Below are 143,610 nucleotides of genomic sequence, written 5' to 3' on the forward strand. Positions count from 1 at the left end.
CACTGAAGTCCTTTCCAACCTGATTGGTTACTAACTGCCTTTCAGGACATATGTGGCCAGGAAGTACAGGGAGGAAGGAAACATCCTGCTTCAGTGTCTACTTTGAGTCGGGTATTGTGTTATGCATTTCATAGCTGTTAATTCACTCAGTCTTCCCCACAAGCTTTCCATATAGGTATTATACTCAGTCTGCCTCAGGAGTTCACAAAGGTTAGGTAGCAGGCTCCAAGCCATGCAGGTAATAGGCAGCACAACTAACACTGTATTACATCATCTCATTTCCAGATGAGTGGGCAGAAGAGGATAACATGCTTGTTCCCCAAGCTCTCCCCAGTGTGGGTAACCCCTTGCACTGCTCAGTGAGTCTTCAGAGCAAGTAACCCCCATGATCCTCCTGGCCTACCAGCTAGGGGTGCAGCTGCAGGGGAGGCAGGGACATTCCTACTAGGAGAAAGGCATTTTGTTTGGCACCTTGTTACCAAGGCTCCAGAGCTGCAGAGCTGTGCATAGCAGGCAGATTCTCGTTGAACAATGAGGCCAAACCACTCCCCACATTCCCAGTTTAATAGTTCACCCTGGAAGAAGAGACACAGGATTCAGCTTGGAGACAAGCTTGGACCATGACGATAGGAACTGGTTTGTGAAGGAAGACGCTGGGACAAAGGGATCTAGGGAGTCAACAAACCTGAATCTCAAGTAGTTTGTGCTGCTGACAGTCAGCAATACAATTTTTTAAAACAATTTTTTTAAAGCAGTTTTAAATTCCCAGCAAAATTGAATGAAAAGTATAGCGAGATGTTCCTCTACATAGCAAGATTCTTTGATGTTCTTGGGCGAAAGGACATTTCCATCAGGATCCAACCGATTTCTGGTGCCTCACGGAGCATGAGCCAGCATCCCCTTGAGAGAGGGGCTGTGTGCTGAAGGCAAACTTCAGAGATGTCATCCTATCCCCATGTCTCTGTCTTTCTAAAGATGAACCCTGCTCCTGTCCTGCTGTTACTACTCAGATTAAATGCATTCCCCGTGTTCATATTTTGTCCATAACTGTACATTTCTGCATCCTAAAAAGTTGTGGCCGTGGAGATGAAAGACTGACCCATCAGCTGTGGCCTGCCTGAGGGAGCCTGGCCAGTGTGGCTCAGTGGTTGAGCATTGACCCGTGTATCTTCCTACTCTGGTATCTCCCATGGCTACCAGTTAGCCACAGAATTGCCCAGCCTTCACAGTCTGGTTGCTTGCCGGCCTCTTTACCCATTCCCTATAGCCCACACTGCATCACCCATTCTGGACACATCAGATTCCTCCTTCCTTGACTAGATTCCACCCTTCCCTGCTTCCAATCCTCTTTTAGGTTTCATCTTTTGGAAATCCAACCCCCCTCCCGACCCCCCCATACACACACCACCAATTTGAATCTTCATCTTCCCTCCATGTACAGCTTCAGTGGTGTAAGATGATAATGCAAAACTGACTTCAGCAAACTCCACTACAAGACAACCAGTGACCAAAGCAGTTGGATAGTGGGGGTAAATTGGGTGGATTTACATTCACTTCTAGCTCAGAGGGGGGGTAGGATCTCTGCAGAGATCTGTGGAATCAACCTGCTTTTCTGAGGTGCGGCTTCTTCCTGCTGCCAGTACTTGCACTGCGCTTAGGAGAAACTGGGCAACAACAGCTGAGTCACACAGGCTGCCAGGGGCCAGCTAAAGGCAGAGCTGGGTTTCTCGGCACATCTCCCACTTCCCCTTGTGGCAGACTTCTGTGGCTGTGCTGGGATTCAGACCTATCTGTGCTCCACAGTGAGATACTTCAATTCATTCGTGATTTATTCACTCACGCCAGTGTTCCTCTCACCTTGGCCCCAATCCCTCAATTCTTCCCCTCACCTATGATCACAGTAACAAAACAATCCTAAAATGGGACTGCTGCATTTGAATTTAACACCTCCTGTCATACCCTCTGCATGCTTTCAGTTACCTCCTGAAGCAGTCCCCCTCACCTGCAAACCCTGCCCCAGCACACACCTTGTCAGGTTGCAGCAAGCCCTGGTACCTAGAGCAATTTATTTGCTTGCCCTCACAAAGACTTGGTTGGCCAAGCAGTCCTATCTTTAACCTCCAGCAGAAAACTCAAGTGGGTAACCAGAAAGCAGGAGCCAGGTCCCATCAGTACCTGTGACTGAATCCAGCATGTGGGCCCACCCCTCTCATCTAGGCTTAGTCAAGTCTTGCAGAATGGGCTCTACTGAGATTCAAACACATTAGCTATTTGTTAGATGAACTCATTCTTGGAACCTAGCAGATATTCAAAGTCTGGTTGATTCAAAGGGAACCCGGCTGGTGTGGCTCAGTGGTTGAGCATCGACCCGTGTACCAAAAGGTCGCTGGTTCGAATCCCGGTCAGGGCACATGCCCGGTTGCGGGCTCCATCCCCAGTGGGGAGCATGCAGGAGACAGCCGACCAGTGTTTCTCATCGATGTTTTCATCCTTTTCCCTTCTTCTCTAAAAAATCAATAAAAACATGTAAGAAAGGGAAAGGGAAAAGAGGATGAAGATTTATATTTCACAAAGAGTGCTCTGTGAACTTCAAATTTTCAGAACAAACTCTGGGCATGTCAAGTCTGTGCATAGGGCCCAAAGTCTGAGCTCCATTCCAAGCCATGGCAGAGACCAGCCAAGGGCAGTGGCAGCTCCTGGTTCCACACTTTCCTGGGCAGACCCAGCAGAAGCTTCAACTCCTGCCATCGGTGTCATTGCTAGTTGATCTCTGCTCAGTTCCTGACAGCTGACTTTGGGGTCTGAGCTGTTGATGTGGTTCCAAAAAGTATTACTCATCAGAAGTCAAGTCCACTGGCCTCATAGGACACCTTTGCATCTGGGATCTAAGCATCTTCACGTTGTCTTTATTCCCTTCAGGGTTTATATCTTCGGGGTCGCGCTGTGGAGAAAAGACACAAAAGGTTCCTTGGTGGAACAGACCCTTCTTAGTTCCTACAGTCCCCCAACAACAGCTCCAATCCTGGTTCTATGGCCCAGGTATACACAAGGACTGACAGGTAGTAGGGTCAGTAACCAGGCCTGTGTTTCCAGGACCTACCAGGACAAGCATAATTTTAAATAAAGGAATTAATGCACAGCCACCCTGAACAGACCAGCCCCACCCTCTTTTTCCCTGTAGTCACCAAGTCCTTCTCTAGTGAGACTGAGTAATATTCTCTTTTTGTTGTTGTTAATCTTCTCCCAAGAGTATTTTTCCATTGAGAGAGTGGAAGGGAGGGGGAAAGACAGAAAGAGAGAAACCTCATGTGAGGGAGACATATCAATTGGTTGCCTCCCACACTCACCCCGACCAGGACTGAGGATCAAGCCTACAACCGAGGTATGTGCCCTTGACCGGAATTGAACCCAGGACCCTTCAGTCTGAGGGCTGATGTTCTATGCACTGAGCCAAACTGGTTAGGGCTGAGTCATATTCTCTTTATCCTAAGAATGCCCACATCCACGCCTAATTCATTCCTGGAAAATACCAAGCAAACACAACCCATTCTTTATGGGCCAGGTGAGTACCTCCTGTTCCAGGAAGTCTACCCTGACTGCTTATGCCCATTGAGCTCTCACCCCCTTCTCTGTTAGCACTGCCTATGCCACTCATTTGCAGCGGAGCATGGACAGCCCTGCCCTCTCTCTGGGCGTCTCCCTTGTCCTCAGGTAGATGATGAGCTCCTTCAGAGCAGGGCACTGGCTGTCCTTCCTCCCCACCCATGGTATTTCCTCTAAACTCGAGATCCGTAGACTTGCCAAAAACAAACACTTAAAACCTAACTCATAGTCACAAACCCATTAATATTTCATTGCTGTCAGACCAGTATGGAAAATGGCAATTTGCAGGGGTAGGAAAGGTTAAAAAAGAGGTGGGCACACAGAACTGGTGAAGCTATTTGCAGTCTTCCTATTGCTCTGATATGGTGGCTAAGAGAGGGAACTTTGCATGTGGACCAAGAGAAGGGAACCCTTAGTGTTTACAGCCACGAAGGCAAGTGGGGGGTTGGGCTCAAGTCTTCCTTTTGCCACAAACTCGCTTTCTCCTCTCCGGGCCTTGGTTTCTCCATATGTAAGTTGGGATACTGGATCAGTAATTAGGTAATATAATCTCTTTTCTTTCTGAGTTTCTATGACTGATGATTCTGAGTCATAGGTCATATTTGATCTCTTCATCAAAACACCCAGAAAATAACAAGCAAAGGCCAAGTAGGCTGTATCAGCGGGGGCCAGATTATCTATTTGGGCAAAAAAATACAGTCAGGCATGGACATGCACTCCAAGAAAAATGCTCCACCAGATATTCAAATTTGAGTTGAATCAATCAGTCTAGTTCCTGGAAGTCCGGGATAAGGTTTTCAAGGTTCCCTGAGCCAGATAAGTGTCCACGCTATGCCAGGTATAAAACACAAATTATGGCTTTGTTTTAGAAAGAAAAAAGAGCCTGATTCAATGAGTGAGTTACGAGTTCTACTACTTGATGATTAAAAACAGCATCATGTTAAAAAGACCACCTCATCCCCACGAACCGTGCAGGCCAGGGACTAAGCTGATTTGGTTGGTACAGATCAGCTCCCTGTACCTGTTTGGGGCTGTGCCAGCCACTCCCAGTGCTTACTTTTCATTCACTTGTGGCTGCAGATTTGAGGGGACATGTCTAAGCAAATTCCTTTCTGACTTTATCAAAGATCCCACATAAAAGAGCTTCCCAGCCCCTCAGCCTCTGGGGTCCAGTTGCCCCTTGGTGGAGTCGGGGCCTGTTTCCTGAGGATGGACAGTGTGCCTTTTGATGAATTCTGTTTTCCAGCTGAGGCTCACATTCTAGATGACAGTTCTGAGTGTCCTCACCTGAAGGGCCCAGGGTGCTCAGTTCAAAGGCTGACGCTGGTAACCCACCCTAGACCCTCTCTCTGGGTTGAGAGCTAAGGTTTGGCCCTGATGTTTCAGAACCGCTGCTCCAAGTCTTGCTACACCTGACCAATCCAGCTTCCGGCAGACAGAGTCAGCCTGCCACTTTGATCAAGTGAACTCTTTGAAGTGGGTTAGGCCGTCAAAAACATTTTAAGTCTCTTCTGATTCCCCAGAATAATGTGTTTTAATACTTCATTTTAAGGAATAAAAACATTGCTGGAATCCAGACATAAAGAGAATTTGAGCAAAAGATGGCCTAATGTCTTATCAGAAACAATCCTGGGAGACAACAGGCACAGGTAGTTGTCAAAAAACGTGCTCATTCGTCCCTTGGAGGCAGGGAGGCATGGAGACAGCAGCCAGCTGATCAAGGTCTCCGGATGACAATGTTTATCTCAACTAGTATAGCTACTCCCAGCACCACTACCATTAGCAACCTGGGGTTATTCTGCTTGTTTATACACCTCTTTTCCAAGCCACGTTTCTTCCTCGGGTTACACATCTTCTCTGAGTCCCTATTAGATGGTTTGGACAAAGCGGAAAGAACTCTGAACTGAGAGAACCCGGAAAATCCCCTGATCCTATAAGACTCGCCTCTCATTTTCACATTCTTTTTTTTCCCCTAAAGGAATCTGGCATGGTCCCAGCCATCCAAGGGGCAGGGGGTGGGGGTGGGGGGGTGGGGGGGGAGGGTTGCCTAACAAAAACAGGAACTGAAGTCAAGCCACAGGAAGTCCCTCCTGGAATAGAGAGAGAGCATAACTGTCCATACCTGCTTCCAGCTTAGGGCCTCCCAACACTTGTGCTGCAGAATAAAAAGAGACGTAGGAAAGTCTGATAGATTCCGCCCCCGTTACAGAGCAAAGCAGGCCTCGGCACCTGCCCCGACTGCTCAGCGAGCCAGGAGGCAGGCCCTCGGATGCTCTGAGCGCAAAGGGAGAGCTGACTTCAGCGAGCAGGAAGGCAGCAGCTACTAGCAGCTACAACTGAGTTAAATGATCAATAGGATAATTGTGATAATTATGAAGGGCTGCAGGTCCTGGGAAAAATTATAACCCATACAGATGTTTAAATTACTATTATTAGAAATGATTATTACCAGGTGTAATAATGATAATAAATCTTCCATTTATTAACCACATGATGGAGATGAGTCAACTCAAAACCACAAAACGAAGAAAGAGAGATGCAAATAAAATCCCCACCTTGAAAATATGGGATATTTGCTACCAGCCAAGATTCATTTTTAATCAGCCTTTACTGCACGGTTGGTTCCACCCCAAGCCTCAAATATGTCTGAGTCAGTTGAAGGGCGGCTTCTCGGCCTGCTCTTGTCCTCCGGCCCGGCATGCAGTGCCTGGGAGACGTGTCCTGACAGAGCTACGAATCTACAAATGTCAGTTATACTGATCCGTGAATGTCCATTAAGTGGAACAGCTGCCAATCTGAGCAGTCCACAGAATTTGGCATTGTTGTCACATTAAAACCACGTTCCTACTGTTCAATTATTTTACATTTCCATTTTAAACAACTTTTTAATTATAAGACTTTTTAGTCTTACACTAAAGAATAACCTCATAAAGAATAACCTCATAAACACCTATGGACACATCCTGTCTTATTTGCTCTAGCTCCTCAATTTTTTTATTGGCTGAAGTATGTTATTATTATTATTTTTTTATTTTATTGATTTTTTATAGAGAGAAAGAGAGAGGGATAGAGAGTTAGAAACATCAATGAGAGAGAAATATCGATCAGCTGCCTCCTGCACACCCCCCACCGGGGATGTGCCCGCAACAAAGGTACATGCCCCTGACCGGAATTGAACCCGGGACCCTTGAGTCCGCAGGCCGACGCTCTATCCACTGAGCCAAACTGGTTTCGGCTATTGGCTGAAGTATTTTAAAGTAACTAATTTCATCTGTAAATACTTCAATATGTATCTCACTGATAAGGACATTTAAAGAAATTCTAAGCACAATATCATTATTATACCTAACAAAATTAGTAATAATTCCATAGCATTCATATTTTAATGACATCCTGATGGGGGTTATAAACAGAAAAAAAATTAATTGGAGAAGACACAACATTACTAAAAATGATGGTTACAGACACACTGCAAAAGACAGATATGTTGATGACAACATCGGGGTTCAAAAAGTTAAATAACTTTTACAAATAAATACAGATGTTCATGCAAAATATAAATGATAATCTATGGTTACTGTAGTGAGTGAGTGTTTTGTTTGTTTAAAAAATTACTAAATGCAATGTGATATGCTGGATTGTATCCTGGAACAGAATAAGAATATGGATGGAAAACTAGTGAAATCTAAATAAAACCTGTAGTATAGTTAATAGTAATGTACTGATGTCAATTTCTTAGTTTTGATAAATGTAGCATGGTTTTTGTAAGATGTTAACATTAGAGGAAACTGGTCAAAATATACAGGGACTCTCTGTACTACCTCTGCAACTTTTCTGTAAATGTAAAGTTATTCCAAAATAAAAGTTTACTTAAAGCCGAGCAAACAAACAAGCAAACAAATAAAGGAGCTTAAGAGTCCCCCCAACTGGGTTGAAATGAAACCTTTACACTTCTTTCCAAATCTTCAGCATCACGGGTAATCTAAAATTTAAGAACAGCGCCCTCTAGTGGAGATAGTAGCAGAATTTCTTTAAAAATTTAAATCAATGATGAGAATGTGCCTGAGTACAATTAACCCAAATCTTTGCAACCGAGGTCTCCCCCCGAGCCCCCAAAATAAAAATAAATAACATTTTATAGTCGTTTCCATATTTCAAGAGCAAAATATGTTCATTTTTGTATAAGATTTTTTTCAAAAAAACAAACTAAAGATCATCCATAGTTCTATTTTTACAAGAGTCTCTATGAAGGTATTTAATAGCCCTTATACACACACACACTCCAAATTGTGCAAATGGCTGTTCTACTTTAAAATGTAATTAATATCTCCACATGTCTTTAAAGAGGACCATCACGTTTGTGACCCACAGCTTATATAGTACTTCAATTCACCCCATTTCTAAAAAACACATTTTGTCATATGCTTCTGAAACCAAGAGGCATGCTGTAGCCCTTGTCCACAGGACATGTGGTAACTTTTCCTTTGTTCCTGAAGACTGAGGTATGTCTTAGTCATTGGAAAATGGTCAATTTCCAGGCTTACATTTTAGACTATGGGAGCTGGATTGGTCAGGTGTAGCAAGACCAACTCCCACCTCCTACCTTTGGGGAGCAGTGACTTCCCAACATGGGAGAGGTGAGATGTTGCTGCACTCAGGATAGATTATAAAGGTTTTTTGTTTCTTCTGATTACAAAAAACCAGAGATGCACCAGCTACAGTTCTCTCAATCTGTTTAAGCAGATTTCTGCTGGAAGCTAATTCCAGCATGTCATAGATGCAAGAAGTTTCATCAAAAGGTTGATGGAACCTTGAGGACAGCCTGCTGGAAATGGCTAAGGGAATTCCCCCACACCTAAAGATTTGCATAGATGATTGCTTGCTGCCAGACAGCTGAGGGCATTTTAATCTACATGTTATTGCCTCCTACTGGCCAAACACATGAACAGCTGTAGGCAGTTCCCCAATCTGACGATGGATTCTGTATACTAAACCTTGGCCTTTGATATGTAACTCTACCTTGCCTTAGGACAATCTACACCAATAAAAGAGTAAGATGCAAATTGACTGTACCTTCGTGATGCCCACCAGCCAATCAGGAGTGGGTATGCAAATTAACCCAACAAATATGCTGGGTTAATTTGCATACACAGGCACCGCCCCAGCCGCTCCAGGCCTCTGGGCAGCGTGGGAAGGCGGAAAGGTGGCTCTGGGCCGGAGCGAAGGCGGTGCTGACAGCCAAGGGAAGGAAGGCCCGTTCTTACACGAATCTTCGTGCATTGGGCCTCTAGTTTGTGTTAATAAAGAGCAAGGGGTCCTGAGACAAAAGGATTTGGTTTCTTTAGCTAAGTCTTCTCTGGCTCCCCAAAATACCTTCCAAAATTATGTTTCATCTCTGGACTCTTTCATAATTTACCTCAGCCCTTTCTCCAGATTCCTGAACCCTTCAAGATGCTGGATTAAGACCCCCGGCAGATTTCCTTTTGATCTGGTACTTTACAGACTTTTAAACATTCCACCGTATGTCTCAAAATCTCATCCTTTCTATTTCTTTTTTAAAAACCTGCACAATATTTATAGCTTGTTAATTAAGGAGTCCTTTGACACTCTGAATCAAGCACTGTGTTTCACCCCAAACACTTTCTTTCCTCCTCTCTAATGGCACAAACTTCCCACACTGCTCTTCCTTCCCAGGCTGCTGTGGGGAAAACGGGATGTGAGATGAGAAAATGCCTCACACGCCGTGAGGTGCTGTGTGAAAGGCCCATCGTGACCTGGGTCAGCGAGAGGGAAGTTCTGACCCACAGCGGGGTGGTTTCCTTTATAAAGATGACACACAGTTTCACTTCAGGGACATCTGAAGGGGGGGACAAAAGGGCCAAGACGGAGAAGCCACGTGTAATAAAATGGAGGGCAGCAGGGGTCGGGAGCAGCACCTCCAACATCAGTCACAGGGAGATGCAAAGACTGCTTCAGGCCAAACCCCGGGACCACCCGCGGGAAAGGCCTTGGCTCCTGTTCCTAATTTCTTAAACGAATTTTCCCCAGTTTTATTAAGATACAGTTGATCTATCACATTGTATGTTCCTAAATTTTTGGAGGAAATTTTGCTGCTCAAATGCTGCTCAGAAGAACTGAAGAAGAGGTCTAGGGAAGGGGCCAGAAATGCGAACAATCAAGTTTGATTCAGGAGCAGGATTGCCAGAGGAAACACAGGGTGCTCAGTGAAATCTGAATTTCAGATAACAAATAATGCTTCAGTGTGGGTAAGCTCCTCTAAGATTCAAATTGCATGGGATGTCCTGTGTTTTTTTGCCAGTTAAATCTAGCAACCTTACTCTGGAGTGCAGGGAAGGCTTCCTGGAGGAGGCAGGATTTAGCCAGTGCCTTGAAGGGCAGGAGGAGAGGACTGAAATAAGCAAAGAAACCCAGAGAAAAAAAAGCTGGCCAGATGTGAGAGTAAAACCTGGAGACCTGGCCCAGGGCCAGAGGACTCGGTGCCCTGGAGGTCAGGCTAAAGGGTCAGACTTAAACATAAGCAGTCAGGAGCCACAGAAGCCTTAGAGCAGGGAGCCCGTGGGGCTGAGTGTTGGGAAGCTCCTGGGTAGGACAGCAATGAAAGGAGAGATGGAGGTGGGATCTCAGTCAGGAGCACCTGCGTTGGTTCAAGTGGAAGGAGACCGAGGGGGCAGAGGTATCCCAGGCGGCACCCAGGCAGACCCAGCAGCCTGAGCTGCTGTGCTAACAAGGACATTAGCAAGCTTGGTGGGTGGTTGATCCTTTCGTTTGCTTGATGGAAGTCTATCTACAGCTAAGAATTGACTCAGTGTAACTAACCTCCTCCCACCGCTCTCAACCACACACTTCGACACTTAGGGTCACGTTGCTAAGTGGGACCTTAAAGATCCCACTTAGCAACTTAGTTCAAAGCTGGGGTTTCACGATGAGCATTTATGGGGCCACTGGTCTCCTATGTCAAAGCTCCTTTACATTTGGACCTGGGTGGAGCCTCACCACCTCCCTGAACTCACTGTCTCCGCGCTCAGAACAGGTCTGGATAAATGAGTGGGTGTTGTCCATTCCATGGCTGAAAGGGGTGGAGTGAGTAGCAAAGTTTCCCCTGCACGACAGCAGGGGAAACTTTGGGAGTCTTGCAAAGCCCCGCCAGCACCCCCATTTGACCCTCACAGTCACTCTAACATAGGCAGGGAAGGTCTCGCGGTTCCCACGTACAGAGGGAGAAGTGAAAACTCAAGAAGTCCAGGGCAAGGCTGCCTGGAAGGGCAGCGAGAGCCTGTGTCCCCCCCACTCCTGATCAGCCCTCTTTCTCCGGCAGTCCTTTCCTTGGGGGGAGGGGGCCAGTGGAGCATCTTTCCTCACCCCCAGGGGAGCCAGCTGGCTGCCCCACACATTTCAGGATGTGCTGACTTTCACTCTGTCGTGGCAGGCGATGCCACCTTCCCGGGGAGGAAACAGACGAGTGGAGAAACCACATCTTCCACGTCGCTTTTTGCCTTTGGTACCTATTGGAATGTTCTGGCCTCTTCTTACTTGTGTGTATTTTCTCTAACATGAGCACTTTTGTAGTACGTGTGTGTGTATATGTTTTTGTGTTTGTTTATTTTTAAAGGAATGATTTGACTTTAAGAATGACAAATGTCCAGCCTTGGCCAGTGTGGCTCAGTTGGTTCGTAACCAAAAGGTCACTGGTTCGATTCCTGGTTTCGGCACAGGCCTGGGTTGCGGGTTTGATCCCCTGTCGGGGTAAGTGCAGGAGGCAACCGATCTATGTTCTCTCTCACAGAAATGTCTCTCTCTCTCTCTCTCTCTCTCTCTCTCTCTCTCTCTCTCTCTCCCTCCCTCCCTCTCTCTCTCTCCTCTCTCTCTTCCTGTCTCTCCCTTCCTCTCTATCTAAAATCATTAAAAAAAAAAAAGGCATTTAAAAAAGAATGACAAATGTCCAAAGGAGTCTGTCCTGGCCTCTGGCGCTGGAAATAGAGTTTGGAGAGGGAACAAGCAGTCCCGGTTGTCAAGAGCTTAAGGCACAGATAGCAAGACACACAGGCCTGGGACTTGACCCCTTTCAGACAGAGCAATCTGGTGTCTGGCTTCATCTCCCCCGCCGCCCCCCCCCCCCCCCATACACACACACCCCACAACCACAAAAGCTCCAGGCAGACTTTGTTCCAATGACAGAAACAACGTCCTTGCTGAATTCCTACAAAGCTTCCCAGGTCTATGACATTACTAGGAAGCAGAGAAGGAAAAAAAGGACTAAATGCACTTTTGTCACAACGTTGGACTTAATCCTTTCTTGCACCCCAGAGACTAAAGAAGAAAAGAAAAGAAAGCCTTTAAAAGGCAGAGGAACCGTTTCAATGCCGGAAGAAAGTCAACCCTGTGAACAAAACAGGTGTGGGCGACTCTGGAAAGTGAGGTGGCCACTCCTGAAAGCCCCGCTCCCTCTGGGCCTCGGCTCCCACCTAGTCCACGGGCGGGTGCAGTCACCCTTTCTCAACGTCTGCTCAGTACGCTCTCCGGATGGCTATGCCAGGAGCCGGGCTGCCCTGTGAGTGAGTGAGTGAGCAAATGAATGAGTGGATCCAGTCTCTGTGGAGCGTACCACCTCCTGTGGCGATGTCTGAAAACACACAGCCCCAAGCAGGTGGCCGGAGGCTCCAATGCCATTCCTCGGATGCCTTGCCCAGCCCAGCCAGTGGACCCTTGGGGAAAGCTGAAAATACTCAAGTTCTCAGTCCAGGCAAGCCCCCACAGCCTGCTCGGTCTCTGTCTCAGCCCTTCTCCGGTTCTGCCATCAAAGGAATTACTTGCAAATCCCAATGTTTTGTCCTGTGGATTGGATAGGGCACTCCTGGGGGACCCGGGCAGAGCACAGGTAAGTGGAAAGAGTCCTGGGAGAATCCGCAGGTCTATGGCTCTGAGTCTTTCGGATTTTAGGGTCCACTATGCGTTCAACAAATTTGAGGGGCCTACTTAGGATGGCTAGTGGATTGTTTTACCAAATAAGACCATTAAAACCAAACCAAAACACTCAACACCAACTACCACATATTTGATCATCATTTCATAAAAGGGCATTTTAACACCAAAACGGAACACAACCCCGGAATGAAGGGCAGTCCTCCCCCTGCTGACAGCTCACGTCCACTACACCGTCCTTGTTCTCATTTTCCAGACACAGGCCCGGAGCTGTGGGACTGAGGGACAGGACAGCCCAGACCTGAGGGCTATACCCGTCAGTGGTATCCAAAATGTGATGTTTTGTTCACAGATCCCCAAATCAAAGTGAGGTACAGTTTATGAAAGTGCCAAGCTTATACGATCCCAAGTATGACCCTGAGAGCACTATAGGGCAGCTGGTGTTCCCGGGGTGCAGGTAGGGGGGGAGGGGGAAGGGGGGGAGGGGACGCTTCCATGGTCACATGGGTTTGGGAAACACTGAGACTCTTTCAAAGTTTATATATTATTCACGCATTTATTTGTGTAACTGCATGTGCACGTGATTCTCCGAGACCACGCTGCACTATGCAGTGTTTCGCTGGGGAACCTGACCATGGAACCCCTTCTCGGCGCTGGCAGTGGGAACTCCTCGGGCAGGAGGCAGCGGGCTCATTCGTTATTCAGCAGGCGGGCGGGCGGTGAGCAAGGGCGGATTGGCAAGCGGCAGCGCAAGCACCCAGGGCCCCGCAGGGTCAGGGAGGAGGACGCCCAGGCACCGGCGGGCAGGCAACAGCGGGTACCTCAAGGTCGGAGTTGATGGAGGGGACCTCGGAGGAGCTGCTGGAAGACACGCGGGCCCGGATGACCCGAATCGGAGGGTACGAGGGGGGCTCCTGCAGGGGCACGTCTCCCATGTTCATCTGTCCGTCGCCCGGCAGCCTGGTGGCGCTGCAGCCTGCCTGCAAGGTGTGTGGGGAAGGGCGGGCAGAGACACTTAGTTTACTTTATGCTTTAATTGGCAAAGCACTCACGTGCTCTAGTATTCCAAAGGTAGGAAAGGGTGTGGGTGCAAGCCTGCCTCCACCCTCACGCCCCAGCTGTCGTTCTCCCCAGAGGGGTTCGTTCACCCTCCCAGATAGTCTAACGCACAATCAAATGCATGTCCGCATTTCTCCTTACTGCCGCAAACGCAGCACGCTCTACACTCTCTTACCCACCTTGGTTTTTTTCACTTGATGTCTCAGATAGAACTGTATCAGAAAAAAATTTTTTGGTACATTGTATAGGTGTTCACAGTCTATTTAACCAGTCCCCTACTGATGGATGTTGAAGGTATTTCCAGTCTCTTGCTTTGACAATCAACACTGACAGCAGTAAATTACATTGTACATTAAAAATTTCAGGCTAGGGCTGGGGGGCAGGGGCAGGCTGAGAGAGGACAATGCGGGGAAAGGGGGACATATGCAATGCTTTCAACAATAAAGAATTAAAAAAATTTTTTTCAGGCCCTGCAGGTGTGGCTCAGTGGTTAAGCATCGACCTATGAACCAAGAGGTCACAGGTTCGATTCCTGGTCAGGGCACATGCCTGGGTTTCGGGCTCAATCCCCAGTACCGGGCGTGCAGGAGGCAGCCGAATCATGGTTCTCTTTCATCATGGATGTTTCTATCTCTCTCCCTCTCACTTCCTCTCTTAAATCAATAAAAGTATTTAAAAAAAATTTTTTTTCAGGCTATTTTTAAAGGATAAATTCCTAGAAGTGGAATTGTTAGCTCAGAGGGTATGTGCCTTTGTAATTTGGACATCTCTTGCCAACAATGCACTCTATAGAGGCCTTACCGACTCACACTCATCACCAGCCGAAAGGTTTAAGGGAGATACTCTATCTACCATCTATCTTTCTATCTATATTGTATCTATTATCTATGTCAATTCCTATCTATCTACCATCTATCTTTCTATCATTTATCACTTTCTATTTTCTACCTGTGTATCTATCATCTTTCTATTTGTATCCTATCAATCATCTATCGTCCATCTTCCTATCTATATTCTATCAAACATTTGCCTATCTATATCTATGCCTATCTATCTATCTATCTATCTATCTATATTTCAGAAAAGAAATAGAGAAAAGAACTTCTCCCCTCAGGGCTCACAGGGTGGGGGCAGGGGGCTGGGCAAGGGGAGGGCTCCCTCAGACGTGCTTGAAGCTCTGAGGGCTGGGGTTTCAGAGCTGGGCAGGCATTCCGCAGGGGGAACAACCTGCCCTCTGGACCCATATCTTTCACCAACCATGTGACCTTGGCAAGAAATTAGTCCTCCCTGAGCCTCAGTTTCCTAATCTATAAAAGGGAGTGGTAATCCCTGCCTCGCCTCCCTTGAAGTGGTGTCACAGGGCTCAGATGTCAATGTCATGGACACATAAGAGGAAGGGCTACTGGCCTGGACCCCAAGTCACACAGGGCCCCAGCGTGATTGGAGCATGACTCCAGCATAAGTTGCTCACATGTGGTTTCATGTGAGAGTCACTGGACAGGCAGAGAAAGTCCGTAAAGGAGGCAGAGTCAGTGTTCTGGGCGGCCCTGGGCGGGGTGGGGGACGTGGGGGAAACAGAAGCCTCCCGGGCGGGCAACAACCGTAGATTCTATAAAAACCTCCAGGCCTGACCACACCTGAGTCAACAGATAAAATGCAGTTTCAGATATTCCAGTCCTTCGATCCCCATGACCCACGGCCCTTGGCCCCTCAGCTCAGCCCGAACCGGCTGCATCTCTTGGAAAACCTCTCCTTTGGTCCAGTGCTCAGGAGGGACCTGGGAAGATGACTAAGCAGCCAGTGGCTCTTGCTGCCCACTTCCAGATGGCTGACCACACAGGACATATATCAGGACGCATGGCCTCAGGGTACCTAGCTCCAACCTTGCCCACTGGGACCTTCGCATGAAAAAGGAAAACTTGCTAACTCAGCTGGCATGATATGGCAGCACTGAGAGTACATCCTCTTTATAAAAGCACAGGCCCCAGAACCAGACAGGCTTAGTTTAAAACCTCTGTGATTATCTAACTATGGGATTTGGGCAAGTGACTTAAAACTCTCTGTGCCTCAATTTAAAATAATAAATGTATTAATTATTAAATAACAACAATAGAAATAATAGTATCTATCTCATAGGTTATTATGAAAATTTGTGTTAATGATAATTTTTAAAAACAACCACTTATCAAGTGGTTACTTGGTGTCAGCCATTATGCCAACGTATGTAGAGTTGTCAAGGGCACAGACTCGGTAGGGACGAATCTGAATCTTGGTTCTACCACTGACCAACTGTGTGACCTTGAGCAAGTTCCTTAACCTCTCTGTGCCCCATTTTCCTCATCTGTAAAATGAAGATAATACCTCAGGGTTGGCTGTGAGGATGTAGAGTTCATCTGTGTAAAGCACTTAGACCAGTACTCTACTGTGACCAGTACAGGAAGCATCATGGAAGCGTTGGCTGTTAGTATTTGCTCAGAGCCTGGCAAGTATTTAGCCCTCAGTAAAGAGACCATTTTGGGGATGGAGGCCCTAGAGCCCAGTGAGGGGGCTTCCTGCCCAGATGGGCCTGGGGGCTCCACACTCCTTGTCAGGAGCTATCACACAAAGACACCTCTCGCCCTCTGGTGGACACAGAAGGAAGAGGCCAGGTGCAAGTTGCTCAAAAATGTGCTTTGGGAAGAGAACCAAGGAGGAACACATTCTTCTTTCATGGAGTCTGTTCCCCAGCAGGAATCTACCCACGACTCAGGTCCTGGGAGCGTTGAGATAAATGCACTTTTGCACTGCTATTTTTCAGGAGTTCCATGATTTAAAAGTGTCTTGTGCAAAGCTTAGGCCACACGCCTCAGGTTCCCTGGGCTTTCCTAGGGCCTCCCATCCCCCACCCACCCTCCCGCCGGAGGAAGGATTTCACAGCCGAAGTGGGTGCTGAATTGTGAATGCATGCTCCGAATACCCCTGCACTCCACTTACAGCAGACAGGTTATTGGCACCCACTTTCCAAGGAACAAAACCGGGGACTTAAACCTATGTCTCGGGCCCACACTCTCTGATTGCCAGTATGTCCCGTGGGCAGCTCAGTGGGGCAGCTACCACTGAGCTCTGTGTTCCAAGTGCACCTTTACAGAGAGCCTGTGACGGACACACCAGGGTCTAAGCGAACAAGACAGAAGGAGACACAAAGTTCGTATCCCTGAAGGAAACCGATAACACACAAAAGGAAAAGGTCATGGGGAGTGTTTTGCAGAGCATTAAAAAAGGCAGTAAAGGGACAGGACAGAGATGGAGGCTACATCTGAGTGGATATTTGGGGAAGATCTGTGGGGAAAATGACATTTTAACTGAAGATAAAAAAAAACAAGAAAAGGCAGCCACGTGCACAACATAAAGATCAGAAGGAAGAGCATCCAGGCAGAGGAAAGAAGAGAAATCTGTGCCTCCAGAGAAGAGTGAAGAGGAGAAGAGAATAGGAGGCAGTGAGGGAGGGAGCGCTGGGCCGGCAGGGGCTTGGAAGTCTGTGTGAGGGGATTAGATTTCATTCTTTGTGAAATGGGAAGCCAGAGGAGTGTTTTAGACAAAGGAGGAAAAGATGTAATTTACATTTGTAAGAGACCCTTGCAGATGGGGAAGATGGGAAAAAATAGCCGTGGAGAGGAAACGGCTGTGGATCTATTTAAAAAGTAGTATTTATAGATTCGCAAATGGATTGGACAGGCATGGGCGTGCAGTGAGGGGAGGAGGGGGATTTTCAGTTGGACCAAATGCACGCGCGGTGGTGTCCTCTCCTGAGATCAGGAAGATGGGGAGCGGTCTGGGCACGGAAGTCCAGAGTTCTGTGTTGGACACGGGAAGTATGAGATGCCATGTGGTGTTTCCGAATGGGTGGCCGGCAGCCAAAGCTGGGGCGGAGGGAGAGAAAATGGAAGGAGACACGCATGGGGAGATCAGCAAGCGCCGGCGTGTGCCGCTGTGGGACTACGGGACTGGAAGAGGATGGAGAGAGAGAGAGGGTCTGCAGCCTTAAAGTGAAGCTCACCAGGCGGAGCCAGCAGAAGCGACAAGGAAATAATGTCTGTGATGGTGGCAGCAAAGCCAGGACAGTGAGGACCCCAGAAGCTGCAAGAAGCTAGTGGCCAATCTCAATTCGGACAGAAATGACCCCAGGATTTAGCAACTTGGAGGTCACCGGTAACCTTGACAAAAACCGTCTTTGTGGGGTAGTGGGACATGCAGTGGCCTTGTCACCTCTCTCCCCCTTGTCTCTAACCCTCTTCCTCCTGAGGACCCCCACATCCAGGCCAGAACCCTGGGAGGTATCGTGAGCGCTCAGTCTCCCTCACCCCATATCCTCACTCCTCCCAGCGCTCTACCTGCCAACTCTCTCCACTCCATCTCTGCCTCTTCTGCTCCAGCCTTGCTTCAGGCCACACCACCCTTCCTGGACTTTCCACTGTCCCTCACTGGCCACCTTGATTCCAGCCTCCTCTCCCCTAGTCTGTCCTCCAACATTGCCTGAGCGATGGCTCTAAGGTACACATCTGACCCTAAGTCTCTAGTCCTGAAGCCTCATAGACTCCCATCACCTCAGGATGATATTCAGCTTCTGTAGTGTGATGGTGTCCCCACCCTGTCATCTCCTGAATTCCCCCAATTCCCCCACACCAGGCCTTGGAGCGCTCCTTCCTCTCCACCACCCCCTCCCCCCCGCCACACACACATTTTTTTTCTCTCATTCCCCCTTCCTCTTTTTTATGCTCTCCTGCCTCATCCTGCCCATTTTGCAGCTAAAGCGTTACCTCCTGCAGGAAGCCTTCCATGATTACCTCCCACCCTCTGGACACCGGGCTGTGGCCCATGGCCACTCACCTGTTGCACCGGCTCGATGGTCAGCTCCATGTAGTGACTGATGGCTGTCATTGTCCTGAGTGGCTTGCAGTGCGGCAGTGTAATGAGAGGCACCCAATCTGAATTCTTTCAAGTAGAGACAAGGAGACAGAAATGGGAATTCTTAAGTTGGGAGACATTTTCTAAAAACAAGGTCCCATTTTCTTTAAAAAAAAAAAAAAAAGCACCAAAAAGCCCCACCCTAAAGTGTTTTTTGCCCCCTGTTCTTTTATGGCACATCTCACTTTTTGCTTCCTATAAAATGCATCTTATCTCTCTGAGGTCACAGTATGTCAGTGGTTCCCAAACTTTGCTGCACAGTGGAATCACCTGGGCATTTAAAAAAACACAAAACAACTGATGTTTAGCTCTCAACCCCTTGTCCCAGATATTCTGGTTTAATTGGTCTGGATGTGACCTGGAAAGTTTAAAAGCCTCGCAGATGATTCTAAAATATGGCAAAGTCTGGGAACCACGGCAGTAGGTGCTAAACAAATGCTTTTGCAAAGCAGTGGTTCTCGTGCTATAGTGTGCACCCGAAGCACCCAGAGGGCTGATCAAAACACTCTCAGCAGTAGCCCTGGCTGGTTTGGCTCAGTGGATAGAGCATCAGCCTACAGACTGAAGGGTCCTGGGTTCGGTTCCAGTCAAGGGCCCATGAGCGGGTTGCGGGCTCCATTCCCAGTGTGGGGCATGTAGGAGGCAGCCGATGGATGATTCTCTCTCATCATTGATGTTTCTATCTCTCTCTCCCTCTCTCTTCCTTCCTGAAATCAATAAAAAATATCTTAAAACCACAAAACACACTCTCAGCTTAGGATTGGGTAGAGCCAGGTGGAAGCCTAGAATTTGCATTTCTTTTTAAAAAAAAATATATTTTATTGATTTTTTACAGAGAGGAAGAGAGAGGGATAGAGAGTTAGAAACATCGATGGGAGAGAAACATTGATCAGCTGCCTCCTGCACACCCCCTACTGGGGATGTGCCCGCAACCAAGGCACATGCCCTAGACCGGAATCGAACCTGGGACCCTTGAGTACACAGGCCGACGCTCTATCCACTGAGCCAAACCGGTTTTGGCTAGAATTTGCATTTCTAATAAGTTACTTCCCAGATAATGCTGGTCCAGGGACCTCACTTTGAGAACCACTGTGGTTGAGGAATGCTGAAAAGATTGCCAAGTCTCTTCTTCCTCCCCTTACAACAACCAGACACACAGGGCGCTCTTGACTCATTGTAGCTCTGTTTTGGGATAAATTTCCTAACGGTTGCTTGAGTGGAATGAAAATAACTTCCCATTAGAGCAGGGATGGGAAACCCATTTTCTGCCAAGGGTCAGTTGGATAGTTATAACATCATTTGCAGGCCATACAAAATTATCAACTTAAAAGGTAGCCTCCTATATTTGGTCAAACACTTAATTAACTCACCCCTAATGCCTTGGCAGGGCCAGACCAAATGATTTCATGGGCCTCATACGGGCCCTCGGGCCGGACGTTCCCCACCCCTGCCTTAGAGCCTTTATGGGAACCAGGGTCTTTGGTCCACGCACCTATATAAACCCCCTTCACCTTGGCCATACCCCCCACTATCTTCTATTTCATTAACTCAGTCAGATTACATGTTAATTTATGTAGTATGTAAACTTAAATATATATGAGTAAGTAAATTACTAAATAGCATAAGTGGACACTTGACTATTTTTCATCTACATTGCTAAGCCTAGATTGAAGTTTATTAAGTGTTCAGAAACTTTTAAAAATACGTTGTAATCGGGAAAATGGAAAGTCCTATTTATTCAGGGCCCCTTCGCATTGGGCACCAACAGTCGTTTTTTAAAGTGACCAAGCGGCCAAGCTCAGGGGGATCCAGAATCCCAGGCTCACCTCTGTCCCCTCCACATGCAGACACTGGTGGGACCAGCGGTTTTCCAGCCCGTGATTCCTCGCCTCCTCGTTGTCTTCCTCTTTCTCTGCGCTGGTCAGAAGGGCTTGGGTGTCGGGGCTCGCTCTGGCTTCAGAGGCAAACCCCAAGGCCCGCCTCATCTTGCTTTTCATCACCCAGGAAAGGAAGATGATCTGGGAAGTGGATGGCGTTAAGGTCCAAGGAAGCGGAGAGTTGCAGCCACCCAGTGCCGCCTTCACCTCTGCACCCTGGGCCCCACCCTGCGCTCTCTGTCCCCGGGTTGGGGCGCTCATTTGAGCACAGGACCAGGCCTGACTCTCTCTACTTTCCTCCTTAAAGGGCCTATCTCTTAGTAAGAGCCTGCCTCCACCAAGCACTTGGGAAATACTTGTTAAACAAAAGCATGTTGAAAAGCATTGTCCTCGAAGCATTTGCCTTACAGGGACCATACACACAGAGGGGTGAATAGTCTCCGCCAAATTCATATCCCAGAATGTGACCTTCTTTGGAAATAGGATCTTGGCTGATACAATTAGTTAAGATGCGGTCACAGTGATTAGGGTGGATCCTAAATCCCATGGCAGGAGTCCCTGTAAGCGGAGAGGGCACAGAGGCACACAAAAGGAGGCAGCGGTAAATGATGCGGCCACAAGACAAGGAGCACCAGGAGCCAGCAGGAGCTGGAAGAGGAACGGACAGGTTCTCCCCCAGTGCCTTCGGGGAGAGTGCGGCCCTGCCTGGATTTGGGACTTCTAGCCTCCAGGGCCGAAAGAATACATTTCTGTTGTTTAAGCTTCAGGTTTGTGGCAATTTGTGATGGCAGCCCTAGGAAAGTTTTTAAAATGGTATTTATTGGGGTGACATTGGTTAATAAAATTATATAGGTCTCAGGGAATTCTATAATACATCATCTGTATATTGTATTGTGCTCACCACCCCATGTCAAGTCTCCTTACATCACCATTTATCCCCCTTTTACCCTCTTCTACCTCCCCTAGCAAATTAACACAGTACATGAGGAAGTCAGTTTCTGAACTATTGATGCTAAATCCACAGGTTTCTCTCTCTCTCTCTCTCTCTCTCTCTCTCTCTCTCTCTCTCTCTATCAACCATCACTGTCTGCATTTAGCTTGCCCTTGAGGTCCTCATGCCAAGGTCACTGGTGTGTCAGCACATCAGGCAACACCCCTGGGGAACCAGGTAGGTGCTCACGATCACTGACAAAGGGCAGCCCCTTGTCAACTTTTATCTCTGCTGCCCCAACCCAAGAGCACACAGGGCAGGATCACCACTGCACAGCTGGTCAGCCTGCACAGCCATCCCCCGGCCCGGGAGGAAGGCAAGGTAAAGACAAGGTGACAGGTTCACTGAGGGCAGGGACAGACCTAGGTTGGGAGCAGAACTGAGACGGCAACCTGCTCTTCTGATCCCAGGGCCAGGAACTGGCACAGCCCCCTCTGCTGTTTAACAGAGCTCCAGCAAGAGATAATTATTCTTATAAAAAAAAAAAGGAAACAAAACACAAAATTGCACATTGTCATTGTGTCTGCCTGCCCCAGGCTTCAAACCACCTCCCTGGCCACTGGGAGAGAGTTCCAATCTAGCAAGAGGGAAGGAGGGCATGGTAGAGGCAGGGAGGAGAGACAGGAAGATGCCTCTGGGCCTGGGGTAGATACGGCGAGGTCCAGCGCGGCACGGCCCAGGGAGGTCAGGAACCAGGGTGTGGCCCGCAGCAGGTACTCGGGCCTCCGGTCATGGGCCACAATGGCTGAGGCGTAGAGGAGGCCAGCCAGGGCCGACAGGAGCCGGGTCCATAGGTGGATGGAGGGAAACGCCTTACCCCGGCACTAGGCAGAGAGAGGAGAGAGCTGGGCAGGAGGGAACACGGCCACTGCCCCCAGCTGCCTTAGAGCTAAGATCCAAGGCCCTGGTGGCATAGCAGGTTGAGGGCAAACCCTCTGCCCATGACAAGTCCCCCAGGTGCACTGATCTTCCTGCCAAGGGGCCATCAGGCTTGAATGCCTTTAGTGATGGGAAGCCCACTACCTCCTAAGGTCGAAATACTATATAATAAAGAGGTGATATGCAAATTGACCCTCGTGCCCTCACAAGATGGCTGCCTATGACCAGGCCAGCAGGGGGGTTAGTGAGGGACGACTAAACAACTGAACAAGCAGGTTGCATGGGGTGACCAGGCTGGCAGCGGGGGCAGTTGGGGGCGACCAAGCCAGCAGAGTGGGGGGCAGTTGGCGGCGACCAGGCTGGCGGGGGGGGGGGCAGTAAGAGGTGACCAGGCTGGCAGGGGGGGGGGGGCAGTTAAGAGCAACCAGGCCGGCAGGAAGGGAGCAGTTGGGGAAATCTGGCCGGCAGCGGGGGGCAGTTAGGGGTGACCAGGCAGGCATGCAGGTGAGCAATTAGGAGCCAGCAGTCCAGAATTGTGAGAGGGATGTCCGACTGCCGGTTTAGGCCCGATCCCCGAGATTGGGCCTAAACCAGCAGTCGGACATCCCCCAAGGGGTCCTGGATTGAAGAGGGTGCAGGCTGGGTGAGGGGACCCTCCCCCATGCACGAATTTCGTGCACCAGGCCTCTAGTATCAATATAATGATTGCTCTCTTATACCAGGCACTGTGCAAAGTGTCTAACCCGCGAATGGGAAGTGGCCCTCCCATAACCTCTTCCCAGTGTTGTTTTCCGAAACTGCAGAGAATAAGGCTGCTCTTCCTGCCCTAAGACAGCCCTTCTGACTCCTACAGCCAGGAGCTTCCTTCTTCCAGGCCAGATTAGGTCATTCATGAGCAAATGTTTGCTGGCACCTGCAGGCCCCAAGCACCTGAATACAGCGGGGCATAAAACAGACAAGCCCGCTGCCCTCACGGCGCTGACATTCTTCTGTCTTGTTACCAAGATAACAACTTGGTCAGTAACTGAAGGAGCTAATTTCAGGATGTGACAAATGCTATGAAGAAAACTAAGCAGAGTGACGGACACAGCGGTGGGGCTGGCCTGGGCTATTTTAGATGGGGTGATGTTATGGTTCGGATTGTGTGTCCCCAAAAGATGTGAGTCCCAACCCCAGAGCCTGTGAATATGACCTTATTTAGAGATACGGTCTTTGCAGATGATCAAGTTCAGATGAGGTTATCAGGGTGAGCCCTAATCTAAGATGAGTCTGTCCTTAAAAAAAGGGGAACATGGACAGAGACAGATACAGAGGGAAGGCCATGGCATGCTGCCACCGGAAGCTAGGCGAGGGGCCTGGGACAGATCATTCCTCAGCACCTTCAACAGGGAGTGTGGCCCTGCTGACACCCTCAGCACCTTTTGGCCTCCAGGACTTCGAGACAATACATTTCTGTGGTTCAAAGTTTGTGACGCTTTGTTATGGCAGCGCTAGGAACTAATAACAGGTCGAGGCACCGCACCAGTTTCTTCTAAGATCATCAGGTGACATAGTTTCCCGGCCCCCAGGCCACCTGGAGACCTGTCCCAGGGGTCGCTGAAGGGAGAGCAGTGCTTCCTACGCTCCCCTCCCTTGATCTGGAGATAGTACCTTTGCTGATGAGACCCCATGTCTGGTGAGGTTTCGTCACAGCATAAGCGACAGCTTCCCACCAATGATCAACTGAGCACCTGCCATCCCCGAATCCTGTCCTCCTGGAACTGCTATTAAATGGTGCTCTTGGACAAGTGACTCCTTTTTAGACACAGTGACAGGCCTGTCATGTTTCCGGTGTTCGGCCCGCCATTATTCCCTCCGCAAGGCCCCCAGGAAGGGCCGTTTGCACACGTCCACAGTATCTCGCTCTTTCTTGCCTTGGTGGCTTTTCCCATGCGGGCTCCTCCTTCCCTCACCTCTGCCTCCTTAATCCCGCATCCCTTCGGAGAAACCTGAGGTCTCCCAGCAGCCACCGGCCTGGCTGTGTGAAGTTTTCAGCTTCACTCATCTGGATAGTATTGGAGCCTTCTCTCTCTCCTCCGAATCCCCAAACATGTGATGCTGTATTTCTTAGAGCATTAAATTACCCTGCTTTGCGTTTCTGTGTCTCCCAGGAGACGGTGAGCTTCCTGGGGGCAAGCAGTGTCTCAAGTCACACCTATATCCCCCGGGACTGGCCAACACAGGTCTCCCCTCACCCCAGACGCCTGGAAGATACTTGCCCATAAGATGCCCTCGAATACACAGAACCCCAGTAGCTACATGATTCTATCCTCTAAAACCTTCTCACTCCCTAACGCGATGCTTGTTGGTCCAACCCTGGTGGCTTTTACCTGAGAGCCCGCTCCTCATCTGCTGTAAGAAACGGAGAGAACGCAGTGGGCTTTCCAGTGAGAGGCCTCAGGACTTCCCCTGGGCCAGCCGCCCACCCTCCCACCCCCAGCTCCACACACACACGGGGTGGCACCACCTCTCGGCCCGGTGACCCGGAGCTTTGACAGTGCTCCCAGATGCCCTAAAACCTGTCACGTGGCCCCTATCCCAGCCCCAACCCCAGCCTCACGATTCTGGAGAGTGGGGGGATCCGGGAAGCCCAGGAGCCACAGGCAGCGATGCCACCCAGCAGGTAGCCAAACATTTCCGTGTTGTCCTGTGGGAACAGGTGATAGAGTCAGCACCCCGAGAAGACCACCGTGCACCCCAGACCCGCCTTTCCTGCTTTTAGTAGGTTCCTCCCAATAAAGGCTAACCCTGCCCACCACCGCCCCCCCCCCCAGGCATTTTGAAGGGACCATCACTCCCCCATGGGCCCCCAGCTGGCTCAGCCTCACCTGCAGCAGGCTTCCCAGCAGCCTCCGCTGTGGCCCTGGGACAAGGCCTGAAGCCTTCGGGACAGCAGCCCAGAGAGCCCAGCAGGGGCCCAGGCTCAGGGGCAGAGTCAAGGCAAATACACTGGCCCTGAGCCGCCGCCTCCCCTTCCTCTCCTGGGAGCCGTGACCTGCAACAGACACCAAAATCCCATATGGTTCCTGGGAACTTGAGAGTCTGGGAAGAACTGGTGTTGACCCAGCCCTGATGCCAGGGCAGGCTCATATTCCCATGTTGTTCTGGCCAGATCCTCTCAACCCTTCAAGGCCCTAAGGTTGTGCCCCCTCGATGAAGAAAGAAGTCTTTCCTCCCCACCACCTGTCCCCCTACACACACACACACACACACACACACACACACACACACACACACACAGCTGGTACTCTCTCCTTCCTCAGCCCTCTTATAACTTTTATGTTCAAGGCAGGGTGACATTTCCTGTATCATATATATGTATCTGAGTGCACAGGGTTGCCTCTCCAAGACTGGAACCCCCTGAGGGCAGGCACTGCGCCCTGGTAGTTTTTACAATCTCTGCAGAGCCTGGCACAGAGCGGAACTGGCACAAGCCTGGTGAATGCATCGAGTGAACGCCTGGTGCCAGGACACCGAAACTGAGTGGGCAAGGAGCATCTTCTTTGGAAATCTCCCTTTAATATAAGACAGATGCTCCTCTGAACCATCCTAGTAAGAACGTTTCTCCTCTGGGCAGCACGGTGCAGCTGAGGGCATCTTTTAAAATATATATATTTTTATTGATTTCAGAGAAGAACGGAAAGGGACAGAGAGATAGAAACATCAGTGATGAGAGAGAATCACTGATTGGCTGCCTCCTGCATGCCCCACACTGGGGATGGAGCCCGCATCCCAGGCATGTGCCCTGACCAGGAATGGAACTGTGACCTCCTGGTTCATAGTTCAATGCTCAGCCACTGAGCCATGCTGACTGGGCTGAGGGCATCTTCTATGACCCCACTGGTGCAAGCATTCTCTTCTCAGGAATGCCCAGTCCTACACACTCGACTACTCATCCCATCTCAGTCACTTACAGCCCCTGCTCTGCCTGAGGCGGCGCATGCCCGTTCCTGGCATCCATTTCTGGAAGCTGTGGGGCTTCACTGGCCACCCCGGACTTGCACAGAGATCACTGTTCATCCCCAAAGCCATGCACCACCCTCTTCTTGGCCTTTGCCCACTGTTCTCTTAACCAGGAATGCCTTCCCTGCAGTCCCAGTTCCAACGTCACTCTTTCTCTGACACCTGCAGCCCCTGCTCCCCCTCTGGTGCCCTAGGTGTGCACACACCTCCCCACTAGCAGCTCTAAGGGTGCTTAGGGCCCTGTCTCCCTCCTCTGGCTCGTTCGTTCGTCTATGCCTGGCAGGGGTCCAGGGTGATGATGAATGAGAGCATGAATGAAGGCAGGAACAGATGGCCACACACTCACCCGAATTAGACTTGAACTTGGAGCCGCAGACTGGGAAGAGAATGAACACAAAGTTCATCAGGTCAACAGCTGCTAGGTAGGCACCAGTGAAAACCTGGGAGCAGATGGAAACAGCCTTGATGTTCAAACATATTCAAACAGCACTTCTCATCCTGGATCTCCCTGCACACCCGTGCGCTCCACTGAGGAGTGCTTCCAGGGACGCCTCCCAAGAAAGGTCGAGATCACCTCCCTCTGACTGATAAGGAGGTGGGGTGGGTGCTTAAATGATGGGCCAGGAACCCAAACCCAGCCCTCCGCTTCCTATTCCACACTCTCTCCACCGCACGGTGTAATCTCTGCTGGGTAACTTTGGCCCAGCCACTGGCCTCTGGGCCTCAGTTTCCTCAGCTCTAAAACAGAGTTAATAATAGTGCCTTCCTCACGATTTACGCAGATTACTTGAGTCAATACATGGAAAGTGCTTAGGCCAGCGCCTAGAGGAAAGTAAAATGCACTCACCTGTAAATGCACTAGCTACCAGGACAGGATGGTTAGTAGTAAGAGCATGCATTTCTGGGTTTGAATCCTGGCACTGCTACTTACTACAGGGTGACCCTAGAGAAGTTATTTAACCTCTCTATGCCGCAGTTTCCACGTGTGTAAAACAAGATAAGAGCACTCATGTCATAGGGTGATTTGGGAATCAAATGAGTTAATACACGAAAAGCCCTTAGTGCTAAGTACAGTGTTAAGTGTTTAATAAATACCAACTATTATTATTGGACTTGAGCTAGACCTCATTATTTTGCATCACCTAATGAGAATGGGCATCCAAATAAAAAGTGATCTGTTTCTGAGACAGTACTGCTCAAAGCCGCGTCTAGAACTCTCCCAATCTGTTCCTAGGCTGTCCTCCCTCATGCCCAGCTGGGTGGGCACAAGGCCTGGATCAGCCCTATGGGTGGCCCTGCAGGGGGCCCGCAGGTTTTCCTTGTGATACATGTTTTGGAATAGGCTCCTCCTATACAGGTTTGTTTGAGGGCCTAGAATTTTCAAAAACTTATAACTGCTTCTCACTTTCCCCAAAGCCCTCATAACCACCTGGGAAGGGATTCAGACCCCCTCCTGCATGAAGCTAGGGCTGGGTCCTGGACTCTAAAAACAACAGTACCACCCTAGCCAGTTTGGCTCAGTGGATAGAGCGTCTGCCTGTGGACTGAAGGGTCCCGGGTTTGTTTCCAGTCAGGGGCACATGCCCAGGTTGCATGCTCGATCCCCAGTTAGGGGGCGTGCAGGAGGCAGCCGATCAATGATTCTCTCTCATCATTGATGTTTCTCTCCCTCCCGCTCCAAAATCAATAAAATATATATTTAAAAAAAATAAAAACAATAGTACCAACAATCACTATTTATTGAGCATCTACTATGTGTCAGCTGCTGTTTTGAGTGATGGGATTACATTAGTGAATACAAATTCTTGCCCCTGTGGAGCTAATATTCTAGTAGGAGTTAAATAAAATAAGCAATAAACATACTAAGTAAAGTAGATGGTGTATTGGGGGTAAGCCATGAAGAAGATGGAGCAGGATGAGGGGGTCTGTGGTAGAGGTACACGGGTGGTCAGGGGAGGCCTTGTTGAGAAGGTGGCTTCTGAGCAAAGACTTAAAGGAGGTGAGCAGTGAGCCATGCGGCTGTCTGGACAAAAGCACTGGAGGGGAGCCGAACGACCAGCAAGAACACAGGCCCTGAGCAAATTGTGCCTAGCATGGTGAGGGAACGAGACAGAAGCCATGGTCACCTATGGGCCTGACGCACCTGGATCGTGAGCTGTCTGGCCAGAATCGCCCCAACCGTGTCGCACAGGCTGGCCAGGAGGCAGCAGGCAGCACACAGCGCTGACTGGTCCTGTCTGCATTTCTTTGCACATCTCAGATAGAGAAGCCTGCGGAGACAGACGGGTGTGGACAGAAAGTGGAAGCCGTACGTTTGGGCTCCCAAAGCAGGTGTCTGGGAAAGACAGTTGTGACTTGTGTGTCCATAGAAAGCACTTTCTCCCCCAGGTATTCAGCGGGTGCTTTTGAACTTAGTTTACAGATCAGAAAAGAAAGGCTCAAAAGGCTCCCAGCGTGGGGTGGGAGAGGTTAGCCCTAAGTTCCATGGCATCTTCAGGAGTTTTGCTCCTGAATGAAGAGGAATTTCTCGAATGAAGAGGAATTTCTTCCCTCCTACAGATCTGGCCAACTCAGGTTCATGACCAGCTTTCAGTGCGGACAAACTAGCTGGGGGTTTTGTGTTATGAAAGGAAACAGGAGGGTGATAAAAGTAGCCCCATCACTGTAGCTTACTGCAGAGCAGAATTCATTGCCTAAATTTAGAAAGGCAGCTTGCTTCTTTGAAATGAAAGCGAAATCCTTCTCATCTATCCATGCAATGGAGTGGCCAGCCTTCTGCCGGCCCATATCCAAGCTGACTTCGTTTGGGGTACATGCTCCTTGCACAGAGGGAGAGCAAAACTCCTGAAGATGCCATGGAACTTAGGGCTAACCTCTCCCTGAGGCCCCTCCACGACGTGCTGGGTTATCTCCCTTACTGCCTCTGCCTGCTGCACCCTCACAAGCTCAGAGAGGCAGGACGTGCTGGGAGGGGCCGGAGGTCCTCTGTCAGCGTCACGACTGGCTCTCAGAAGCAGTGTGTGCTAGGTGGTTCCCAGCTACTTTTCTCCTGGGGAAACCGAAGCACCGCCGTGGCAGCTCTGGTTTCACTTCCTCATCCTTAGGACTCACAGGGTGGGACGTCCTTGGGACCATTTGACTGGTTCTGAGCATCAGCCCATGGGAATAATGGACGAGGGTGGAAGGCTATTCGGGGAGGCCTGAAGCCCAGAGAAGGAAGAGCAACCTTTCACTTGGGCCCTGGGCTCCTGAAACTGACTCGGGTTTTAGGAACGAAGACTCTAAACGAGAAACTCTGAGTTAGACCAAGATTAGAAATAGTCTATCTCAACGCTCCCATTTGAAAGTGGAGAAAACGGAGGCTTATGGGAACAGGGGCGTCAGCGGTGGGCCAACGGCGGGCCTCTAGCCTCAGGAGGCTTCGCTCTGAACCCCGCTGCTGCCCAGCCCTTTCCCAGCTCCCGGGGGTTGGGGATGCCAGGCTGCCAAACAGCTCGGAAGAGGTACAGTCTCTAAAGACAAAAGAAGGTGAAGGGACGGTGAAGCCCTAAAAACAAACAGTGTGCCCACACCTAAGCAGGGTGAGAAAGCAGAGGCTGCCTGGCTGGGCTTCTCTCCAAACCTTGGTGCCCACGTCGGTGAAATGCCTACCTCGCGGACCTCCGAGGGAGGAACAAGTGAGATAGCGCACGCCAGCACCTCCTAAGTTCCATCCTCTGGTCTGGCTAGCTAACGCCTCTCAAGCCTGCCCCTGGGGAACAGGGTTGGGTTTCAGTTTTTCCATCCATCCCTCCGCAAGTTGGTTAACCTCTCCGAACCTCAGGCTTCCTGATCTAAATGGGTCAGGACAGTCCCTACCTCCTGGGAAGGTGGCAGGATTAAACGAGTTAATGAATGCAACCCTAGGCCCACAGTGCATGTTCTAGTGTCTTTTTATTCCTACTCCAGTGACTGGGTAGTGAGCTGAGACTCTGTAACACTACCACACGCCCAGGGGGGCATCCATAGTGCCTAAGGTGAGGCGGTGCACGCCTTCTAGGGGTGCTGGTCCTTTCTCCTCCGTCAGGGAATATGTGGATGACACCAGCCTTCCGAGCTTGGGACAGGGTGGCTGAACCAGACTTCACCCGTAGAGCCCAGGTTACGGTGACCCCCAGGCCAAACCACTCTGGGGACTGGACAGATCAGGGCAAAGTCAGATCACCCCTTCCCCATTTCCCAGCTGAGAGGGAAATTGAGGCCAGAAACATCAGCTTTGTCCAAGGTCCTTGCCCTCTGCCAAGGGTTGGTGGCAGAACTGGAGCAATAGTAACGTTTAATGAGCACTTACTAAGCACTTTGCCGGTGCTAGCTCATTTAACCCTCCCTTCAGTCCTAGGAGTTATCCTCCCCTTTCACGTAAGGAAAATGCCCAGAGGTTTTAGAGCTTGCCCAGCTCACACCGCTAGCCAGTGGGGAAAGGCTGACAACAGAACCCAGGACGGGCGGCTTCCAGTCCAGGGCCCTGCCCACTGCACCACCCAGCCTCCTCCTGCTGGCCCACAGCCCAGCCAGCCTCCCAGTGCGTGGAAGCCGGAAAAAACGATCCGACTTCAGTCTACGGAAATGTTAGTTTCGATCCTGGAACTGGGCTACCTCCTGCATCCTCCCTTTCGGCCCCCCTTCCCTCTAGGTTTGCAAGAGGGAGTTAGTAGGGGGGTGGGGAGGTAGCACCCCATTCTCCCCGCAGCCCAACCGCCCCCACCCTGGCGCCGCCGTCCCCGTCCCCATTACAGTGTGTGGGCGGCGATCCAGCAGGAGGAGGCGCAGAGCCACAGGCTGAAGGAGATGCAGACGCGGTGGCGGGCGAAGCAGCGGTCCAAGTAGCCCCAGTCCCAAAGGGCGGGCGCGGGGCTGGGCGCCTCCCCCATGGCAGGCTCGGCCCGCCGGCCGGTGCCGGAGCCTTCCGCGTGGCAGGGACCCGTGCGCAGCCTCCCGGGCCGTGGGTAGCCGGGCGCTGCCGCCCCTCGCCCCTTCTCCGGGTGAGGTTCCCCCGCGGCAGCCCTCCGAGCGCCCCGACCGCGGGCGAGATGGGCGCGCCCAGCTCGGCGCTCCCGGGCGCTGGCGGCGGCGGCGGCCCGGACTCCAGGTTAAAGTTTCCGGACCGCGCGGCTCCCCACCCCTCTCGCTATTGTCGGGGGTCCACGGGCGGGAGGCCGCCCCCCAGCGGCGGGAGCCGGGAGCAACCTCCGCACAAAGGCTGCGGCCGCCGCCCCCTGACAGCCGCAGTGGTGCCGACCCCTTCGCCGTCACCCACCCCGCCAACGCGCGGGGCCTGCGCGGAATGCAGTGACCTGCGGGGCCACTGTAAGGCACGTTGTCCGTTCATCAATCCACCACATTTTCTGGACCAAACAACACATTCCTTCGCGCTGGCGAAGGTCTTGGGTGCCGGGGATCCCGAGGTGAGTGGGGCCTGGTCCTGATGGTTAAAAGGGTACAATACAAAGGTGTGCTGAGAGCCAGGAAGGAGGAGACAGGCGCCTGGTGGACAAATCATGCCTATAAAGGGAGGATGAGAGTCCCCAGCTCAGTTACTGTGATTATTACTAGTAGAAACGCCGCAGATAGAGCACCTGGCACATCAGCAGGGGAAATGATAATTGTTATTGTCTTTCCTAGGAAGAGCCTTAGATCCACTAAAAAAAAAAAAAAGATTCGAAGAAATGTGAAGAATAAGGTCAGTTAATGGGGGAGACACAAAGCTCAGTTCTGGTTCACTTCTCTATCAGCTGCAAGAAGCATCTGGTCTCCTGGCGTTAAATACTAGCCCTGTCCCTGTGCCTCCCAAATGAGTATCTCCAGGTCAGAACCCCCAGACTTGAGACTCACACGTGCAGCTGCCTACTCGGCATTTCCTCTTTTTTAAAAAAATATATTTTATTGATTTTTAACAGAGAGGAAGGGAGAGGGATAGAAAGCCAGAAACATCGATGAGAGAGAAAACATCGATCAGCTGCCTCCTGCACACCCCCCACTGGGGATGTGCCCACAACCAAGGTACATGCCCCTGACGGGAATCGAACCTGGGACCCTTGAGTCCGCAGGCCGACACTATCCACTGAGCCAAACCGGTTTCAGATCGGCATTTCCTCTTGGATGTCTGATTGAACACATCTAAAACCAAACTTGTAATTTTTCTGTCCCAAAGCTACTCCACCTGCAGCCTTCCCTCCGCAGGCTGACTGGGTGTCCTGGTCCTGCGGGCATGAGGCCCTGTGCCCACACTCCTCTATTAGGGCACCTCTCCAGCCTGATGAGCGCTGTCTTTCTACCAGGCTGTGAGCTCTTGCAGCCAGTTGTTTAGTTTATACCTGTACCCCCAGCTCCTAGCTCAGTGCCTGGCACATAATAAGATGCTATTTACTGACTAAGTTGATTTTTAAACAGTCCATACACATCTGTTACGTACTATAGGATAAGCATGTTTACACAGCTTTGGTGACACCCAGCATTGTGTGTGAGCTGGGCCTTGGAGAACGTTTGCTTTTGGCAATGAGGCCATGGCACCAGTCCCGCAAAGGCCATCCTGGAGGCGGGAAGAGCATGGCTGTGGACACCAGCAAACGGCAGAGGTACTGCAGCAAGGGTAGGAGATGAGGAGAGAGAGGCAGGCTGCAGACCCGGCACAAGGACCAGAGGACTTCACCCTGCTGGGAACACTTAGGGTTAGAGATTCTAACCAACTCCCTCCCTGCCATTTGGACCCTCTCAAATTCTCCCAGCACCGTCCAGAGGGCTCTTCACAGGGTCGGTCCTCAGGAAGTGAATCAGTTCCTTTACCAGGCAGCTGCCCCGCCCAGCCCAGACGTTAATGTTTTTTTGGCCAAGGTCCTGAGTTCCCCCGAAAAGAAAAACTAATAAGCAGATTATAACACATGTCCTCCCTCCAAATAGGCATTTCCTGTTGGCGGAGGCGCTACACCCACAGGCATTGTCCTGAAGAAAGGCAGGCTGCACCGTCTGGGCCGTCCTGCAAGGAGCGGGCAGCCAGTCGTGGCCATGAATCCCAGCCACCTGGGGGGACAGAGGCCAGAGCTCAACAGCTTTCTCCTCTAAGGACACATTGCCTCCTGCCAACGTTCTTGCAAAATGCATTATTTAGAGGAAGGGCTCATGGCTACTCCTCAGTGACATTAAAAACCTCCCGTCAGTTTGATTTACCTGCTATAAATGTAGAGAAATCCATTACAAGAGAAAGCATTTTGAAATAATGGCATTTCCAAATCTTAATCAATCCCATTGTAGACATGCCAGAGTGTCATGATTAAAGCAGGTCCCGGGTTCTAGTTAAAACTCTGTCATCAACACACAGCATGACCTTGTGAAGGCTTCTTCTCTCTCCACTCCCCCCTTCCCCCCCCCCCCCCCCAAGTTCCTCATTAATCACATCTGGTTGCTGAAAGTCACTTACTTCACGATGCTCAGAGCCAGGCAAGGGCTAACGGAACTAACAGATGTTACATCAAGAAAAGCCCTACATTTTAACCCTTTTTATTTTTTAAAATATATTTTTATTGATTTCAGAGAGGAAGGGAGAGGAAGAGATAGAATCAACAATGATGAGAGAGAATCATCGATCAGCTGCCTCCTGCACGCCCCACACTGGGGATTGAGCCTGCGACCCAGGCATGTGCCCAGGAATCGAACTGTGACCTCCTGGTTCAAAGGTCGATGCTCAACCACTGAGCCATGCTGGCCGGGCAAAAGCCCTACATTTTAAAAGAGGTAAATCTCAATGAATGCTGTCTAAGAGCAAGGCAACTCACTTTATAGAGTTAACTAAATAGAATATTGAATGTTTGCAGTAAAATAATTATTGAAAGAAATGTAAGTTCTCACTGCAGCTTCCAATTTAGAAAGAAACCAGCATCCCACCAAGTTCCTACATGCCCGCATGGGAGCTGGACAACCCCACCTCCCAGCCAGCCGAGGCAGAGTGAAGCGAAGCCACATGTTTGCTCACTGTGGTCACCATTTGATTCCAGTACAATTTTGTTCTGAATAGCACTGAGCCCTTGTGGTATTTCTCTCTCTTCTCTTATGACAGACTCCCCAATTTTTTATTTTGAAAAATTTCAAAACCACAGGAAAGGTGAAATCAGAATTCACCAATTGAGCATAACTGACAACAAATGGTGGAAATTATTTTTTTCTTCTTGAAATTATTTTTTTTAAATATATTTTTATATTTTTATTGATTTCAGAGAGGAAGGGAGAAAGACATAGAAACATCAATGATGAAAGAGAATCATTGATCAGCTGCCTCCTGCATGATCGGGGATCGAGCCTGCAACCTGGGCATATGCCCTGACCAGGAATTGAACCGTGACCTCCTGGTTCATAGGTTGACACTCAACCACTGAGCCACAGTGGCTGGGCAATGGTGGAAATTATTAAGGGTGGAATGTTTTTTTATTAATGGTGGAAGTTTTGAGTAATTTCCTTACTTCTCCACAAAGACTGAAGAGGGGGAAGGGCTATGAAAACAAGGTGGCACAAAGTAGGTTTCTGGCTTGCTGCCAAATTTTCCACTTTCCCCACCAAGAAAACATGTTGCTATTGGCTTGACAAATACCTCAACTTCCTTCTAATTTCCTGAAATGTAAGCAGATGACAGATGTATAGCAGGATATTCTTCAAATGGGTGGTAGGTACTTTCCTTGTAATAAAATGCTGGTGAAAAATACCAAAACAATAAAGTGATAATGATTGCATTTTGTAAGTCTAAAAGTACTAAGCTCTACAACAAGGGTGTTACAACAATGTTAAAAAACATTGCAAGAGATACTTAACAAGATATAATCTGGACAGAAGCAAAGGTGAAAACAGAAATTTTCCTTTGAGGGTGTCCTAGTCTGGGTTCCTCAGACTCTAAGCAAAGGACTTTGGTTCAGTTTATTTGGGGGACAATTCCATGAAGCAGAAGTGAGGGAGTGAAGTGAGACAGGGAAGAGAGAAAAGCAATGAAGGATGAGTTAATGAAGTGATTTTAACTGAGGGCAAGTGGGGCTCAATTCCACTTAGGATCTAGTGAGGAATATCTAGAACGTATGTACCGAGTGACGGGGAAGCTGGAGTACTTACTAACCAGTCCCCCATTCCTCACCGTTTGGGGTTGCTTTGGGGGCGTTAAATCCCTAGCCCTCGTAGACAGTCCTATGCATACACTGAGCAATTTCTGTGGTGCAGGAAAGCAGAAACAGGGCTTGTGTTGGAAAGCTGTCAGTTTGCACAGGAACTGTCCTCAGAGTTGCAGGTGAACTGGAAGTAGGCTAAGGGATATGGCGTTGGGTGGGACTACACAGACATCTTACCAATAATAGTTGTTAGAAAGATACTCTTCACAATTGTTCCACATTCATGAATGTTAAATATCAAAGGCAGGCATGCAGAAATAAGCCCTCACATTTACATTCGATTTTCAACAAGGGTGCCAAAACAATTCAATGGGGAAAGACTATGCCTTCTGCCATATCAGGGGTGTGTGAAGTTGAGAATAATTAATCTAAATAATGCACTCAAAAGAATCCATCTAAAATCCCAGTCAGGTTTTAACAAATTAAAACTGTTTCTAAAGAACGTGGAATGTCCAAATAGCAGTGTATCTACATAAACCAATAAAACGTTAGTGGCAACTTAATTTTATTATCTTTTAAAAAATTTCCCAACGTACAAATTAGTATACATTTGTGTATATTCACACAAACAAATATACATCGTTCTTTCCCCCACCTTAATTCAGCCTCCCACAGGAGGTTTCCGGGCTCCGAGATGACTACCTTAGAGCTGGTGCTCCAAGGAGCCCTGGGTCTTGCTGGTGACGGCTGGGTGTGGCTGTGCGCCACCGAGCCGGGCCATTCTGTAGCACCGCAGGCCAGGAGCAGCGTGTTCTTTTCCAGATGCACAATGCAGATGCCGCTTCGCTTGTGTTCATGTATCCAGGTGCTTGTAGAGTCGACGACTTTTCTCTTTTTTATTTCTGTTGCCATGTTTTTTCCAGGGCTTCCCAGCCCCGCTCTCAGAGCTCACAGTAGCTGCAGTCACCAGGCCACTCCCAGGCTTGTAGCCCATCACAGCCTGGACTCCTTTGGTCAAAGCTCTCACATTTTCCTAGCAAATAAGAGAAAATCTTACTTAGGATACCAGCAGTCTCCTTTGGAGGATATGTATAGTATTATTTATGGAAACCCCAAGATAGTGGGACTTCCATCTCTCACTGGTCCTTGCTCCCCGTTACTTAAATAAATTTTCAGCATTCTGTCTTCAGTTCATTCCCACCCACCCCTCAACTTTCCTTAGTTCCATAGCTTCAAATATTATCTATAACTAGATTCATAATACTAGCTTCTTCCTGGAAATCTCTATCTTGATATCAAAATTCAACCTGCCTCAATCTAAATTTAGTTAGAAATGGACTCTCCATTCTTTATTTTAGTGAGTGTATAAAGAATCCACCAGGCTGCCAAGACAGGACACTGTCTTTGTCTTCCTCATCTATCATACACAGTCAGCTGGCCACTAAGTTCTGTTGATCCCATCTCTAGAATTTTGTTCGTCTATCCCCTCCTCTCCACCTAACCCCACTGCTCTAACCCAGGTGCTGATTAGCTTTCTCTGGGCCACTTACTGCAAGACTCTTCTAATCTCGCATCCACATTTCTTTCTTTTTTTTTTTTTTAATTCTTTATTGTTTAAAGTATTACATGTCTCCTTTTTTTTCCCATTGGCCACCCGCACCCCACCAGCACATGCCCTCACCCCCCTAGTGTCTGTGTCCATTGGTTATGCTTATATGCATGAATACAAGTCCTTTGGTTGATCTCTTACCCCAATCTCCACCCTCCCCGCCTTCCCTCTGAAGACTGACGGACTGTTTGACAGCATCCACATTTCTACAAGTTCTATAATCACGATTCTCTTTTCCTGTCCTCACAAATCTCTGATGGCTCCTTGTAGCCTGGTGAATCACATTCAGATTATCGCACAGAGCACATAAGGCCACCTACAACATGGGCTCTTTTAATGATAAACCCTACATTCCTGTATCTTTATGCCTTTGTTCATGCTACTCCTTCTGCCTGGAAATATGGCCCTCACCACTCCTTCCAACTGGCACATTTTTGTCTCTCAAAGTCCAGCTTAAATATCATTTCCTCTCTACAGTTCTCATTTGCCCACTTTGCTCTCAGCTCTAAGATAACTGTTCTCCAGTCTGGGTTCACAGAGTCTTGACTTATACCCCTGTGCTAGACCTAACATGTCATGTTAATTGTTAACTTGCCTGTCTCCCCTTTGCTAGAATGTGACCCCCCTGAAAGCAATAACTGTGTCTGATATCCCAGGTCCTGGTGTAATAGCTGGCACATAGTAAGTGCTCAAAAAAGTTTTTGTAAACTTATTATGATTTAAGTAAAATAAACAAAAAAAATTTTAGGTTTACTTAGTAGAAAAAAATTCAATCCAATATGATTTACAAGTATAAAGCAGGATTTCATGATCATAGAATAGACATTACTCTAGAAACTAAAGCTTAGATAATTATAACTATACTGTAAGTTTTCAGCTTTCTTATTCATGACCTTTAGAAACGTTTTGTAAAACGTAAAACTTTAACTTAAATGTCCTCTATAACAGTAATAGCCCAAGAAAGAACTTCTAATCTTCCTGTATATTGGTAACTTTTCTTAATTATAGTTGACATATACAATATTGACATAAACATTGGCAGACTGGGAAATAATTCAAACTAGGAGCCACAACAACCTAAGTTCTAGTCCAGCTTTGCCATGTCAAACAAGGGTCCTTAGGTAGTTCACTTAGCCTCCTTAAGCCTCAATGTCTTCAACAGTAAAATGGGAGTAACATATCTGCTTGGTGTGCCTCACCATGATCACTGTGTGAGGCGCAAATAAGGCATCACACAAATACAGAAAAAATCATTCTCTGCATACACCTGACCACTGCACTCCATTTTTTTGGTTATAGTAGATACAAAAACATTAATATATATTAGGTACAATTACATGATTGAACTGTTCTGCACATAAATTTCCTCTTTAAAATGCAATATACAATTGTACCTTTGAAGGATACTAGACTTATCAGGTGGCCACTTGTAAGTTATATAAATATCTAATCACTGTATTGCACACCTAAAATTAACATAATATTGTATATGTCAACTATAATTAAAAAACTTTTTTAAATTTTAAAAATTGTACCTGTGATATAAACTAGTGATTAAAATATGTTGGTTTAGAGAAAAGACACTCTACTAAATAGAAGAAAAATTTGCATATCATCTATATATTTAAAACCCTAATGTGCAAATAGACCGAACGGCAGAACAACCGAACAACCAGTCGCTATGACGTGCGCGGACCACCATGGGGTGCACGCAGAACATGGCGGGCATCGGCAGCAGGCGGCAGAGCGTGGAACATGCGGGCGTTGGCTGCGGCAGGATGGTGGAGCAGGTGAGCAGGGGCACCATACTAAGACTGGGCGCTGGTCGCAGTCATCGGGATGAGCCTCTGGTGGTCATAGAAAATTTTTTGCTCCTGCACACCATGGTCCCACCCGGCATTTGCACCTGCTGCCAGTGCCAGCCCTGCTTGCACCCAATGCCAATGCCTGGTGCCAGCCCCGATTGCTCGGAGCTCTCAGAGGGTACAAGCGGGGGCTGCCAGCCCCAATAGCTCCTCAGGGCTTCTGCACCTCCCCCTGCTCCTGAGGGGTGATTGGGGCAGCAACCGCTGCTCACACCCGCTGCTGGCGGCAGCTCTAAATACTCCATGCTGTAAGCAGGAGCGAGTGGAGCCAGCGCTATCAGTGCGTTGAAGCGGCAGCAGTGGGAGCAGGGCTGCCAGCAGACAGGGGACCGGGGGCTGTGGTGGGAGGGGCCGGGCAGGGGCCTGGAGGATGGGCCAAGACCTGCCACTCACTGTGCCCACTGCAGCCTTGCGGCCCACAGTTCCTTTCAAGGTGCACGAATTCGTGCACTGGCCTCCTAGTAAATAGGATAAAGATTCATATCCAGACTATACAAAGAACGCTTACAACTCAATAATAGAGAATCCTCCAGAGAAGAGATATATACGTGTGCCAATGAGCACATGAAAAGATGCTCATACAACTAGTCATTAGGAAAGTACAAATCAAAATCATAAGGTACTAATTCATACATAGCAGGATGGCTAACAAAAAAAAGACAGAAAATAAATACTGGCAAGCATGTGGAGGAATTGGAACTCTCATACATGCTGGTGAGAATGTAATATGGTGCAGCTACTGTGGGAAGTTAATGTGGAGTTACCATATGACCCAGCAATCCCACTCCTAAAAATATACCTAAGAGAACAGTAAATATATGTCCACACAAAACTTGCCCAATGAATGTTCACAACAGCATTATTCATAATAAACAAAAAAATGGAAGCAACCCCGATGTCCATCCATCAACTGATAAATCAATAAACAAAATGTGGTCTATCTTTCAATGAAATATTATTCGGCAATAAAAAGGAATCAAGTACTGATTCATGGATGCACCTTGAAGTCACTATGCCAAGTTAAAGATACCTGTCACAAAGACTGCACAGTGTATGAATCCATTTATACAAAATGTCCAGAACAAGCAAATCTATAGAGAAAGTAAATTAGTGGTGGGCAGGGCCTAGTGGGAAAGGGGAATTCGGAGTGACTATTAATGGGTATGGAGTTTCTTTTTGGAATGATAAAAATGTTCTAAAATAGTGGTTAAGGTTGTGCAACTCTGTGAATATAAATTACTGAATTGTATATTCTAAAAGGATGAATTTTATGATGTGTGACTTGTATGTTGACAAAGCTGTTATACAAAATGTGTTGGATGAGAAATTAAGAAAAGCTTTAAAACTTACTTGATGGAAAAAAGCTTTGTCAACAACGTTTTCAATCTGTTTTGCTTTTTTATTCCGACCTGGCTGTATTTTCATTTCACCACCATTCCATTTGTTCTCCAGTAGTTGCTGGTGTTGATACTGAAAGGTCAGAGGATCTCTCCCCGGAGGAGGATGACAGTACAGGAGTTTACCCTATAAAGACAGTATGAATGGTAACAGCGCATCACAAGTGCCATCTGTCAGACAAGGCATCTCAACCAGGCACACTCTAATGGAGCTTTCTGCTTTTGATTAAGTTAGCTGAGTTGAGTTTTGGTTAACTGCAATGAAGTGTCCTAATAAACTGACTAGAAGCCCGGTGCACGAAATTCGTGCACGGCGGGGGGTTGTCCCTCAGCCCAGCCTGTACCCTCTCCAATCTGGGACTCCTGGAGGGATGTCCGACTGCCCGTTTAGGCCCGATCCTACCAGGATCGGGCCTAAACGGGCAGTCGGACATCCCTTTCACAATCTAGGACTGCTGGCTCCCAACTGCTTGCCTGCCTGCCTTCCTGATTGCCCCTAACGGCTTCTGCCTGCCAGCCTGATCACCCCCTAACCACTCCGCTGCCAGCCTGGTTGATGCTTAACTGCCCCCCTGCCAGCCTGTTTGCCCCCAACTTCCCTCCTCTGCCAGCCTGGTCACCCCTAACTGCCCTCTCCTGCAGGGTTGATCACCTCCAACTGTCCTCTCTTGCAGGCCTGGTCCCTCTCAACTGCCCTCCCTTGCAGGCCGGGTGCCTCCCAACTGCCCTCTCCTGCTGGCCATCTTGTAGTGGCCATCTTGTGTCCACATGGGGGCAGGATCTTTGACCACATGGGGGCAGCTATATTGTGTGTTGCAGTGATGATCAATCTGCATATTACTCTTTTATTAGATAGGATAGAGGCCTGGTGCACGGGTGGGGGCCAGCTGGTTTTCCCTGAAGGGTGTCCCGGATCAGGGTGGGGTCCCCTTGGGGCGTGGGGCGGCCTGAGCGAGGGGCCTGTGGTGGTTTGCAGGCCAGTTACACACCCTGGCGACCCAAGAGAAGGCCCTGGTATCTGGAATTTATTTTCCTTCTACAATTGAAACTTTGTAGCCTGGAGCAGAGCCAAGCCTGCTGTTCCCTCCGGTGCGGCAGCCATTTCTGTGGCAGTTAATTCACCTTCTACAATTGAAACTTTGTAGCCTTAAGCGGGTGAGCCCGGCCAGGGTGTGCGGAAAGCTTTGCTTCCCCTGTTGCCACCGGCAACCCTGGCCTGCTCTCTCAAGCTCCATTCTGCCGCCATTTGTTTGAATTTGTTTACCTTCTATAATTGAAACTTTATAGCTTGAGTGGAGGCTTAGGCCTGCAATGGCTATGGAAAGGTTGGCTTGCTCTGTTACCTGGGAAACCTTGCTCTCTGTGGCTGTAGCCATCTTGGATGCGGTTAATTTGCATACTCGCCCTGATTGGCTGGTGGGCATGGCTTATGTAGCGGAGTGATGGTTAATTTGCATATTACCAGTTTATTAGAGAGGATGATGATCCTTGGTGTTCTAGAGGCCTAGCCTCCTGCCATAGCCCCCAGACAAGAATAAAATCTCCTTTGCTCCTTTTCTTTAAAAAAATCCTCACCGGAGGATATTTTTTTCATTTATTTTTATTATTTTTTAGGGAGGGAGTGAGGGAGGGAAAGAAACATTGATGTGAGAGAGATACATCCACTGGTTGCCTCCCCCATGTGCTCCAACCAGGGTCTGGGATTGAGCCTGCAACCGAGGTATGTGCCCTTGAATGGAATAGAACCCAGGACCCTTCAGTCCACGGGCCGATGCTCTTTCCACTGAGCCAAACCGGCTAGGACTCTGTGCTCCTTTTTACCTCACTTGCGTATCTATTAAGTATGTACTTTTCAGTACACTTATATGACTATACTTATAATGAATATTTTCCAAAGCGAAAAATAGGAAGCAATTGGACAGTGACTGTACTAATGGGATCCTGGGCTGGTTGCAGTTGTTCACTGGGTGCAGATTTCCCTCTTCCATTGTAAACACTCTAAAAACTATTATTTTTAATGCATCTTCCCATCCTCCAGTTTTATAAATTGTAAACAAATAATTTATGCACATAAATATTCCATTAACTACTTTCTCCCTGAACTGAAGGCAAGAGAATATGCCTGCTCACTTTTATTTTCCATAATAATCTCATGAGATAGGTACTATTAGTTCCTCCTCCATTGATGAAGAAAATCCAAAACTTATCATGCCCTCATTTATAATGAGAATAATAACCTCACAGACTTATGTATTATTAGTAAGATAATAAATGTAAAACATTTGAAAGTATTCCCAGCAGGGTTTAGCTTTGAATAAATGTTAGCTATTATTGTTATTATTGTTGTTACTAGGTAAATGTAAGGAGAAAGACATATAAACACTATAATACAGGGAAGATTGTGTTATAGGAGTGGAAAAAAACAGGTGTTCGGAGACCATTGTCTCCTTCATATTAAGTTGTCAGTCACCTTACTGATTTATATGATGCTAGCTCTCTTTGATTAAAACTATAAATCTAGTTATAAAAAAATCTCAATGAGAAAATATCTCCTTTATAACTTAACAGGTAGTCATTTTCTAAAGTCATACCGTGGAGAAAGAAGACCTGTTTATTCAAGAGCAACAAGAAGCAGGGTTCCCTTACATTGACATAATCCTTCAGGATGTAGCGTGCAGACCGAGGCTGGTCTGGCTGCCCATGTGCTGTCATGAATCCTCGCATATCTGTGAGGAGAAAGGAATTTTGTAAAACCTAAGTTAGAAGACAGAGTATCACAACAAAACAACTGTGGTGATAACTTAGACCTTTCCCTTAATGCACTAGCATCCGTACTCTCTACTTTGAAGTCAATTATCATTGTAGAAAATATTTTGGTTCACATGATAAAAACATTTGACAACCCAGAATAGACCATATTGTTTTATCTGATATCCCAGCACCACATTGTGACACATACAACTTCCTTCTACTCCACTTCTCTCATTTCTTGATTTTAAACATTCAAGGAGGCTTCTTGTAGAATGCTATGTTGTCATTATTAGCAAAACCAAAAGCAATAGAGCAAGTTTTCGTATGTTATCCCCACACTTTTTCCAGTTTCCCAGAGACAACGAAGATCCTTTTTAATACTAACTCAATTAGAAGAGAGGAGTAGAGCACAGCGGATAAGAATATAGGTGTTGGCAGCCTGGTTGGGTTCAAGACTCAGCTCCCTCACATACTAGCTGTGAGTTGGCTCCGTTTAGAATAGTTAGAATCCTAGAGCTCACACCACACAAAAAAGTAGGTTCAGGCAGATTAAAAATCTAAAGGTTTTAAATAAGAAAAGATATTACAAGAAAATAGTTTTATCCTTTTGGGATAGAAATGGTCTTCCCCAAGTAAAATGCCGAAAAGGAAAAAAACAACCAACAATCCAGTCTATTAAAATTGTTAACTTCTATGTTAAAGAAACCATAAACATTGGGAAAACATTTGTGGCACATGTAACAAAGAACTCCTACAAATCAAGATAAAAACAAATGATGCATAGAAACAAGGTGATTTCCAAAAGAAACAAATGGTTAACAAACATATGGACAGATGCTCAATTTCACTTTTATTTAAAGAAATAAATTAAATCAAGAATTATTTAGCAACATCTTTTAAAATTAACTGCCAGAGACTATTCTTTATGGACCTGCACATAGCGATCTTAGAAACTGTATAGGTGTGGTCATCCCTGCCTACAAACTGGCGTTTTCCTTTCTTTAACTTGCTCAGTGTCCTGGAGAGAGGTCTGATTAGGAAAAATGGGTTCTCATCCAGGCTGTGCCACTAACCAGACACCACCTTGGGCAAGTGAGTTCATGCTTTGATTTCAGATTACTTGTAAAAAAGGGGAACAAGAGGTGAAGTGATCTTTAAGGTCTCTTCTAGTTCAGTGATTTTGTGACTATACCAGTCTTACCACAAGTGCTTAGTATCCATCCTTGTTCAAGTCTCTCAACTTAGCCCTAGCTGGTTTGGCTCAATGGATAGAGGGTTGGCATGTGGACTGAAGGGTCCCAGGTTCGATTCCAGTCAAGGGCACATGCCCAGGTTGTGGGCTCGATCCCCACTGTGGGGCGTGCAGGAGGCAGCTGATCAATGATTCTCTCTCATCATTGATGTTTCTCTCTCTCTCTCCTTCTTCCTTCCTCTCTGAAATCGATAAAAAAATATATTAAAAAAAAAAAAGTCTCTCAACTTAGGTAAGTTCAAGGTCTGACTTAAGCACTGTCCCTATCAAATCACTTTTGTCTGCCAGGAAATAATAAAATGAACTGCACTCCTTCCCAGGCTGGTGACAATTCTTTTAAAGGCAGGTCACACATGCACAGAAATGCTTCTAACATTGCTACCCCTTTAAGTAGACATAGGTTCCCCCAGACAACCTTTAAAGTTTGTATTTAAGGTAAATAAATTACAACCAACTGGAGAAATGATAGGCTAAAGTAACTCCCACGTGGAATTGAGGTAAAAGATGGAGGTGGGAGTGTGGACTCATTTTAATGTTGAACGAGGCTTACAGGGGTTGATGGAAGGGGAAGGAGGTTTTGTGTCCCTATTCCCTATCCTAACTGCTCTGTCCCGCTCTAAGGGCTTTCCCTTCTGACGCTCCCCTCATTACTCTTCTATCCTGCTCTGGTAAGCACATTCATTTTCTTCCCGGTTTTGGGAGAAGTCTCCAGAAAAAGCCAACCTAGCCTCAGGTCAGAACTAATGCCTACACTTGGGTATCAGCAAAGCGGTGCATGTCCCATGGCCTTTCCTTTAGAAGCGTGTGGTAACTGCTGACAGGCCCTGCGCTCCCCGTGGGGGCTCTGAACACTGCCACATCGAGGCCTCTACATGGAAAGGGCCCGAGACCAGGAGAGCATGGAGGACGTGTCTCCCCAGGGAGTGATTTCTGAGGTGAAGGGAAAGAGACAAAGAATACAAAGCATCTCCTTCTCTAACTTCTAGAAAGCACTTAACACAATGAAGTAAAATACCACTCAGGTGGCGCTCTGCTCTCCTCCGCTACCGGTGGGCCCTGAAGCCACCATCCAACCAGACACCTGGAGGCCACTTCACAGGCAAGGCCAACAGAGAAAACAAAAATATCAACTCTGGAAGATGACCTGACAAATGCTAAGGAAAAATTCTGAATTTGTATCTTTTCAGAGGACTACTTCTCTCATTAACTTTATTTTTTGGTCATGTTTTAAGATAAACCACAACTCACATCCATAAGCTGTCAGCAGTTCTTCTGATGTTGGAGGCCGATGGGGATCTTCGTCCTCTCTAGGCTTTATGATGTTAATGCCATAGGTAGCTTCTAAAACATGTCTTGGAATATTCTGGCAAACGTAAGCTTGTCAAGGAAACCATTCCCTTGAACTGCCCCCTTCCTTCCCCTGGTGTCTGGCACATGCTTGTGGCAAAAACCTTTTCACCTCTCCAAAAGAGAAGTAGTTATTCATTAATTAAATTTTTTTCCCCTTTTAAACAAAGCCTCATGCACCAATGAATCCTTTTAAATAATTATTAAAATATCTCTGAAATACATCTTAAAGTTGACAAATTTTTACCTAAACAAACTATCAATTTGTGAGATAATCCCAATTCGAACATAAAGCACAGAGAGTCTGTTTCTAATTCTTATGACCATGTAAGGAGAATTTATTTTTTTCTCTCGTCTACCCATAGATTTTTTTTAACCCACTTACGACTTTCTATCTTGTACCACAGTTACTTATGTACATGCCGCATAGCCCTGACAGACTGAATCCTAAAAGGGCAGGATCCACATCAGACTCATGCCAGCATCCTCCACAGAACCCAACCTAATGTGGCTTGCAATACATTTTTTGAGATTCATCCAGGTTGCTATAATAGATTTAGTACATTCTCTTTTTTCTTATTTTTCAATTACAGTTTACTTTCAATATTATTTCGTATGAGTTTCAGGTGTACAGCATAGTGGTTAGATAATCATATACTTTGCAAAGTGCTCCCTCAATAATTCCAGTACCCACCTGGCACCATACATAGTTATTGCAATATTATTGACTATATTCCCTATGCTGTATTTCATGCATTCTTTTGAACAACTATATTCTATTTTAGAAATGTACTATATTTTGTTTATCATGGTAAATAAATTTGTACTTGTTATAGAAAGAGAAAATAAATTGGGGTAAACAAAAAGCTGTGGTCTTAAGTGTAGTCATTACAAGTCTTGTCAAGAACCATGCAGGGCCTGGCCAGCATTGACCTACGAACCAGGAGGTCACAGTTCGATTCCTGGTCAGAATATATGCCCCGGTTGTGGGCTGGATTCCCAGTGGGAGGCGTACAGGAGGCAGCCGATTAATGATTCTCTCTCATCATTGATTTTTTTTTCTCTCTCTCTCTCTCCCCCTTCCTCTCTGAAAAATAAAAATAAAAAATCGTGCAGTATCCACCTCAAGGGTTGTCTTGAAAATTAAATGAGGTATTACTTGGTAAGTGTTTAGGAAAGTACATAGTATTTGATTAAATTCTCATAACTGATTGGGAGGCAGCTATTATTACCCTCATTTAAAAGAAAAGGAAAGACTCTGGGAGGTTAGGCAAGTTTTCCAAGGTCACTCAAGGAGTTAAATGGCAGTGTCAGGAGTCCAGCAGGTTTGCAATTGGAGGCTGAGATCCTAGGCTGGGATCCTCCATTTATACCAGGCTACCCTGCTGCAACCAGGACGTGGGGTTCCAATTCTGAAGTCCTGATGCTATCTCACTATATAAACCTGGGCAGAGCACTAGTAAATATTTTAAATTTTTCATTCTCAGATTATCAGTCCTGAATACATCAATGCAAGACAATGTCCGAAATAAACTTGAAGCCCCAATTCACACATAATAACCAGGGTTTTTACCAAGCAGAAAGGATATCAGTGATATAGGTGGAACGTGATCTCTCATCTGGTCAATTGGGAGGATTCCGTTGCAAGTCATCTCAGCCTTGGTAGAGACAAAGGATGGCATCACCAGGCCTGGGCAGTCACATAAGCAGAGGCCAGGTTCCACAAAGAGAGTCTGAAAGACAAGTAAGAGGATTTTATGTTGGGCATACAGAAGAGGAAGGGAAGGAAGAGCAGCACATGAGTGACACAGAACTTCAGAAAATACCCAGATGGAGGAACTGACTGAGTAGGAAATACAGAGGCTAATGCTGTAGCAATAAATACCTGAAAATGCTTGGTGTGACCAGGTGTGGCAGACACAGATACTTTTTTGTTGCCCATGATAGTGTTGATTGTTGAACTCTTACCAACATTTGGGTAGCCCACCTAGAAGAGACTCAGAAGTTACTGAATAGTCAAACAGCACACCTATCAAAGAACCAAAGATATGATATAAATAGTGGCAACACTAGCATGATTCTGGTTGTTTCCGAAGGTTATTTGAAATACACGTTGTTTGTTGTCAGACATTTTCCCACCCGTGGTATGGGTATATTTGTTCACATTCATCTCCAGTGATGAACAGTACATTTTATTATTTATTTATTTTTTTAAAAAATATACTTTTATTGATTTCAGAGAGGAAGGGAGAGGGATAGAGAATAGAAACATCAATGATGAGAGAGAATCACTGAGCGGCTGCCTCCTACTGGGAATTGAGCCCATAACCCAGGCATGTGCCCTTGGCCGGAATTGAACATGGGACTCTTCAGTCTGCAGGCCGACGATCTATCCACTGAGCCAAACCAGCCAGGGCAGTACATTTTATTTTTATAAGTTTTGCTATCACAGCAGATGCTCCAGTAAAACTTACCACCTTGTTCCCAGCTCTTCCCTCCCCTCTTCCCATCTACAGGCATTTCAGTTCCCATTGGATCTTCCATACTGGGTGAAGCTGAGCATCAGAGATATTTTCATTATCACAACAAACAATTATTGAGCCTGCAACCCAGGCATGTGCCCTGACTGGGAAACAAACCTCAACCTCCTGGTTCCTAGGCTAACACCTAACCACTGAGACAACCAGCCGGGCCAATTATTTCTAATAACATTAACAAGTTTCTGTCGTGCTGGCCAAAAATTTCAAATGACACAATGAGTTGAGGTGGGTTATCAAGCTATTAAAACTCTTCAATTACTCTTGGGTTCTGGGTGAAACACTATCCATTCTTTCACCTCTGTCTCTCCCAAACTATCAATAAATCGGAAATGTCATATTGCCTCAGATCAAGCAGGATCATATAAAAGAACAAAAGTTGTTCTCAAAATGACAAGCAAACTTTTCGCTCAAATTAAGCCACCCTTGTTCTAAGCCTTTTCTCAGGCTTTCTCCCAGGCCTCCAAACCCAATCCACTCTCTTACATGGTTCCAAGAATCCTCCGTTAACATGCCTGGAAGGTTAGAAAATACCAATCTTATTGAATATAAAATCCCAAACTTTCACCTCTATTACAAACTTAAAATGGACACACTTCCACCATTCCAGTCTTAACTCTCACCACTCTTCAAACTTCAACCACACTCGATCACATGCCATGCAATGAACACACTTTCCCATTGCTCCTGCCTGTCTGGATGTCCTTCCACTGTCACTTGTCAAAACCTTACATCATACTTTAAGATAAGCCTCTTAACAGATTTCAGGTAACTGCTTATTAATTTCAATATTCTTCTGTTTTGTATTTATATCTTGATTACCTAACATATTATTATATGCTTAAATGCTATTTGTTGGGGTGAGGGGAGAGGACTTTTGTTGCTGTCATCCTCCCCCAGCCCAATCAGGTTCCCTCATGATATACAGTATATTCCTATAGGTCATTGAACTTCCCCCTCTCTATCTGGATTACAAGATCTATGAGGGTGGGACCGTGTCTGCCTTGTCTACACTATCTATACATGGCCAGGGCCTAGCAGGATGCCTGGCATGTAGTAGGTGTTCAACAAATGTTTGCAGAATGAGTCAATTAACCTATTTTAGGATTTCTACAGGAGGGAGGCTGCTTCACATTTCCATAAACATGAGGGAAGTTGGGCTTTCTGGTACATGTGGAAAATTTACTTTCCTCCACTATTTTGTTCTCCTGGATGGAAGATCTTTAAAATAAATACCTTCTCTAACATTGTACATTTCCTTAGCTAAAAGATGTGGCCAACTGGAACCAGGCTGTACCCCCTTCAGGTTTGGGCACTTTTCACAGCTATCTGGGATTTAGGGTATATGGAGTTAGTGATGCAATCTCCTTTCCCTTATTTGTAGTGTTTATACAACTAAAGCATTTATCATATTTTCCCTGTTCCCAAGATGCTGGGATTCTCCCAAACACACTTCTGAAACACTTAAGAGTATAAGTTGTCAAGGATCACAGGATGCTAAAAGCCTACTTTACCTAAAAAGCCCATCTTACCTAAAGGTAAGAACATCAGACTAGAAGTCCAAAGACAACCTCAAAAGCTCTCATTCTAGTACCACTTGGTAAGTCACATGATAGGCAGTGCTGAACTGGAAAGAGTGAAGACTAATATGAACAGGGCCATAATCAATATAAGCCTTGAGAAAATTCACTGTTTTGAGTTGGGCTTTGCCTGTCACTCCCACAATGGCTGTGGGCATTCCCTATGATGCCTAATTGGTCTCTGGGGTTCCAGTACAGCTAACAAGGATGGAGAATAAAGACCGTCATGTGGTAACAAATTTATGACATATTTCAGCTTACCAGTCCAACAGTAAGGTGCTGATCTTTCACCTTCTTCCCAGTGTGCAGCTGCTTAAAGATCTCCAGTAGCTCCTGCTTTGATACCAGGTGGCTAAAATTGCGTGTTTGCCTCTTCTGCAGGGTTTTCCTGCCCTGAGGCGTGGCATCCACAGTACAGCTTTCCTGCCAGTCCTGGCCACAGGCTTCTTCGTTAGGGTTGCTGTCCTCTTCCGAACATGTCTGCCAATCCTCCTCCTCCTCCTCCTGACAGTCCTCATACTCACTGTCATCTTCATCACTAGCGACAACTTCACTAAGTGAGAGAGGATCCCTCTCTAGATGCCGGCTCTCATCTTGTGGAATTTCAGCCTCATCGCAACTGGAGTTTTCAGAGTCAGTTCTGTTGGCTTCTTCAGCATCTGCGTTTGCTTGTTCCTGATGAAATAACAGGAAACACAAAAGTTCAAAACTGTATAACTGTACTTTTTTACTCCAGTGAAAATACTCGAGTTGGTTATCTAAGATAAATGCAGGACAAGTTATGAAGGAGGCCAGAAAAGGTGAATATGCAATGTCCATGCTATCAACAGTGGTGCCCTTGGTGGAGGGGAGGAGCTGTTGGCCTTCCCTTTATACCTTTCTGTATGACTTGAACTTCGTACAGTAATATGCATTACTTTTGTAATAGGTATATCTTTAAAGAAGCACGGGTTTAGGAAAGCCTGTGTCAAGCTGAATTCTTTGGCTGTAGATTATTTTGCAATGGGCTGCAGAATAAAACAAAGCATTTTTCATTAACAATAAAACATTCTCTTCTCTACACAAAGGAAAAAGGGTTTAGTTTGTAATTTGAGTTTCATTTTACATTTGCATTTTTAAAAATATATATTTCATTAATTTTTTACAGAGAGGAAGGGAGAGGTACAGAGAGCTAGAAACATCGATGAGAGAGAAACATCAACCAGCTGCCTCCTGCACACCTCTACCGGGGATGTGCCCGCAACCAAGGTACATGCCCTTGACCGGAATCGAACCTGGGACCTTTCAGTCCGCAGGCCGAAGCTCTATCCAGTGAGCCAAACCGGTTTCGGCTACATTTGCATTTTTAAAGACAGTGGTTTGAATGTTTAAGGAAACTGCTATTCTTTTATAATTGCCATTAGTAAATCAAAACCCCTTGGAGATAGCTCCCAGTGGAAAATGTAGGAGCAACAAAACTCAACTCTGTATATGGAAATTATTCACCAATTAAAGATTTCCTTTGGAGAAAAATAAAATCATGTACTATTCATGGGTATATTAATTCTTCTGAATTCTTACTGATAACAAAGCCGAAACAAGGCAATTTACAGTATTACTAATTTGTAACAAGGGTGAAGTGGTTTGAATTTAGAAGTGATGTAAATAAACCTTGCATCATTTTCAAATAATCTATAGTGTTAGCATGAGCAGCCATCACAGATGGGGACACTATGAACTCAGTTAAAAACATATCTTAGATTTTAGGAAAGCGATGTAAACAAAATGTGAGGGAAAATAGGTATGATTTCATGATAATGCCTGGCAACTCAAACAGAAACATGGAATTGGAATAATTTCTATGATAAAAGATCAATGTAAAGAAGTCACTGTGTGCTCTTCTGAGTAATTTTAAAATATGAAAGAAACAGACAGCAGGTGTGGCTCAGTGGTTGTGTTGACCCAGGAACCAATTCCTGGACAGGGCGCATGCCCGGGGTTGTGGGCGAAATTCCTGATGGGGGGTGTGCAGGAGGCATCCGACTGATGATGTTTTTTCCTCATCAATATTTCTATCTCTCTATCCCCAGCCCAGCCATTGTGGCTCAGTGGTTGAGTGTCGACCTATGAACCAGGAGGTCATGGTTCAATTCCCAGTCAGGGTACATGCTTAGGTTGTGGCTTCGATTCCCAGTGTGGGGCATGAAGGAGGCAACCAATCAATGACTCTCTCATCATCAATGTTTCTCTCTCTCTCTGAAATCAACAAAAATGTATTTTAAAAGAAAATAAATGCCAAACTGTTTCTATAAAATTTGGGTTAAAAGATATTAAAATGAGCATCAGTGTGTAACATAGAGCCTTGGGATGGCAGAGGCGTCACCTTGTCACCCATTTTTCTATAGGTCCTCCTACTATCACAGCAGTTAGGGAAAAAATAAACAAACAAACCCCCCAAATTTCCATAAATCTCCCTAAAACCCAACCTGGAAAAGTCCCGCAGGTTACCTTAGAGTCACCAATTAGTGGGATGGCTTCAGCCAAAGCTGACCAGAAAATAACCTTCACATTTTCTTTTTCAAAGTATGTGGCCCAGGCGCTCCGCTGCTCAGAAGTCAACAAGTCTGCCTTATTTATCAGAATAACATTCTCCTTATCGTCATCTATTTCTTTCACATAACATTCCTAGGCAAGACAAAAATAATTAGAAAGGCCTCTTCCAACAAGGAAAAGTTAGGCTAATTATACTGAAGGACATAGCCAGCTATGACTAAAAGTTTTCACTCCCCTCAGTTTTAAATCATTCCTAATTTAAATATTTTAATCATGGCACATTCTACCGACACTCTCAGTAAGCTTTGAAAAGAAGTGAGGTCACATAAAGAAATACTCTCAACCTAAGAAACTGGAAGGGGTAAAAAATGCTTTCCTACCCAGTTGTAAAACAGGTCCTTTTGTCCTTGATAGTGCTGAATTGTTCCTTTTAAACTAGTTAAAAAAAAAACCCCCGCATAACTGGATTTGTTGGCCAGCTAGGACTTATTTTTTAGCCTCATGAAAACAGCCAACAATATTTACTGTAAAATTTATTTTTGAATTCTAAAAGAAAAGCAAGACTCAGTCACTGAAATGAATTCCCAAGTTTGGCTCTGTATTAGGAAATATACCAGAAGTATAAAAGCTGACTTCATGAGTTTCACCATTAAGATTCATGTTATTCACCAGTGGATTTTAAAATAATCTATACTATTACTACTATAGTCCTCAGTAGGAAAATTTCATGTGTGTTTTATTAATTCAAAGCCTATATTGCATTATTTCATGTGATTCTCACAGATTATCAGCCCCTGTGGTGGCTTACAAACTTAGTTTATTTGTAAACCACCACAGGGGGTAATAACTAAAGTGGGGGAAGAGAAAACTTAATGGGATGGGTAAGAAGTAAAATAACCAGGAATATGTCAAAGTAAGTAAAATGCTATTTTGACTGGTATCTCAAAAAATGAGAAACACTGGCAAATGTCTATTAACAAAGTGGCTTCTAAATGAAAAGCTAGAAAGTTCAAGTCAGTGTCTGTGCCGTTCTGCAGATAGAAACAGCTGTTTGAGAAGAGAAAACATCTGTCACAAACAGTCATATTACGAAAGCTCCTAACCCTCGGAGGAGAGAGAGGCCTAACTAAACAAAGCTAGAGGAGAGTAAAGAACGCTTGTCTATAGAGTATTTCTATCAATGATGCTGTCCTCCCACTGCTCCTCCAAGGATGCTAGATTTGAATTTTATGACACTTTACTTACCAAATCTTCACATCTAAACAGGAGCGGGTTTCGAGCATCTACTATCTGGACCACGATATCGCTGAAAACAAAGGTGAGATATTCCAATCATTATGAAGTGAAAGGAAATAATGACCATATAGTAAGAGAAGCAAACATTTTCCATATATATGAGGAAACTAAAGTTTAGAACAATTAAGTAACTTGTCCAAGGTTGCCAGTTACCAACTGATGGAATCAGAATGGGAACTAAGGTAGTATGGACCAGGGGCCATGCTCATAAATATAATACTGTCCTGCTCTTATACAAACAGTTCTGATGCTGTTTCATTGCTAATATTTTAACTGTATCTTCTAGTAACTTCTCCTGGAAAGATAAAGTGAGGTCCACCATATATTTAGTACTTAATCTAAACCGTGTTCGGGCCTCAAAAAAACCCTAATATATTTATCACCTGCTGACAGCTGCCCTATCAAAGCCTACATCTAGCAAATAATCATCCACCTACTTCAAGAATGGGTTTAGATGGCAAGAATCCAAAACAGCAAAATATCAACTTAAGTTGCTACCCTGAAGCAGGAAAGTCCAACTTCTTCAATCACATATAAGATGTATAAAAAACTTTCTGCCTTGGCCAGGTGGCTCAGTTGGTTGAAGCATCATCCCGTGCACTGGAAGGTTGGGGTTCGATTCCTGGTCAGGGCATATACCTAGGTTGCAAGTTCGATCCCTAGTCGGAGTAAATATGGGAGGCAATTGATCAAGTCTCTCCACCTCCCTTCCCCTTCTTCTCTCTCCAAAATCAATAATAATAATAAAAAAATCTTTTGGTGAGGTTTAAAAAAGAAAACTGCAGTTGATAGCAAGCCCCTCAAAATGTGGTAGGGACTATAGCAGCCCAGCATTGCAAGCAGCATAAATATTTCAGTTTATTGGGAGTATCCTCTCTTCCTTTAGCTTGTGTTTAGAAAAGATGTTTTTTGAGGGCCAGTTGTGACTGCCACTGGAAAGGAATAAGTTGCAGATGTACCACCTACTCCCTTACAGCAGTCTCCAAATCCGTATCTGGTTAGCCTTTTCTGAGGTAACTCTTATGCAACCATAGCAAACACCAAGGAAATGCATGAAACCCAGTTACCATTGAGGGCAGGGTTTTTGACAATCAATGTACAATTCCTTTAAAACAGTTCAATTTCCTGCATAATTGTGTGATTCAAAGGAACTCACAGACTTGCTAATTTATGATAGATTGTTTTTAAATTCTCAAATTAAGCAGGCCCTAATATTTTCTTCTTTAAGGTAATATCTACCACTTTAAAAACTGTATTTAAGAGTAAATGCAAGAATGACTGCAAAAAAGCCTAATGAACTAAAATTACAAAGTCCGAAAACTTTATCTACCAAACATGGAAAAAGAATAAGAACAAATAATCAGCTTAGAAACACCAGTAAGAGAAGGAAGACAAAGTTGAGACAGCTTGCTTCGTGTGTTGAATTAGGATGCAGAGAAAAGTGCAACTATGTACCAGGAAGGGTTTACATAACACAACGAAGGCGCCTATGTTACTGGAATGTAGTGTTCTGCCCTCACAATTTCCTGCATTTCAATGACATGTCATACATCAAATCTTTTCTGATAACTACTTTTGAAATTAAAGAGGCAGATGGCTTCGCTGTCCGTTACCTAATGGAAGGGGACATCAGTTGTACAGAACACATTAGTAAATATTTCCTGTTAAAAGATGTGGCGGTAGTCACTTTATTGATAATACTTCTATGTAACTCAGATCCACACCTCCATGTAAAACACTATATTCGTGGAGGTAGAAGTATGTTCTTATAAAAAGAGAAATATCACATAATAAAAACAGTAACACAAGTAACACTGTAATCCAATTGAAGCTAACTAAAAGTTTCAACAAGCACAGGCTCACACTGGGGAAACCACCTGCTTATTTAGGGGCATAAAAAGCGTGTAAAGGGCCGTCCTGTTAAACATGGGAGAACACGTATGGTTACTTTTGTTCCCTGTCAAAACCTACAAAAAGGAAAGTCTGGAACTCAGTAGGACGAAAAGACAGAAAGAACAGCAACTAAGCTATGTCAAACCTGTAAGAGGCAAGCCTGTGCCTGCCCCTAAGCCCCGAGAAAGCTCGGGACTAGAAGCATTAGATCTAGCTCTCAAGGCAAGGGGGAGGCGAGACACTGAAGCCAATCTGAACAGGGAGTTCTTAGGTCATTCCCTGTTCCGTTCAACCAGGCAATTACGCCCCACCCGGTTAACAAGTTTACTCCAATTCCTGTGTTTTTTTCCCATAACAATGCAAATGCTCTATTATTCTTTTCCAAGAACCAGGCATCCTGTTTCCTAATGTTCTTACTGGGTACATTTTCTGGATCTAAAAAACACACAACACAAAACAACCTGAAGGTTCCTTTTGTTAAAAAAAATCATTTCAAATATAAATTTAATTTATGGAGTCCTTGTAAGTAATTCAGGCACCTTGAGGAAAACAAAAACCTTTTAACTATACCAACAATTTTCAATCTTTTTCATCTCATGGCACACATAAACTAATTACTAAAATTCTGCGATACACCAAAAAAAATTTTTTGACAATCTGACAAAAAACAAAGAAGGTATAATTTTGATTCATTCACACGGAACAGCTATTGTGTTGGATGCTGTCATTTTCTATTTGACAATCTAAGCGAAAAGAGGTCAGTGCCCCTGACCCAAAAGTCAGGTACTGCATGTTTTAAAATTCTTACAGCACACTGGTTGAAAAAAACTGCACTATTTCAAAGAGGTGAGAATGGAGAAAGTCGATTCATCAATTTCTAACAATCAAGACATGAAAAAGACTGAAAATATCCCATTCTTAATTTATTAAAATTTTTCTCTTTTCAAATCCCAATTAACACATCATTCCCCCATCCAATCCTTCCTTATCAACTGCTCCTTCCTCACCTATGACTTGGCCCACTACCTTTCTATCTGCAACATAGTAGGAATCACACGGGTTTGCATTTTACCAGAACTGCATCGTTGGTGTGCAACGAACGACTGCATTTCATTCATCTGTGTGCTCTGTTGCCTGGGGCTTTGCTTGGCCTCCCCCCCTGATATACTGGCTCTTTCAGGCAGATACCTATCCCGTTCACACCCATATTTTCCATATTACCAGTAGAAATTCAATATATAGTGGCTAAAATAACTATAGTTGCTTCAGAACTCATTTTACAGAAAATGCTCACCGTTCTCACAAGCTTATTGTGTTCATCTAATAACAAAAAACATTATATATATTTTAAAATACAGTATCATACTTTCAGTTTTTATAATAATTCTCAACAGCCCTTTGTATAGCTTAATCCTGCCCCCCTCCCCCATTCCTGGGCCTATAAACATGTGTTAACACCCAAATCTAATATAACACCACCACCACAACGCCAGTACCCCTCTCCCCAAAATGCTCATTTACCTTCTCTCAATCACCCTCCAGAGTTGGCGCCAAAAGTCCAAATTTCTTTCAAATGGAGTCAATATCAGCTTTTGTTCCTCTTCTAGCCTGGCTTTAAAATGATAAGTTTATACCTTTGCCAGATTATAGAAAGGTTTTGAGTAACATAAACACTCAAATTCATTGCATTAAAAAATAAGTACACAAATATTAACTGTCAAATTATTTTTATACTAGAGGCCCGATGCACGAAATTCATGCAAGGGGCTCGGCCCTTGCAGCCCCAACTTCGTCCGGAAAGCCGTTTGGTCTAATTAGCATATTATGCTTTTATTATTATAGAGGATACTTTCTGCTGAATCAATAAGAAAATCAAATTCAAGTTTATTTAATCTATTTAAACCCTGGAAGTTTATCTATTACACAAAGTGACATTTCTCCAAGGCATTTCTTCCTGGAGGAATGCCGAGAGCGGTGATCAACTCCAGGGTGACTAATGGTGGAGAAGGGTATAAACGAGAGAAATAGCCAGGAATGGAGCAGAGTAACCAACTCAGCATTAACCAACTCACCATCTTTGTGCAAGGATTCATGTGAGGCCAGCAATTTGCACTTAAGAGAAATCTACCAGTTTTCTTTTAAAAGAGTCAAGTTTTCAAAGTGCAAACAGCAATGCAAGCACATCAAAATGCCTGACTCAAAATCCAAGGCAAATCTTCAGATAATCTTAACACTCACCGGACAAGCTGACGTCTCCATTCTAGAAAGTTATCTTTTTCTGCCTGTTTGAGTTCTTCGGAGCTAGTGTTTTTGTCCCACTTTGGTCTGAAACAATCACAGAGGGGAGAAACTCCATATGAGTTACCAAAATAAAATAGGGGATTTGTATTTAAAAATGGCAACTGAGAAAAGAGAGCAGAAAAAGAATGAACATATAAAAATTTTATACTCAGTGGCCATGTTGTGCCTCATGATGTCCTGCATTCTTGTTCAACTCACCTCCTTGGTATACACAAGAACTGTTTGTTTTCTTCATGGAGCTTCTTAATTCTCTGGCTCTCCTCAAAAGACAGCAGTCCAGTTTTAGCTTCAGGAAGCACAAACTTAATATTAAGCTTCTCTGTTTATAGAACAGAAAAGAACTGTTACTTAAGAGGCAATACAGAGAGTGAATACTGGTCATTACTTCAAAAATAAAAATATGAGCATCTAAAACAGAATTTAAGCTTTTAAAATTTAGATTCCTCTAGCCTTGGATAAATCATAATTTCCAAATGAGGTTTTCTACAAAAAAGGAAAAGATTTTTATTAATTTTATAAAACTCCATATGCTAAGTGCATTAAGAGTGGGAAGAAACTGTGAAGATTTACTATAACCAATCTCTTCATTTTATAAAGGCAGTGGTCACCAACCTTTTGGACCTCCTGGACCACCAGTGGTCCACGGACCACCGGGTGCCGACAGCTGATATCGGGAGAATAATTGTAAGCCAATGGGAATGGGTGGGAAAGCAAAGATTCAGCAGTCTCACTCCAGTTAGAAATGGTGAACTACTACACTATAATGTATATAAGATATGCATGATCAACACCTGGGATTAGTGCCCTATGTAATAAATGTCATGTCCATGTGTGAATCAGAGACCTCTGTTCTAGGGCTCTATTTCCCTCCAGCCGCCCCTCAGTTGCTCCAAGCCTCTCGAATTCACCACACACAGCCACCTTGTCTCCATAGAAGTCAGCTAAGCTTCTTACCAAAATGTCAAGGGAAGGTTCTATTCAAAGATAACGAGACATCTTCAGCAACATTCCTATTGACCTCTAAGCAAAGACTGCAGTCTGCTACCCTCCTCAGACCACCAATACCTTGCTTGCACAGTCTAGTAACCAAGAGTACAGTCAAAGCCAAGCACCATTCGCAGTTGAAACACACACACCTCGAGCTATATATTTAATAATTCTTTTAATTTCTTCTTCCAATGGTGAGCTCCCACCCAATGTCCAACCACTGTAAATACCTCTAGCCCCTCGATTCTTTCCTCTTTCTCCAGTCCATCATCCAACTTCTTTTCCTATTTGGCTAAAGCCATGTGGTACATACATTCGACCACTCTGATTGAACATCAAAATGCATTACCTCACTGCACCCACTCCCAAATCTCCACCCTTAGCTAAAGCCAACTATTCTTTCTCCTCATTTCAGTAGTGATGCTATGAGTGCTGCTGCAAGTAAGCATACAACAATGTAGCACCTGTCTCTGAACTGTGTTTACTATCAACACTTTTGACACCAAATATGTGGGTTTTTCCCACACCAACAACCAATTCTCCAAACACCAACTGGGTGTCCTACAATTCCATTATATTCTGTCAGACTCCAGAGACAGAAGTGCCAAATCTCTAAACGGTTTTTTTTGGAGGCTTCATCACATAGGCACGATTATTGGCCACTGGTGATTAACTCAATTGTCAGCACCTCCATCTTTTATGACCCCACATATCTGCTACAGACTTCTTTCATAGCATCTAAAATAAAATATACAGAACCAAAATTTGTCTTATTCAACATTGTTGCCAGTAAATGCCTGAGAGACTGAGACTAAACAAAAACATTCTGAACAAATGAATGAATTTGCTAAACAACTTAATAACATTTACAATAAAAGAGCAACAGGAATAATAATTTATAATGCTATCTCTGTGCTATGTACTTTTCTAAGTGCTCAGAAACACAAATTAAAAAACCAGGGAGAGAAATGAATAAAACAAATTACATGCACAGAAAAATTCACTATAATGTGCTGACAAGTACTTTAAAATACAATTCAAATTGCCTAAGTTAACAGGAGCAGGCCTAGAATTGTGCTTCTAACAATGATATCAGAAAACATTCTGGAAAACGCTAGTACTGTCCACCATAATGTTGACTTTTTTTTTCCCTAGGAAAGATTGAGTTTCTTGAATTTAATATGATATTGTATAATCTGAAGTGTTTTTTCAGAGCTGAATTTTAAAACGGTGGCACAAAAAACCCCCCACAAAACAACAACAAACTGTGGCACATTCTATAGCTCACAACTTGAGTACAACTGGACCCCCAATGCTCCTGGGATATCTGCCTTTGGATTAAAGATAGCTCATTTATGAATTTAGTAGGGTCTGCAAAAACAGTTCCAGGTAGATTTGTTTGTATCTGGCCAGCAAAGACGGAAATGTGACCAGTGTCATATGCACTCAGCAATAAACAACTTACCAGCTACGAACTCTGTTCCTGCAAGTTCTGCAGTTGCAAGGAAGTCATCAAGGGAGCTCTGTTCAGTCACCGACTGAAGATTAAGACGACCCCAGTCATAGCCATCATTGAGTTCACTTGTGTGCAACTATGAATAAAACAGGGTAAAAATGCAGTTACTCTCTTCTGCTCTTGACATCCAAACAAACTCTAACCCCACGGAATCGTGGTCTTGAGCATGATATCAGCACCTTTAGCATCAAAACTGATAATAGCTAACATTCAAATGAGCATTTTCTTACCTCATGATAGGCACTTTCCATTTATGATTTTATTTCATTTTCAAAATCTTTTAATGTAGCTCTATTTTCTGTGACAAGGAATCAGGCTTAAATAGATAAAAATAAATTGCCTAGCCCGGCCAATTTGGCTCAGTGGTTGAGTCAAACCTATGAACCAGGAGGTCCTGGGTTTGATTCCTGGTAGGGGCATATGCCTGGGTTGCATTGCAGCCTGATCCCCAGTGGGGGGCGTGCAGGAGGAAGCCGATCAATGATTCTCTCTCATCACTGATGTTTCTATCTCTCTCTCCCTCTTCCTTCCTCTCTGAAATCAATAATAAAAAAAAAAATCGCCTATAGTTGCAACTAATAAGTGATAGAGACAGATTTTGAACACAGACTCTCTGGTCCTGGCAGCCACAGTTAATCAAAATTTTTTGATGGAGACCCACAGTAAGGTTTACACAGTGACTCAAATGCTGTGATAACACACAGTGATACAATTATATACCACTAGAGTAAAATGGAAACAAGAGAATCCTAAAACAAAGTTACCTTCCTACATGTAATATACTCTATATTTTGAATTCTTTTTTGTTGGTTTAAGAAAACGCACAAAACCTCTGGTTGCCATCTACTTAACTGATTTCCAGACACAACCCAGAGTTTGATAAACACCATCCTAGCTACATGCTCAGTACAGGTACAAATAAATGAAAACACTGAAGATTAAAAGGTTTGCCCAAGGTCACAGAATCAGTAAAAATCAGAGTAAGGATTACTATCCAGTTCTTTAGACTTTATATTCAATCTTCCCATCACTTCCTAAAGGCTACATTAACAACAAGCTGCTTCAAAACCAATTGAAATTGTCAGCATCTAATGTCCAGAGTAACTCTGACCTGATGAATGAGCCATATGCTGCTTACTCTGCAAATTATACAGACAGAAATCAGATGGTGTGAGAGTGGCACATGGACAGTTAGCAACAGGGACATCTTTGACTTTAGCACAAATTCTTACTGTGAACTTAGTGAGTCTCAAATACCTGGGGTTATGAATAGTTAAAATAACAACCACAAGTCAAACTACTTCGTCCATTTTTCAAAGGTCCTAAAACTATGATTGTTCCGCGGCCACATTCTGGAGATGGGACTGTTCATCTTTGAGCGACATTACTAGGAAATAATAAGGATGAAGCAGGAATGAGAGATATGTTGTATTTCTAGTAGCAACCAGCCACTTTTAGAGGGTCAGTTCTTTGAACAAATTAATACTAAGAGAGGTAGTGTTTGTGTATTTCCTGCTCATAACTTCCAAAGTTCCCATGGCGTGTAAGGCAAAGACTATTATTCTGACATTAAGACCCTTCAAAAATCTTACTCCAGCCTCATTAGACTAGTCCTACTTTTTTCTGTGCTCTGTCCCTCCTAGAAGGAGGACCTGCGTATCAGCGTGGCAGAAATTTACACTCATCCTTGAAAACCCTACTTAGACGTCACTTCTAGGAAAGTTTCGTGACCTTTGGCCCAAGGATTCGCAGCATTCACACTCGCCTAACCAGACAGAAAGGCTGAGAGAGAGGACAAGACCTGGCTTACCCAGGAGTCGGTGTGACGGTGCCGACGGCTCCCCTGAGTCTGGTGCCGGATAAGTGCCCGGCCGAGGGAGCCAGATCCCGGTGCTTTCCTCCGGCCCATTGCAACACAGCCGCGAAACGAACTACCTCTGCCCAACACACACGTTTTCCGGTATTCAAGCACTTGGTCCCCGGAAGTGACGTTAGTGAGCCCAAGTAGTCAAGGTCCGCGTTGAACCAAAAAAAGGAAAGAACTTGCTCAAAACTGCCATCTTCTTTCTCGAGTTGGTTGTTATTATAGAGCAAAAATATAAAACTTTTTTGATAACTTAATTTTCCATAAATACCTCTAATAGTAGCTCGAATTTTGATAGAGTAGTGGAATCAATGAATGGTACCGTCCAGATTTGTGCGTCGGTCTTTAGCGTCCGCAAGGAACTAGGAGCGCTAGAAAACAGGGCCGCTTTGTAGTAGTGGTACCAGCCCCACCTCCCGGCTGTTTCGGTCGGGAGGAGGCGGAGACTCGAGGGAAGGACATTTCTGAGCCCCGCGCGAGGTGGCGTTGCCTCTCGGCTCTTGTTTTCAGCGGGTCCCCGAAGGTGTGGCCTCCCCGCTGTGAGGCCGAGCAATTACATCGCTCCCCCCGCCCCCCCCCCCCCCGTAGTCTTCCCGGGCTGCGAATAGGGGAGGAAAAAACCCTACCGGGTTGGGAGTTCGGAATGGAAGGATGAATACAGTAATGTTTCCAGAGTTTGGCCAATTGCAGGGAAAGCCAACAGGATCTGGCTTAAAAGCTTTATTTCAAATAGTAGTTATGGGAGAAGTTTCGACGCCGCGGGAGGTCGACGTCCTTAAAATCCCCTCTCCCCCAGCCTTGTTCAAGGGTCAACTACCATTAAACAAACAAACAACCTTAAAAGTTCCACTCAGAATTGTATTAAAACCCCCCTTTAATTAAAGTGAAAACAATGGGCCGGCTCCTTTTGTTCCTCACTTTACCGTTAATGCCCTGTATTAGGAATATAAAAAGTCGGGTTAGAATCGCGTGGGCATTCTGCCTACATTTCATTGTGACTGTGCTTAGAGAGGAAGCAGCTTGCTCAGTCAGGTGGGATATGGGTGGGAGTCAAGCCCAAGTCTCATCGACTGTCTTACAGGTTCCAGGGAAAAGGGGAGAATGAGGGTTGTTCACATGTTTTTCAGAACCTAGTGCTTTTCAAACTTTAATGTGCGTATGAATCCTCCTGGAAATCTCTGTAACATGCAGATTCTGATTAATAAGGTCTGGGATGGGGCCAGGGACTCTATCCTTCTAACAAACTCCCAGGTGGTGCTAATGCTGCTGGTCTGGTCCATGGGCCACAGCAAGGTAAGTCCACTCCCTTCTGATGCAGATGAAGACACTGAAGTGGACCGGCTACAGGTCAGTCACAGAAGGTTAGGGGCCTGCAGAACTGCGACCATAGCATCCACCCATCTCTGCATTTCCTGTCAAGGCCACTGTGTAGTACCTAGGCTTTGGGAAGGCAGTGCTTACAGACCCACGAAGGAATGCATCAGAACATGGCTTCTCCCATTTCTCAACTCAGAGACAGTGTATCTTAAAAAACAAACAAACGACCAAAAACGTGAACTTAATCTCCAGAAGTAAAATATGGAAAAGATCCATGGAAGAGAATAAGCAGTTATTGGCATTCTCTTGGAGCATAGCAGTTAAAGATAAAGCTAAGTCATAAAGTAAGTTTCAATGAGTTTCACATTCTGATGACAATACTAATAGTGAGATGATATAAAGAAACCTGCCATCTCATTCCTAGAACTCAGTCAGGAACTTGGGACTTCACCCTCTTCCAGATTTTGTCACCTTGAGAGATTTAGAAAAAGCAAACATTTTGGATTTCCATGCTCATTCTTCTCATGGGCTCCAAAAAATCTTGACCAAATACAGTGATAATTTAATCAAGACCAGTGGGGAGTCAAAAAGACACTGACATTGTAAGATTAAAATAGCAACAATTGCCCTGCCGGCGGCATAGCTCAACGGTTGACCATCAACCTTTGAACCTGGAGGTCATGGTTCAATTCTCAGTTGCAGGCTCGATCCCCAGTGTGAGGTGTGCAAGAAGCATTTCATTATTGATGTTTCTATCTCTTTCTCCCTCTCCCTTCCTCTCTCTGAAATCAGTAAAAACATTTTAAAAAGATAGCGGCAACTATTCTTCTTTTTTTTTTTTCCATCCTCACCTGAGATTATTTTTTCCATTGATTTTAGAGAGTATGGAAGGGAGAGGGAGAGACACACGCATCAATGTGAGAGAGACACATCAATTGGTTGCCTCCTGCATGCTCCCTAGGGCCCAGAAATAGAGCTAGCAACAGAGGTATGTGCCCCTGACTGGAATCGAACCCTTCAGTTTGTGGGCCAATGCTATAACCACTGAGCAAAACTGGCTAGGGTAGCAGCAACTATTCTTAACCGACAAATAAGTAAGGCATAAATACTTTTAATATTTTCCCCACGATGTTCCTCAAATCTGCCATTGAAAAAGAACAAACTGAGCCTGTTACCTTATCTGGTTAATGGGGAAAACAGTTCCTGTCCTAGTAGCTAGCTTGTGGGGGTACCAATTTTCACAGCTGAACAAAATTTTCCCCAACAACTGGATGATGCAGGTGAGAATCCAGATGTATAATTGACCCACGTTGAGGGATTATGATGCCAGTTCATTGAGAAGAGCAAGGAGGAAGAGAATTGAGGTGCTGATGAGATAAGATCATGGGATCCATATTCAACAGAACGAAGTGAGAATGAGGGGGGAGTGATAATGGTGATGGTGAAGGGTGGAGCAAGGTGCTGGCTGCTGCCCAAGTGAGGGAGTCGAAAAGATGAATCAGCCTCAGTCCCTGCCTTCCAGCTGTAGAAGTCATTCCACCTACACACTTCAGGAAACAACACAACCCAGCTAAACTCCCCTCATCACTTTGTCATGAAAATGGAAATGCGCATCCACCTGGCTTGTGTCTGGAAGACTGGTCAGATCCTCCACATCCCCACATAGCTGACCCTTCCCACTGAAGCCAGAATTCTCTAAACAGCGGACCCCTGAAGGCGGTTGCATTGATTTCAGGACTGGAAGCCTCCTACCAGCTTCCAAACAGCAGCACAGAGAGGGCTCCTCATTCGTGATGTTGTATAATGCTCGATTTACTTGTGGCTAAACAAACGTAGTTACAAGCCCTGAAACCCACACCTGAGAACACACCTGGAAGTAACATTGGGCTCCAACTCCACACTGTTGTGCCTCTGGGCTCTATACAATGGGTGGGGTTTTTGTTTTTTCTTTTCACCCCTTGGCCAAAAATGTGTCAGTGGCAGACAAATTGTTCCAAGGCAAGATTGCAGCCCTACCTCTCCCTTCGCCCACTCTCTTCCAAAGGACATTAAAGCAGTTTGCATAAGGCTGAGCGTTGTGAAAATAGAAGTCTGGCAGTCTCTGCAGAGCCACTGAATCAGTAAGGAAACTCCCTTTGATTATCTGTCATTCTCCACTTGTCCCTATTGGGAATGAGTGGATTCTCACACATGAGTGAGTTTCAATCATTCAGCAGCCCTTTATTTATGGTTATTATAAATCATTGAGTCACTTCAATCAAACATTGATTGCCTGCTTGTGCAGTCATTGTGTATACAATGAAAAGTGTAAAGGACCTCTTGCTTTGGTGATACAGGCTACAAGATCCTGTGCACACTATATTTGAACCTATGAATTTCCCCCCAATTCGTGTAGTTATAGGTGGAATATCTAGGGTCTTTTATTCAGAGATGATTTTGCAATTATTCTTCCCCTCACAACAGTCAAGTAGGAAAGGGCACTATCATTGTTCTGAACTTTTAGTTGTAAATTTTGAGACCCAATAAAGTTAAGCCAAGTAAAACAAAATACAGAAGGCTAGAAGTAGAATTAATAATCACCAGCTCTAAAATCTGCAGATAGAAAACACCAGGTTTCTTTCATTCATTCTTTCTTTCACTGATTTATCACTAGGCTCTAGGAGTCAGTTTGGGGCAATCTCTCTGCTTCCCCCACCCACCCACCAAGAGCTCACAGATTGGTAGTCATTTGCCCGACAGAGGGACTCCTCCAGGTTAAATACTCAGGTCAGTGGTGGATCCCTGAACTATACACCAATTAGACCCTACTCTGCCAGAAAGGCCTTCTGACCACTGGGATTTTATTTTTTTGTCTCTAAACGTGACCCCTCCACTTAAATTACTCTAGCAAATTTATTAGTAAGTGTTAGTGTGTCAACTTGGATGGTGAGGGAATAGGGAAAGGTGAAGAAAGTGTAACCCAATGGCTCAGTGGTTGAGTGTCCACCTATGAACCAGGAGGTCATGGTTCGATTCCCAGTCAGGGCATATGCCTAGGTTGCAGGCTCAATCCCCAGTGTGGGGCTGCAAGAACCAGCCGATCAATGATTCTCTTTCATCATTGATGTTTCTATCTTGCTCTCCCTCCCTCTTTGAAATAAATAAAAAATATGTTTTTAAAATTAAGAAAAGAACTGTGACTAGCCTCAGAGAGGGGATTCTCAGAGTATGTGGGGGCCAATTTCTATTTATGTGAAGGCTGTGATAGAGAAGGGAGAGAAGATTGTTCTGAGTAGAGACAAGGCAAGCAGAACTAGAACAAATGGGGAGAAACTACAGAGTCACAATTTTAGGTTCAATTTGTTTGAACCTTTTGTAGTCAGAGTGGTTCAAAGATGAAATAGACAGCTTCGTAAGGTAGTGAGCTCCCTGCCACCAGAGGTGTTCAAGCAATGGCTAGTTAACCAAGTGTCAGTGTGTTCTAAAGCAAGTTCATGCTTCAAAGTGGGTATTGGAATAGAGGACCATTAAGGTGGTTAACAGACTCCTTACCCTAAATCTGAAATAACAGGAACAAGGATGGTTTCAGAAAGGGTGCCTGGACTGGCAATAGTAGGGCAATATCTTCATCATGTAACTTGGGGAGAAGACTCCATCCTGCCCTCTTTGTCATGTGAGGGTTGAGGGCACTGTGAACTACTATCTAGCAAATTTAATCATTAGTTACAATACTATCATTACAAATGGAAATGTTATGATCCAAGGCTTCTATATTAAAGCTAACCATGCAGGGATAGTGATTTCTCCTCCTTCCACCTTCAGAGGGGACATACCACTCTGGTCCTTCTTTACTGGCCATTACTTCTGGTGGCACTGATGAGAAAGGCTCACTTGCAAAGCTCATGATCTCACTACTCATGACTTCCTACTCATGCCTTTGCATTTCTGTCTGGGCCTTATTCAGGTGGCAAACATTCCTAGTCAGCAGCCCATGAAAGGAGGGACCTCATGGCTTCATGGCAAGCAAGGGTCATGGTGAGAAAATTTCAGGAGGCGTGAGCCACATGATGACCTCTGGAGTTTGTAGACATCTGACTTGTCTATTGTTCCTCTCCCACTCCTACAGTTTTTTGTCATGGCCTCTGTTTTGAGCTGTATCATGTCTCTCAAAAAGATAGGTTCCAGTCCTAACCCCAGGTACCCATGGATGTGACCTTATCTGGAAATTGAGTCTTTGCCGATGTAACCAAGTAAAGGTGAGGTCATACTGAATTACAGTGGGCCATAATGCAATGATAGATATCCGTATCAGAAGATACAATTTTGGACACATGCAAAGAAGGCACGGGGGGAACACCATGTGAGGATGGAGGCAGAGATTACAGTGATATGTCTACAAGTCAAGGATTGCAGACAACCACCAGAAGCTAAGAAGAGACAAGGAAGCATGCTTCTTTCTTCCAGCTTCCAGAATTGTGAGAGAAAAAAATTCTGTTGTTTTAAGCTATGCTGGTTATGGTAATTTGTTATGGCAGCCCTAGGAAACCAAAACAGCCTCCCCTGAGAGGGGCAACATCTTACTCTGAGACCCTCAGCGAGTCAGGCTGGGATGTGGGTGTCTGGGCTCTGGTTCTGTTCATGGCACATCCCTGCTCAGATGCCTACAGTGACTCATCACAGTTCTAGAGTCACCTCCTCCTGCTATTCAAGGCCCTTGGGAGTTAGGCCCCAACCTGACTCCAACACAAATAACTTAGGTTTTGGAGATCTTGGGCAAGTTTCGTAACTCTCCCAAACTCAGTCCATTTCCTCTGTAAAATGAAGAGAATATCATGGACCTTGCAACACTCTTATGAGGATGAAACATCCTGCTGTATCCATAGCACTTAGCACAGTGTCGGACACATAGCAGGTGCTCAACATGCTTGAGTTCCCTGCTTTTGCCATAATCATAAACGTTCAGCACTAGCCATCATCTTTGTGAGCCACTTTCTCCTAGTCTTCTTTCTTCTGTCACTGTCCATAGCAACCTGCTCCTCCTTCAATGAAGCATGAAGCCCATCCCCTCCTTGATGAGACCTTCATCTCTTCACTGTTTGACTAGAAGTTATTTTTCCCTTTAAACTCCCCAGAGTGACCTGTGATAACTCACACTTCATTATTGCACCTATGTTTCATCCCCTGCAGCATACCCAACATATCTCCTCGAGTCCACTCTGAATCAGTGAGTATCCTATATAGTAAAAGGCTAATATGCAATAGACTGAATGGCGGAACAACTAGAACAACCGAACAACCAGTTGCTATGACGTGTGCTGACCACCAGGGTGTGTGCGTGGAAATGGTGGGCGTTGGCTGTGGTGGGATGGTGGAGCAGGTGAGGGGGGCCACCAGACCAAGGTGGGGTGTCGGTTGCTGTCATTGGGGTGAGCCTCTGGTGGTTACTGAAAATTATTTGCTCCCATGCCACGGTCATGCCCGGTACTTGCACCTGCTGCCAGCACCAGCCCCACTTTCACCCGCAGCCGGCTCTGGAGCCGCTGCTTGCACCTGCTGCCGGTGCCTAGCACTGGTCCCAATCACTCGGTGCCATCAGTGGGTGCGAGCGGCGGCTGCTGGCCCCGATTGCCCCTGAGGGCTTCTCCACCTCCCCCTGCTCCTGAGGGGTGATCGGGGCAGCAGCCGCTGCTTGCATCCGCTGATGGCACTGGCCCCACTTGCACCTGCTGCTGTCGCTGGCCCCAATCACTCCATGCCGTCAGCGGGTGCAAGCTGGGTCAACGCTGTCAGTGCGTGGGAGCAGGAGTGGCAGGAGCGGGGCTGCCAGCAGACAGGGGACTGGGGGCCACAGTGGGAGGGGCCGGGCGGGGGCGTGGAGGATGGGCTGACATTAGCCCCTGTGCTACCACAGCCTCACGGCCCACAGTTTTTTTCAAGGTGCACGAATTTGTGCACTGGGCCCCTAGTTTATAACCACCTTAAGGGTGAGACCATGTGCATAACCCCAGCGCCCAGTGGGGAGAGGCCAGTATAGTAAAAATTTGTGATTGAGAAGCTCATTTTCATAGCCTGCCTAAATGATGTGCCAGGCCCACATGCCCTGGAGAATTCAAAAACAAAAGACAAACTAAAACATAGGTTGCATAATATCCTTTCTACTCTCATGTTGAAAATCTCCAAGTACTTACCATGCACCTGTAATTTCGTTGGTACTTCTTTATACGATTTCCTGAAAAATGAGAACTGCTACAACTCTTACTGTTGTTGTTTTTTTTAATCCAAAATGTGTTTATTGGGATGGTTTCTCACTCATCTTGATTCGAGGTGCTTTTAGTGCTGCTTCCCTCTGAAGGAGCACCCTTCTGTCAGCCTTGCTTTTCCTCCTGTTGGCTGACAGAGAACAGTGGAGCAACCAACACACAAAACTACCGTTTGTGCGTGGCTGAAGCCGGTGGTGATTAATAGCATCCTGGGCATTTTACATCCATGAAGTAGGAATTGGGGCTCTGCACCAGGCGCTTCTTCTTGTGTTTCCTCTTCTCCTCTTCTGTAGAGGGGTGGAGGAGATCCTTAGTGAGAGGCATATTGTCGTGGGGAGGTCTTCACCGCCGGAAAGGACTCTTACTGTTTTTGAAGTGAAAACCCCAGAGAGGTCAAGGGTCACTGGGCAGAGCAGAGGAACCCAATGGGCCACCAGACTCTCTTGAATCTGAGCATGATCTTGACCACTAGGGGGACCAAAGTCTGAGCATGACCATGACAGCCATGCTAGACTCTAACCCAAGCATGTCAAACTCAAAGGCTAACACAGGCCAAATAAACAAGGTTTAAGTTTATGTGGGCTGCAAAAAAACAAAAGCTTCACCAAACAGGTCAGTACAAAACAAATGATGTGGAAACCGGCTGCTAAAATATTCGCTGCTAGTATTAGTGAAGAGAAATGGTGCGCCTGCACATAAGGCGTGGAAGGGAAATGAATGTAACACGATTATAGTAATCAGTCATTAGCGAACGTTGTAGTTCGTTATTAATAACTATAGGCCCAGTGCATGAAAATTCATGCACTGTAGGGAGGGGGGCCCTCAGCCAAGCCTGCCCCCTCTCACAGTCTGGGAGCCCTCAGGGGCATGAGGAGAACCGGCAATCAGGGGAAGGCAACACCCCCATCACATCTCTGCTGCTGCCACTGCCGGCAGCGCAAGTCTCGGCCAACCCTGGTTACCTGAGCCTCAGGCAGCCCTGGGAGGCTGGGTAGCCACCATCTGAGTCTTGCCTGCACCTCGGGCTGGCCTTGGGTGACTGGGGGACTGATGGGACTGGGGGACTCTGGAGGCAGGCGCGCGGAGTGGCCAGACCCACCTGGGGGCAGGCCCAACCATGCCGCACACCTGCCGCCCCGGCGGGGCTGAGGGGACTGGGCACTACCATCTTGTGGCTGTGGGTGCCGCCATCTTTGAGGGCGTGGCAGTCAATTAGCGTATTCCCTCCTTATTGGCTGTGGGTGCTGCTATCTTTGTGAGGGCATGATGGTCAATTAGCATATTCCCTCTTTATTAGATAGGATTATGTATAACAGGATATTGCAAAAATTAAGTTACAAAATGTTTATTAAAACATTTCTTACATACTGTTATATTGGCTGGGCCACAAAAATATTCATTGTGGGTTGCATGCAGCCTGCGAGTTTGACATGCTTGCTCTAACCTCTTCGGTGGCAGTGAGAGCCAGCAACAAGGGGACTTTTGATTAAGGGCCCAGAGAGTGACAGCTCAGTCAGGTCACAGGGAGAAGGATGTTTGGTTAATGAGAGCTGTTCTGGTCCAGTCCACCCAATGAACTCATAAGCCCCCGAAACATAGCCCTTCATAGAAGGGGAGAGAGTGTAGAATGTTTGTTCTTCATATTTATGTGTTTAAAAGCCTCTGGCTTTATGTTTAGCTGAAGAAAAGTGCCCTGAATTTAGATTCAGGCTACATGGGTCCTACTCTTATTATGACACTGCCCCTCAGGGCCTCAGTTTCCTCATCTGTAAAACCTGAGGGGAGGGGTTGTTTGAAGAGATAGGCTCTCTGGAAGGCCTCCTTCAGTTCTGACATTCTGTGTTTATGATAGTCTGATTGCTGTGAAAATAAACACATGGCTATTGTTCATCCCACAAACAGTTATGGTACACTGACTAGGGAGGCATTGGTGCTAGCAACTGAAGGGGCAGAAGGGTGAATTAAATACAGGTACTTTCCTAAAGGAGCTCACAGTTTTAGTGAGGGAGGCAGGCAGTTAAAGATAATATCAGTGAGACAAGAGCAGAAGTACAGATACCCACAGGGGAGGGTGGAGAAGAAGTTAGGGAGGCCAGGCACTTTTCTGGAGAAGTTGGTACCTGAGGTGGCTCTTTAAAGATGAGTAGGGTTCAGCCTGGAAAAGTGGCGGAAGAAGGTCATTCCAGTTAGACAGAACCTCATGAGAACGGCTGGAAGACAAGAAACAAGTCTCATGAGCATGGTCAGAAGCACAGGCCGTTCTTCCTCACTGGAGCAGAAATCACAAGGCCGGGAGAAGTGGTGAATGAGGCTGGAGAGGTAGGCAGGTGCCAGACCTGAAAATTCTCATGTGTTATAATGAGAAGTTGAGCCCATAACCTGTGATTGGTGGGAAGCCACTGAATGGTCATAATAGAAAGAGGTATACTGTCAAATGTGTGGTTTGAAGGATCGATTTGAGGGGACGGGTATAAAGAGAGACTTTTGAGCCTGGGGCAGAGAGGTGAGAATGGGTGTGGATGTGGTTAAGTGAGGGGGTTAGCTGGGCTTGGCTCACAGTTAACATTACTCTACTGCCTCAGTTTTCTTAAGGAAGCACCAAGTCCCTTGCTTGGCTCTGATGGGGAGTGGGAAGCTCTGGAAAAGTGGTGAGGATTCAGGGCACTCACTGAGGGGAGTGGAAGAGGAAAGGGAGTCAGGATAAGAGGAAAATGGCTGCTGTAACAAATTAACATAAACTTGGCTTAAATCAACACAGAGTTACAATTCTGCAGGTTAGCAGTCCAACATGGGTCTCGCTGGGCTAGAATTAAGGTGTCATAGGGTATCCTTTCTGAAAGTTCTAGGGGAGAATTAGTCCTTGCCTTGCCCAGCATCTAGAGGCTGCCTGCATTCCTTGGCTTGTTGCCCCCTTCCTCCATCTTCAAAACCAGCGAGGGAGGGTGGAGACCTTCTCCTATTGCATCACTCTGACACTTTCCTCCTCCTTTCAATAAAAAAAAATTCACAATGAGATGCATAAATAAAATTAATCATTTAAAGTGAACAATTGATATTTAGTATATTCACAATGTTGTGCAATCACTACATCTAGCTCCAAAACGTTTTCATCACTCCGAAAGGAAAACCATATTCATTAAGTAGTTTCCCCCCATTCTTCCCTCCCTTCAGCCCCTGGCAACCACGAATCTTGGTTCTGTCATTATGGATTCACCTACTGTGGATAGTTCACATAGATAGCCTACTACAATAGTACATGACCTTTGTGTCTGGCTTCTTTCATTTCACTTGATGCTTTTGAGGTTTGCACTTCCACTTTGAAGGAAACTGGTGATTTCATTGGCCCATCTGGATAATTGGGGGTACTCTCACTATTTTAACGTCAGCTAGTTAGCAACCTTAACTTCATCTACTGCCGGGGTTCTCGTTCCAGCATTAAGAAGGGTTCAGCAATCTGGAGAAAGGCTGTGCATAGATTAAGTAGGAGTCCAGAGACGAAAGATAATTTTGAAAGGCATTGGGGGTCAGAGGAGCTTTAGCTAAAGGAGCTAAGTTCTTCTCGTCTCAGGACCCCTTGCTTTTTATTAACACAATTTGTCCTAAGGCAAGGTGGAGATAATACACTTCAAAGGGTAGGGTTTCGTCTACAGAGTCCATTGTCAGAATGGGGAATAGCCTATGGCTGTTCAGGTGTTTGGGCAGTAGGAGGCAATAACATGTACATTAAGATGCCCTGGCAGCAAACAATCAATTTAACGCATCCCTTTCAGGTTTGAGGAAATAGCCATTCCCAACAGGTGATAACATATGTGACTCAGCCCTTGTTGAGTCCCCAAGTCCCATCAACCTTTTGATGAAACTCTTGCAATTATGACATGCTGGAATTGGCTTCCAGCAATCTACAATCTTCCTTCCCCTTCCCCCATACTCACAGGTTCTGGGGATTAGGACAGATACATTTTTTTTTTTTTTTGCGGAGGGGGGGGTGCTATTATTCTGCTTACCATAGGAGAGGTCACAATGTGTCAAGGGTAGACTATCTGAGCGATTCTACTCAGTGTCCAGCTCCAGAAGCAGAGTATATGGACTATGGTATTGGTCCAGATTGGGGCTTTGCTGGGTGGATATGGTATACAGAAACTGGACCTGGTGCTCATCTGGAAGGTCTTGGATGGGGAGGAGCAGAAGGCAAGAGGTTGGGAAGGAGTTGATACTAGGAGAAATAAAGTGAGTTATGGCAGGTCTCCCCAAACTTTAGTATGTGTTCAGTCACAGGAGGAGTTTAAGCAGAGATTTTGATTTATGGGTGGGATCCAGGAATTGTGCCAGCAAAATCTGATGCAGCTAGTGGGGGTGAGTCCACTCTGTGTGGAATGTTGATGTAGATCCTGGAGGTCTTGAGGTTGAAGAACTCATGTGATAGGAGTCAGGAATTAAGAGGGCTGGCAGAGTAAAAGGCTAGGATTACACAGTGGGATTTTTGAAGCTGGAGCTCAGTTTTGAACTGGTTAACCTTATTCCCACCTTGAGGCCTTCATATTAGCTATGCCGCTTGCCTAGCACAATGCTGTCTATATATAGTTGTAAATGTTCTAGTTCCCACATTAAAGAGGTACAAGGAAACAAACAAAATTAATTTTAATAACATATTCTCTTTAACTTAACATAACCAAAATATTATTCAATATACAATTACTATGAAATTGTTGAGCCATTTTTACATCATTTTTGTCTTACTAACTCCTCAAAATTCAGTGTGTATTTCATACTTGTTTCACATCTCAGTTTGGATCAACTGCATTTCAAGTGCTCATTACTCTCATGTGGCTATCATATTTGCCAGCGCAGGATGGAATGTCATCATCCCTCCCCCCATCTTTGCATGGCTGGCTCCATCTCGTTCAGGTTTCTACCCAGAGATGTCTTTCATGGACACGCTGTCTAAACCAGCCACCTTCCATTCCTAACACTGCTTTCTTTTCTTCAGAGACTTATTGCTACCTGATGTCTTATTAGTTATTTGTTTGCTTATTATCTGCCTCCCCATAGGCTATAAATCCCATTAGGGCAAATCCCTGTCTGTCTTCTTTAGTGCAATATCCCCAGCAACTACGTCACACCCTCAATAGACTCTCAACAAATATTTGTTGAATGACTTTGAAGATTCCAGATTCATCATTTGTTGTCTCTGAAGCCAATGTTCATTCAGTAGGATGTCAGGCAAGGGCGCCACAGGGAGGAGCATTATGCAAGATATGAGGTGGGAGGAAGCCAGCTTGAAAGCTTTCTGTGAGCTAAAAGGCAGACTCTCAGATGTCAAGGTAGAAGCCGAGCTGCTTTCCAGCTGTGACTTGGCTGTGTGTTGATTCAACCACTGGCTTGTCCGGTTCTATGAGAAACCATCTCACCAAGTGGTACTTCTGCCTGGCAACCAGTAGATGGGGCAGTGTCATAACAAAAAAAAAAAAACCCAACCAAACAAAAAAAAGTACAGTCTGCCCTACAGTGGGATGTCTGACCGCTTCCACAACTGACTTTGCTGAAGTTCTGTTTTGGAAATGCCCTATGTCTCAGATCTGTGGTGTGGGCTCATAAACGGTGCCACCAACTTTCCCAACAAGATAAAGCCTCAGTTGTGACTTGTGCTTTCTGAAGGGTGGCCAGCTTCTCCAAAGGGTGAGGTGGGCCCCAGAGGCTGGCCCAGGCTCCTAGGAGACAGCTCGGTCCTCCTCCTGGGTCTTTGAGCACAGGCACAGAGCATGACTCACACACAGGAGTGTTCCCATTTGTCTCGAACCTTTCTGTCCTCCCAAGGTTGAAAATAAGCCGATTAAGAAGGTAGTCCAGCCCTGACTGGTGTGGCTCATTGCTTGGGCGTTGTCCCATGCACCGAAAGGTTGCCAGTTTGATTCCTGGTCAGGTCTCATGCCCATGTTGTGGGCCCAGTCCCCGGGCGGGGGGGGGGGGGGGGGGGCAGGGGGGGGGAGGGCGTGGGTGTAGGAGGCAGCTGATTGATGTTTTGCCCTCTCCCTCTTCTTCCTCTCTCTCTAAAAATCAACAAAAATATTAAATGACTCTTGTCAAAAGAGTCATTTATGGCTCATTAAAAAAAATTAAAAAAGGAAGGTAGTCCAGGTGTGGCAGAGACCAGTCCACAGGAGCAGTGCTGTGGGCCTATTTGCCTGTGTGCCTGGGACTGACACTCTGGCTGCTGCTGGAGAGCCTGGCCTGCCAGTGGAAACTTCCTTGCCACTGGTTTCCCTGCCACTGCATGAAGCCCATGGTGGTACCCCTCGCAGATGCTGAGGCCAACCTTAGCTCCCACCACCTGCCCCACACCCTCCTCCCCAAACCCTTCTGACCCTTGGACCCCTAAGCAGTTTGGAAATGTTAACTGCTTGAATGTGACATTTGCTTTTGTAGAGTTTAGACTTCAAGATCACGGACGAGTTAAAGGTTAATTTGGTGTGTTTTAAATGGAAGTTTTTGTTTGGAGTGCCTATGTCATTGCCACTGCAAGATATTCTGGAAATTTGAGCCAAAGAATGAATTAACTTTGGCTTAAATGGCTTATTATAATCCTAACTATCTCATTCCCACACCATGCCTGATACCCATCCAATTAACCTATTGGTGCTACTGACAACTTACTAGACATCACAGTTCTGGTCTAATGACAGCCTGGGGCCAGCCAGCCATTCCTTCCCGAAGAGACAAGGAGGGCCCAAAAAGCATGATCAAGAGTCTTTCTTCTTTGATCAGGAAATCTTCTTTCATTGTTACAATAGTTAAACTCCATCCTAATCTGCACATGTGCATGCATTTTCATGTTCTATAATTTTGCTGTCATTTATACCCCCAAAGCCCTTTAATTCTTACCTGCATGAAGAAATCCTCTTCATCCTTCATACATTACCACCTCTGTGGAGCCTTCTCTGATTCTCCTAGTCCCGTGGTCAGCAAACTGCGGCTCGCGAGCCACATGCGGCTCTTTGGCCCCTTGAGTGTGGCTCTTCCACAAAATACCATGGCCTGGGCGAGTCTATTTTGAAGAAGTGGCATTAGAAGAAGTTTAAGTTTAAAAAATTTGGCTCTCAAAAGAAATTTCAATTGTTGTACTGTTGATATTTGGCTCTGTTGACTAATGAGTTTGCCGACCACTGTCCTAGTCATAATGAACCTTTTCTTCCAGTTTTGGGTCTTTCTCAGGGCCCAACTCTGTCTTCTTATTCACATGCATGTCTCATTCATTAATTCAACAATTAAGCAGTGCCTATTGGTGCCAGGCACTGGGGATACCGGGTGCTCTCATAGAACCTACAAACCTAGAGTTGACTGGACTTCACATCCTTCATTGGACTGGGAGCTTCTTGGAGACAGGAATTGGGTCTGCAAGGGACTAGGTCAGGGACTGGCACGAAAAGGTACTCAGAAGTTAGTTAAATTGAAACTCAACACCAGTGTCTCTGAGAAAACTGAATTAGAGTTTAAAAAAAGGTTAAACGTTAGCAAAGGTAGAAGGCCAGGACTCTCTAGGAGGGCTATGTGGTTCTGAAATCTGGCACGGAAGCCAGAGACGTCCACAGTCCCCTGGTGGACTGGGCCTATGGAGTGGGGACCACACTGTCCTCCTCTAGGATGAATTTGGAAGTTTGACGCAGGATCATCTGGGTGTATATCACACATTCCAGCCAGAATTTTTTTGTTTTTTTAGCTTTGAGAAGACCATAGAGGCAAGCAGGTTGTTTCAAAGGCCCAGAAATGAGTTACTAGCCAAAGGTCAAGCTGGTCAGATTAAAGTTGCATTGTCTAGTTGGCACATAAGAAAAGCATGATTCATGTGATTATCACTCCCAGTGCAGGGTGGCCTGGCATTATTCGACACTCAAATAAAAACGTCATTTGAATTTTTACTGGGAATTCTCATCCAAACTGTGTCAATGATGTAATAAAATAGAATGACTGGCTTGTCAAAGTAAATTGAGTTCTGATCACACGTAAGCATTTCTTGGAAACTGTGTCTATCTCAGAAAACAGATACTCTGAAACGTGACAGCAGCAGGGGGCGCTGCTGGGGGTTAGGGGCAGGTAGCAGCTTATTTATAGACTATAGACTATATTGTTCACTCCAATCATCTCACTATTACCTGTGGAGAAAGGCTCCAAGATAGTGAAAAACGAGTCTTGGTGTTTTCTTTGCCCCTCTCTATTTTCTTTAGTAGAATAAAATTCTGAGAGGAAAAAAAATTAAACAGCATCCAGTCCTTCTCAGCTGCCATGCAATGAAAGAACCACTATTTCCCCCAACCTTGCTGCATAGTAGGTTATAGTATAAAATCCCACCTTCTACCACCTCCTCAAGTTTCGATGGAGAAATTGATTCAGTGAGTTGCAATTCATCCTGGGGGTGGAGCGTCAGAAATCAAGTTGCTTTTCCTGAGGGGTAACCCCGGTCTTGGCGCTACCTGTAGATAAAAGAGATGCTGGAAAATTTGGGGTGTAATTGCTGGATTAGACTGGTCTCCCCATTCCCTCGACCAATGACTGCAACCAGGTCCCTTTAAGAGACTAGGAACCCGCTGGGCGTCGGAGACCGAAACGGATAGTCTTCCCTGCTCCTCCCCTGTCCCCGCTCGGCAAATGGTTTGCGCCGGCCTATATTTACCCGAGATCTTCCTCTCGGACGGCAAGGATGTGAGGCTGGCGAGCCGGCCAGCGCTCCCAGTACCCGAGGGGTCGCGCAGCAAAGGCGGGTAGCAGGCCGAGGGGAGACCGGGAGCGGAGTTGGACACCCCCGGAGGGAAGAAATGAGGTAGCGACCGTCCCCGGAGCCGACCATGCGCGCGCCCCGCCGGTGGAGCCCCGCGCTGCCCCGGCCGAGCCAGCCCGGACGGTGAGCCGGCGGAGCCCGAATCCCCCGCGCCCGGTTGGAGCCAAGATGCAGTGAGCCACGACCGGACTGCTGCGCCGGGCCCACCGCGGCCAGCTGGACCCGCCACCTGACCGCAGTTGGGGCAAGCAACTGATTCTGGGACCAGCCCGGCGGAGTGGCAGTCTGCCTCCAGCACCCCGTGGGGGCGGGGAGCCCTGGCCCCTGGCCTTACTCGCTGCTGAGTTTCCGAGGTTCCTGGCCCCAGCCTTGGGAACTGTGTGAGAGGGGGCCCTTTCCAGCTTCGCCGAGGAGTTCCTGCATTATTCTCGAACCATCTCGGCTGCTTTTACTTGGGGTCCCTCTATTTATTTGCAGGCGCGCATCCCCCCCCCCCCCCCCTCTCAGATATTTTCCATTTCACTCTCATTCGGTCTTTTTCTCATTTTGCTTGCCTAAGACTGCCTCCGTCTTTGCCCAGGCTGAGGTCTTTGCCCAGGCGGGAGTGTGCGTTTTTCCACACTCGCAACTGAATATTTTTTTTCCTTTTAAAAAAATTCTGCCCCTGGCTCCTGCAGGGTTCTCTAGCACTACACCCTTATCCCGCCCCCAACCCCTACCACCGGACCACTCCCAGCAGAGTTTTAATTTTCGGTCTTGCCCGGGGCCGAGCCTGGCCTAGGCGGGTGGCTCAGCTGGGCTCGCACTCAGCGCTCGGCCGCCGCCGCCCAGCTGCGCGGGGGCGCCCTCCGGAGATGCTGCCGTGGAAGAAACACAAGTTCGAGCTGCTAGCCGAGGCGCCGCCAAGGCAGGCGTCCAAGCCCAAGGGCTACGCGGTGAGCCTGCACTACTCGGCGCTCAGCTCGTTGGCGCGGGCGTGCCCCGAAGGCGCGCTCAGCCGGGTGGGCAGCATGTTCCGCTCCAAGCGCAAGAAGCTGCACATCACCAGCGAGGACCCCACTTACACCGTGCTCTACCTGGGCAACGCCACCACCATCCAGGCGCGCGGCGACGGCTGCACCGACCTCGCGGTGGGCAAGATCTGGAGCAAGAGCGAGGCGGGCCGTCAGGGCACCAAGATGAAGCTGACTGTGAGTGCGCAGGGTATCCGCATGGTGCACGCCGAAGAGCGCGCGTTGCGCCGCCCGGGCCACCTCTACCTGCTGCACCGCGTTACCTACTGCGTGGCGGACGCGCGGCTGCCCAAGGTCTTCGCCTGGGTGTACCGGCACGAGCTCAAGCACAAGGCGGTAATGCTGCGCTGTCACGCGGTGCTGGTGTCCAAGCCCGAGAAGGCGCAGGCCATGGCCCTGCTGCTCTACCAAACGTCGGCCAACGCACTGGCGGAATTTAAACGGCTCAAGCGGCGGGACGACGCGCGTCACCAGCAGCAGGAGCTGGTGGGCGCGCACACCATCCCGCTAGTGCCGCTGCGCAAGCTGCTCCTGCACGGACCTTGCTGCTACAAGCCGCCGGTGGAGCGCAGCCGCAGCGCGCCCAAACTCGGCTCCATCACTGAGGACCTGGTCGGCGAACAGCAGGAGGAGGAGCTGCAGGAAGAAGAGGAAGAGGAGCACACCGAGAACTGCCTGGAGGAGGAGGAGGGAGAGGAGGAAGAGGATCGTGCCAGGGAGAGGGATCCGGCAGAGGAAGAGGCTGAGGCGCAGCGGGCGCTGGTGGTGGCCATGCACTTCGAATGTGGGGACTTGCTGGACACGTTGGAGAGTGGCCGGGAGGAGGCGCTGGCGGGCAGTGGGGTCTCGTTGGGACCCGGGGCTGGGCCGCCGCCTTTGCTGCTGGGTAGCTCCTCCGACGTGAAGGCCGAGCTGTCGCAGCTTATTAACGATCTGGGCGAGCTCAGCTTCGGCAACGACGTGCGAAGCCTGCAGGCTGACTTGCGGGTGACGCGCCTGCTGTCTGGGGAGAGCACCGGCAGCGAGAGCTCCATAGAAGGCGGGGCCCCAGATGCCACGTCTGCCACCGCCGGGGACCAGTCTGGCCCTACGGACCGCGCCAGCCCAGACGAGCCGCGCTCCGGCTGAGCTCCCCGCAACCTTATTCTGCGCGCGCCCTGGCGCCCCACTGTGACTCCCTAACAGCCTCCTCGACAGCTTCCTTACCTAGCCCTGACCCCCGCTTGCGCCCAGGAAAGGGAAAATGGGACACTTAAGGCCCAGAGTTCCTGCTCCTCTCCCTGAACACATTTGGCTCTGTTTTAAGTGGAGCTCAGGTTGCCTATGGAGATATGGCTGGATGTGTGGGGATGGGGTGGTGAAACCCTAAAGGGAAGGAGAGAGGCAGCCCCTTGGGGTCAGGGGTGAGGGAAATGCCCGCTGAAGTTAGCAAAAGTCCCACAGGCGGCAGGTGCCCGCCGGCCAGTTTCCTGTTTGTGGGGCAGTTGGGGCCTCTGGAGGAGGGGTTAACTTCCTCCCCACCCCTCAACTGGGAGCAGCCTAGCATTGTCATTGGCATATCGTTTAAAAGAAAAAGGAATTTACTCTCACAATGTTTGAGGCTGTTATTGTGCCGCCTCTTTGCCTCCAGTCTTGGTGGAGAGCTTGGGTTGTTTACCTCAGACTAAGACCCTTGAAATTCTGCCAAATTCCTCAAATATTTGTTTGGGGGGGGGGGGGAGAGGAAAATGAAAGAAAGTTGCATTTTGTTTACAGTTAAAGACATCTAATATCTAAAAAAAGGAGTTTTCCTTTAGAAACACACACACCTTCATCCTGCTCAAAAGATCTCACTCCATGATACTGTGTAAAATATTTTTGCACTGTTGTGAAGTATTTTTGACATCTTTTTATGTACATAACTGTTCTCAGAGCTGGATGTTTATATCTTTTGCTGTGCAAAAGGGACATGTAAAATGTTGTTCAGTTGTATATACAGAAATGTGTATAAAACATTTTGTTATTTTTGAAGAGTAGCACTGCTCTGGTTCTGTTTGCCCGCCAGTGGGAAGAGAATAAAGAGGAAAATTGAACAGAACAGGTGAGCGTCTGGAACTGCTGCTGAGAATGCTTGCGGGGGAGGGGGAGGAGAGGGTGTGTCCATCAACCGGATGGTGTGGTCAGACAGTGTTTGGCCTCTGCCTCGCTTGAAGGTGAAGAGGGAAGGGAAACCCACTTTATACGAAGCCTGGGGCCTTTCTGGCCCTTTGCCCCTCTGGGTACTGCAACTGGGGACAGCCTTCTCAAGTATATCCCATTTTCTTCATTAATTAACTTGTGCGAGTGTGGGTTTTCTCTGGTCTCTTTGAGTTAATTCTTGGAGATTCAGGGTGAGTTCTGTTCCTCACTCTCAGACCTGCGAGCTTATTTAGGGAGGAGTGACTTCCGACATCTTGTGAGGTTTTACCACCTCCTTTTGAGGTTCATGCTAATGATCAAGTGTAAGAATACGATATAATCTTTTCCTTTACAAGCAGCTCAGGGAGTTTTAAAGATGAACTGGAGACCCAAAGAAGGAGATTTCTGAGAAGTGGAAAGAACCTTTTTCTTTTTTTTTTTTTCTGGGAGGAAAAGCAAGGATAGAGGAAAGTTAGTTGTTAAGCTCCGAAGATGGCACGAGTGAGTAGAGATGCAGGTAGGGTGGGTGGGGAGGCAGGTGGAAGACCCTTCTACCACCTAGCATGACCCAGTGGGAGAATGGTGTGGAGGTCAAGGCAGAGAAGAGCTGTTAGAGCTTGGTGTGTGTGTGTTTTAGGGCTTTCATGCTTTCTGTTTGTTTCTGTTGTAAATTCCAAACAGATGTCTCTAATTTGGCTACACCCCGGTCAGCTAGAATTTGTAGTAAGATGCTGCCAAAGCTGTGCCTTCTGCAAATTGTTTTTTCCCTTTGCCCCTTTGGGCCCCTTTTGTATTGCAGAAATGGATTGCACTCCTGGCCTTCCCTGGTGTCCTGAGGCCACTCTGCTTTGTTTTCATCATAAACATGTTCTGAGCAGCTAGACCCAGAGATTTTAAGGAGTCTGGAATTCACTGGAACCATTGAGGAATGGAGGACGAAAGATTTTTCTTCCTAATTAACGGGAGTGGTTCAGGCCTAAGACTATCTTTAGAAAAGCAAAGCAAAGCGTGGGTGGGAAATAATAGTAAAATATTCAGAGTCATTTCTTAAGGGCATTAAGACAAGGTCCTATCGTACCTATCACTTACCATGTTTTGGTTTGGTTGAGAGTCCCTGAGCCTCTCCTTGAATACCTCAGATACACATCACTGAATGACATTTTAAAACCCCCAGCTCGAGAGAGGTCAGGAAAGTCCAATCCCATCCTACCTAGACACCCACATCGTGGGCCCTCCACTCTGTTCTCACCTGACCAGCAGACAGCTGTGTGGGCCATCACTCTCTTGCATGACTAGATTTCACATTTCCAATAATCTCCACACGTTGCCAAGTTCCTTTGCTGTTTAAAATTGATGAGAACATTAAGGAGGGTGGGGATCCTATGGATACTACTTGGAGGTGGGGCAGGGTCTGCATGTCTTCATTCTTAACCAATTTATGTGTCCAGTGAGAATGCTAAGGCTGGCTTTCATCTGTGACTGATGGGGGTATGGTGATTGGTCACAAGTTCAGACAAATGACATTTAAACCAACACCATCAATAAATATAAGGCAACTGTCTGGTTTTTCCTATTGTCTGATTTATAAATAAGGAAGGGGGTGTAGAGGTTGCGGAAGGAGGAAGAAGAAAATAAGCCGACTGCACAAGAACCAGCTCCCTTCCTCCCCACTCCTGGTGCCCTCCTCTTTCCTCCTCCCTCCCCTCTACTTTTGGCTTTTATCCTCACTGCACCCTAGGGCTCTGCTGATGTAATTCTAGAAGAGATGTGAAGGTGATACATGATTCACTCTTCTTACGTCTCAGTCTTCCAGGGATGATATCACCAGCGTAAGAAGAGATGTTTTAAATGAAAAAAGAAACACAAAACAAAACTGAAAACTAATTTGCTCCTGATAATCAGAGGGAAAAGAGTGGTCTGACAAAAGCAAAACTAAGCACAGTCGGATGAAATACACGTGCCAGAAAGCACCTGAGGCCTGTCTGGTTTGCTCATCAAAGTCAGCCTTTCCTCCTTGCAAGGTGAGACTAGTGTTTCTCCTTTAAGTAACCTGATGGTTCTTCACATGCAGCGAGACACTTTCCACAGTCTCCCCAGCCTAAGCAGTCCTCCAAGCCCAACAATGCAGCTCCCACTGCCTGCAGCAGGAGTGCTTTCTGCAGCAAGAGAGACTGCTGCAGGGTGGCAGCGTGAGTCTACGCATCAACTTCTCTTGTTCATTTGTACAGTTTGTTGCGTGTTGAGGGGGAAAGAGGGAGGAGTAAGACTGTAAAATAAACAATAGTATTACCCTCTCAACTATTACAGTTTCAAAGAGCACCCGTTCCACACACACACACACACACACACACACACACACACACACACTCCTTAAAGAAAACATCCCTCTCACTGGCCTACCATCAGCAGAACAGTAGATTTTAAACAAATTAGAAAGGCTCTGTTGTACTAAGAAAGCATGATTTCCTCCGAGGGACAGAGTTGCCTTTTAATGGTTCTGCTTGTGAAAGAGAGAACTGGCTGTGGAATCCATTCCTGGCACCACACCGGAGAATAAAGAACCTCATGGGAGTCACCAAGGATCACGAGAAACATAAAAATTCTATTAGGAGCAAGTTGCCCTCGTTTCTAACAGGATTTAGTAATTTAATAAGCAGAACTCTTTCCTCTGTGTGGTGTGCATCAGTAGCCCCAGCATCTGCTGGTAAGTGATGCATGACAGAGCTAGAAGTGTGTGTGGACTGCTGGGGCGAGGAGCCATGTCGACATGTGGGGAACTACTCAGGGCTCCAGGAGGCCAGCAGGCGCTGGGGCCAGGGTGCTTTGTACTGTAGGTACCAGCCCCTTCTGCAACATGGCCGTGTCTGGATCTGCTTTACTCTTAGCTGGGGCCTTCCTGCTCCTGCTGGCTCATCCATGTTCACAGGCCACAATGTGCCTTGGACAAGCCCTCACCACCAGCTCTTATGGGACCCAATTTGAGCAGCCTTAATGACTCAGCACCATTTTATTTTGGTGGTTTGAATGGCTACGTGGGCCTGCAGGTTGGTACTGGTTCCTTCCCCTCTCTAGGGCTGCTCAGTGGCATCAGCAAAGGTCCTTGTTTCTAACCTCCACGGAGAGTGGCCCTTCTGACAGCTTCCTCTCCTGCATCTCCTCTTCATCTCTCTCCCAGGCCACTCCCTCCCGTAGCACATCATTCTCCTCCGGCTTTTATTACCCAGCTTCCCACCTGATCCTGGCTTCACTTCTCTTCCTTCCCACAAACCTAGCTCAGACCTTAAATCACCTCAAAGGAAAGAAAACCCAAACTTTAAGGGAAAAACAAACCAAGCAAACATTTATCAGGCGGCACCACTCTTGCATTCCAAGGCATACTCTGGCCCTGCCCGAACGTAGAGATGAACAAACTGAAGCAAAGAAGGATGATGTTCTGCTGAAAAACGGATCAAGACCCAGGGGTCCAAACTCTTAAACCCATGCTCTTTTCACATTCCTCCAGTTTTTATGACATATAACCAGATTTTTAGCTTTGTGATGGCAGAAATTGACACCACACTGAAGATACATTTTCCTTTATTTTCCCACTTCACATATGGTAAATGCTTGATGATAAATATTTGTGATGCCATTCATCAATGTGCCACTCCCACCACCCACTGTGAACGAGTATCTACTAGCTGCACCATGCTAGAGGTAGAAAAGTCAGGTGTCTGTCTTCCTGGGAAGAATGCTCCTGATGGGTGGGTGGCAGCCCCCAGAGGAACATGGTCTCCTCTTGCTTCCACCCATGAGATCTAGTCTGGCAAGACCTCGCCCTAGAAGAGCAGGTCTATTTTAAGGTTGAGGGAGCTCTGCCCATTGCATCATCAATATTATTAATCATCTCTATCCTTCCTGGTTGGCTGAGTTACCCAAGGACAGGCATATGTTTTTAGGCATCTCTGATTCAGCAAACTTAACACAGAGGCCGGTGTTTAGTAGGGGCTCAGGAATGCTAAGAAAGGAATAAAGAAGTGGTTCCACTTCAGGCTAGGAGAATAGGTCTGATAAAGCTTAAGCTCATCACCCAAATGGAGGAGCCAAGATTTTAGAGAGCAGAGAAGATTGGGATTCAATTGACTCCTCAACTCTACATAAGGTAGATTCAATTCCCAAGGTTTTCCTTGGAATTTCTTTGACCTTCTGAGGGAGGGGTGGTTCTAGTTTGGAGAAGGAAGATTTACTTGGAATTGGCTTTGAATGGCATTGGAGTCCCATCCCTGCTCATTTCAGTTCCAAGGTTATTGCCAAAGCTCTCTAATTTGAGCCAAATGAAGGGAGAAAGCCTGCCAGGAGAACCTTGGTTCAAGGCCTTCTCTTCGCTAGCCTCAGTCAAGTCACTTCTTTTCACTAGCCTCAGGATTCTCATAGGTAAAATGGGTGGGTTGGATTAGATAATAGCAAGACATTCAGCACAAATATTTTTAAAAATATGTTTTTATTGATTTCAGAGAGAGGAAGGGAGAGGGATATAGAAACATCGTTGAGAAACATTGATGGGTTGCCTCCTGCATGCCCCCTACTGGGGATCAACCCTGAAACCCAAGCATGCACCCTGACTGGGAATCGAATGGGTGACCTTTCGGTGCATGGGATGATGCTCAACCAACTGAGCCACACCAGCTGGGCATCAGCACACATGTTTTGAATTGAAGAAGGAGCAAAAGTTAAGGTCAAATGTGTTTCTGCCTTCTTCCATCCCCTAGTGGGGCAGAATAGAAGAAACCTTTGACCCTGGGCTAGAAACTATCTGGGACTCTGGGGACAGAGTTCATCTTTAGGACCCGCTGTGGCCTGGACTAATCACCAGAGTCTAATTTGGAGGTGATGTTCCTTTGGCCAACCCAGAGCCTGTGAGGCACCTCTTTCACTACCTCAAAACTTTGAGACCATGGTAGATCTTAACATGGGGACTGACACTGAAATGAAGGGCCAGGTTAGGGCCCATAACATGACTTACCTAAGATCACTCAGCAAGTTGGGGCCAGAACTCAGGTCTCCTGACTCCAAGTCCCATACTTTTCCCCTTGTATCTTTGGGTTGGGATAACTTAGTTTGGAAGCAACCCAGATCCATCCAAGGAAATGTGGAAGAGCCCAAGTGTCTGATCAAAGGCCATGTGGGCACCTGGCAGCAGGTGTTTTGTTTTCCTAACAACAGAGGCCAGAACCCACCTTTACCAAGTCAGAGAGTAAGAGGGAGTTGATAACCTGGGGAAGCTTCCCCATCAACCCTTGCAGCAGGCTGGGAGCCACTCCAATTCTGGATTCTTCTTCTGGTAGAATTTGTTCTTAGCTGCTTGTTCCTTCTCTTGGTTCCAGGATTAGCCAACAATGGCTCAAGAGGTCACCAGCTCACTCTAAGATCTTTGACTCTTTCTTGCCCCAAGAGCCTGAGAACTAGACAGAAGCTCAGCGCTTCTCCAGTCTAGTCCCTTCTTTTTACAGATGAGGAAACTGAGGCCTAGAATCGACATTTTATAAGGGACTCTTGAATATTAAAAGGCTTTGAGGTCTAAAAGGCCAAATAAAAAAGGTATTTCAAGCAACATGATGGGAGGAAGCTAGAGTAGGCAAGAAGAAATATTTTGGTGCAAGGAGCACCCCTCCTAGCATCATAATCCATATTCCTATAGGTTCACTCTTGCAGCTGAACTCTTACACAGAGAAAAAGAAAGTGATGTTTCTAAGGTGACATGAGTTCATGGGGATGGGAATGGGTGGGGGGTGGGTAGGGCCACTAGATCCTGTATCAGCACACTCTCAGTTTATGCTGCAGTTCAGGGCTTGCAAATAAATCTCAGGCACCATCTGCAGATCCACAAAAACCATCACCAGTTCCTTACCCACAGCTGCTGTCTGTGCTCCTCCAAGGCTTCCTCTGCAGATAAACTTGTCTCGGCCTTTGCATGCCATCTTGCCCTCAGTGTCCCTGATTCCCAGGGAAAACTGCTCACCACCTGATTTCCAGTAGAGAAGCTCATCTCTGCAAAACAGCACCACGTGATTAGGCGTTCCTGTTTGTGCCTGGACCAAACCATGCTGCTTGTCCGAATGAGATGTACAGACACATCAAGGTTTGTGGGGCCTTTCCTCTTACATATGCAGCAGCTATTACAGATGAAGGAACCTCGCAGAGTCCATGGCTAGTCAGACCCTTTTGGGTGTGTTCACATTGATGAAGTCAAAACAGGTTTCAATCTTATACTCTGTCTCTGCCTTTCCATTCCTTTGACCCAGATCTTAGCAAATTACCAATATTAACTGTCAAATATGGGATTGAGGGCCTAGGGTGGGGTGGGGAGCAGTGCTCTCGTGGGCAAGGCTACAAGGCATAACTGAAAGAAAACTGGACTTGAGATCCGGGTCTAGCCCTGGTTTTCTCAGACATTAGCTCTGTGACCTTGGGCAAGTTTCCCTTTGGGGATAGTTCTTTCTGTGAAATGGAGATACGGTAGTAATATTTAACCAAACTACCTCTCAGCTGGTTTGGAGGCTCAAAATCTAACTATTGGACGAGTAAGTGCTTTGTAAAGTGCAGTACAGGAAAGGAGTGGCTGCTGCTGGAATATGCGGATCGAAATAACACAGTTGGGATGAGTGAGCCTCCCTAGGGCTCCCCGACAGGGCGAATGTGTACATGGGCTGGGACATTTTCCATGAAACATATTCCAGGGCCCAAGGAGGGGAAACAGACAAAAACGAGGAAGTCATCTATTAAATATAGGAAGCAGTAGGTGGGTATTTAAACGGCAGGCTTCATGTGGAAAGATTATGGACTAATTTTCTGTCTGCAGCTCTAGATATCCACATGGACTATGTGCCTCCATCTCCAGCCCCATCGCTTTCATCGGCTATGGCAGGAGAGCGTGGCAGCTGCCTGTCCTCTATGGCTGGATTTTTATTTGTTCCCTGAATTGGGATTCATTTTGTCAGCATGTGATTGTCAGCCCACATCAATATCTCTAGTGTGATTAGTATTCTATACTCAGACAGACAGGCAGACACACACATACAACCACCCAATACTTTCCATACATATTTGCAATTATGATTTCATTTACCTCTCACATAGATGTTCCTGAAATGGACACGATCCTCCTAAAGTAATCCTTTAGACTGTTTTCTAGAAATGGAGGTTCTGAGGTTTTCCGTGGGAACATTCTATGTAGAGTACATGCAAGAATACCTCGGATCCCCTTGTCCTGATGAAACTGTGGTATGTGTGTTCTCGTGGGTATGACTGGGATTGTGCTGAAGGGTGAATATGAGCTGTATTGTAAATTCAAGTTGTGGTTGGCATTAGTGTGAAATGATCAGTGAAAACTCATAGTGCAATGAGAGAGCTATGCTGATCCGCCCAGATTCCTGCCAAGGACAGCTTCAAATCACATCACCCTTTCCTTCCCATGGTACGCTGAGTTTTCTCTTTTGTTTGTTTTTAATCTTAAAAGGTTCTTAAACTAATAGAAATCACTAGTGTCCTTTAGGAATGCTCTATATTGCTGGAGGCCGTGATTCAAAGCAGCTCGCTGCTAGAATGGCCGTAGATTCTGGTTTTCTCAGGACAGTCCTCATTTATGCCCAGTGTCCTCACATAATTACAGTTGTGTGTCACTTAATGACAGGGATATGTTCTGACCGGTATCGTCATTAGGTGATCCTATCATCATGTGAACATCACAGAGTGCACTTACACAAACCTAGATGGTATAGCCCACTACCCACCTAGGCTATGTGGTATAATCTGTTGCTTCTAGGCTACAAGACTATACATACAGCATGTTACTGTACTGAATACTGTAGGCAATTGTAATGTGCTGTGCTACAACATTATAATGACTATGATGTTACTAGGGTCTCTAGACAATAGGAATTTTTCAGCCCCATTATAATTTTTGGGGACCACCATTGTATATGTGGTCCATCCTTGATCAAAATGTTATGTGGCCCATGACTGTATAGTAGAGCCACCTCTCACTCTCAAAATGTCTTAGTTTGGATGATAATTTTGACTAACTTGTGCCTGTCTTCATTCACTCATTTCTCTTTCACTGAGGAAAGATTTGTAATGCATCTGTTGTGTGCCAAGCACTGTGCTAGCGCTGGGGATGAAGTGGGAGGTGGGGGTGGGAAACAAGAAGGGAATAAAAAGGGGGAATAAGAAGCAGTCTTTGCTCTCATGGAGCTCATACTCTGGTGGGAAAGATCAAAACATGTAATACATGTGCTACATACAAAGGTATGGTCAGTTTATGTGTATAGTATTGAGGGAATGCAGAGGAGGGCAGCCAGCTCACTTAACTCCCTCACGGGAGGGCGGAGTGGTCAAAGAGTTCAAAAAGAGATGATCATCCTCTCCAACCATCAGAGTGTTCTCCTCAAAGGCTCTGGATGAGTCATAAAATCTTACCTGATCTAGGTTTTAAAGGAAGCATAGTACTCCAGAGCTTTATTGAGGGTTGGGCAGAAGGGATTATTTTAATAACTCCTACCACCGTCAACTTCTCTCCAGCCATGTACGTCTAAAGGCCCTTTCAGAATGATATTTGTGTTTTGTTTTTCTCATTGGTTCATATCCTGACCCACGAACTTGGCAACCAGAGAAATAGAATATGGTTGGCAACTAAATAGGGTAAAGAATTCTAGCTGCTTTAACAAACCCATACTCTTACTGGCTTAACATAATAAGAGTTTATTTCCACTCAAGCTTCTTGTACAGTGTGGTTCCACCATCTTCTAGAGCAGGAGCTATGGGCTAAATCTGGCCTGCTGGCTGTTTTCACATATGAAGTTTTATTGGGACACAATCATGCTCATTCATTTACTCACTGTCTATGCCTGCTTTGCACTACAACAGCCGAGCTGAGTAGTTGTAACAAAGACTATAGCCCACAAGCCTCAAGTATTTACTATCTGGCTCTCTACAGAAAATGTTTGCTGACCCCTCCCTCAGTGCCTCGGAATTCTCTCCAGGTCATAGGCTTCTGGCCAGAGAATGTCCTCAGTGAACAGAGAGTGTGCAAGATTATTTGAAGGTTTTAATGGGCAGGCCTAGAAGTGATACATACAACTTCTGACCATGTTCTATTAGTCAGAACTCAGCTCCTGGCTACATGCACCTTCAAGTTCAGCTGGGGAATGTAGTTGAGCGGTGTGCTCAGAAGAAAAGGAAAATGGGCTTGGTGAAGGGTATACAGTCTCTGCAACAGAGACTCTCCTCTCGTGACCACTGGCCCAGGCTTATGCTAGGGAGGATCCGGAGGATCGGGGGAAATCATTATTTATAAGAGTTTGTGAAGGCATTATCATTCAGTTTGCATTTGGTCCTCAGGGCTGCTTTGAATAGCTCAGAGTCCAGAGCTCAAGTAACTTTTCAGAAACAGACACTGCAAACATTAGCTCAAGACTAGAAGGGATATTTGAGGTGGACTATCTCTTCTCTGGGGGTCTGCAAATTCCAGCGGCCTTTGGGAAATCTCTCTTTCCCAGTTCCTGGATGGATAGCTCTGCTTCTTGACACGTTCTAAGATTTGTTTCCCAGCAACCTGCCACACTTTCCTGTGAGGCTCATTCTTCCCCAACGTACCAGGCACACCAAATGCTCTGCCAGGAGAGTCCTTCTGTTCCTTGTCCTTGGTCAGACCAGTCACCTGAGGGGCTATGTCTTTCTCTCCCACAGAGGCTTCAGCTCCTCCCATTCGGGAGTGTAGACAGCTGGGGTGAGGGATGGCTCTGTTTTCCAAGAAAGCGGGAGACCTGGACAGATGTGTGAGTGGCAACTGTTTGCTCTAGGAAGGCTCTGAGTGAATTCTACCTCCACCCAGAGGTCTGGTAGAGGTCCCACTGTCCCCAGTGAGAAACAGCTTTGCTAACCAGCTAGATCAGCCACTGGCCCAGAGTGTCGGCAGCTTACGGGGACTTTTACTTTATCCTTTATACGATACTGTACTGGTTGGATTTTTAATTTTCTTAGCATGCTACATTTATAAGAGGCTAATATAGCCCTAGCTTGTCTGGTTCAGTGGATAGAATGTCGGCCTGTGGACTTAAGGGTCCTGGGTTCGATTACGGCCAAGGGTATATACCCAGGTTGTGGGCTCCATCCCTAGTAGGAGGCATGCAGGAGGCAGCTGATTAATGATTCCCTCTCATCATTGATGTTTTTTTTCCTCTTCCTCTTCCTTCCTCTCTGAAATCAATAAAAAAAGAGGCTAAATAATTAAAAAAATAAAAAACTGTATAATGCATTTTAGAAAATTTTTAATTGGAAATGAAATTTAAAAAAGGCATATGGTACCTAACAGAATTATCTGGAAAATTTATTGGTATGGGTGTTAGTGGATTACAGCATTACTCTACTCATTACTATTCTTTGATAAGTTTAGGTATAAACCTGCACATGGTTTAAATAAATGTATCATTGCAAAAAAAAAAAAAAAAAAAGGAAGGAAGAAAGAAAGAAAAAAAGGAAACAAAGTCAATAAGTGTGTCTCTTCTGGAGGTAACTACCACTGGGGAGAAACATAGTAGTCCAGCTCAGAGGCCTAGGTTTGCACCCCATCTTGGGTTTATACCCCACTCTGGGTTTGCATCCTGTTCCTAGATTTGTATCCCAATTTCGGTTTTGTACCCTGTTCCTAGGTTTACACCCCATTCTACAAGGTTCCCCGTGTGACATTGTACCAAGAGGTGCAATTCTCCAGGGTCCTCATCTGTAAATAGAGATAATTATGCTATCTTGTGGCATTGTGCAATTCAAAGGAAATCATGAACCTGAGCCACTTTTATGGAAAAGTGTGAGGAATTTTCATTGCTGTCCTCTGGAGAAACCTCGAGGGCAGGCTGGGGCTGGATCTCAGGACAGATTCTGGCCACACAGCGGCTGAGCCTACCCTGCTCTTCTTTAGTTGCTTCCTGGGAGTCCTGCTTCCCACATAACTTCTTGAGGTTGGGAACTGAGTATTTCCTTAGGACCTGCATTCTTGAAGGTCAGACCTAGACTGGGGAGGCTGGACAAAGAAACTGTCTCCTGGTAGGCTGTGCTGGCCAGTGAGTCCTCCAGCACTCCATCCCTCTCTCCTCTGAGGAGGCCACCCTCAGTGTAGGTGCTACCTTATTTATATATAAAATAGAGAAATATGCTAATTAACTGGGACGCCATAACGGGTCGACCGGACAGGAGGAGGTTGTGCACGCAGCGTAGGGGTGGGGTGGCAGGGGCCTCCACACACCTGCGCTGGGGGAGGGCCTGGTCAGCAGCCACCGAGGCTGCTTCAAGGGCCAGAGAGGGAGGCAGGGCCAGACCCACAGTGGCCATGGCTTCTGCGGGTCCTGGGGAGCCAGACAGGGCCTGACAGGCAACTCCAGGGTGGATGGCGTAGCCGGACCCGCCCCCAGGAGGGTCTGGCCATGCAGCTTGACAGCAGACAGCAGGGCCTGCTTGGCCATGGCTGCGGTGACCCAGGAGCAGGCAAGTGTGGCCCGCAGGCAGCACCTAGCACGGCCTGCTTGGCCATTGCCAGTGACCCACGAGCAGGCAAACACAGCCTGCAGGCAGCACCCAGCAGGGCCTGCTTGCTCATTGCTGCAGTGTAGAGCAGGCAGGCCCTGTAGAGAGCAGAGAACCATGGGGAGCAGGCCTAAACCATCAGTAGGACATCCCCTGAGGGCTCCCAGATTGGAGAGGGTGCAGGTCAGGCTGAGGGACTGCCCCCCTGGTGCACGAATTTTATGCACCGGGCCTCTAGTAACTTATGAAGGGCTAGAGGTGTGGTGCACAAATTCATGCATGGGTGGGGTCCGGCTGGCCTGCCTGATTGGGGTGGGGGTGGCTGATCAGGGGCAGGGCCAGCCAGGGGAGGGGCCATGGGTGATTGGCGGGCCAGCCCTGCTTCCTGGTCGAACTCCTGGTTGAAATCCTGGTCGAGGGGACAATTTGCATATTAGCCTTTTATTATATAGAATGCTTCTCAGCCATTTTTTCTCCTAATCCTTATAGCCACTCAGGAAGGCAGGGAAGGCAGCATCAACAACTCAATTTTCAGATGAGGGACCTGGGGATTAAAAAGTGAAATGGAGTAAAAAGAAGGCCACTGACAAGTGTTTAGCACCTTCTTCTTTTTTAAAAAAAATATGTTTTTATTGATTTCAGAGAGAGGAAGGGAGAGGGAGAGAGAGAGAGAAACATCAATGATGAGAGAGTATCATTGATCATCTGCCTCCTGCACCCCCACACTGAGGATTGAGCCTGCAACCTGGGCATGTGCCCTGACCTGGAATGGAACCTCAACCTCCTGGTTCATAGGTCAATGCTCAACTGCTGAGCATGCCAGCTAGGCTAGCACCTTCTGTTTGCAAGGCAATGTGCTGGGCACATCAAGTGCATGGTGATGGAGTAAGTAATGGGCAGATCTGGAACTGCGGTCCAAGTCTCCAGGTTCTGAGTGCTCTGTAAGCTCTGAGTGCTCTAACTAAGAATGACATAGGGAAGGGAGATATGGGCATTGGATTCTGGGTGATGGGGGGGCATGGTAGACAGGCAAGAAAGTAACAGGGAGGGGCAGATGCGGGTGGGGAGGGGATGTTGGCAGCTGGTTAAGTATGAGGCTCTGGGTGGGGTTGGGGCCTTAGCTCCCATTATGTGGCTATCATGAAAGTGCCCAAATAAATAAAGGTTTGCAATTACTGGGAGACGTGGGTTTGGGAATCTCCCAGCAGCAAGACCTAGATGTTAATTAAGCTTAAGATAGGTTATTATCCCTCTCCATTGGCTTAACAGAGGGGAGCTGATGCAGATGGCAGGTTGGGGACTTTCCCATATAGCTGTATGTGGCATTATTTCTGGTTTTTAAGAGGCACCAAACCTGGAGCTTTGGGGCACAGCTGAGGGGAAGGAAGCTACCTTTCAGGGCTCATCACTGAGGACATTTCCTAACCCTCCTTCACAGTTACAGGAGGGCCTGACTAGACACTCAGCATTTGCCCCGTGGCTTTCTGGAGCCACCTGACTTGTGTTCCCACACTGGGGCTGCCACAGAGCCGGACACTGGAGTGTGGGGTACAGAGTACCGGGAGCCTGCAGGCTATTCCATCTGAAGTCCTCAGGGCAGATAGTCAAGGGAGGTATTAACACATTTAATGACCAGCATGGCATGTTCACCCACTATCGGAATGGACACTGGTCATAGCACTAGCCTACCATAGGTCCTGGGAGCCCCTATTTGGCCAGGTGTTAACTCCTCTACTCCTCTATTGCTGGGTCTTGGACAGGTGTGTGTGTGTGTGTGTGTGTGTGTGTGTGTGTGTGTGTGTGTGTCAGACAGGAGGTGTGGGAGAGGTAGTTTCCAGAGGGAGGGCCTGAGTGACACCAGAAGGATTACTGCAGGGAGGCTTAGGTCAGTGATATTTACCAACAGATGGAAATAACTTAATGTTTTATCAGTATGGCTATGCTAGCAAAAAATCAATCATGAGAAAAGTACTTTTTTAACCTGTAAAATAATTTACAAATATCAAAGATTTTACAACAACAACAGTAATAGGATGTTATTATTGGTAATGGTATTTAGTCCTTTCACAAAAGCACCATTGGATTAGGCTTTCACGCCTCTTTCCTAATGGGCTGCCTTTCCGATACCAAGAGGAGGTTTCTGATTGGCTAACTCTTGCTTTTAGGTAGTGGGAGAAGTAAGTCATTCTTTCTTACTTAGCCTCTTCCGTCAGCAGGGGCTTTTGCATTGATGCAAGATAGATGGTCACCCATGGGTAGGCCATCTGGTGATCTGCGTCTGTCCACCTTTGTAGATCAAGAACATACATTGGTAAAAAAGTGAGCTGCTTAGCATTCAACCTTCTATTCTAAACATCGATTGGAATGACTGAAACAGCAACTGCACTCCCAACATCATGGTGGTGGTTCCAGAGGAAGGGTCTGGGCAGACAGGGTGACACGCGAAGGAATACCGCAGGGAGGTTTCCTAACAAGAGCTTCTCTGTTAATCTGCAAAGCAGGGTTAAAGGGAGTGTCCCTCTTTGTCTGGCAGCGTGGGGTAGCGGTCAGCAATCATTTTCAGACAAAATCTGTGGAGTGACATGGACTCCTCAGGCTGTCTCCTGGCTTTAGTCACTGCAGTAGTACCAATTCTCAAGGATACTTCAACGATTTCCTAACTAGACCTTTATTGTGCTTGCAGACATGGGGATGAAGGCTGCTGGGAAAAGTGTGGCCATGATCTTGAAGATGAAAGTGAGACCTGGCTTACTTCTGAATTTTGAACTTGTTTTTGAAAGGCTAAATAATAATAATAATAATAATAATAATAATCCTATCTAATAATAGAAAAATATGCAAATTGACCGTACCTTCGCTATGCCCATGATTGGCCAGGAGGCGCGGGGGGGCGGGACTTGGGGTGGCCGGGGTGGCTGATTGGGCCGGCAGGATGCTGAGCTCACGTCGCCAAAGGCGGCGCGAGCTCAGCGTCTGCGCCATGGCTGTGCTGCGGCACAGAAGGGGCCTCTTGGGTAGCGAGCCCACGTCCCGCCGCAGACCATCAAAAGGGGGGGAGCTGGGTGCCTGTCTGCTCCGGCACCAGGCCTTTCAGAAGCTTCCACCGCGAAGGAGGCTTCTGAACAGCCTGGTGCACCAGAGGACAGGCACCCAGCTCCCCCACGATGGAAAGCGAAAGCGGGGGAGCTGGGTGCCTGTCCGCTCGGGCACCAGGATGGCAGGTTAGGCCTAGGGGACCCTACACGTGCATGATTTAATCATGCACTGGGCCTCTAGTAATAATATAATATTGGTGATGGAAAGAAGACATTTGAAATACTATAGTGACCTAGTTATGTTCCACCTGGGAAAGGTGAACAGGCATGAGTTACTTTAATTTTCTCCAGCATATTTGTTAAAAGGCTGACTGAACATTCAAAAGCAAGCATGCCTGGATTCTAATGGCCAATCCTTTGTGTAGATCTTGGGGCATAAAAAAGCCATAATGAAACCTATTGATACAGGCTTGGCCAGCAGTGTCTGTCCACTGCTCGCCCAGAAGATGTCTGATCTCTGACTTTACCCAACCATTGAGGAGTCCCCACTTAGGCAGGCGTGCCTTTAATGCACTCTAGCTTTTCTCCTAAGTTAACATTTACCATGATGACTACAATCATGTTAAAACATTTAAATTTTATAAATAATAACTAATATGCTATAGCATAGCTTACAATGGTATTTTTGTATTCATTATCTCACTTGGTCTTCAACGGCCCTCTCAGATAGCTAGGTATTATTTTTCCTATTTTATAGATGAGGAAACTAAGGCACAGAGAGGGGGAATTGGCTTAGAATCATAGTGTCAGAAATATCAGTGATATCTGGTCACTAGCTTCCTTTTTCAGATGGAAAAGCCAGCTGGAGCAAAGGGACGTGCTGAAGTCTCTTTATAATTAGAGCAGAGATAACATCCAAGGTGCTTTCTTGCAATTATTTTAAGAAAACTGCCTGAAATTCAAGACATTGTCTGTGTGATCCATGACTTAAGTTTGAATTTTTTTTGGGAAAAAGGGAGTGGCTGACTTCCACCCTTTGGGTCAGGATCTGAACCAGAGCCTACAACATGTGGTCAAATGGCTGCTTTGAGCCCCTAATTACTGATTTTAAAGCAACATAAAAAACACAGAGCCTAAGAGATGGGTTTTAAGTATGCACAGTGGACTCTCAGCACAGGTGTGAGTGGGGTCCTGGGAGCCTCAGCCACTATAGAGAGTTCTGGAAGGGCATCTTTTCCTCAACCCCTACCCTCCACACCCCCTGCCTCAGCAACCTATACCCCTGTCTGCCAGGAGCTTTCCTAGGATTTGGGATGGGAGAGGTCCTTGGCTCTGCCCATTCCTACTGCTTCACCCCATTGACATCCAAGCACCGCCCCCCCCCCCCCCCTTTCCAGACCCAGACAGGCTCTACCATCAGGCCAGGACATGGTGCCAGGCACTGAACAATAGGAGACTCACTTGAGAGTTCTGCTCTCAAGGAGCTTATGGCTTTGGGAGGGGAGAGAAAGGCAGAGGTACACAGAACCAGCCATGATTCCCCATAGTAACTTCTCCAGTTGAGTTCCCAATAAAATGCCATGGAAATGTGGAGACAAGAGGGGCTGAGGAAGAGGACCATGCCTGTGGGCCCAGAGGGAGGAGTGGGATTTGTGACTGGGGAGAAGGCATTTTAGGCTGTAGGAATATTCAGGGAGCATGTAGAGTGCCATGGTTCATCAGAGAAGTGCCTTAGGGTTAGTGTGTGAGGTGTGAGGTGTGTGTGTGTGTGTGTGTGTGTGTAAAGATGGAGAGATAGAGAGACGGGGTCAGGTTGTAAAGAGCTTGTATCTCCAACAACTTTGACCTTTTCATTGAAAACCCTGGGTCTGAGGGATTTTAAGAATGGGCGGCGTGGTGCCAGGAGATGACAGTGTAAGAGTGCTCACTACAAGGTGGGAGGAGGGATGGGAGTGAGGACAGCCTATGGGTGGAGAGAACAGGGAAGAGGCTTTCAGAATAGTCCAGGCAGGAGATAATAAAGGGCTGGGCGAGGAAGAGATTCTGGCATGGGAGAGGGAGACAGGTCCTTGGGACATTTTAAAACAATCAAGAGGACAGTCAGAGAGTGAAGTGTCCAAAATGCAGGGGTGTGTTGGAGCCAGCTACGTACATTTTTTCCCAACTCTGCACTTAGGGACATCATGTTGGGAGCTTTAAATCAGCTTTGGGAGAGGTATTAACAACACAGGAAGCAAGAAAGGGTACAAATTAGGACCTTTTCTCTCAAGAGAGCTGGTTTTTAAACATTTCCCAGCACACCATTGCTGAGTTAGAGGACAGGGTCAGTTGAAGTGGACTTGGGCAGTTTCAGAGGCATTTGAGATGGGCCTTGGGCAAGAGATGGGTTTGCGGTAGGTGGAGGTAAGGGAAGGCATTTTTGGTGAACTACACAGTGTAAGCAAAGGCCCACTTCCGTCTGGGTATCTCAGCACAGAGCAGGCCACTCAGGAGATGCTCAGTGACCATTTGGGGGCTACTGCTAACAGAGTCTTAAATTAGATCTTTATGAGTTGGTAAATCAGATGCAGGATTGAAATGTTCATTCATTGCTTAAAGTTTGCCTGGCTTATTTGTGCCAGGAGTTCATCTTTGCACAGAACTGTCCCTGAATCCAGTTGTAATGGTTAATTAGTCACAACTCCAAAAAATTTCTAGATTATTATTTAGCAAAGAGAGTGCTTTAGAGACTTTCTCAAGGTTACAGCTAGTGAGTAGCCTTCATCAGGATCAGAACTTGGAGTTGGAACTTATAGCTGCAAAATATTTCTTCAAAACTTTTTTTAAAAGTTTAAAAATTAGCTTAGGAATAACAATGAATATTTATTATCTCACAGTTTCACATACTGTAAGTCAGGCATTTGGGAGTGACGTAGCTGGGTAGATTTGGCTTAGAGTCTGGATTAGTCAGGGTTTTCCAGAGAAACAGAACCGATAGTGTATAGAGATGAGTTATTATAAGGAATTGGCTCACAAAATTATGGAGGCTGAGAAGTTCCACTATCTGCTGTCTGCAGGCTGGAGACCCAAGGAGAGCAGGTGGTGTCATCAGTCTGAGTCCAACGGCTCGAGAACCAGGGGAGCCAATGGTGTGAATCCCAGTCTGAGGGCAAGAGAGACTATGAGATGAGGTGACCCAGCTCAAGCAGCGAAGCAGGAAAAAGTGGGGGTGAATTTCTCCTTCCTCTACCTTTTATTCCATTCAGGCCCTCAACAGATTGGTGATGCCCACCCACATTGGGGAAGGCAGTTTACTGAGTCCACAGATTAAAATGCTAATCTCACCCAGAAACATCCTCACAGACACACCCAGACATGTTTAATCTGGGTACCCATGGCCAATCAAATTGGCATATAAAATTAACCATCACAGGGTATCTCATGAAATCCCAGTCAAGATGTCAGCTGAGGCTGCAGTCACCTGACTGGGGCTGGAGGATCTGCTTCCGTGGGGGCAGACTCTCAGGGCTGGGCATTTGTGCAGGATGGTGGAAGACTTTATTCTTCACCAGGGCACCCTCCGTGGGGCTGCAGGAGCATCCTCACAACATGGCAGCTGGCTTCTTCCCGAGCAAGTGATCCAGGGAGATCAAGCCAGAAGTTCCAACATCTCTTATGACTTAGCTTTAGAAGTCATCACTGTCATTTCCAGAGCATCCTGGTGCTTCCACAAGCAAGTCTTAATTCATGTGGGAGAGGAGAAGAAGAAGGAATCACTGGGACCATCTTGGATGTTGGCCTCCACAAAACCCAGCACAGAAAGTGTGTTAAAACCACGAGACTCTTGAAGTCAGAAGACATGGTTCTGCCATTTGGTAGGTAGGGATCCCATTAAAGGCCCAGATTCCTTATCTATAAAGTGGAACTATAGCTTCTGTCTGGTTTATTGTAATGGGTTGTGAGGAGGACCAAACTGCATAGAATAGTACAGATGTGAGTTATGGTGATCACTCCTGTGCCCCCTGTGGTTAAAAAAACACACACACAAAAACAAGATAGAGAACCCAAATCCCTGTTTATTGGCAGCTGTTCAGCAAAGCTCAGGTGTCTTAGGTCTCTTGGAGGTTATGGGCTCTAGAATGAGGCTTCCTGGGCTCAAAGCCCAGCTCCACCACTCACCAACAGTGGGATCTTGGGTCAGATACTGAATCCCTTAGTGCCTCAATTTCCTCACCTATTCCCATGGAGATGATGGCACTACCTACGTCACAGGGTGGCTGTGAGAATGAAATTAGCTCATTCACGTGAAGCATTTAGAACAGGGCCTCCTGATATTCGGTGACTGCGCCGTACAAATAACAGCTTTGGCTACAGAGTGACCACAAAGTCTGGAAACATAGGTATTATTTTATCATGCATTAAAAGCAATACCAAAAACCATTTATTATATAGTTGCCTGTGTTTCCAGACTTGGCGGCCAGCCTGTATCATGCCCCCTGATCCTGATTGTCCAGGCAGTTTACTCTGTCCATCAGTTATGCCTATAATCTGGTTTGCTGATCTGGTATAAGATTCTAATCTCTCATTAGAGAGGAGAAGGCCTTCATTATACTTATTAATGTCGGCCCCGCCTCCAAGCTTCCCCAGATGTGGGGTGCTGTTAACGCTGCTCTCAAGCGTGTTGCTCACCCAAGTGGGGCCTTTTATTACATGAGCACACAGGGTAGAACGGCTGTCCTGTGCTATTAAGTTGGTTTTGCAAACCACAGTGGCCAGCCACATAATGACATAAAGATACACCTTACCTCAAAGGGGGCATCACATGAAAAGGGTTCCGAACAACCTGTGACAGGGCCCTGGGAAGGGGATGTTCCAGAGAAGGGAGGTTTGGAGTTGCAGAGATGTACCCTATGTTAACATGTCAACATACGAAACTCTGAGCCTAGACCCTGGTAGCTTTGATGGTGTTTCACTTACGTTATACAATGACTCTTTACAAATACTTTACCAGTTTCTGTAAATATCTAGCTCTCTGGTTTGTATAAAGTTTTGTTTTGTTTGAAGGATCTGGGCCATATCTTCCTGGAGAACATCTATGTCTAGAAGGGCTTTTTCAAAACCTGTTCTTGGAACACTAATCTTATGGGGTGTTACTGGATGTTGCTTTAAAAAAAGCTTTTAGTTATCAAATGACCTTGAAGAAACACTGAATTAAACATAATTAAACAGGTGTTTTTTTAAAGAAACAAACAGAACTTCTCAGAATGTATATGCTAATAAGCCTTATAATCTCTACAAAGGTGATAACACCTATAGTTTTTCCACATTTATTGGGCCATAAACCCCTTTTTTGGGTGGGATATATTTCAGAAAATCTACTCAGTTGATATAGGTATAGGAAAATAGCAGCCCAATAAATGGAAACCCACTATTTTATCTGTCTGGCAAATTCCCTTATATCTGGTGATACTGTATCCCTTTTCTGAGAACTGCACCCAGCACCTCTCACATGGTTCCCAGGAGAGCTGGTGTTTCCTGAGGTGCCTGCCCTTGACCACAGGTAACACATCCCCAGCCATAGGAGTGAGCACTTTACCTGGGCTGGGCCACTAAGTCCCTTCTGTGGAATATTTGGATTGGGGACCAATAATTCTTCCTTTGGTGGCTGAGGCTGCAAGACATAAACTGTAAAGAGCTGTTAATTGTTTCATTTTCTGCAATCTGGAGAAAGCAATTTTGCAATGAGGTTTAATAGTACCAACAGGCAGAGTGAAAGACATGTGGGAGATGAAGAGTCTACTCCACTTGACTACTTGGATCTAGTTATTCTGGACTTCTCATTTCCTTCCCACTCTATGCAGTTTGGATAATGTATGTCAGGACTGCCCAAAGTGTGGGTGGTGGACTAGTGCTGTTTCCCAAACTACATATTACCCGTCCATAGTGAGGCAAATGCAGAAACTGAATGTTTAGTAACTTTTATAGCACTTGACATTGCTGAGACATCAAGTGGCATTTTTGTTTTTGTTTTTGTTTTTGTTTTGTTTTATTTATTTATTTATTTATTTTTATTTATTTATTTTTTTAAATTTCTTTATTGATTAAGGTGTCACATATTTGTCCTCATCCCCCCATTCCCGTCCCACACCCCTCCCCATGGATGCCCCAACCCCCTGTTGAACTTAACCATTGGTTAGGCTCATATGCGTGCACACAAGACCTTTGGTTGATCTCTCCCCCCTCCCCCCACCCTCCCCTATCCTCCCTCTGAGGCCCGATAGTCCGATCGATGCCTCCTTGTTTCTGGTTCTGTTCTTGTTCATCAGTCTATGTTGTTCATCATTTCCCCTAGATGAGCGAAATCATGTGTCACTAGAGATATACTTATAGGAATTGAATGTGCGAGGAGCAATAATAGTTATGCTGACAGGCAAATGAATCAGTCTGTAGTGAGTTTCTTTCTGGACCAACAGTTCTTTTGAGACCCAATATCAATGTCCACCAGTTCCTTATGAGTACATGTCGGTACTGACCCCTCAGCTCTGGATGGTGGACAAATGGTGGTAATGCAGGTCCGACTCCCTCTGGTTTGGTCTCGGCCGGACCCAGGGGCACGGCTTCACCCGGATCAAGGGGCCCACGGCCTCGCCCGGACCCAGGGGCGCGTGGCCTCTCCCGGGCCCGGGATCCAGCCTCACCCTGATCCAGGGGCACACGGCCTCGCCCGGACCCGGGATCTAGCTTCCCCCGGACCCAGGGGCACGTGGCCTCACCCGGACCCAGGGGCGCGTGTCCTCTCCCAGACCCAGGGTCGCGTGGCCTCACCCAGATCCAGGGGCCCACGGCCTCATCCGGACCCGGGACCCAGGCTCACCCGGATCCAGGGGCTCACGGCCTCACCCGGACCCGGGACCCAGGCTCACCCGGATCCAGGGGTCCACGGCCTCACCCAGACCCGGGACCCAGGCTCACCCGGATCCAGGGGCCCATGGCCTCACCCGGACCCGGGACCCAGGCTCACCCGGATCCAGGGGCCCACAGCCTCACCCGGACCCGGGACCCAGGCTCACCCGGATCCAGGGGCCCACGGCCACACCCGGACCCGGGACAGCATTTCATTTTTCTAGTAATTCATATTTAATTTACCAAAGTATTGATCTACAATAGATTTTAATAATAACACCCTACCTAATAAAATAGTAATATGCAAATTGACCGCACCTTCGCTACGCCCACCATCCAAAGCCACGCCCACCAGCCAATCAGGGTGAGTATGCAAATTACCCAACAAAGATGGCGGTTAATTTGCATACACGGAGGGAGGGAGGAGTGAAGACTGAAGACAACTTAGAAGGAAGACAGAGGAAAAGTGGAAAGCAAGATGGCTGCCAGAGGGAAAGCCCGGGCGGGGCGGGTGGCAGCGGCGCGTGGGTGCGGGCGCGGTGGCCGCAACAGCAGCAGCAGCGGCAGCGCATGCCGCTTGCAGGATTTTTCCTGCAAATGGGCTACTAGTTAATAATAATTTTACACACCTGGTCCTTCAGCCCAGCTAGTTTGAGAAACACTGTTGTACGAGATAGACCAGCAGGGCTGCTGAGCATGGTGGTACAGGCAGTGCACCGCACAGTTCTAGGGAGTGCCATTCACAATGACGCCCCACTGCCTGTGCGCAGTGCAGAGCTTGCCCAACAGTAGACACAGCCCTTTCACCCCAGCAAATTCCTTTTTGTTTTGTTTAAAGTAGCCAGAGTATTTTTGTTGCTGTTGTTCAACTTAAAGAAATTTAAATAATACATCTACTGTCCCAGTGGCCTATTTTAACTGTCTACTCTATATAAGAGGCCTGGTTCTGCAGCCTGACTTTCCCACAGTATGATTCATCCATTGCACTGTCTCGTTAGTGCTCATGGAAGGAAGCAGCTTAATTCACACTGCTTGGGAGGACGCCAAACAGTCTCCTCCACCAAACCCAGCAGTCTGTGGGCAGGCACGCCAGCACTTAAAGGTCCTTCCTCTCTCCACATCTGAGTCCCAGTGTAAAGGGATCTTACAATTAGCTGCCTGGGTGAAGGCAGGCCAGCTGGGCATTATGGACACTTTAAGGTCTGTGGGCCCGAGACATGGTTGTCTTTTTAGAACAGTTTAGTAATGTCCATCAAAAGTTTTTAAAATTCCCCTTGCCCTTCTGAGAATTACACTTCTAAGATCCTCTCTTATGAATCTAAAAAGCCATCCAAGATATATCCCCAAAGATGCCCACTGTGTTTTAATTGTGAAAATAGAAATTAGAAATAACCTGAATGTCCAACATATAGGAATAATAAAGTAGACATACTAGAAAATGAAGTAAAAGATAGAATAATCTGAATTAATTAAAATTATAATGTGTTTTTAAAGAATATATTTTTATTTATTTCAGAGAGGAAGGGAGAGAGAGAGAGAGATAGAAAGAAACATCAACGATGAGAGAGAATTATTGATTGACTGCCTCCTGCACGACCTATACTGGGGATCGAGCCCACAAATCAGGCACCTCGACCGAGAATCAAACCATGACCTTCTGGTTCATAGGTTGATGCTCAACCACTGAGCCATGCTGGCTGGGCTAAATTATAGTGTTTTTAACATATGAACAATTACATAATGTTAGGTTACATTACAATAGGATACAATAGACCATATATGTAAGAGAAAAATACTAAGAAAAAAGATTAAAGAGAAATAGACTAAAATGTTAACAGTGAATGTCTCTGGAAGGAGTGATATTTTGGGTGATTACCATGAAAATATTTTTCAAAAATTTCTAACATTTATGTCAAGAATACATATTACTTTGATAGGGGAAAATAAAGTTAACTATTTAACAGAAAAAATAAAAATGGGGCAGCTGTCTGTTTTAGGTTGGGCCCCCAAAATAAAGCTGGTGGGGTCACCACAGGCTTAGATCTAGCCTTCGGGTCTACAGTTCAGCAGTTCGATTTCCTCCGCTCCTCAAGATCATCTGCCCACACTGACAAGCACACAGGCCCTAGCTCAGAGTGGGTGCTCACATATGGGCTGAGTACTTATGGCTAGCAGTTCCTGTGTCATTGGGTAGCATTTCCTGATCTCAGTCTCACTTCCAGAAGTGCCCCTGCCTGGGAAAATACTCATGATGGCCAGGAATGGGCAAAGAGGCTGAAAAGAGCTTGAGGCATAAGGTGAAAAATATGCATCCCCAAACCAGCAATTTCACTTCCAGGTATGTTGTCTAGACAAACCCACACATGTGCATGAATACTCATTATGCCATTATTTGAAAGAGTAGAAAATTGGAACATTGGAAAAAAGGTGGAAAAAATTGCCTGTCCATCAAAAGGAGAATCTATACTAATAAAAGGGTAATGTGCTAATTAGACTGAACATCTTCCAGACGACCTTCCGGACGTCCTTCTGGACAAAGCCACGGTGGCGGTGCCAAGGCAGAGGCAGGGGCGATCAGGCCAGCAGGGGAGAGCAGTTAGGGTGATCAGGCCAGCAGGGGAGAGCAGTTAGGGGGATCAGCCAGCAGGGGAGAGCAGTTAGGGGGATCAGGCCAGCAGGGGAGAGCAGTTAGGGGGATCAGGCAGGCAGGCAGAGATGTTAGGTGTAGAGAGCAGCCCAGGTGTCAGCAGGGGCAGGTCTAGATATGTAAATCCAGTAATGCTGGGGCCTAGTTAAGAATGCAAATAAGCTCCTTTGATCCTAAGTTTTGGTGTTACTTCCTGGATTTCTGGGATATAAAATAAACCTGCTGGGTGGCTCAGCGTCGTCGTCATGCTGCCTCTCCATCAGAGAGGAAAGATGGCGTCCCACCCAGCCCCAGCTTCATGAATCTATTTCTGCGTCTTGTTTTCTTTATTTCTATTATTTCTCAATCCCTGGCCGCCTCCATTTAGAACCGGTTCGTTTCATCTCTCTTTCCGCGCGGGACGCGGAAAAGGGAGATCCCCGCCATGTCTGGCCCCCGCCGCATCAGGCCCCCGCATAATGGCGACCAACGTGGGCCGTGAAAGAGGCAACAAGAGGTAAGAGGCAAGGGATCGCTCCCAAGAATTGCGCGCGCCACAGATTTAAGAAATGTAAGGTAACGGGGAGTGTATTGTATTGAACTGAATTGAAATAGCTGGGTGTAAAACATGGGTAATCCTCAAAAATGCTTTAACTATGCTCAGATCTCAAAGATTTTCTGTTAAGCATAGTCAAATTCTTGATTTCTTTCTTTATTTTTGTTGTTAAAATGTGGGAAAAGGTCAGAAAGCAGTTGCATGCTTGATTCAGCACAGGCGAGTTTAAGAATGTCTAAACGGGATGTGGCCACGGCCTTATAGCCGCCGCCTCCGCCCGCTGTTCCTGCCAATGTAGTTAAGAGCACGCCTGTTGGAGGCTAAAACTACTTGTAACCAAGTAGAAAAGGATTAAAGGAATTTCTCAGCAACTGCCAAAATTCTTTATCTTAAAAATCATTTTTTTCCTTAAAAATAAAAATAAATAAAAATTGAAAAAATAAATAAATAAAAACAGTAGATGCTAGACCATTACTGAATCTTCCCCCTAAGAAACAAGGAGGTGGGGGAAGGGAGACACGTGGCGATCCAATATGGACGCCACTCCCCAAGAAAACCACTTTGAGAGGCCTCATCTTCGCCATCTTTCTTTATTTTCCAGCTAATGAGTTAAAGCTTTTACAAATTCATAAATGCATCCGGGATTTCTGTGCACATGTAAAGGGAAAAGGCCAGCTTAAAAACGAGTGCGCATAGTTTTGAGCTGGACTTGACCTTTTTCTGTGTACAGAATAAAAACCCGAGACTATTTTGGCCTTAAAAATGGTGAAGATGAACCGGGGAAAGAATGGAAATTTAAAAGAACTTGGAAGTTTACTAAATCAAATGATAAATTTAAATTATCTAAATGTATTGAAATTGATAATACTGAAATGTTGATCTAAGTATGCCTAGTATGAAGTCTAGATGTTATAAGTTAATCTATTAATTGAATATGCCTTATATTTTATTTGAAGTGTATCCTTAAAAATGTAAAAGTATTATTGATTTGAGAAATAATAAGTATTTGATTTGTTACCTGAAAAATTGAAGCTCTGAAAGTTTAAATCTTTTTTTCTCATCATGAAAAGGCTACAAAAATGAAAAACCCAGAACCTTTTTTTCCTAAGAAAAATGGCGGATTTGACCAAAAGGAAAAAACAGGCTAGTTCCAGCAGCAGATGGGCATTTCCATAAAAGAGTAGTTTTTAAAATGCTAATGAAAGGTGTTAAAAATTTAACCTTAAGGTCTTCAAGACAAAATTTATCCAAAGTAAATGCCTTAAAATAATTGGAATTGGATTTGAAACTCAAAAATTGTTAAAAAACATATAAAAATAAAGTAGCCCAGATAAAGACTGGCTATGCCCCTTGTTAATGCAGGAAGGCGTAGTCGCCCTTCCCCCAGCATTCAGGTAGGCAAGTTCCCGCCAATAGCCATTTTTAAGAATGTCATTTACATTTGAATAGACCAAACCTGTTTCCGCCATCTTTAAATAGGTTTGGCTTTGGCGCTTAAAAATCTTAAAAGTTTGCTTAATTATATAAATAATAAAAGTTTATTAAATAATCTAGGTATTTTGAAATGAAAAAAATGCTAAAATATTAATCTAAATTTGCTTCATGAAAGATTTAGAAGACAGCATTGAATCTATTTGATTATGTCTTGTGTTTTAGAAATTTATTATTAAGAATATAAGAGTTGTTAATCAAAGAACTGCTAATATTTGACTTGCAAGCTCTGAAAGTTTAAAGTGCAAATTGAATTGAGAGAAATTATATAAATGTGGTATAATACCTAAAATATAAAAACGTGTTTTTGAGAAAATGAAATGTTTTCTCTTAAATAATTAGAAATTCAAAATATGTTACTTCTTGGTCTGATTTTAAAAAGATAATTCTGTGATACAGTTTAAATTTAATTGATAATCTTTAAATCATATATATAAATATATATTATATATTTGATCTTTCCAAGTGTATTTCAAGGTTTTGAGGGTGGCTTTTGGGCATTTCATTGGCCCTTGAAATGTATTTCAAAAGTCTATTCTCTCTTAAAAGAAATATTTTTTAATTAAACTGATTGATACTTGAAATTGCATGGAAAGCTTTATCAAATAAAAATTAATTAATATATTTTACTTATATACATATATATTAAATGTTATGGAAGTTTTGCCTGTAAGAAGGGCAAAAACAATATATTTCTTAAATATAGCCAAAATTTTCAACAGAAGTAGAATTTCATAGGAAGACAAAAAGCCTCAAGCAGCCTGCATTTTTTAATCGGCTGGAGGTGGGACACTGTTTATGCTTTTAGATCAGACCAATAATCAAATAAGTTTACTGAATAGGTTTCTTTGCCTTTTAAATAAAGATACCTACTTAAGTTACCTTATAAATTAGATTTTAAAATATAATCAAGGTCTCATATAAATTAAGTTACATGAGAAGCCAATGTTTTTATAAGTAGTTGAATCCTGACTCATAGTAGCCTGCATTCTTAATTAAGCTAGAGGAGGAGCAACATTTGCCGCTTGTGAGACAGCCGCCATCTTGCCTGCCCCTCTGGCCATGTGGCTTTTGGCCACCATCTTGAAATAACAAAGGCCAACCCCTTTCCTTTAAATAAGCCAATGTCTTTGAAAGCAATTTAAATAAGTCTTCTAAGAAAGTTACTGAAGGCTTCCCATGATCCCTCTGTATATGCAAATAAGCCTAAGAGGATACTTTAAAAATATAATTATAAATTTTTTATAAGGAGAAATTTTAAAATTTTAAATTCTCTTTCACTAACATTTACAGTATAAATTGAAGATTGTTATTAAAATGTTAAATCTGAAAGTAAATTAGTAGTCAGCCTTACTGTAAGAGTACTTGTAATATAGCTAGCTAGTCGCCTGAGGCTTGCCTTTCAAGCTGTAACCATACAGACTACTTGTTGTAAAAGAAAGACAAAGATTCTTAAATGAAAGTCTTTGTAGTCTGAAAGTTATTTTGGAAAGAAATAAGAAGAGGTTTCTTTCAAATATCATAGAGATTGTGATTGATAACCAATGCATTAGGCCTCAGAAGGTGTACATAAGAAAAGATTAAATGACTTTTAGAAATTATTAGGAGACTTTAACTGGTTAAAACCTTTTCTATACAAAAATAAATTGATAGCCAGTTTGAGATTGAATTGCCATGGCCTAGAACAAAGAATATTCTTACATGATATTCTACAATTTCATTATAATTTTTGGTATTTTACAACAGCATATTGTACAATTATTCCAAACTTACAAATTAATTCTTTGAATGTTTGGCAGCAATTTATAAGGACATGAAAGGATTTAATCCCTTCCACTGTGTGGAGGGCCCCCTAGAAAAGCATTTGAGCATTCTATATTGGCCCTTGTTGCTCTTTTTGCCAAGGGGGACCCTCTTCTCACAATCCAATTGCCCACAGCTGTTGCCTGAGTTTTCATTTCATACTGAGGTTGAAGCCTCGTGGTGGCTGGTACCATGGATCTTTCTCTCGCCCAATTGTGTGAGCTGGGCCCTCCCTGGAGAAGAAACCTGGGTTCCCCAAGATATGTGATCAATGCCAGGGCCCCGCCAGCCAGCGAGGGGATCCCAAGGCAGGTGCTGGGCATGGAGGCCATAGGGGCATAAGCTACCAAGGAGACAAAACTGAACCTCACATCACCCTGCTTGGCCCCGGAGGATGGCTGGTTAGTCAAAGACGGGTAAGATTCCTCAAGGGAGGAACAACCTAAGACAGGCACAGTCGCAGAGGGGCCATCAGGAGAGAATTTGGGGGTCAACAGAGGTGGGGCACAGAACCTCACCCCCCCAACATTGCAGGGGCTTGAACACTCGCCCCTTCTGAGGGAGGTCTCCTGCCCCATGGCTGCTTCGCGCTTCCCATGCCAGCTCAGATCGGGACCCAGGCAACATAGAGACTTGGCCCAGATCAGATCTGGACCCAGATAACAGAAAGAGACTTGGCCCAGCTTATATTGAGACCCAGGCAACAGAGAGTTGGCCAATGGCAGCTGCCCTATGTCTAAATCTAGCCTACTACCAGGAATGCTCAGGGCTTTCTCAAGAATGCAAATAATCCTTTCCATTAATATTTACAGAGTAAACTAAGATTGTTGTTAGAGTATTAAATTTGACAGTAAAATAGTCAAATTTTCAAATTAATTTAAATTAGCTAAATGAAATAAGTGAATATTCAAAAAAATGTAATTGTACAAAAGCTGTTCCTAAAGTATTAACCAAAATTTCTATTGATAGTTCATTTCATGGTAAAATTACTTAACATGCAATGAACCTAAAGCAGTCACATTTTTGTGCAAAAATTAAAATTTAAAGTTATCAAGATTGCATTATAAAACATTTTCTAAAAGCCTCCTAATAATTAAATAAAAATAAGGGGGGATAGTGGAGTAATATTCTGTAAGGAAAAATATCCTGAAAGTAAATTACATCTAAAAAAAAAATTTACTTTGAAAATTAATTTTCATACATCAGGACACCCATGAAATACATACATGGTGTCAAAATAAGCCAAAGGAAAATTGTTTGGGCAAAAATCAAAAGGATCCCAAGTCTAATTTATAGAAAAGAATTCTTTATTAACCTTTGGTCGAGAATATGTTTATATTTCCAGAAAACTCCAAGACCATGTGGATTCCTGCAACAACAGATCCCAGAGAGGACCTGATAGGACTACTGCAGCCACAGAAGAAGCAGTGGCCCCCGAGAACAGAGGAGAAATAGTCCGGAAATAAAAATAGTGAAGATGCCTTGCCATGCTAGCAGTCAGCACCTGTGCATTGCTGCAGGTTGACCAAGGGCAAGGAAGGTCGGTGTGCACGCTTACAGACCATGTGTGCACACCCTTCTGCATAGAAGTCAAAATGTTTGATGTTTTGTGTTTTTACCAGGACCCTGACTTGGCGTCTTGCCTTATTTCTAACTCAGGGAATGCTATTAACTGCCACATTAAAAGAAATATTATACCTCAGGCATTAACCATTTTTACAGATGGATCCAGTTCTGGAAAGGCTAGATCTACTGCAGCAGGAGAGCAAAGATCCTTCAAACTTTTTATATTTCAGTAGAAATACAAGCTCTTATTTGTGCCTTAACAGATTTTGCTACAGAGCCCATCAACTTATAGTAATAGTGCTTATGTGGTAAGTATGGCCAAAATTATTGTTACAGCTACTATAGGGCACACTAATTCAGAGGAACTTTTCATTTAATTTTCAGCCTTTAAAATGTTATTAGACAAGGACAATTTCCATGTTTTATTGGAAACAATGTCCTCAGTGTGTTATCCACCTCTCTGTGCCAACTTTAGGAGGTAAATCCCCGAGGACTTAAACCTAATCAAATTGACAAAATGAATGTCACTCAATTGTGGAAAGAGCCAATCGTACTCTTAAAATCATTTATTAAAACAAAAAGGGGGAGACAGGTGTTCTGTGTCACCTAAAAGGCTCAGTCATGCTTTTTATACTTTAAAAATTTTTTTAATTGTAATACAAAGTATTGTACAGCAGGTGAAAGGCATCAGGCCTCCTGTATAATAGCCTTCACCGAGTTAGCTAGGTAGAAGGAAGCACAAAACCAGACAAAAGTTTTATCAGATTCAGTAATAATGTGGGGAAGAGTTTGTTTTTTATATCTTTCCAGAAAGAACAATGCAGCCAATTTGGGTGCCACAGTCTTATGTCCATCACCACAATGGACCCAGAGAAGCTCCTGTGTCCCTTCACTCAAAAGGACTAAGTACTGCCCTGATGACAGCAAAGAGTTAGAAGAAGAAAACTGAAAGCTACACAAGGGACTGAGGTGCCAACATGGAGTCATCTGAAGAAAACGACTGAAGCACAGCAGATTGTGGAAAAGCAAGAAGTTGAGGCCACTTCTTCAACCATGTTCCTGCTCATGCTAGCATCTGTTAGCTGTCAGTCTTCTGCAAAGTCTTGTGCAGCCAAGTCCAAGGACTCTGAGTAAATATACACCAGCAGCAAGAGAGACTTGCATTTAGTAGCAAAAAATGTTAACCTGTCCATAGTTCTGATTTGTCTTATTGTTGTTTTGCATTGTTTTGTTATTATTTAATAGCCAGAGATTTGCTCTTGACATTCAAGTTTTGAAAATGATAACATGTATATAGTTTAGTTTTGCATTGGCATTGTTTACAATTGTGTTAATATTAGAGCTTTATTCTTAATGTTTAAATTTTACTTTTATTATAGCAGCTTAAAAACAAAAGAAAGGGTGAGATGTAGAGAGCAGCCCAGGTGTCAGCAGGGGCAGGTCTAGATATGTAAATCCAGTAATGCTGGGGCCTAGTTAAGAATGCAAATAAGCTCCTTTGATCCTAAGTTTTGGTGTTACTTCCTGGATTTCTGGGATATAAAATAAACCTGCTGGGTGGCTCAGCGTCGTCGTCATGCTGCCTCTCCATCAGAGAGGAAAGATGGCGTCCCACCCAGCCCCAGCTTCATGAATCTATTTCTGCGTCTTGTTTTCTTTATTTCTATTATTTCTCAATCCCTGGCCGCCTCCATTTAGAACCGGTTCGTTTCATCTCTCTTTCCGCGCGGGACGCGGAAAAGGGAGATCCCCGCCATGTCTGGCCCCCGCCGCATCAGGCCCCCGCAGTTAGGGGCGATCAGGCAGGCAGGCAGAGGCAGTTAGGATGATCAGGCAGGCAGGGGAGCAGTTAGGGGCACCAGGCAGGCAGGCAGAGTGGTTAGGGGCGATCAGGCAGGCAGGCAGGCAGGTGAGCGGTTAGGAGCCAGTGATCCCAGACTGCAAGAGAGATGTCTGACTGCCGATTTAGGCTCGATCCCGCAGGTATCGGGCCTAAACCGGCAGTTGGACATCCCCCGAGGGGTCCCGGATTGGAGAGGGTGCAGGCTGGGCTGAGGGACACCTCCCCTCCCCCTCACCGTGCACAAATTTTGTGTACCAGGCCTCTAGTGGATACATAAATTATAGTATTTTCGTACAATGAGATATTATACAGCATCAAAAAAAATGAACTAGCATTACCATAGATGAATACCAAGTTAAGAATGTTAGCAAAAACAAAGCAAGCAGCAGTTGATTTCATCTATGCTAATATCATATTTATTTGTTTACCACCACATTTCATGTATTATCTAGTGTTTATATTATATAAAATATACTATTATAGTTTATTAATACTAAATTACTTTATATGAAGTTAACAGCATAATTCCATGAAGATCCAGGTAAAATATGTGAAAATACCATTGACTATTTATGGATGTCCACATGTGGTAAAAGTAAAGAGTCATGAGTGGGAAGCATAAACATCAAATTCCAGAGAGTGGTTTCCCCTGGGGACAGAGGAAGGGAAAAGAAACCAGAGAGGCCTCAAAGGTATCTGTGAGGTTTTGTCTTAAAAAAAAATTTATCTGAAGCAAATATGGAAAAGCATGTTAGGCTTTTCCAAAGCCTGATGGTGGGCACAAGTTATATTGTTCTCTATACTGCCTTTCAGGAATATTTTATAATAAAAATTAAGTAAAGTAACAAACAGAAAGCAGGGCACCAACCCAGGATGCTTTGAGTATGACAGAGGCAGAGGTGACCAGGGGAGAGATGGGATGGCGAGCTCGCGGCAGGGTGTCTGCATGTGGTAACACGGGCCATCGCCCTGTGTGCTGCACACTCCCAGCCCTGCCCACCAACACATGCAGCGCCTCCTTCCTCCCCTTCCAGTTTTCCTGTCCGATCTGGCAGCTCCTCTCAGACCTGCTGTCTGCTGGGAATTGCAGGTCTCAGCAGCGAGGTTCAGTCCTGACTCCCTTCACATGGGCGTACTACCTGCCGCTTGCACCGCCTTGGGCGGCTCCAGTCTCTGTACTGCTGGGGCTTGTGTAAGAACAGCACAAGTTCACACCTACCTCCTACCCAAGATACAGGGGAAACTTGGTGGCCTGGAAATCCTGATTATTTTATCTCCCTCGGACTTTCCCAGGTGCTTAGACAGTGCACAGGTCTCCACTGTCCTGGTTGTATTAATCTGTCTGTCTCGTCTTTATTCTTCATAGAAATGAGTCCAGTCCAGGTCACTGCTAACATCCCAAGAAAATCCAGACTGGGCCTCCTCACCAGTGCTCCAGTCTCCCAACTCCAGTGCTCCAGTCTGCTCTTAGAACCAGGAAGCCTGTTTCAGAATCCCAGCTCAGCCAGCCAGCAGACGGATAATGCCAGGCAAACCATGTCACCTCCCTTTCTTCCTCTGGGAAATGGGGCAGGTATGCCTGCCTCACCAGGTTGGCATGACATCATGATTGCATAATTCCTCACTTGTCAATGTTCCAAGTATAGTGTCCAAGTACAAGACACCACACAGTAATTTCACTTTTCCTAAGGTCATATTTAGCAATTAATGTTGGCAGGACTTCCAGGTTCTTTCTTCCCACCAAGCTATTTCCCCCTATCCCTCCCTCTACTCCTCTTATCTCCTCAGATAATTTGTATGGTCTGCTGGGTCTTGATTGACTTGAGCTCAAAGTCATGTACCTGCCAAAGTGGTACATTCTGGGGAGACTTGCTCGGAACCCTTCACCAGGTGTGTCTGATGCAGCAAGATTGTGAGGCTCTGGTTCTCTCTTAGGCAGCTTCTCCCAACTCCAGGCTCAGGCTTCAGGCTAATGGAAGGTCTGAAACCCAGAGAATGGAAGTGACTTACTCAAGGTCACAACGGTGGCCACAGCAATTGAAAATGGTGTGGCTGGTGGGGCAGTGCTTGAAATTCTTGACTTTATCTCCTATTTGTCCAGAGGGTTGGGTTGGGATGTTGTATCTGGAGCCACATACTTATATGAGCAGCATTTAGCTTTGAATGAGCAGCATTCTGGTTAAATGAGGTGGTGACAGCCTTGTCTCCACAGGCTCTGGCTAGGAACTGGTTATGAAAGGTAAGGTGGTTCATTTACATTTTAATACTCATCCTGCAATGGGGATGGACAGAGCGGGAGACAGAGGAATACTAAGGAAGGTTGGCTGAAAATTTGGGGAAATACCAACAGGTTAAGTATAGCTGACTAACTATCTATATTTTAATATTTGGTTGGGGTCTTGGTAGGTGGGTAGAATTTCATATTTTACTCCCCTACTCCTGTAAAACAGCTTTATGTAGAGCATATTTTTATGGCTTATGCCATTTGAGCCTCACAACACCCCTGACTGAGATTATCATCTTTGTTTTATGAATAAGGGAACCAAGGACCAGAGAGGGGCTGGTGTGGGCTGAGTTGTTGGAGAAGCTGGAACCAGCCATGGCCCCTTCTCTACAGCAAGCTTGTCAAACTCAAAGGCTAACACGGGCCAAATAAGTGAGGCATGTGGCCCACAGGCCCCGCATTTGACATGCTTGCTCTACAGCATTCTGCCTCCAATTGTTCAGCATTAGCCCATCAGTTTTCCAGGTTTTTACTTCACCATTGCACCTGAGCCCAATCAGTTTCAAAGCAAGGATTTACCTGCTGGTAAGACTCTACTTACTCTGGGTGAGAGCCGGACTCGCAAAAGGGAGATATCAAAAATCACATTGGAGAGAGAGATTTTATCTCAATCTCTGAATCCACTTTTGTTCCCATTTTCTCTCCTCCTGCCTACATTACTATAGCAAGAAGCATTAACCAAATAGTCATTTCATTACACATATGCTGAGTATCTCCCATGTGGAGGGTCCTGAAAAGAGGTCATGGGAAGTCAGATGAATCTGACATGTTTCCTACAGGAATGGCAAATGTGTGGCTCCAGTAGACTCACTCTACTTTTCTACACCAGGGCAGACATTGCTAATCTATCATGGTATTCTTTCCCACTAGGCCTGAATATGACCTCTCAAGACTCTGATCCAGGCATCCATGAACATTCAGTAGAGTTGGTACACAAGTTAATAAGAGCTAGCACTTGCTAAGTGCTTACTATGTGCCAGGCACTATGCTACATTCACTATCACATTACTTCCACACAACTCCATGAAGCAGGCGCTGTCATTACTCTCCTTCCACAGATCAGCAAATGGGCTTAGAGTAGTTAACTACCTTGTTCCTCCCTCTCCCCCCAAATGGATCTAAGATTTGAACCCAGGCAGTCCAACTCCAGTGCCTACATCCTTGTGTGTTGACTCTTTATTGATATCTATTTTCCATCCCTGAGCTGCTACTGCATGCTCACTTTCTGAGCACAGAGCCGGTGTGACTTGTGGGTCAGAATAAGTTAACATCTCCTGGCTGCTTCTCCAGCTCCCCTGATGTTTCATAGCCAGTGATCATGGGCTTGATTTCACAGAAGGAAGCACATATGGGCTGTGACATCTACAAGGTGACAGCTCAAATGACAGGAAGAAATGGGAGTGGGAATAATGAATTCCCAAATCCAGACCTTAGGTCAGCCCAGGAACCTTAAGGCCTTTTGGGGTTTTAGAAATGCCTCCTCTCATTCCTCAAAGCCTAGCACGGTTTAATTTTGCAACTACTCCTGGGATGTGGGGCTGAAGAGAAATAGAAACAATAGGTCACACTAAAAGTTGCCTTAGGTTTTGTAAAAGAAAGTTGCTGATGAAGTTGAAACTGATGTTAAATGATTTTAAATGATTATCTCATAGAAATTTCTACATAGGCTGATCATCAGCCTGGGCTCCCCTATGAGCTTCCTTAAGCCATCTAAATGAGTTATTACATTAAATTTGAACAATAAAAGGAGTTTGTAGTTTACTTCATACATGTGTGCATGTGTGCGTGCGTGCGTGCGTGTGTGTGTGTGTGTGTGTGTGTGTGTGTGTTTGTGTGTATACAGTCTGCTAATCTTCATTAGGAGAAAAAAGATGAGTTGATTACACTTTACACATTACATGTTTGCAGTTTCTAAATAGGCAGGAACCACTAAAATGGCTAAAAATGTGGAATAAAATATGAAACAATCCCCATAAGCGTAATACCTGCCTTTTTCATCTGTTTTAAAAATATTTAAAAGGCCAACCTAATTAACCAAATTGTTTTCTTTTGACTTTCCTAAAATCTCTCAAACAAGCAGGAGCTGGCCTCAGTGTGTCCTGTTCCTCCCAATAAGTAGGTGGTCCCAGGCCCGGCACTAGCAGCAGCCTGCTCTGGTTCACAGCTTGGCTTCTCCTAGGCACCTCCAAGCCCAACAGAAGTAGCAGCCATAGGCATATTGCTCTGCAGCTCATGCTGGGGGGCCCTGGGCAGGGCACAGAAACCCGAGAGTCAGTGCACTTGGTGGTCAGCTTCAACCATGCCAGATTACAACCCTACCACCTCCACGAGTGACACACTCAAGGGGCGGACTCGGTGAGCACCAAAGCCCCACTGAAGTAAGTCCTGATCCATAGGGTTGGCTCCTGCACAGCAGCTCTTCCGCTATAGTCACAGCCAATCCTCATAACCTTTTGGCCTGGAGGTCAATCCCTCCCAGTGATGCCAACATCAAGCAAGGCTCAAATACAATAGGACCGTGCACACAGCTCACACAGGGGCGCACCTGGATTGCCCAGCTCAGGTGACTGAAGAAGGCAATTCGACATGGTAAGTACTTCATAAATACACTGCAGCTCTCTCTGTAAGGACTGATATAGAAAGTGATGTATCTAGTCCACGAGTGAAAGGGTTTCATGCAAGCAGGAGGGTGGGGTTAGTGTGGCTGTGGACTATTATTTTAGGATTTTTGAAAAATGATGAAAGGATATGTACTATTTTGAAATTACTTACTAGTATGCTATTAGGGCATAGCTCTTTGTGTTTCTGCTTTATTATCTTATAAAAAGAACACAAGGTTTTGAGTGTTCATCTTCTTCACTTTTCCGATGGAAACTCAGTGTCTCACCAGTGACTCATCTCTGTGGGAATACAGGCTACTTGTTTATTTCAGCCCCTCTGCATTTTGCATTAACTAAAGAGCCCCAGCTAGACAGCAGCATTAGCAGTGACTCTCTGGGCCATATGCTGAAATAGGCAGCTGCTTTACTTAAGTTCATTGAAAGGGAAATGTGAAAGGCACCTAAAAGTCTGATGGTTTATCTCTCTTCTCCCAACCTCCTTCTGCTAACTGAATGATCTTGTATATGTGGAGAGAGAGAGAGAGAAGAAAATGGAGAGGGAGAGGGAGAGAGAGAGGAAGAAGAAGGAGAAAGAGGAGGAAGGGGGTGGGGAATGAGACTATACTGGTGCTTTCTGTTTCAAGGTAGGCTAAAACACACAGCCAAGAATTTCCAGTCTTTTAAAACTACCTGTGATTCTTGCCAATACTAGAAATGGTAGAGTATGAAAATAAAAATCTGTTGGTTAAAAAAAATGCTGACTAAACCATTTTCCAAAGCCAAGTTCAAAGAGAGTAAGCCTGGGAACAAACATTTGAACTTTTTTTTTTTTTTTAAATTATTTTCTGCTTCTTTTCTCTTTAAAAATCTTCCTTTACCCCAAAGGACATGACTATCAATCAACTTGGTAAGGGAGTAACCTCAGATAGCAGCTAAGAGCCAGTACACTAATTAACTGCATGACCTGGGATATGTTACTTAACCTGTCTGCATCTTAGTGTCCACATATGTCAAGGTTATTTGTATACTGTCAAGAACCATTCAGACTTGAGAGATGAAGATCATGTGTTTGGTGTGTGTTGGGAGGAGACTAGGTGTTGCAAGGTCATAGATTTATTGTCATCCCCTTAGTGATCCTGTAGACATTTTACAACAGAGATTTCCCAGCCTGTTTGGATGAGAAACTATTCTCAGGTTGTTGTTTTTTTTCTAGTGCACATATTAAGAATTTTAGTTACTCCTCTGATTAAAATGTAAATGGCTATCACTTTCACAATAATGTCCAAATATCTCTAACTTGTCCAACAAGGAATGGAGAACAACATCACTTTGGGGCATATTTTCATTTTCTTTTTTGATCCGGTTTCCTGTACACGTTACCTGGAGCAGATTAATTAAGCTGGAAGAGCCTGATTAGAAGGGACTCATCTTTTGCCCGAGGATCATCTCGATAGGGGGCTGATCCTCTGAAGTACGGATTATTCCGTGGCAGGTGCTGTGTTAAATTATTGCCCTCGAGGATGCTCATGGTCTAGGACTGGGACAGAGAGCCATGATCTTACTCTCAAGTTTATTTGTTGGGCACAGACACAAAGACGGTGTCCTTGAAGCCATAGTGGGGTGACTTCACTACCACAGCTCATCATCCACATGTACCTTGCTCTGCACTACAGTGACTTCTCCTGTTGTGCTCACAGCAAAGGGACCTTTCAAATAAGGACACTGCTCAGCTTCTCAGTCCCGAAGAAGTCCCACACCCTGAGTGTCAGCCCCAGAGGCTGGGTCCCTGGCAGTCTGCCAGCCTTCTTGAAGGGCAGTTTCAACAAGAATGAATGCACATACAATTAATTCCCAACAGAGTCTGTTCCATGGGCACATAAAACATGTTGTATGGGAAAATGCAAATTTCAAGAGCCTCTGAATTGTTGAGAGAAAATGTCTCGTTTGGGGAGTGACTGGAATCAGGTTCCTATCTGATCCTCTTGAATTAGTCTATTTTCTCTCTGTTGCATTTAAATGATGTTTGGGAATAAAATGTGCAAATATGAGACATGAACTGCTACTGTGGAAACAAAATGGGAAAAGCTATTACTTTTGTGTTCTGAGCAAAAGAAGTCTAGACATTCTAATTCTAGACATCTAAGAATGGAAGTTAGAAGAAATGAAAGTTAAATGGGGGAGAAATATATCCTAGGACAGAAAGGAGATCCCCAAAGCTAATGTGCCCAAGAAGTCCAAATTTAATTTTTAATACAACATCAACAATTGTAAACTATTTATTTCAAAGACTTGCCTTGTTAAATTGTTAGCCTATAGAATATATACATCATGCATTTGGAATACACTGTGGAGCCTTTTGCTCACTTTCTGGCTGTCTCGAGAGGAAATGGAAAGTTTAAGTCACTGGTTTGAGTAATGGAACCAAGAATTAAACTGCGGGTGACAGAGTATTCCCTTGTCTCTGGTTGTGAAAGTCACTTTTCAAGCACAAATGTTCTGATGACATAGGAATCAGGAGAATTCATTTCTTTAGGGATGTTTATTCTCACCTCCACGTCTGCCATGTCACTGCTGGTACCAGTGTCTGTTTGAGGAGGAAGAATCTGAAATCAGTACACTTGACAATAGAAAACCATAGGCCAAGCTGGGAGGGTCCTGAGAGCCCAATAACCTAAACTCCTCAGCATCATTCTAAGAATTCCCAGTCCCAAGAGGAGAAGAGACTTGCTGAGGTCATAGAGCTGGTTTGAGGAGGGCGGGGCTAGAATGCAGATCTCTGGACACTCACTCCTGTGCTCTTTGCATCATGCTAAGGGCCCCTTAGTTTCCTGGATACCTAGAAAATAAATGCATTAACTTACTCCATAGTACCTATCAATAGGCTACTGCTACCTGGTGGGAGTGGCAGGAGGAGTAGTGATGTGCAATGGCGTACAAAACAGAGGAAGCCCCTCATTGCCCAGTTTACAACCCAGTGGGAGAGAAAGATACGAAAGAAAGAACCACACAAATAAATATGTAAATATAAGCAGTGAGGAGTGATATGAAAGAAACATAGGGTGTCATGAGCACTTAGAACCTGGAGACCTGACCTAGTCTAGGGGGTCAGGGGAGACTTCCCTTAAGAGGTGACTTGAGTTGTGACTGGAAGTGAAGCGTAGGGGTGGTGAGAGTGAAAGGGCACTGTTCCAGCTAGAGGGAACATCTGTGTAAAGTCCTTGAGATGGGGAGGAGTTGGGAATGCTTAAAAACCTGCAAGACAGCCTGGGATAGCTGGAGTAAGGGGGACTGGGCAAGAGGAGAGGCTGGGGGTGGCGGGGGGTGGGGGCAGGGGGGAAGGCACCAGGCAGACCACGTGGAGCCGAGCTGTGGAGCCGCCTGTGAAGCACAGCAGGGCCTGTGTTTATATTTTAAGGGTTATGGAAATCTCAAGTAGCAACCTGCCTTGATCATATTTGCATTTGTAAAAGATCTCTCTGCTGCTGTCCCTATGAGACTATCAAGGTCATCAGGCCCTAGGAGAGCCAGAACCTTGGCGTGGGCCAGGGTGCCGTGTGTGGAGATGGAGAGAAGATGTCTCCTTCTCTGACCTAACGGACATTTCAACAGACGAAGGGAGAGTTAAATTGAATACCTGGCCAGGGTGAGGGGTCCCATGAATCAGCTGCACAATGCACAGAAGTCAGGCCTCCTTCCTTCTCACTCGGAGAAGCCTCCGAGCCCTGGTCCTCCTGCAGTGTAGCCATCTCTTTCATCTGTAGCTCTCAAAGCATTTTGCGAAGATGCTCCAGCATGGGAAGGGTGGGACAGACTGCTTGGCCTGCCCTTAAGTGACTTGAAAAGTCACAGATTTTACTGTAATTGCAAAGTTGAAAAGAACACAGGTGGATACAAGGTAACTGGTGGGGGTTATTTAACTCAAAGTAAATAGGACCCAGAGAGAAGACTGGTTTGAGAAAATAGTCCTAGTCCCTCCTACTGCTGTTATGTTGAAGAATAGCCCCCTCATCCCTGAAACACCTTCACCTTTGACTTGCTGAGAATATACATTTTTGCTGCTCATTCAGGTTTTAATACATTTTTAAATCAGTCATTTAGTAGGCATTTAATATGTGTTTTCTTTAATAATAGAGGAGTCGAGGAAACATCTGCTCTGTGGGTGGGTTGATACCCTCCCTCGAAGGGGGGGCCTCTCTGCAGCCCAGATGGCTTCCTGCAGGGACTGCGGGCACTAGAGGGTTACTGGCCAGCCTTGCTCGCTCTCCTCCCCTCCCCTCATCCTCCAGTGTCTGGAGGCACCTGCTCGTCAGCACTGAGTCCCTCTGGTCTCCTCACAGGCACTGTGAGGTGAGACACAGTCTGGTGGCCATCTCTCCGCCAGCAGGAAGATGGTTCCATGACAGGCCTGACCTCCATGCCACCCATCTCTTGACTGGGAGAGGAATTAGTTCACAGGCAGGGTTTGTCAGGATCCCCACTCCGATGTTTGCTCTCCTCAACTCTGGGCGTGAGTCTGTGATCCAGCCCTCTAACCTGGCTCCAACCTTTCCTGGGGAGGGAGCCCTTCTTCCCCACCCCAATTCCACTTGTTAAATCCCATCTCCACCTGCAAACTCGGGCCCAAATCCTGCCTCTTTCTAAAGCCTCTTTGATGTTTCCTCATTTCCCAAATTCTGGGCCTGAGCCATCTCTGCCCCCTTCTGTCCATGAGCGCCGCCCTGCCCCAGACCCTGTGCTCATGGAAAGCAGGGACGGAGTTGCCTGTGCCTCTGCTTGGTCCACAGAAGGTGCATGGACCTTCGTTCTCATCTTTTGTCTGAGGAACATTTTTCTCACATCTTCATGGCCCAGACTATTCTGATTGCAAGATGGTCTCCCGGGTTTACCCGTACCTGCCTCTGCCTGGCTGCTGCTCCTCTCCTGCTCTGCTTCTCCTGCTTCTGCTTTAGCTCCTGCTGCTTCTACTTCTGCTCTTTCTGCTTCTGCCTTTCCCCAGCTATTTCCCCCTTTGCTGCTTCTCCTTCTTCCTCTACTACTATGTCCACTCTCATCTACTACTATGTCCCTTCTTTTCTCCCCTGATTCTTCCTCCTTCTTCCTCCTTCCTCATCTTCTTCCCCATCTTCCTCCTTCCTCCTCCTTCATCTTTTTCCTCCTTCTTCCTCCTTCTTCCTCCTTCCTCCTCCTTCATCTTTTTCCTCCTTCTTCCTCCTCTTCTTCCCCATCTTCTTCCTCCTTCTTCCTCCTTCCTCTTCCTTCCTCATCTGCTTCCTCCTCCTCTGCTTCTTTCACTTCTGTTTTTTTTCTGCTTCAACTTCTCCTTCTGCCTCTGATTTTTCTGTTTTCTCTTTCCGCTCTTTTGCTTCTGCTTCTATTTTTCTTCCAATTTAACTTTTGCTGTTTCTCCTTCTTCCGCTTCTGCTTTTTATCCTCCTACTGCTGTTTCTCCTTCCTCGGCTACTCTGTCTACTCCTTCATTCCACTTTACTTCCTTCCTCCTCCTCCTCCTCCTCCTCCTCCTCCTCCTCCTTCTTTCTCTTCCTCTGATTCTGCTGCTTTTGCTTTTCTTGCTGTTGCTGCTGCTGCTCCTCCCACTTCTACCCACTTCTTTTCCCTCCTCTTTTTCTTTTGCTTCTGCTTCTGATTTTTCTGCTTCTATTTTTCTGTTCTCCTTCCCTCTGCTTCTTCTCCTCCTTCCCTTCCTCCTACTCAGTTTTGAGCATGCTAGTCTGTGGTGCCCGTAAGACATCTGCTGCTAACTTGGGACTGGCTGGTCAACCTTCAGTACAGTGTTTTTAATAAGTGACAAATATTATTAACAAGAAGCCCTCCCAGAGGGACAGTGCTCTATGATGAACTCAGTATTAAAACCTCATTAGTCTCATTCTCGCAGTAGCCACAGTGGGTAGAACAGGGGGCACGAGACTCAGGGAAGCTCTGTGCTTCCCAAAGCCACACAGGAAGAAGCAGAGCTCTGATTAGCACTTGGGCTCTGCTACCCGCCCAGGGCTCACCACCCGGTCTAACTTGTTTGTTTTTTTAATCAGCTTTATTTTTAGGTCAGTTTTAGATTCCCAGTAAAATTGACTGGGAAGTACAGAGAGTTCCTATAGGGCTTTACTTTTTTAAAGAGCTTAAAATTTCCCTTTGCAAATCTTAATTTTACCTGTTCAAAAATTCAGAGAGAATATTAGCCCAGAGAGGGAAGGGATTCAGCCAGGGCCACACAGCAAATAGTGACATCTGACTGGGATGAGGGTCCCTAGCATCTTGTCTAAGGGCCCAGAAAGGGCCAGTGCCATTCAGAAAAGCAGGGGGGCATTGGGTGGTAGGGTAAGCACTGGGCCAGCTTTACCTTACTATGTCACCAGCCCCTCGCACTCAGGTCCTGGCATGGGAGAGACATCCAGATCTGGTTCTCTGAGCTCTTCCATCCTTAAGAAAAATTCTAGTGAGCCAAATCCAGGGCAGAAAACCAATAATCACAGGAGTTGCTTTTTAAGAAAAGCTCAATTAAAAAAAAAAAAAAAAAGGATCCCTGCCCAGACGACGTGGCTCAGTGGTTGAGTGTAGACCTATGAACCAGGAGGTCATGGTTCGATTCCTGGTCAGGGCACATGTCCAGGTCTCAGGTTCAATTCCCAGTAGGGAGCGTGCAGGAGGCAGCCAATCAATGTTTCTCACATTGATGCTTCTCCCTTCCTCTCTCTAAAAAGTCAATAAAACATTTCTTTTTTTTCAAAAAAGGAAAACTAAATTGATAGGCTGAAAGTGCCACGAAGCCACAGGACAATTAGCGTATGCTGGGCTCCAACTCTGAGCAGATGCCATCCTGGTTGGGAGCCAAGCCGGTCCTTCTGCACCAGTCCTGGCAGGACCTCGCTAGGCAGCTGGTCTCCAGCCAGTCACTCCTTTGCTGCCAACACTGCATAAGCCCCAGGAAAATGGAAATGGAATTTGGCAAAATTCACTTTTGCACATTTGGAGAGTGGGTGGGAGTGGTCCCCTCGTGTGGGAACTAGTAAATTGTCATTCGGCACCTTGAGGGCAAGCCTATCCTGCTTTTACTTAACCATCGCATCCTTATCAAAGAAAAAATTATTTAATCACACCTGCTAAAGAATGATAAGGCAGACTTTATTCAGTGAGACCATTGTGATAGGTGTAGGGACCACCACAGTAGGGGAAAGAGATTGGGCTCAGCTCTGAATATGGCATAGACAAGTGGGAATTTATAGCCAAGGAGCAGGGTAGGGGCGGGGGTTAATAGAAAATTACTTAGAAAAGACATCAGAGATAAGAGGATTCTGCCTAAACTGACTTAACAGGATTTCTGCTGAAGACAGACCAGGGTAATCAAACATCACTTGGGGGCTGGTGGAGGATGAGCAACCCCTTTAGATATCAAATCAGATTGGGGATTGTGGCTAAAATGACTTAGCAGGATTCTTGCTAAAATTGGACAATGCAGAGATGAACAAGGAAGTCAAGGAGAGACTCTTGTCCAGGGCTAAAACCAAGCATATAATAGTTATTCAAGCCCTAGCTGGTTTGGCTCAGTGGATAGAACATCAGCCTACTGACCCAAGGGTCCCAGGTTCGATTACGGTCAAGGGCACATACCTCGGTTGCAGGCTCCTCCTCGGCCCAGGCTCTAGTCGGGGCTCGTGCAGGAGGCAACCAATCGATGTGTTTCTCTCACATTGATGTTTCTCTCTGTCTTTCCCTCTCTTGTCCACTCTTTCTAAAAATCAATGGAAAAATCTCCTCGGTTGAGGATTAAAAAAATAAATAAATATAATAGTTATTCAAAAATACATGTTCACTGACTGCAGACATGCTAGAGGCGGGGAAGGGAGCTTTCACTACTTCCTGAGGTTTCCATCTGCAGCATCTTTATGTTTGTAGAGCTCTTGGCCTGGTGTCTGGGTGGGGTGTGTGTGTCAGGAATAACAGGCGAATGGTTTCCACGGTCCAGTGAAATTTTAGAGGAAACCCAGAGGATAAAGGGACTGGGGTGGTTTTACAGGGGAGAGGCAAGCTGGCTTGCAGGAGGAAAGGACAGGGGACCAGACCCCAGAGAGTTGTCTTGGGCATGGGAAGAGGGCCAAGAGCTCATGAGAGCAATTTTGTCATTTAGCCATTCATCAAATACTTCTGTGTCTCTTCTTTGTGATGAGTTTCCTGGAAAAGTATTGCATCTCTGAGAGAAAGGCCTCCTTTTGGGTAAATCCTTTGAAGGGAGTCCTTAGAGAGCATGACTTATAATCCAGGAGCACCGATGGCCAAAGGCACCATGTGCCACTGCAGTACTCAAAGGCGGGACTCAGGAGTGTTGTGGGCAGGTCATCCTGTTTGACTTGAGTGGGAAGTGGGAGCTGAGGTTGGGAATCTAAACCTGGGCCAGCTCAGATATGTCTGTGTCTTTCTTTTTTTTTTTTTGGCTTTGAATGTAGATGATTGAGTTAATCACGCTCTTCAGTTCCTGACACATTATCCTCATTGGTCCCTAAAAAGTCCCTCTCCTGTTTTACTTACTCATTGCCATATCCCCATCCATAGGCAACACACTCTAATATGCTTGATGACTATTTTTCTGTGTGTACATTTCCTTGTATAAGGTTCATTATTGTTTAGTTGCTTAGGATGCATGTGTCTAATGTACTAGTAAGTAAATGATTATGGGTTTTCTCTATCTCATTCGGCTTCTGGAGTTTTGTTTGGCACTATGGTTTTAAGATGTGTTCATTCTGTCACGTGTGCAACTAGACAACGACTTCTAACTGCTGCATGAAGTGCTCCACTACATTTTGCCTACCCTTCTCCCAGGGTTGGGCGACCATGTTGCCCACAAGTGGTTCCTTAACACAGGAGTGCCATGCTGATAGTACCTTTGGGCAGGCTGATGGTCCCACAGGGTTGACACATGCCCCTCAGTCAACAGGAAACTCGAGTTCAGCTTGGCTGTGTCAACCAGAGCAAAAGTGGCTGTGACTTCACACACTTGAGGAACTTGCAAGTCTGCTTATAGGCAGTCCACATTCTTGGTAACTGCGTAATGCGGCGATGCATGGGGCAAATATTAGGTCTCAGTCTTGGCTTTGAAAGGACAATGTGTTCTTTATGCATAATAGGAAGTTTAGGAAGCATAGTCAGGATGTCTGTTTTCCTGGAGGTTGGCCTGTGAATAAACATGGTCTTCGGTTTGGTTTGATGCAAGGACAGGGTTGGGGGAGGGGCAGAACAAACCTACAGCAATCAAGACAGAATGGAATGGAACTGGAAAGTGTGTGTGTGTGTGTGTGTGTGTGTGTGTGTGTGTGTGTGTGTAAGAATGGAGGATGGAGGAAGTAAGGGCATAGCTATGAAAGACCATCTTCTTTCCCAGCCATCCTTACCGGTCGTGACTTGGAGATAACCTCTTGCTGGGTCCCAGTCAAAGCTTCTAACTAAAGAGCATGTAAAGTAAGCTATTATTCTTACTTTAAGGAGTTGGCTCCTGTATGTGCTTCTTGCATTTCAGGAGTATTTGTTTTTAATTTGGGGAAACTTACTTTCATGAAGTGTCTAGCAGGCCTACTCCCTTGTCAGTACGTCTGTCCACCTGAATTGGTAAAGAAGATGTTGCAGGGACTTAGGCAGCCAGAGATGCTGTTTTGCTTCTTGACATCCTTCTTTGAAGCTCGCCAGTGTGGCTCTGACGTAAGAGGTAAGCAAGGAGTTGGGCAGTCACTGAATTCCAGGAAGTTCCTCCAATTCCGGTATCTAAAAGCAAAGGCTAGGAGGGACTGGCCAGGTTGCAGACTGAATCCAACAGAGGTCCTAGGAACCCCACATCCTTTTTATACAAGCCACATTCCTCAGTCAAACCTGTCATAAGTGGGATTAGAGTGGTTCACCGTTTCCTTGATTCAGAGGGCAAGGGCAATAGTGTCACCACACATTAGAGATTCAGGAGGGTTAGGGCTGGCCATTCTGGGAAGGGTGGGGCATGGCTTTGCTGCTCACTGCTGTACCACAGCATCTAGTACAGTGCTTGGCATAGACTACACAGATATAAATTCAATAAAAATGTGATGGATAATGAAATTAAATGACAGGGACCAGAGAAGGCATCTGATTTATCTTCAGGGAAAATGAGATTAAGAGAGAGGAAGGCCCTTTCTCAAGTTCATTATCAGAAGTTCCTGGAAAATTATTTGCTATGATGCTTAGACAGGGCATACTTAATTTACAGGTATCTCTGATTGCTAGGATGTTATTTAGAAGCAAGTAAACACTCCTTAAAGGAATACCCATTGGCTGCCCAGCCCTGGTGGGGGCCTGAGGGCTACAGAACTAATGGTTTTAAACATCTAGTCTGAGCTAGACATTGTTTTAGGTGTTCCTCGTGTGTTATCTTATTTAATGTTTATTACAGTCCTTTGTTAATCCTCACCTGAGGATATTTTTCCATTGATTTTTAGAGAGAGTGGAAGGGAGAGGGAGAGACACAGAGAGAGAAACATCCGTGTGAGAGAGACACATTGATTGGTTGCCTCCTATATGTGCCCGGACCAATGGGGCTTGAGCCTGCAACTGAGATATGTGCCCTTGATCAGAATCGAACCCAGGACCCATTAGTCCACAGGCCAAGGCTCTATCCACTGAGCCAAACCAGCTAGGGCCATTACAGTCCTTTGAAGTGAATCTCCATGAGCAGAAAAGGAATCTAAAGTTTAGAGAGGCAAATTGCTTGACCCAAAGTAAACAGGACAAGCAGGGAAGCCCGCTGAGAGGCCACCTGCCTTTAGTGGAGAATGAGAAGTGCCCTTCATTTTTAACTCAAGCCCACCCTTTACAGGAGATTTAAAATTTATTCTTGGTGCTTTTCTGAAGGTCCAAAGTATTTTTAAATTTAGTATAATTAAGAATAAATTAATGTATCATAACAATAACATGGAATTTTAAACAGAAACCGGATTGGAAATCACTGACACAAAATTCATGTTAATATAATTGATGACAGCACCTGAAAGCAAATCAAGTCCAGTGACAGATGGAGAGAGTGGGGGGAAAACTATGGAGCGAAGCACACCGTTGCTATGTTTTGGCTCTGAAGGGATCAGAGGTATATTTTTACCGTTAAGATGACCTTGGTAATGAATACAACTTAGAAACAAATGCCATAGCCTTGCAGGCAACTTCAGGTGATGGGAAGGGCAGCAAGCTCTGCTAGGTCGTCCTTAGGCGGCCCAGGCTTTCCTTTGCCCTCCCGATTAACCTGCCAGGCCTGCACCTTCTGTTCCCTTCCATCCTCTCCAGTGCTCAAGATGCTTTAGTCTAACTGGCCTTCCTGTTCCTCCGGCATGACCAGCCCATTCCTGCCACAGGACCGCTGCACCTGCTGTACTCTATTCCTGGGACTCTTCTTCCCCAGATTTTTAAATGGCTGGTACCCTGTCATCAACTCTAGCATCACCTTCTCAGGAAGCCCTCCTTGACAGCCCAAGCTAAAGGAGCCCCTCTTTACCTCCCTGCCCTGACCACCCTGGCCATTCTCTTTCCCATTACTCTGTTTTATATTCTCTTTTTTTTCTATAAGCATTTAAATATTCATTGCCATCTCTCCCCCTGGACCACACACTCAATGACAGTGGGACTTTGCCTGGCTCTCCACTGTTTTCCCAGTGTCTCTGCCTTATTGTGCATAAAATATGTGCTTATAAGCATTTGTCAATTCAACCAATGAGTGAATAATTGAATGAGTGAATGAGCTGACCTGGAGGCAGTGTAGTAGAGAAGAATCTGGACTGGGGAGTGAAAAAACAGCACAAAGTTCTTGCTTCCCACACGGGAGCCATGAATTCTGCAAAAGTCCCTTAATTTCTCTGAGCCTCAGTTTCCTCAGCTGTAAAATGGGGACAACAAAACCTTCCCCCTGTGCCTCACCAGCTTGTGAGTGAGGAAGGGATGTGAAAACTCCTTGTAAAGTATAAAGCTCTGCCCACTGTCAGGTGCTTTCGTTGTGCTCAGAGGGGCCTGGAGCCTCCAGTTGGAACGTAGAGGAACTGCATAGTTTGGCTGCCTTGTGTGTTTCTGCTTTCCTATCAAGCAACCACTGAGTGCTTCCTGAGCACTACTAGATGCCCAGGACTCCTAGGGACTGGGGTCTGCGTAAGAGGCAGGGGCCTGGCCTCTGATTTAATTGGAGCACAATTAGTGAGCAATGGGGGCCAAGACCTTTATTAGTCATAAGTCTAATGAGCTGAAATGGAGCAAGGCTGGAAAAATTCATTAAATATAAGCACATTTACATGCCTATTGTCAGCCACACCATTTGTTTTTAAAGCAAGCTGACTTTAATTTATTACAGTCATTATTTCTGTCTGGAAGAGATAAAGAACCTGACTTTCATATGTATGCATGCAATGATTACAGTGGAAGGGGACGTGCCCATGCTTGGTAGATATTTTTCAGAAGCAATTATTCTCAGCAATGTAGAAATTTTACTCATTTTAAGAAAGAAGCAATAAAGAAGACCCCAAGAATTATATTTACTAAGAGGCTTCCTTTCTTGTCTTAACTGTTACTCAAATACACCAGAACCTGAACCCTTTGGGAAATAGGAGCTGAATAATCAGAAAGAGGAGAGTGAGGTCTGAGCTGAACAGGGTTCAAGCCTCGCAGGCTGGGATGAGTTTGGCACGTTCTGGGTGCAGTGAGGAGGCTGGCCTGCCTGGAGCAGGTGTTTGTGCTGAGAGGTAGCAGGAGATGCTGTTGGGAGCACATGGCAGAGGCTTTGAGTGTGAAGGTAAGGAATGTTGTCGTAGATTGTATTTTTCTTTCTTTTTTTTTTTTTTTTTGGTTAATCTTCACCCAAGGATATTTTCCATTGACTTTTAGAGAGAATGGAAGGGAGGAAGAGGAGGCAGAGAGAGGAAGAGAGAGAGAAACACTGATGTGAGAAAGATACATTGATTGGTTGCTTCCCGCACATGCCCGACTAGGGCTGGGGATCAAACCAGTGACCCAGGTACACGCCTTTGACTGGGAATCGAACCTGTGACCCTTGGGCTGATGCTCTAACCACTGAGATACACTGGCCAGGGCATTCTTTTTCAAAGATTGTTACAATAGGTCTACCCTACATGTTCTTTTTTTTTTTTAATTTTATTGATTTTTTACAGAGAGGAAGGGAGAGGGGTCCTCAAACTTTTTAAACAGGTGGCCAGTTCACTGTCCCTCAGACCGTTGGAGGGCTGGACTATAGTTTAAAAAAAAACTATGAACAAATTCCTATGCACACTGCACATATCTTATTTTGAAGTAAAAAAACAAAATGGCAAAACACCCGCATGTGGCCCGCGGGCCATAATTTGAGGACGCCTGCTCTAGACTAACTCACTTTACCCATGGGCAAGCCCAGAGCCTAGTCATTCTTTAAGGCCCATCCTATTTGCTACCTCTTCAATAAAGTTTTCCCTGATATCCCACCGTGGATAATTAATGGTGCCCTCATTGAGCTCCAGTAATATTCTGTTCATAACTCTATCATAGTATATTATACAGAGGTTTCTCCACTTACATGTTTAGGGATTAATACTGACTATCAACTGAGTCTTTAAATGGACTGTTGTTAGAACACCTACACATGGCCTCTCTATGGAGTCGCTTCCCATTAGCAATAATAAATAAACACTTGTGAACTAGAAATACATCTGCAAGTCCAACCAACCAGTGGGAGAATGTGTGAAGCAAGAGAAGGAAAGAGAAGCAGGGTATGTGTGTGTGTGTTTGGGGGTGAGGAGGGAGGGCAGAAAGTTGACATTAAAACTAGATGACCCTTTATTTCCCTCCCAGCTCTGAGAATCTGGTTTTCCTTCTGGAATGCTTTACATGACCCACCCTGGTAGTAGGCTGTCTGTCAACACACCCTGATAGAAAGTTGATGATCAGGGGTAAGGTAGCCAGGAATGGAGCTATCTAGTGAATGCTGACGGAGCATCAGCTGTGTAGCCAGCACCATGCTCACTCAGGGCTGGACACAGGCCTGACCAGGGCCAGGCAGATAAAGGATGGCCTGCAGAGGCTGGATTGGCCTGTACCCATGGTCCCAGCACTGGGCTGGAAGTCAGAAGGCCTGGGGCAGGCCTCAGGTAGGCTACTCCCTATAGTGAATATTTGATGAGCAATACCTTGTGCTGTCACTGGTCTGAGCCCACAAGAGTGAGGCTCAATCCCCCTATAACTTGGAAATTTGTGTAACTTCTCTTTGCTTATTACTTTTGTCTGTAAAAATTGAGCAAATGTGAAAATATTCAGCATGGTGGACACATGGCATTCTATATATTCTGGTTGAAACCAAATGTTCTCAGCCATTCCCCTCAGACCCTCACTCCACAGACTTCCCTTTCTCAGTAGGATGGTCAAGCAGACCATTGGAGCTTCAGGAAGTCAACAATTGTTAGGATAATCCACAAGCCTGGCCAGCAACATTGAAAGAACTGAAAACAAGTGAGCTTCCAGAGTTCAGGGATTAAGAAGAAAAGAAGACCTCAATTTAGAGGGTGATTGAGACTGCAATGAATGAAAACATTTACTTGAGCGAAGGAAAGAAAGAAACAATAATAACTAATCAGATTCTTCTCTAAAGTCTCCTTTAATTTATTTTTTTCTGAAGAAGCTCAAATCACTGCCAGTTCCCTCTGGGATGGTTTCCCCCTGCCTCTGTGATGGGCTTTGGTCAGGCAGGTTCAGGATGAGGGAGACTTGGCAGCAGCGGGGGTTTGGGGGTGTGTGTGGGGAGTGGGGTAGGGAGGAAGAGCTCTAGAGTCGGAGGTCCCTGTTGGAAACCCATCTCTGGAGAAGTTACTTTCTCCCAGAGTCTCAGTGTTCTCATCACATGTGTAACACGAGGGGGCCAGCCACAGTGGTCACCCCGGCCCTTGTCCCTACCACTGCCTCTGACCTTGCCATCTACTGCTCCCCTGCCCCTCCCAGGCTTCCCTGGACACCCCTCCCTCCGCTGGTTTCTCCTCTGCTCCCTTTTCCAAAAGGGGGCCTCATTATGAGTCACTCCTCTGGCCCCAACTGATCCTTCCTCTCTGGAAAAAAAACACTTCTTCCTCCAGCCCTTCTTCCTCCAGCCCTTGGCAAACCCTGCTTTGGGAGTATCCCAAATGCCAAGAGCACACAGGCACATCAGGGATACTTTAGCTCAGTCCTCTCAACCCTGGCTGCTCACCAGCCCCACTGGCTTCTTTTTCAATATCAAAGCCTGGGCTCACCCCCAGCCAGCTAAGCAGATATCCAGTGTCTTCTAAAAGCTCCCCTGGTGCTCCAATGTGCCTCCAGGGCTGAGAACTAAAGGTAGCCTGAACCTCTCTGTCCCATGTGGATTCAAATTACCTCCTCCCTTTATAAAAACAGACGCCCGGCCCTTCCAAAGCCACTCTTAAGCGACATCTCCTGGGTGTGGTTTGCTTCGGTCCCTTTTTCTTCCCTTTCTTTTTAAAAATTTGGACCTCAAGTCCAGCGGGCCGGCTTCATGCCATTTCTCAGTTAACGACACCTCTCATAATTGACCCCTGCAAGGCCCCCTTTTTATGGAGGAAAAGTGGTCATCCCCATGCCCTCGACTGTTCCCTTTCTTTTCTCATAGGCCATCATTTTAATGTGTTTACGTTTATCACTTTATTGGAATGTGTTCTTGCAAAGAGTGTGTTCTTTTGTGTACATGTGCTTTTACTTATGTGCACGACATGTTACATGGCTTGTTCTGTGTCAGCGACTTGGCTTCCAGACACTACACATGCACGTCCACACGGGCCAGTCGGTCCTGCATTTCTTCCCCAAACTCTCTTTCCCTTCATGGGGAGAGCTGAGACAGATCTTCCACCAGTGGGCAGGCATTCTTCAGGCTCAGAGACGTGGTGGGCTATGTATCCTCCCGTCTGGTAGCCCGGTACCAACAATCGAATTCAGATGCTGGTGTAGGAGCTCTCGTTTCCCACAGATTCTAGGTGGTCTACGCGTCGGCATCGGACCAACAGCTGCCCCGCCCACCTTGTCCAGTTGACCAGGGTTTCCCAACTGCTGATGTGGCGCCTCCACTTCCTGGTCACTCGGGAAAACAACCCAGAGCACCATTCTCTATGCCCTGAGGACCCTGGGCAGCTGCCCATCCTCACACTTGTACACGTACAGGGACAGGCGGTAGCCTGGCACCCTGGACTGCTGGTGCTGGTGCCCTGCGGCCGAGCTGATGCGGTCTCCTTACAGTGCTGACGGAGCCTGAGGAGAAGACAGCCCTGCGTGTGTTTCCCACCATCTGACTTGATCTTGAAAGGACTGCATTCTTCTGCCACTCGCTGGCAGGTTCTGCTTGGGACATGTTTTCTGCAGCTGGCTGTCTTCTTAACCCCAACCTGCTGGCTTCGGGATCCAGCTGGATCAGTTTTATGGCCAAAAAGCAAACAGTTGCATTGAACTGGAGGGAATGAATTTTCTTTGGTCTCTTTATGCAAAAACAAAACCAAAATGTTTCTGTTTTTGCTTTGGTAGGGATGTATCTGGGCAGGAAGCAGTCCAAGTCCTTCTTCTTGCAGAGCTGAGGCTGGGGCTGAGGCTGAGGCTGAGGCTGAGGCTGGGGCTGAGGCTGAGGCTGAGGCTGAGGCTGAAGGCACTCACAGGGCGGCAGCATTAGCAGAAGAGCCCTGGTAGAACCCAGGTATCCCAGGCTAATCGTTCTGGGCACCAGCCTTTGCTCTGTGCTCGATCACCCACAGGGCTGTTTGTCTTCATTGGTGCACATTATCAGATGCTCTGCAGGTCAGTAGCAGCCTGTCTGTTCGGCTGTGTTGCTAAGCACAGACCACAGGACATGCAAGGTCTTGCCCTCTGTTTTGTCCTGAAGATTAGCTGTGTGGACGAGGACAAATTATTTCAATTTTTGCGCTTCAGTTTCCAACTCAGATAACACTTGCTACAACATGCATGGCAAGACTTAAAATACTCATATCCTTTACCCAGGGATCTGACTTCTGGGCAGTTATCATGTAAAAGTAATTCAAAATGCACAAAATCTTTATGCTTAAAAAATGCTTATTGCCTACATCATGTAGTTACAACAACATTTTATGTTTAAGAAGACTTTCTGATAACATGGGAATGTGCTTATGCATGTTAAATTAAAAAAAAAAGACCTCAAAAGAGCATTCAAATCACAAATAGAGCATGATCTCAACAATGAAAAAATAATTGTTATAAAAAAATAAAGAAGGAAATAAACCAAAAATGACCAGTGTTGCTCAGGTTGTGGGCTTATAGATTTTCCCCTTTTTGTTTTCTATATTTTCCAAAAATTTTGCTAAATACACACACACACACACACACACACACACACACACACACACAAACACACATACACACACACACGACTTTTATAAGCAGGGAAAGAAATCTTTAAATCTTTTTAAAATTATTATTTAAATTCTTTATTGTTTAAAGTATTACATATGTCTCCTTTTTCCCCTATTGACCTCTCCTTGGCCACGCCCATTCCCCAGCACATGCCCTCACCCCACCTACTGTCTGTGTCCATGGGTTATGCATATATCCATGCATACAAGTCCTTTGGTTAATTTCTTACCCACCCCCCCCTCGCCTTCCCTCTGAGGTTGGACGATCTGTTCGATTCTTCTATGTCTCTGAATCTATTTTTTTCATCAGTTTATGTTGTTCATTATATTCCACAAATGAGTGAGATCATGTGATATTTATCTTTATCCGACTGGCTTATTTCGCTTAGCATAATGCTCTCCAGGTCCATCCATGCTGTTGCAAATGGTAAGAGTTCCTTCTTTTTTTATAGAAGCATAGTATTCCATTGTGTAGATGTACCACCATTTTCTAATCCACTCATCTGCTGGACACTTAGGCTGTTTCCAAATCTTAGCTATTGTAAATTGTGCTGCTATGAACATAGGTGTGCATATGCCCTTTCTGACTGGTGTTTCTGAAGAAATCCTTAAATGTTATAGCATCAAAAATGACAGAACTATTTTAACACCTCATCTGCTTTATATAGTTTTCTAAGCATTTTCTTCAACATATATTATCAGATCTCACGACAGCCCCCCAAAGTAGATACAGACTTGCACTCTACTTACAAATTAGGGCGCGGAGGCAAGGGAGATGAAAAGACTGTTTCTACTTGTGAGTGGAGGGACCGAACTCCTGGCTTCAGTGACAGAGCTCCTGTCATCACTGTGCTCCGCCCCTTGGAGCCTACGAGTAAGACCAACCAAGCATGGAGCAGGATGAACTGTGAGACACCTCGAGACGTATCTCAGTGGGGCAGATGGCTCCCTCCTGAGGCAGAGGGGGAGCCTGGGGTTCTTGACCCCCTTTTCCTCTGGCCAAGGCAGAGGAAGAGTAGACGGGGGAGCACCTGCAGAGATGCTGCCTGGGGCCTGGGGCTTCTTTTTTGGGGGGGACATTTTTCCATTGATTTTTAGAGAGAGTAGAAGGAAGGGGGGGGGGAGAGAGAGAGAGAGAGAGAGAGAGAGAGAGAGAGAGAGAGAAATATCGATGTGAGAGAGACACATTGATTGGTTGCTTCCCACATGGGCTCTGACCAGGGCCAGGATAGAGCCTGCAAAGGAGGTACATGCCCTTGACCGGATTCGAACCTGGGACCCTTCAATCCACTCTTTGATGCTCTATCCACTGAGCCAAACTGGCGGGGCCAGACCTGGCGTTTCTTAAAGCATTGGGCTGGGTTGGTGAGTTCATAGCAGGGAGCTAAGTCACATCAACTGGGAGGGTGAGATGGGGAGGCAGCACACTTTGCATTTCAAATTGGCACCCTAGTCTAGAAGATAATAGCAGTCACCCTAGTCTAGGCTGCCTCTTTATTGGGGGCGTGGTGCCAGCAGGGGCAGAAAGTAGTTCCAGTGGTAGTTCCAGGTGCCTTACCACCTGCATCCTGCTCATTCCATTCTTTCTTGGAACGTCAGCAGCTCAAGAGAGGAATGCAGGCCTGGTGGCTCTGAGTTTGGAGAGCTCAGCCAGAAGGTCAGAGGCTGGCAGGAGGGTGGCAGGCAGGTGCGCTGGGCTCACAGGGTCACCTGCAGCAAGCACTGAGGGTCCAGGTGCTGGGGGACTGTGTGTCTCTCCCTCCAGAGCCGGGCAAGGGGAGGGCGCTTAGGGCTTTGAACACATGCTTGAGTAGCACCTCGGCATCTCGCCCAGTCCAGGTGCAGATGGCACTGGTTTGGATTAGCAGCACCCCTCCCCCATTTTACTCTTAGTGGATAAGGTTTACATTCCCCTGTCAACAGCCATCCATGCCTCAAAGGATAAGACATCTCCATGTGGTGAGAGTGAGAAGGTATCCCCTAGCAGGAGTGGGGAAGATACAGGGCAAAACGTTTCATGTGGTCCATTTGGCTGGAGTGTGGATGAGGAGGGCACTTTGTGGGGAAGAGGCCTGAAAAGGGGAGGATGGCCAGGCTGTGGCAGGTCTGAGGCCCTGTCTAGCTCTTCCATCTGCTGCCTCCCTGAGCTTGTGAGGGCGAAAGAAGACTCTGGCTGTGAGGGCATGTGGTAAACAGCAAGCAGCACTTAATGCAAGAGAGGGGTGGTCAACAGCTGTTGCTGAGGATTCACTGTCTTCATTCACAAACCAACCCTCTACTCCATGCCTGGCGGTGCAGAGTACTTGACAGATGGTTTCAAGGGGAAATGCCTCAAAATCACCTGAGAACTTGTTCAAAATGCATGTTACAGGCCCCTTCCCTGAGGTTATATTAACATTCTGGGGCAGCACCTAGGAATCAGCATTTTAACAAGTTCCCCAGGTGATTCTGATGCATGTGGTCCATGATGGACTTGCCTGCAGCCGAATACAAGTACTCTGGCTCCAGAATATGGCCTTGGACCAATGCCATCTTACCCCTGGCCCAGCAGCCCAATGGAGGCATCTCCATTACTCATACCAAGCAGGCTTTCTCCTCTCTCCTCCAGGTCCAACTAAGAAGTCTTACAGAGCATGTCCCCATTAGAAGCAATTTATACCTCAGCCGTGCTCAGTTTGGAGGGCCCAAAGTATACACTGAGTGGCCAGATTATTATGATCTCTGAACGCATAATAATCTGGCCACTCAGTGTATATCCTATATAATAAAAGGCTAATATGCAAATTGTCCCCTTGACCAGGAGTTTGACCAGCAGGCAGGCTGGCCAACCGCCCATGTCCCCTCCCCCTGGCCAGGCTGGCCGGACCCCACCCATGCACAAATTCATGCACCGGGCCTCTAATATATATATTAGTGTGTATATATACATACACACACTGAATGGCCAGATTATTATGCATTCAGAGATCATAATAATCTGGCCACTCAGTGTATATAAGTGCTTCCTCCTATGGGTTCGCTGGAGCCATAATGCTCCATGATTCTGCAAAAAAAATAATTCTTAAACTATTTCCCAAAACTCTTAATTGTAGTAAGGCTGTAGATCTAACCAAAATATTCATTTTATTTGCTTTCGGTGGAAGGTAGATCCACTCAGTATGGTGACATCAGACTGAATTCATTGCAGCAAACATGTATTGAGCATACCCATGTGCATTGGGCAAGGCTGAACTGAAGTTTACATGTTATTGATTCATTAGTACATGAGCAAGCAAGTTAATACTTAATACACCCGAGCAGACAATAGTGTTTAAAACATATGCTCCATTAGGAGGGACAAAATAATGACACTTAAAAGAAGAGGTTTGAAACCCTGTCTGGACATCTAGCCCCTTGTATGTGACCAAGAGAATCTTGGTTAAAAGAAGAGAAATGTTTCACTCACCCTTTCCCCTCTTTACTAGAAGAGAGAGCTTGCAGCCTCCCAGAGAGCAGCCTGTTCCCTGGAGAGGTGTCAGAAATGTTACTTTCATTCAGTCCAGGCTGCAGGGAAAGGGAGTGTTACTCAGCCAAAGTGTCCACTTTTACGGCTGCATCCGGGGAGGGCTGCAGGTTGTCATCTCCTATCCTGGGCTTTTCTCATGAACTGCCTTATGGCCAGGCCCATGTACAACTTCTGGGATCCCTCGTTATGTCTGATATACGAGAAGCTTAAGTGGCTACATTTAAGGCGTCAAACATTAGCAGAGGACTCTGGTACTGTCCAGGAATCCAGAGATTCATGCATTTCATGTGCTGGCGTGTGCCAGCGGTCCAAAGCTCATTAGAGTTTAATTAAGTACATTTTTTTTTACTGACAGGAAGTGCAGACTTCTGGTGCTCAGTAGCAAGATGCGCTGGGGTTTGGGGCTGCATTTTGAACTCACTCTTTCTCCTTTTCCTGGCATACCTCACTGTCTCCTCCACCTCCGTGAGCCTCCTGTGGTGTGCATCAGAATCACCCCTGGAGATTCTGATTCAGATGGTCTGGGCCAGGCATCTCCTTTTCGTAATCCTTCCTAGGTGACTCTAAATGGCTCCAAACCTGAGGACTCTGACTGTGTAGGTTGATAATTCTCAAATCGACACCCGGCTCCAGAGCTCCCGAGCCTCAGACTCCAGGGCATCTCCACCTGGATGTGAACCGGGCATCTCTAACTACAAAAGAAGAGGTTTGGGAGTCGCTTCAGCTGCATTCAACTCACTCCATTCATTCTTTCTTCCAAAACGTATCTCCGGTCTATCACCCATAAGGAATAGCCTGCTTTTGTAAACAGAGTCTAGCTGTCACTGGATGGAGATGTCACTTCTTGGATTCAGGGGCTTCCCCTTGTTGAGAATTTCTCTCTAACCATCACTCCCATCCCACAGTGCCCTGTAAGAACCCATTGTTCTCCCTGCATAAGCACATACCCCTGCCTTTACTTTCCTCCCCCAGAGACAAAGCAGAACCACTTGATTTGCTCCACTAGAGACTCAGCGCCAAGAAGAAGGACTGGGCATCATGTGACACGACACCCTGGTATTCAGAGAGGACCCCTGTCGTTGAAGCCTACAGATCCTGCCTCATCCTGGCTCCCTTTCTGGATTCATAGGGCGGGCATTATCTCAGCACCTGCCAAGCGGAGTATGTACTCAGTTTCCTTGACCCCACAAGTCTCTACCCGGACAGCGGGAGCAAGGTTCTCCTATTTATGAGTTCAGTTTCTGCTGTTTGTCAGGGCACTCATCTCTTTCTCAAATATTGGCATTGGAAATGACCACACTCTTGAGAGGAGGCCATGTTTACTCCAGGGCCATGGGCTTGTGACCCCAGGGTTGCGTTCAAGCCAATAAAATGTGACACAGTGACCCCAATCTTCCCAATGACGTACAACACGCCTCTGGCCAGCCCCATGGCCACTGCCTTCGCTCTGGCCTTCATCAGCTCTCCCAGCAGGTAGTGGAAGGCTCCCACTCTTTCTTTTTTTAATTTTTAATATATTTGTATTAATTTCAGAGAGGAAGGGAGAGGGAGAGAGACAGAAACATCAATGATGAGAGAGTATCATTGATTGGCTGCCTCCTGCATGGGATGGAGCATGCAACCGGGCACGTGCCCCTGACCGGGGAATCGAACTCTGACATCCTGGTTCATAGGTCAATGCTTAACCATGGAGCCACACCGGCTGGGCAAAGCTCCCATTCTTGACCACAGTCTCTCTCACTGTTGCAGGTCCACAATCCTAAAATACAGAATATTGTAATTTAGGGGTTCTTAATCTATTAGGTCTCAGGACCCTTTTCCACTGTTAAAAATTACCGAGGATCCCAAAGAGATTTTGTTTATGTGAGTTATAGCTGTTAATATTTACTGTCAGAAATTAAAATAGAGGGATTTAAAAATACTTACTTACTAATTCATTTTAAAATAGTAATATAAATATGTCATATAAGTAACGTATTTTTATAGAAAGTAATTACATTTCCCAAAACAAAAATATTTACTGAGAAGAGTGGAATCATTTCATAATTTTGCAAGTTGCTTTAATATTTGGCTTAATAGTTTAAGCTGGAGTCTCATTGCTGTTCCTGCCTTCAGTCCCTTGTGCTATGTGGTTTTGTTGAAGTATATGAGAAAAACCTGGCCTTACACACACACATAGGTAGTTGCAAAAGGGAGGAGTATTTTAATAGTGTTTTTAGATAATTATGGGTGTTCTTTTTTAATACTATACCCAAACTTAAGAAGTGATAGTTTCTTAAGGTTAGTTACATTGTGGAAATCACAATGTACTCACAGTAAAATCTATTTCTTTATCTTGCACTTTGAATGTATCTTTTTTCTAGCACCATATATTGATATTTTGAAACATATTGGTTATATATACTTTTTAAATGTTGATGCATTTTATTTTCCGATATTTAAAAGTCACATTCATTAATATCACCATTGGCATATCATTGGAAAAGTCATTAAGTATTAGAAAGCTGCCAAGCTCACAGTGGCAGACACAATTCTCCTAAAATTCTCACTTGAAAGCTTGGATTTTGTCATTGGCAACAAACACCGTCTGTTGTTTTTCTTAAAGTGATAGCCTCAAGAGATTGCTTTTTTGAGAAAATATCTGCCAAAACCCAAGTCTGAATAACCAGTTTGTCTGTCAGTTGCTTCTTTCAAGTAAAATCACGTTTTCTGAAAAAGTGACTAGGACAGCTCACTGCCCAAACAGTCACACTAGTGAGTTTTCCTTGAGGCAACCATTGTACTCCCACAGACAGCAGAAGCGCCCATGTGCGCTCACATCACACAGGATGTTACAACAGTGTGTTACTCAAGGGCTGAGATTCAATACAGTTAATGACATCACTGTTTCATCGAGGTCCTATTAAGTGAAACTGGCATTTAAAAAATTGTTTTTTACCATGTGTGCATGATTGTGAAGAATACAGTGATTTCCAGTACAGTGCAGTCTTGATTTGAGCTAAGGTACCAGCAGTTTTGTTCACTGTTGCTTTTGCACCATTATTGCAAAGGAGGGAGAAAAGGCAAATAACGTCTTTGTACCATTATGAAAATAGTTTTGACTTCCTGGAATCCTTGAAGAGGTCTTGGAGACCCCAGGGACCCCATACTACACACTTTGAGAACTGCTGTAATAACGATGCATCCGTTCTCTAGTTCCCACTTCCTAAAGGCTAGAGACTGGCCACACCAGAGGTAGCATTTTATGAACGTCAATCTTCCTCCCATGCTCCTGCAAGCTCTGCCCACAAAGACCTGATTTCTGAGCAAGAGCAGCAGTGAGACCGAGAGTGCTGTCTGTGGGGAGCGCTCTGTGAGTTGCCAGCCAGCCGAGTTGTGATGGATGCATCTCCAGGAGGCTGCTGGTGGGAAGGTTGACATCAGCTGGGCCGCAGCCACCCCAGGGCAGCTGAGGTCTAAGAGCTTTTGTGGGAAGCCTGGTATGCTTTGCCTTAATTCCAAGGTGGTGCGAGCTGCCAGCTCCAGCGATGATCTCATTATAGTTGAGTGATTGAACGAGGCAGGCATCCTCCAAGGAGATCGTCGGGTTTACAGCGGCGGTCTAATTAAACGGCACAGCAGCACCTGCAGCTGGTGGTAAGGAAGTGCGGTTTGGTTTCTGCAGATGGGGACAAGGCATTTAGAGAGGTAAAGTGAATTGGCGACAGGTGTGGAGTGAACCAGCTTCATAGATTCAGCGTCTTAGGGCGAGAAGAGAAGTTAGAGGTCAGCCAGTCAGGTGGAGCTGGAAGGAGTGGAAAGATGACTCAGGGTTCCAGCACACCTGTGTCCCGAGGCCGCCGAGTCCATCTCTGTCCCACCACGAAAGGTGGGTCCAAGCCCCGTTCTTGCATCTTTTAGTGGGACAGCCTCCGAGAAGGAAGCCAGCTTCTCAGTGTAGACTGGTGACCATGTTTTCAGTTAGATTGGCAGGAAGACTCCAGGTTAGACCCGGAGGGTGGTTGCAGCAGCTGGAGGAGGTCCAAGATTAGGCTCTTAGAAATTGTCAGTCATTTTCCCAGGGACAGTGCCTAACCCTGGATTGGGAAAGATTCCAAATGGCTGAGGTGTGAGTCCTCACACACTTCTTCCTTTCTCAGGAGACAAACATGCTCCTTTCATGTCTATGATCTCATCTGATCCAGACAACAACCCTGTGGTACAGGCAGGGCACATGGTTTTATCTCCATTTTACAGATCAGGACCATGAGTTCCAGAGGAGGTTCAGGACTGGCCAAGGTCACATTAGTAAGTAGCAGAGCAGGGACTTGAACTCAGGTTTCCAGGCGTACAGTCTCAGGCTCTAGCCAAGAGCACGGCTTCCCCTCAGCACTGCTCGGTGGACTGTGGTACTCATGGACGTGCAGGCAGCGGTGGCGATCCCAAAGGGGATGCATTGTATCTCAGCTACACACACCATGTGCCTTCCTCAGCCTCCTTGGCCAATCTGGCATGATTTCCAACGAAACACTAACACACTGGGAATTGCTCTGGAATCCGATGGCAGCGATGTAGTTTCCTTGTCTGGGTGTTCATCACATGTGATTAAAAACTAGAGACGCTATTGACTTTTCATTCCCCACTGGGATGCCGTGTGTAGAGGGAAGAGTACTGGAGTTGAAGACCGAGGAGCAGAGTCTTAGTTCCCCTGGTATTTGAAAGCTGGTTGACTTTCAGTTAATCTATTTGATCTCTCTCAGCTTCAGTTTCCTCATCTATGAAATGAGCATAATATATGTTATCTGCCTTAAGCTAGCTCACTGGGTTGTTTTTGAGCCTTGAATGGCA

At 46.0% G+C, this 143,610-nt stretch overlaps 3 protein-coding genes and 1 pseudogene across 6 annotated transcripts; 1 reads left to right on the forward strand and 3 right to left on the reverse strand.

Annotated features, from left to right (window-relative positions):
* Window positions 1-602: 602 nt before the first annotated feature.
* Window positions 603-31,615, reverse strand: TMEM44 (transmembrane protein 44). Of its 3 annotated transcripts, XM_079762473.1 has the most exons (11): window positions 31,069-31,208; window positions 29,947-30,046; window positions 28,439-28,565; window positions 26,642-26,735; window positions 25,161-25,327; window positions 24,893-24,979; window positions 22,068-22,238; window positions 20,373-20,564; window positions 18,469-18,573; window positions 13,365-13,523; window positions 604-2,941 (listed from the first exon to the last, which is right to left on the reverse strand). In XM_079762473.1, the coding sequence occupies exons 2-11, from the start codon at window positions 30,006-30,008 to the stop codon at window positions 2,831-2,833; spliced, it is 1,275 nt and encodes a 424-aa protein (XP_079618599.1). In that variant the 5' UTR covers window positions 30,009-30,046; window positions 31,069-31,208; the 3' UTR covers window positions 604-2,830. The 3 variants fall into 3 exon arrangements, with proteins under 3 accessions (XP_079618600.1, XP_079618599.1, XP_079618598.1); XM_079762472.1 differs by lacking the exon at window positions 29,947-30,046 and having other exon boundaries at window positions 605-2,941; window positions 31,069-31,615; XM_079762474.1 differs by lacking the exons at window positions 28,439-28,565; window positions 29,947-30,046 and having other exon boundaries at window positions 603-2,941; window positions 31,069-31,193.
* Window positions 31,616-35,971: 4,356 nt separating this feature from the next.
* LSG1 (large 60S subunit nuclear export GTPase 1) lies at window positions 35,972-62,240 on the reverse strand. Its single transcript, XM_079762459.1, has 14 exons — window positions 62,088-62,240; window positions 60,227-60,353; window positions 57,973-58,093; window positions 57,712-57,798; window positions 56,995-57,081; window positions 53,530-53,590; window positions 52,240-52,416; window positions 50,014-50,427; window positions 47,521-47,622; window positions 47,225-47,368; window positions 45,537-45,660; window positions 42,932-43,011; window positions 40,239-40,412; window positions 35,972-36,447 (listed from the first exon to the last, which is right to left on the reverse strand). Exons 1-14 carry the CDS (start codon window positions 62,184-62,186, stop codon window positions 36,268-36,270), a joined length of 1,977 nt encoding a protein of 658 aa, XP_079618585.1. The 5' UTR covers window positions 62,187-62,240; the 3' UTR covers window positions 35,972-36,267.
* A 7,481-nt stretch (window positions 62,241-69,721) lies between these two features.
* Window positions 69,722-70,040, reverse strand: LOC307097080 (small ribosomal subunit protein eS27-like; annotated as a pseudogene). Its single transcript has one exon. The product of its transcript is annotated as a small ribosomal subunit protein eS27-like (transcript).
* An 8,347-nt stretch (window positions 70,041-78,387) lies between these two features.
* On the forward strand, window positions 78,388-81,550 carry FAM43A (family with sequence similarity 43 member A). The gene has a single exon (XM_079763365.1). The coding sequence runs from the start codon at window positions 79,322-79,324 to the stop codon at window positions 80,606-80,608; it is 1,287 nt and encodes a 428-aa protein (XP_079619491.1). The 5' UTR covers window positions 78,388-79,321; the 3' UTR covers window positions 80,609-81,550.
* Window positions 81,551-143,610: the final 62,060 nt, after the last annotated feature.

The sequence above is a fragment of the Cnephaeus nilssonii genome (assembly GCF_951640355.1).
Source record: "Cnephaeus nilssonii genome assembly, chromosome: 3".
Taxonomy (NCBI): Eukaryota; Metazoa; Chordata; class Mammalia; order Chiroptera; family Vespertilionidae; genus Cnephaeus; species Cnephaeus nilssonii.

Coding starts and splice junctions, on each gene's coding strand:
- TMEM44 (XM_079762472.1), bottom strand. CDS start 31,205: ATGGGGGAGGCGCCCAGCCCCGCGCCCGCCCTTTGGGACTGGGGCTAC. Junction 25,328..26,641: donor CAAGTTCAAGTCTAATTCGG/GTGAGTGTGTGG, acceptor TGTCTGTTGCAG/GTCACGGCTCCCAGGAGAGG. Junction 13,524..18,468: donor CCATCGAGCCGGTGCAACAG/GTGAGTGGCCAT, acceptor CACACCTTGCAG/GCAGGCTGCAGCGCCACCAG.
- LSG1 (XM_079762459.1), bottom strand. CDS start 62,186: ATGGGCCGGAGGAAAGCACCGGGATCTGGCTCCCTCGGCCGGGCACTT. Junction 45,661..47,224: donor ACGTTCCACCTATATCACTG/ATATCCTTTCTG, acceptor TGACAAGCTTAC/GTTTGCCAGAATATTCCAAG. Junction 43,012..45,536: donor ACTGCTGACAGCTTATGGAT/GTGAGTTGTGGT, acceptor TTCTCCTCACAG/ATATGCGAGGATTCATGACA.
- FAM43A (XM_079763365.1), top strand. CDS start 79,322: ATGCTGCCGTGGAAGAAACACAAGTTCGAGCTGCTAGCCGAGGCGCCG.